The 107,102-nt window shown below is 34.2% G+C and overlaps 5 protein-coding genes, 1 non-coding gene and 2 pseudogenes across 6 annotated transcripts; 2 read left to right on the top strand and 6 right to left on the bottom strand.

Annotated features, from left to right (window-relative positions):
- Positions 1-2,583: 2,583 nt before the first annotated feature.
- LOC117919569 (protein SLOW GREEN 1, chloroplastic-like) lies at positions 2,584-3,929 on the top strand. The gene has a single exon (XM_034836747.1). It carries the CDS (start codon positions 2,653-2,655, stop codon positions 3,706-3,708), a length of 1,056 nt encoding a protein of 351 aa, XP_034692638.1. The 5' UTR covers positions 2,584-2,652; the 3' UTR covers positions 3,709-3,929.
- A 15,572-nt stretch (positions 3,930-19,501) lies between these two features.
- LOC117921064 lies at positions 19,502-26,639 on the top strand. Its single transcript, XM_034838833.1, has 6 exons — positions 19,502-19,741; positions 19,894-19,966; positions 20,859-20,947; positions 21,108-23,114; positions 24,557-24,743; positions 25,901-26,639. Exons 2-6 carry the CDS (start codon positions 19,894-19,896, stop codon positions 26,497-26,499), a joined length of 2,955 nt encoding a protein of 984 aa, XP_034694724.1. The 5' UTR covers positions 19,502-19,741; the 3' UTR covers positions 26,500-26,639.
- A 13,776-nt stretch (positions 26,640-40,415) lies between these two features.
- LOC117921320 (formin-like protein 14) lies at positions 40,416-41,529 on the bottom strand. The gene has a single exon (XM_034839185.1). It carries the CDS (start codon positions 41,475-41,477, stop codon positions 40,527-40,529), a length of 951 nt encoding a protein of 316 aa, XP_034695076.1. The 5' UTR covers positions 41,478-41,529; the 3' UTR covers positions 40,416-40,526.
- A 2,870-nt stretch (positions 41,530-44,399) lies between these two features.
- Positions 44,400-46,406, bottom strand: LOC117919663 (protein SODIUM POTASSIUM ROOT DEFECTIVE 3-like). Its single transcript, XM_034836880.1, has 3 exons — positions 45,652-46,406; positions 45,064-45,139; positions 44,400-44,856 (listed from the first exon to the last, which is right to left on the bottom strand). The coding sequence occupies exons 1-3, from the start codon at positions 46,222-46,224 to the stop codon at positions 44,693-44,695; spliced, it is 813 nt and encodes a 270-aa protein (XP_034692771.1). The 5' UTR covers positions 46,225-46,406; the 3' UTR covers positions 44,400-44,692.
- Positions 46,407-52,541: 6,135 nt separating this feature from the next.
- On the bottom strand, positions 52,542-61,045 carry LOC117920790 (UDP-glucuronic acid decarboxylase 1). Its single transcript, XM_034838425.1, has 7 exons — positions 60,118-61,045; positions 59,618-59,765; positions 59,427-59,506; positions 55,873-55,956; positions 55,686-55,760; positions 53,109-53,201; positions 52,542-52,966 (listed from the first exon to the last, which is right to left on the bottom strand). The coding sequence occupies exons 1-7, from the start codon at positions 60,739-60,741 to the stop codon at positions 52,757-52,759; spliced, it is 1,314 nt and encodes a 437-aa protein (XP_034694316.1). The 5' UTR covers positions 60,742-61,045; the 3' UTR covers positions 52,542-52,756.
- A 2,553-nt stretch (positions 61,046-63,598) lies between these two features.
- Positions 63,599-63,672, bottom strand: TRNAR-UCG. Its single transcript has one exon. It is a non-coding gene; the product is annotated as a tRNA-Arg (tRNA).
- Positions 63,673-67,512: 3,840 nt separating this feature from the next.
- LOC117920637 lies at positions 67,513-68,438 on the bottom strand (annotated as a pseudogene).
- Positions 68,439-86,613: 18,175 nt separating this feature from the next.
- LOC117920638 lies at positions 86,614-87,522 on the bottom strand (annotated as a pseudogene).
- Positions 87,523-107,102: the final 19,580 nt, after the last annotated feature.

A 107,102-nucleotide genomic window follows, 5' to 3' on the forward strand; every position in this document is an offset into this window, starting at 1 on the left:
TGGACTGCTTCATCACCGGTAGAGACGTGCTCACCGCCACCAACGTGGACCGTACCATCACAGATTGCAATCCAAGCCATAGGAGTCTCTACATCACATGGGTAGGTACGGCTCTTACCACACGCGGTGCATCCAGGCGCGCAGCATCACCAGCAAGAATAGCTTATGTTCTCACTGGCCAGAACAAGATGGTTGGGTGCGACGGCGTCAACAGCCACCACTAATGGGATGGGCTACATCCACCGAAGTGCAGCCCCGATTCCCCATTCCCGCCTCTACGCGAGCTCCCCAATAGGAGTCTGCCCGCAAGCCTTTCCACGCCTTGGAAGTAATCCAAATTATTGGAGATCGCTTTCGATCCATAAGGGAAGGCCCCTATACTAGCATCGGGGACGAGCTGGTTCTAAATGGGAAGGAGATGGTTGCGGATGGGCCGATTTTGCTGTCATCACTTCCGAAAGGAAGGAGTGTGTGAAACCGTTTGCTCCGGAGATGGAACATATATGTGGACAGTCCAAGTGGTGGAGCCAAATAGAGGTTTGGTCACCCCACTAGTGACGGATTCTGGGTCTTTGATGCCAATGCCGAGTCTGGCAAGAGATGGCTACATGGTGGTAGATGTAGTGCATGGACCAGCATTAGTGGTGTCAATAGGGCAGAGATTCCCCGCGGCAAGCATGGGTCTCACTCGTTTTCATAAGCCAGATTTTATGGCTCTGTTTATTCAACCCTCTTCATAACTTTTATGATTTTCTTATTACAAATGATTTAAGAGATCATAAAAGTAACAAGATTTCTCATGAAAAAATGAATACAAAGTAAATGTAAGATTCAACAAGCTCGGATACCAAATGTTAGAAGTTTTCATGCAATATAATCAATCCAAGCATACGAAACTTCTACCATTAAAATCATTTCTGAAAAATGAAAGTGAATTTAGGATCATACTTACCTCCAGCCATTATTTAGCTTTCTATAATTGGTGCAAGTGTTGATTTCCAAACTCTTATCTCTCATTCTAAATGGTGTATATTTAAAGATAAAAACAGCAAAGACGAGTTCAAGACCATTTCAGATTTATATAACTGTGGCTTCCATCATACCACGTTGCTCTGATTTGCCACCATGTTGAGTAGTTTGTGGAACGTGCTCCTTAACTGCAGCGGAAGTGAGAGATGGTGGATGACGTGGTCAAAGTGCTGGATCACATTAGAAGTGTTGGAACGTGTATCAGTTAACAATATAATCTTTTAATTATAGGTCCCATGGTGTACCTGACAACTCTAGCATGGTTGGTAATGTTAGTTCAAAATCACGAAGGAGGATCCAACGGTTTTGATAGACTTAAAATGGGTTAGTGTAATTTACTTCAAGGCTTTGTTTGGATCAAAGAAAGGATGGGATAAAAAAATGGAGAAGAAAAAAATCATGGTGGAAATAAAAGAAATAGGTGTAAGCTTAATAAATTTTCCCTCCCGTTTTTCTTCAATCTTAATGAAAAATTTGTAATTACAAGGTTTCAAATAATTTATGTCATGACATATCTTTCTATATATATATTTTTATTGCACATAAAAAATAAAGGGTTATTGGATTAAAAGTGTTATTGAAAACCTAATTTTGAAAGTTTAATATTTTACTATTTTTTTTACTACATTTTAACTAAAATGTCTTTATTCTTTTTTTTTCTTTGTAAAAATAACATTTCTTTTTAAAAAAACCTATATATATATAAATATTTGAAATAATTAAGATCAATTATATTAAAAATTGATTATTGTTGGAGAAAATATATAAAAGAGGTTAAAATCATAAATATAAAAATTATTTTATTCATTTTAATCAATTAATTAAAAAAATATATGTATATATATCAAATCGAATACTATGTGTGGCTACGATACATTTATTTTTTCTTAATTTTTAAAGTTAGAAAATAGTAATAAATTTGATATAAAATATAAAAATTCTTATAATCTTATGCTAAAAAAGTAATGATTTTAAAAATTATTTAAAAAATTAAATTTAAAATTTAAAATTTTTGAAAATAATTTTTAATAATATACGGTAAATCTATATCTTTTTTTACTAGAGATTCTACTTTTTAAATAAAATTTATTATTATTTTGATTTTTAAAAACAAAAAAATAAGAAGGATAAATCATGATTTGATGTAAACCTATTTATTATGAAAATATCATCCTTTTACAAGTTAAAGATAAATAATAAAAAAATATATTATTATTTTTAAAAATAAATAAATAAAAATAATTTATTAGACTAAAGAAAACACTTTTTAAGATAAACAGTAAAAATATAAATTAAAATTAAATATAATCCATTAATCCACGACTGAAATAAATGATATAGTAATAATTGTAATTTATCATTAAAAAGAAAATAAAAGGTTAAAATGTGAGCTATTTTGGCTGGAATAAGTTTCCAAATTTAAAATATAAACCGGACCGTCTACACAACACACAATTTCCAGAACATACGAGCAGTGCTAAGACCCACCGGTTCAAGCCGACCGGACCGCTCAAACCGCTGATTCTCGGGGTTTTTGAACTTCCCCTTTTCCCCCACTGTCGTCGCCTTCTATCATCATCAGGGTTTAAGAATTCTCCTCTCGTTCTCTCCCTCTACTGAAACATGGAGTCTCTTGCTAAGCTCCACCAGCGCCAACAGCCACTCCACCTCTCTCTCTATGACCACCGCCCTTCATTTTCTAGACCAATTTCTTCATTTTCTTTCAGAACTTCTTCTTCATCTTCAACCTCCAAATCACTCTTCATCAGAGCATCCTCCTCCCCTTCATCATTTTCGCGTCACTCGCCTACTCAAGACCACCAAAATCCTAAATCCCCATTCTTCGAAACCCTATTACCCCACTTCTTCAAAGCCTCCTGCATCGCCATAGCCGCCGCTGCCGTCTTCTTCGCGCGATTCAACGTTAAACCTGTCATCGCCGCACCGGCTGCAACGGTGGAGCCTTTCAAACAATCCACGATGGACAGCGTTTCGGATGAAGAGAAAGAAAAGACAGTCGAAGAGTACGTCGAGTCTCACCCAGATGACGTCGAAGGGCTCAAGTCCCTCATGGAAGTCAAGATCAAGAATCGAAAGCTTCAAGAAGCGGTAGATGTTATTGAACGTTTGATTCAACTTGAACCCGACGACAAGGAATGGCCATTGTTGAAAGCCCATCTCTATAGCTACTCTGGAGAGTCTGAATTGGCAAAATTAGGGTTCGAAGAGATACTCTCTGCAAACCCTCTTACCGTGGAAGCTTATCATGGTCTAGTAATGGCGGTTTCACAATCCGATTCTGGCGATGAATTGAATCAGGTTCTGAAGAGAATTGAGGCGGCAATGGAGAGGTGCAAGAAAGAGAAGAAGAAGGAGGATTTGAGGGATTTTAAGCTTTTGGTGGCTCAAATTAGGGTAATTGAGGGGAAATACAATGATGCATTGAAGGTTTATCAGGAGCTTGTGAAGGAGGAGCCTAGGGATTTCCGTCCATATCTATGTCAGGGGATTATATATACTTTGTTGAGGAAGAAAGATGAGGCAGAGAAACAGTTTCAAAAGTATAGGAGGCTGGTTCCGAAGGGGCACCCTTATGCCCGGTATTTTGATGATAATATGATTGCAACGAGGGTTTTTTCACAAATGGCAGAGAATCAGAGATCGGGTTCCAAGAGCTGAAAGAAGTGGTTGAGGAATGTAAGTGGTGGTTAACAAATAGTGAGGTTCTTTTTTCCCCTTTTATTTTCATCTTGTACTTGTCTATGTTTCCTGTTGTCGTTTGTTTTTAAACCATAGGCAATTAAGTTAATCATGAAGAATAACTTTAGAGGCTTGGACAATTTAATGGTTCTATGATTATTATCTGAGTATTATGGGTAGAAGTCATTTAAAGCGGCAAAGTACATGGTAACTATTTTAAAATGATCGGGTTTCTTCTACTGTTTTGGACAGGAGGCTCCTCTAACATGTCGTCCAAAGCTTTTTGGATTGTCAAGGATTTTGAAATTATTTTTTTCTGTTTGTTGGCATGGTTTACATGGGTCAAGTTCTCACGTAGATATTAGATTATGGATATGCTATGTTGAGAGAGAGAGAAAGAAGAAAAACCTTAATTCTCATTAATGTAATAATCTACTTACAATTGAGAAATATATATATATATACAAGGCTAGGAGTCCTAACTACCATACATGTATCCTATATTAACAAGGAAAGGTTATATACTATAAATACATTATATTCAACACTCCCCCTCAAGCTGGAGCATATACGTCATATGCACCAAGCTTGTTACAAATATATTTAATCCTAGGACCTCTGAGAGATTTAGTGAAGATGTCAGCTAGTTGATCATTTGAATTAACAAAACTTGTAGCAACACATCCTGATGCGATCTTCTCTCTAATGAAATGACAGTCAACTTCAATATGTTTGGTCCTTTCATGAAAGACTGGATTGGATGCAATATGTAATGCGGCCTGGTTATCACATATGAGTTTCATCTGTTCATCCTTTCCAAATCTCAACTCTAGAAGAAGATGTCTCAACCATATGAGTTCACATGTTGCCAAAGCCATAGCTCGATACTCGGCTTCAGCGCTAGATCTGGCCACTACATCTTGTTTCTTACTCTTCCAAGATATTAGATTACCTCCAATAAAAACACAGTACCCTGAAGTGGAACGTCTATCTGTGGGTGAGCCAGCCCAATCTGCATCTGTGTAACCAACAACCTGAGTATGACCTCTGTTCTCGTACAACACACCTTGGCCTGGTGTACTTTTGATATATCGAAGAATGCGGATTACAGCATCCCAATGGCTATCACATGGTGACTGTAGGAATTGACTAACAACACTCACAGGAAAAGAAATGTCTGGACGAGTAATGGTGAGATAGTTCAATTTACCTACGAGCCGTCGATATCTCCCGGGGTCTCCTAAAGGCTCCCCCTGTCCTGGTACAAGTTTGACATTCGGATCCATAGGTGTGTCTACCGGTTTACAGTCTAACATACCAGTTTCTTCCAGGATGTCTAAAGCATACTTCCTTTGGGAAAGGACCACAGCAGAACTGGATTGAGCTATCTCAATTCCCAAGAAATACTTGAGTTTCCCCAAGTCTTTGGTCTGAAAGTGGGTAAAAAGGTGTTGCTTTAGTTTCTGAATACCATCCTGATCACTGCCTGTAATGACGATGTCGTCCACATAAACAACCAGATAAATACACTGCCCCAAAGAGTTATGATGATAGAAAACTGAATGGTCTGCTGTACTGCGAAGCATGCCAAACTCTTGAACAACAGAACTAAAACGGCTAAACCATGCTCGAGGAGATTGTTTCAAGCCATATAGAGAACGGCGTAACCTGCATACTAAACCAGACTCCCCCTGAGCAACAAAACCAGGAGGTTGCTCCATATAAACTTCCTCGGCAAGATCACCATGAAGGAAGGCATTTTTAATATCCAATTGATAAAGAGGCCAAGAACACATGGCAGCCATGGAGAGAAGCAGACGAACAGAAGCAATCTTGGCAACCGGAGAGAATGTGTCACCATAATCAGAACCATAAACCTGAGTATAGCCTTTAGCAACTAAGCGGGCCTTAAGGCGATCAACCTGACCATCAGGACCAACCTTAACTGCGTAAACCCAACGACAACCAACGGTAGATTTACCCGAGGGTAAAACAACAAGATCCCAAGTGCCATTAGAGTGCAGAGCAGCCATTTCATCCACCATTGCCTGTCGCCAGCCTGGATGGGAAAGAGCTTCATGGGTGCTCTTTGGAAGAGAAACAGAGGATATAGCAGAAACAAAAGCAAAATAGGGTGAAGATAATCGATGATAACTCAAAAAATTGTAAAGAGGATGAGGATTACGAGTAGAGCGAGTACCTTTCCGAACAGCAATGGGTAAGTCATTAGGAGAAGGCAGAGCCGGGGTAGGTGAAGCCGAAGGGATAGGAAGTGAGTCAGCAGGTGCCTCAGCAAAAGGGAGAGGAGCAACGACACGAGGGCGACGATGATAAACCTGAAGTGGCCGAGGAGGCATAGCATCAGGTGGGGAGACAATGGGAATAGGCAAGACTTCAGAAACAGGAAGAGACTCAGAAGTGGTGGAAAAGAATGGTGAGTCCTCAAAGAAGGTGACATCAGCGGAGATAAAGTATCGATGAGTCTCAAGGGAATAACAACGATAACCCTTCTGAAGTCTAGAGTATCCCAAGAAGAGACACTTCATGGCTTTGGCGGAAAGCTTGTCCTGTCCAGGAGTGAGAATATGAACAAAGCAAGTACAACCAAAGACACGAGGAGGAAGGAAATAAAGTGGTTGGTCAGGGAAGAGAAGGGAGTGAGGAATCTGATCATGTAAGACAGAGGAGGGCATACGATTAATCAAATAACAAGCGGTAAGAACAGCGTCCCCCCAAAAACGAAAAGGAACATTGCTATGGAGGAGAAGAGTACGAGCTGTCTCAACAAGATGTCGATTCTTGCGTTCAGCTACCCCATTTTGTTGAGGAGTATGAGCACAAGAAGACTGATGAAGAATCCCATGATGAGACATAAACGAAGTAAATGGGGCTGAAAAATATTCCCTGGCATTGTCACTGCGTAACACACGAATAGAAACATTGAACTGGGTTTGGATTTCAGCATAAAATTTCTGGAAAATAGAGAATAACTCAGCTCGATTTTTCATTAAAAATAACCAAGTACATCGAGAATAATCATCAATGAAAGTGACAAAATACTGAAATCCTAAAGTAGACGCAGTCCGACAAGGACCCCAAACATCAGTGTGGACAAGCTCAAAAGGAGACTTTGCCCGATTATTCAAACGCTTTGGGAACGAGACACGAGTATGTTTCCCAAGCTGACATGACTCACACGGAAGCGACGATAAAGTGGAAAAACGAGGGACCATCTTCTGGAACTTGGAGAGACTAGGGTGGCCCAGACGATTGTGAATGAGGAGAGGAGCATCAGTGGAAATGCAAACTGCAGGAGATGAATCCGAGGTGAGGTGATAGAGGCCTTGAGACTCACGTCCTATGCCAATCGTCTTCCCCGTACTCCGGTCCTGCAAGGTCACAAATTTATCAGAAAAGGTAATAGAGCAATTAAGAGTACGAGTGATTTTGCTGATGGAAATAAGATTAAAAGGACATTCAGGAGTATAAAGGACAGAAGTGAGAGGTAGAGAAGGCAGAGGAAGGGCCAAACCAATACCTTTAGCCACAGTTTGAGAACCATTAGCTAAGGTAACATTAGGTAAAGCAGAGGTAGTAGTAATAGAGGAGAAAAGATCCTTATTACCAGATAAGTGATCAGAAGCTCCAGAATCTAGAATCCAGGGTCCAAGAGAAGATGTGTGGGTAAGGCAGGCAGAGGCATTACCAGGCTGGGCAACAGAGGCAACAGAAGCCTGAGATGCGGAAGAGCTCGGAGCTTGAGGCAGCGGAGAATCAGAGGACTGGGCCACATGGGCAGTGCGAGGAGGTCGTCCATGTAACTGATAGCAACGATCGCGAGTGTGGCCAAGTTTATTGCAATAGGTGCAATGAGGACGTTGACCTCTACCTCGGGTACCACTACGGCCTCCTCGAGAGTTAGTTTGAGAAACTAACACAGAAGAATCTGAAGTGCTATCAAATGGCAAAGTCTGAGTGGAGGAGATACGGAGGAGGCGAGCAAACACATCATCCAAGGACGGAACTGATGAACTACCAAGAATCTGATCGCGGACAGGCTCAAGATCCGGACGGAGGCCAATAAGAGTAAGAACCATGAAGAACTTGTCAAGCTGTGTTTGTTGAGCCCCAACATCAGGAGTAAGAGGCATCACAGTCAAGAACTCCTCCTTAAGAGAGGCAATCTGGCCAATATAAGTAGATAGATCCAAGTCCTGTTGGCTGAGATGGACAATTGCAGAAGCCACCTTATAAAGACGCTGGATATCATTCGTATATAATCCTTTGGCCTGAGTCCAAAATTTAAAACAAGTTTTGTAGGCCCGAAGATGAAGAAGAATCTTGGGATCAACCGATTGCCATAATACACTACATAACTGTGCATCTATCTTCCTCCACTGTACGCGGTCAACCTCAGGGATATCTGCCTCCTGTGTAATCAAGTGATCCTCATATCCTTGACCCATAAACCAAAGTTCAACAGACGCAGACCAAGAAAGATAATTGTCACTGCCAACCAATTTCTCCGAAGTAATCATAGGAGATCCAGATATAACAGCGGAAAAAATGGAATTTTTAGTAGTCATATCTACTTATCTGAAGAATGAAGTATGTTTGGATCGAAGAGAGCCCTAATACGGCTTCAGATTGCGGCGTGGCACCACCGAAAAAGGGAGACGGCCTCAGATCGCGGCGTGGTACCACCAGAAAGGTAGAAGAACACTTCCCAAGGCACGTGCAGGGGTTGGAGTGGAGAAAAAGTAGTCGGAGCTTCGCCGGAAAGGCTGTTTGGAGGGCCGACGGAGACAAAAATCCCCAAAAGAGGTATGTGCAGGGCTCGGATGGGAGAACCAGGGAGGTAGGGAGGCTGGTCGGCGTCAGGCGAAGCTGGAGGAGGAGGCGCGTCGCCGGAAAAGGCCTCACGCGCCGGCGCGTGAGATTCAGTCGCCGGCCGGAAATTTGCGCGTGGACGGCGCGTGGATGGGATTTTGGTGCCGGTGCCTTCACAAAAGTTGTAGATCTCCTCCAGGCGCTCCTTCTGGTATAGTCGGTGTCGGAAAAATACGTCGCCGGAAAAGTCGCCGGAAAAGCTCGCCGGAAAATTCGCCGGAAAAGTTCGCCGGCGGTGAGTAGTTTCTGTCGACGATCCGAATGACCGGAAAGTATTGGAAGATGGGGAAGGTGACCGGAATGAAACACGGTCACCGGAAGGTTTCCCGGAGTTGATGACACGGGAAACAAGAAAGAATTAGGTTTTCTTCCTTGGCTCTGATACCATGTTGAGAGAGAGAGAAAGAAGAAAAACCTTAATTCTCATTAATGTAATAATCTACTTACAATTGAGAAATATATATATATATACAAGGCTAGGAGTCCTAACTACCATACATGTATCCTATATTAACAAGGAAAGGTTATATACTATAAATACATTATATTCAACATGCTATAATAAAAGAAAAGTGTATGGTTCTAAAGAAAAATTATGGTAAGAGAGGAGTAATTGAAGAAATATATTTTATATATTGGTTTATGGTATTTTTTATAAGTCTTTTTCCTAGTCACGCAATTGTTAGTATAGAAATTTAGAAAATTAATCAAACTTCTATATTTTCCAATGTTATCAAAGGCAATCATCACCTTGCCTAGGCCATCAGGCTAGATGGGGGCAGATAAAATTCGCCTCTTGAAGACCGAAGTAAGGCGACTTCAAAAGGGCAACACCTAGGCTGGCGCCTTGAGATAAGGAGTTAGGCATAGAGGTAATCATAAGTTAAAGATTAAACATACTTAGATTGTAATTTAATTCAATCTAACATTAAATTAAACAAAGTTTAAGATGAAATATTTTATCATCAATCATAGTGATAATGAGATGGAGGGCTATCAATCTAGTTTGGATGGAAGTGATAGCAATTTTAATTTCAATGATGACTGTGATGATGACGCCTAAAGCTTCTATAGGATGTTCATTCTCTTATTTTGTTTTTTATTTTTATTTTTAGATGTTTGGAAGATTAGAATATGCACACAATGAATTTCTCTAAAAAATATGATGTTTGTTATGATGTAGAGTATAATATTTAACACTTTGAATTTTTATTACTATTTTGTTAATTTTGTAAGGTACCATAAGGCATAAAAAATTAATAGTATTGATTGTTGAAGACAACACTTGTTTGTATATGATGTTCTAAATTGATGCACCAAAATGCTATGATTTGGACAGACACAAACCTCATGTTTCGAGATGACATATGGTGTTGAACATGATGACTCTTGAAGTTTAGATATGGGAATGCCTCTATATGCTTGTTTATTTGCAAATAGATTTGTATTTTTATGTTAAGATAAGTTTGTACCTACTTGTTGAAGTGCCTTAGGGGATTAAAATTATGAATAAATCTATGACTTTCAAATAAATCTTATAGAAGATTGCTTGCTTTTTCCACATTTTGAAGTAATTATAATCGGATATTTTGTAAGTGTCCAAATTAATGTGGGAAACAGGCGGATATGGGTAGCATGATAAAAATGTCAGATATGGAAGAACACACCAATTGTTGATTGGGATATGTCTCTTATATATCTGGGAAAAAAGCATAGATGAATTTATGATGATTGAAACATTTGTATATGGATGCAGCATTCTACGTAGTTTATGTAAGAGCTGTGTTTGATATGAGAGGGGTTGACTTTTGGTAGCCCTGGAGTAGTAGAACCATATCGTTCTGCTGTTTACAAGTGATCTCTGATTCTTATGATGTATTTGATTTCCCATAAATGAAGCATACTCACCACTGCCTATTGCTATGGCACCTAAATGTAAGGAACATGACTGCCTATGAAGTTGTCACAACTCAGCTCAGGCTGGATCTTGCGTTAAGCTAGACCCTGGCGAATGGTATGCCTGGGAAAAAAATGCCCATGCAAACCTTAGTCTGGAGCAAGGTTCAGAGAGCTTTTAATTTGTTTGGTCCTTGTTGTCAAGCACTTATAGAAACTCTAGCAATGCATGTTGGATGACTCAGGGTTCTTGACTTGTCAACTGGAATGGGGGCTTGTTGAGGCAGTTTGCATTCCTAATCTTGCTGAAACCAGTGCCTATCCCTTCAGCCTATTGGAAGCATGGTAGAGCTCTGCTTGTACATAGGATTTATTCAGATCCTTTATCTTCAATACCGAGTTCCACTATCTATATGGATTCTATGATTGCCATTTTTGCAGGTCTTTCATCTAAACAGTCTGCCCAAAGCCTGCAAACAGCATTGCCCAAGTCTGCTTTTTTCAAGTTCCATCCTTTGCTAGATTGCCTACTTAAGGTTCTAATGGTCTCTTTCAAAAATACCTTTTGGTTACATTTGGTTGGCCGTATAGGATATGTATGTCTTGAGATATCATATCCTACTTAATAAGATATATATAGCCTAGAATATTGTTTCCAATGCGATATGTTATGTCTTGCTTATATTTGATTTGTAAAAGGAATTAAAAATGGAGTAAAAACCATATTTATGGCTAAAAATTTAAAATTTAAAATTTATAAATAAAAATATGTATTCTATTGTTAAATATAGAAAATAACTTTTGTATATTGAATAATACATATATTAGTATTATTTTACAATCCATTTAATACATTTTTTCAATTCTTTTTTCTTTTGACTTCTAACTTAACTTTTTTGAATCAAAATTATTTATGTTACAAAATGAGTAATATAGAAAATTGAAAAAAAAAATGAAGAAAATTGATAACATGTGTAAATTTATGATCCATGGGATATTTATGTCACATATCTCAATTTGAGATTATTATATCCCTTTTGGGATGTTAAAAAAGGTGGAATAATATATTCTACCACTTATCCTATCTCATGTTTGATTGAAGATGAGATATGATACGTGATGTGATAATTTATCCTATTTCATCATCAACCAAACATGGGATAGGATATCGTATATGATATCTCTTTTATCCTATCCCATGCTACATCCAACCAACCAAACAAAGTCTTTGGAGTTTTGGAATCTCCTCTTATAGCACAATGTCGTTAAAGATCTCTTCCATGTTGACTTAATCTCAAGCAGCTTTACTCTCCCTTAAAGACTGGATGCCTCTCTGAATCTTAACTTACTATTTTGTTTGGTAGAGACCCATAAGGATGGCATTGCAATAAGGAAAATGCCATATAGAAAAGCCATGTTTGTATTGCATTCTTGCTTATCTGATGTTTTCTTTATTGTTCAAATATATGATGCGTAGACAAATTCTTAGATTGCCATATACCTTCCCTGGACATGTATTCCAGAGTCAAATAATTTAGAGGTTGGAATGTCTGGCAGGATGCTTGTATTGGATGCACTGTAGTTTTCCCAAGTTGTGCAGTGGACATACTTAAGCACAAAGTTTTGAACCTTTCATCTCAAATCAAAACGGAAACCATTTAATTAAAGTGTGTAATTGTTTTTCCCCTTTGCCATTTGATGAGCATAAACACCTTCATGCATCACATGGTGCTGTCTCAACTAAAATTGGAATGCCACATTCAGTGTGTGGCTCATTTTGTTACCAACTTATGTATTATGAGAGGTGTCACTATGAACTTTTATTGCCTTTGTCATTGAATAGAATTGTATATAATGGGTAATAGGTGATGCCAGTAACTTAAAGTTCAATTCTTTTAGCACTTATTTTATACTCCCTATATGCTTGGAGTGCATTCCTACTTTTTTTTACACGCCATTTTAATGCATTTTTACTTTGCTATGGAAAAATTTAACAGAAAGTTCATAACACCATTGATGGCGTTCGGATATTTTATAATTTGCATTTTGTTGCATTAGGTTCTAGTGGATTTGTTGCTGAGGTTTTAGTGTCTTGATTAGTCATGATGCCTAGTTGAAACTTTGCAATTTTCAGTAGCATTTGATCTTGCTAACTGATTGTGAACTTGTTCTGTTTTTAATGTAGCAAGTATGGGATTTTTTATGATGTTGATGTGTAATGAGTTCTTGTGGGGGGTCAGTACACCAACACCACTAATTACTTTTGTTAGAAAGCATGCTTTGGCAGAAAATATCAAAAGTAGTATTAGTTGGTATCAGAGTTAGGGTTCATGGGCTCGATCACAAAATTGTATGTTGGGGGAGGAATTGTCGAGGTACAACAGTGCCACTTTTAAGTCTTGGGAATAAGTAACCCAAATGATGGCTCTTAGAACAGTCCCCAGGGTTGTGATATCAAATATTGTAAAAGGTTTGTCACATTTTTACTGGACGCCAATTTGTTTTCAAATGAGATGGTCAAAGCCCGATCCGATATTCATGTGAATCAAATCCCATTAATTTGTTTGCCTTGACACTAGAACTTGGGATGCTTTGACAAGTACTTTGAACTTTGGTTTTCTGTCCATGTTTAAAGCAACAAACAACCTCTAATTTGCTTATATATTTCCTATTTCTTAGAGTTGCCAGTATTCCACTGGTTCTACTAGTTGATTAACTGGAACAATTAGTGTGTGGATCATGGAGTGTCTTGGTTGTAACCTGCATCGAATTTAGGTACCCAAGGCAAGCGTTGGTGAAATTGAAATAAAAAATTTGCAAAAGTGCTGTTTTGCAAGAAAGCTTTGTTGGAAAATTTCCTCATCCTAGAAAGTTTGCACTTTCTTTAATGACCTTATATTGGGTTACTGTGATTTGTGAATTTCAGTTAATGGCATGTCATTCTTGTGTAGCTGTCCATGTCAACCTTGAGTTGAGTGCATTTTTTTTTTGTTTGTTGCTGAACCCTCAAATGATTGAGTTACAAAACTCTCATGAGCATTTTTTGTTGAGATTGCCAAGGAACCCATTGCATTATTATGCAGCCCGTCCTATTCATTCAATCAGTTAAAAGCAGACAAGGGACCTTAGATTCTGCTATAGGAGCTCTGTCTCATCCTTCTTTGTCCTGAACAGTTTTGACAATAACCATGATTGATGGCTGGGTGATCTCAACAGCCCACTTGTTTTCCAGTCTGCTAGCTCAGACCCATTACGCCCAAATCACCTCCTCCGATCTTGCACCCATTCTTGCTGCAGTATCCTAACTGATTTAGCTCACATATTCTTTAGAAATTTCCCTTTTTCTGTATTTTTCATGCATTTAAGATCAGATTCTGTGTCAAAGTTTGTTATGGATACTTGGCTGTCCAAAAGTGCCATATACATTTCTTTGCTCTGATGCCTTCTCCTTTTAGTTAAGATTTACCATATTAAGAAATGCTGGATCCACTTTTAGTGGTTCTTCAAGTCTTAACAGCTTTCTTTGATCCAGTTATTCTAGTCTTAGTGGTTCTTCAAGTCTAACAGCTTTCTTTGATCCAGTTCCTCCTGAATTCTTAGCTTCTAAAAATGCATACCAGAACAGAAAAAGACGAAAAGAAGAAAACTTTAGTGGGTAGAGACGAAAGATGGTAACTTTGAAATATGGGGATGGGGATGCATTTGTCTCCTAGAAGGATATTATATTCTGGATGACTAGGGCTTTCAGTTGTCTTGTTTTTCGTTGCATTGGGATTCTTTTGCTTAGGAGAGGTGGTGCTGAGTGGTGAGGTGTGACGGAGATAGGAGATTCTGGAAGTGGAATTGTTGGGAGTGTTGGTGATTAGGTTCCCCTGGCGTGGCCAGACCTGATGGTGGTGGCCCGCTCGGGACTGGAGGTCTGTTATAGCATGCGGTATTTGTATAATGGATGTTTCCTTTTAATTCAGTGGTGGCAAACCGCAAATTTGATAACAATCTATGGTATCCTCCTTATTCTTTCTTCTTTCTTGTTTCAGATAAACTTTCAACTTTCCTTCAAATTTGGCTATGTTTTTGCTTACACAATACTATGATTAAAATGTTTTTAGTGGAAGTATTTTTAGTATAATTTCAATATCACTTGTGATTTAAAAAAAATTTTAAAGTATTTTTAAATTTGTTTTATAAGCTAAAAGTGTTTTTCCGACTTTATATTAAATACAGATTTCTTTTTATCCATTTGTTTTCAAATTTAAGTAAAAAAATAAATAAATAAAGGAAGAAAGGAAAATATCGCAGCTGCATTGTTTTCATTTCATTATTAAGCTTACATCTCTTTCAAGCATGGGTAAATTTAGGCCTCATAATTGTGGACTAAGTGAGTAGCAATGAACACAACAAAATTTTGACATTGTGAATGGCTATGTCACCTTTGATTTCGTGTTTAAATTCATTGGTAAGTATTGACCCCGAATTTGCCATAAAAGCAAATGATTGCTGCCGTCTTCTTCTTATATTGAGTCTGGTTACGTTGGATGCCACCTGACGAGGATGAGTTGTTTCCCAGATCTAAAGGGGGTTTTATGCCGGCTTTTCACGTTTCCTACGTTTGCTAATTCTTAAAGGGTTTGGTTAACATTGAATTAGATGTAGTGGTGGGTAGTGGTTACCATCAACCCTCATGTTCTATGATTAAAACTTTTGACTATTTATCTTTCATATTTGGTTATGCATCATAGGATACTAAGTGAGCATCTAAAGGTGGAATTTGGTCCCCCTCAACCCTTTTTTTTTTCTAAAAAAAAAAAAGAAATATTAGAAAATTGTATGATTTTGGTATTAATTTTAAAATATTGATGACCGTAAGGAATGGAGTAGATCTTTGTAGGATTCTCTCACATGTCTTGTGGTGCCATTTCTTCCCATTTTAATATAAGACACCAGAAGTCATGATTGTGGATTTGGACCTACACGCAAACTTTGGTTAAATTAGATATCATTGGCTTTTCTTTTTTATTTCTTTTATTATGGTTTTAGGTACAACGCACTCCTACAGTTCCAATCCTTCAGTCAATTTTTAAAAGCAAAAACAAATACACTATAATATCATTCATTGACTCAACATTCATGCATGGGACATGGGACTCGAAACCTTCCGGGGATCATTTTTCCGGGTTTTGTTTGGTAGCCTAGATATACAAAAGGACATGTGCCTTTACTACTCATAAATATGAATTTGATAGGTTTGCAATGATTTGAGCAGAGACATCATAATTGTGTTCAATGTGGGTAATCCTAAGGCAGGAGATGTCCTTGATGGGTTTGATGGGTTTTAAGTCGGGTAAGTTTATTTATTTATTTTTAATATATATATTCTATTATATTTTTTATTTTTTATTAAATAAATATAATTTTATTAATGCTTTATAACATGAGATAAAATAAGAAATAAAATAACATAATATATCCCCTCAGTTACTTTTGTTAATAACAAAATAAGATAATTTATTTACCTCGTAGCTTTTTATTTTTATTACATTATCTATTTTTTACCTAATAAATATCAGGACAATTTATTATGATCATGTTTTGTTAATTATAAATAATATGAAATAGAGTAACCGGTTATAACATGTTATTTTATGTTTTGTTAGTAATGAATCATTTATCTTATTTTATATTAAGTCTAATATATGATGAGATATGATATCCATCATTTTTTTATATCCCTTTTATCATAAATTTATTTATTTGTTTTTAATTATTTATATTACTTATTTTTTAGAATATTTTTTATTAAAAAAATTAAATTTGTAGTTAAAAAAAGGAACTAAAATAATATTTATAAAATAATAATAATGTATGTGTTATATATATACATGTAAATTATTTTTATATATTGAATAAAAATTTAAATATTTTAGTCATGAATATTGTTAAAAGTAAAATAAATTGCATATCTTTTAAATAGAAAACATTAAAATGCAACATAGTTTTTATTTTAAATATTGAAAAATAAATCATATTCCATTTTATTTTTTAATTTATTTAATAAATCAAATATAAACAAAATATATCTTATTAAATATATTATCTTATTATATTTTATTTGATTGGAAATAGATATTTATTCTCCATTCAATAAAATATGATTTCTTTTATATATATATCTTATTCCAATAATCAAAATGTTAAAAACTTTTTTTTATAAAAAAATTTAATACAAGATATCACGTATTGCATTTACTCCTTCCCTGTAAACACGACGGGTTAAATAAAAATCAACATATATAAGATACTATTTTCTAATGACCCGCTTTTAATCATAAAGACGTTATAAGGTGGATTTTAAAATACTTTTACATATGATAATAACTTTTCCATCAAGTGATTATCAAATGTTTACTATCTACAATCTGATGAAAGTGCATATATTTTCAATGAATTCTTAGAATTGAAGATAAGGTAAAAGAACAGTGCAAATGAGTTGATTAGATATAACTATATAAGCAAATAACGAGCAGTGGCGCCCCTGAGCGTCCTTCTTTCCTGATTAGAGTTAGGTTCGCCCTCTAGAAAAAGTAGAGAAAAAAGGGGGAGACAAACGCTCAATATTCTGATGAAATGGACCCGTACTGGACTAGCCTTTTGCTTTATTGTAGGGATTAGAGACAACCATGATCTTCTTCCTATCATCATGCCTTCTGCTTTCCTTTGGCTCCATGCTACACTGAAATAAAGGTCTCAATCTCAGCGATGGATGCTTTCCATACTCCCCCCTGCCATATGCTGTCCATTTCTCATGCACTGATCCTCAAGTCCTACCCATTCAAACATTTACAAAAATTGGCCTCCCTGGACAATTTTGTTAGAAGATACTTACTGTAAGACTATGTTAATGTGAAGTGAAATTCTCTTTCCAGACAAAACAAAAGGGTAAGTCAACTTTACGAAGAACCCAAAGATATTTATATAACCTTTACTTACAAGGCTACACTACCTAATGGCTAGCCCACCGCCCCCTTTGGGTCGAGTTTTTCAAAATAAAGATTCCTTTTTTACTTGGGTGTGCATGTCCTTTTCTTCATTTCTTTCTTCTGATTTTGGTCACAAATCCAATCTAATTTTAAGATTATGGTATGCCCATACGCCAAGATGTGTGACAGTAATCTGTCAATGTAAACCATCACATGTCACCTTCTAGAAAGATGTGGCGCGTAAAATAGAGCTAGTGAATTATAGAGTAGCTAGTTCATTGATATGAATGAAAAAGGGGGAAGTCATATTAATGGAATGGGGTTGGAATCTGAGGCAGGCAGGGAGGCAGACTTTTAATAGAATTGTCAATAACTATACTGACTAAATGAACATTACTATGATTTCTGTATATCGACGTACCATCAACAGTAGGCTTATTATTCTCCCAAAGCTCAGACCCCATTTTGGACTACACATTTTCTCTTTCACATTTGCCTACACATTCTACTTTTACCGGAGTATGATAAAGTTCTTGCCTTTCTTTTCTTTTCTTTTTTATTCTTTTATTATGGGTGTTGAAGTGGGCAACATAATGAACCTCAGGGTAGCCATTTTGGGGTGTTGATTAATCTTATAGTGACCATATTCTTGAGAATATGATCATAAGGTTGTATTCACATTAACACGATTTTTGTGACCATATTTCGATAACTCGACAACATAGTTTTAAAAAATATTCTTTTATTATAAACAATTATCATTTTGAGCAATCAAGAAACGATAGGTGGACTCATAGTGAAAGATAAGAACCAATAAATAGTTTAAAAGAACTCAAGTAAAAGTTCAATCTAACAATAATTGTAACCTGAATTTTATGAAAATTAAAATTTATTTTAATCATTTTATTATTAGTATGATTGTTATTCGATTTCACCTTTCTTTTTTTTATCTCCATTTTAAATAAAATAGACATGAAAAAAGATAAAAAAAAGATTTACAATTTTTTTTTCCATATTTTCATGCTTGAGTTTTAGAAAATATGGAAGAAAATAAGAGTAGAAATATATAAGAAAGGAAAAGATAAGCGTGTATAAAAAAGTATTGAATATAAGGAATTTATTTATTTTCCCAATCTTATTATTTTATTAAAAAAATGAAGAGAAAAGTATTTTACCATTTTTTTTTTGTCTTTTTTTTTTTTCTTTAGTAACTTTTTACTTTATATTTTCCGTATTCAAATATAAAAAGTAGTTCTTTACTGGTTCTTTTAAATTTTTTCAAAACCCAAATAAAGAAATTCTTTTTTCTATTCTAATGTCTTTTTCTTTATTTTTTATGACATTTAAGTAGATATAAGAAAAATTATTCAAAAATGATTTTTTTATATATTTGATTTCACTTTTAAAATATATTAAAAAATTAAATAAAATTTAAACCTTTTAATGGATCAATAACCTCCTAAATTAAAATTCAAAACCATTGGATCTTTCCTTTGCATATTAAATGTCCTAAAATTATATTCAACTAAAGAAGCACAAATTCAATTGTATTATTGAAGTAATAAATTTTATGAAATTAAATGATGACACTACAATGATATCACTTATTAAATCTTGCCGACGTGTCACTTTATATTAACTTAAAGTAAAGGGTAGCTAATAAAATAATATTTTATTTATTTATTTATTTTTTGACAATCCAGAAAAAGTTTGAAAAATGGAAAAGGCACCACTATTAAAGGAAAAAGAAAAGAAAGGGTCTATAAAAACAATTTATTTTTTAATAAGAGAAAGAACTCAGAATGGTGACGTGGAAATAAGGAGTGAGATGGCAGGACAAAGAGGTGACAGGTGGAAAAATAAGGCAAGAGAGAGACATGGGTAAACCACTTGCCCAGTTGCCCGCGCAGAGGGTCAGGGTACTGTGTCAGAAAATCGGTATTTGAAAGTTCAAAATCTGGGTCCCTCTTTTCCACACTCTCCCCAGCTCTTCCCTCCGCTTCAGAACGGCCTCAACCATTAATGCCCTCGCCGTTGCCTCTCTATCCTCTCTCTCCTCTCTCTCCCTCCCTCCCTCCCTCCCACCGTTTCAAGTATCACTCCCTCGTTCTAAATCCAGAAAATAGAAACGCATCACCTTTCTCTCTCTTTCTCTCTCCCTCTCCACATCTGGCCATACCACCTCTCTCTCTAAACCTACAAGATCTGCTTTCCGGATTCCGTTTTAATGCATTTAAATAATAGCAACGGTAATAATTTGTTCTAGGTTTTCTCTGCCCGTGATCTTCTCGGATTCTTCCTTTTCTCTCTGTCTTTTTTTTTTCTCCCGAGGTTTCCGATCTATCATTTCTTACGCAGTACTTTTTTTTTCCCCTTTTGTTTCTTTTTTAAATGACTAAAGATGGAGAGGTTCCGGGCAAAGAGGTCAAAGATTGCGGCCCCCACTGATCGGACGGCCTCCGCCATGAAAGAAGGTCTGATTTTCCTCTTGGTTCCCGGGAAAACAAAATGTGAAAGAAACTTGTAAATGTTTGTTTCCCTGGATGTCTGTTTCGGACTTTGTTTCTGTTTTGTTCACTCTCATTTTGGTCTCTCTTTTTTCTACCACATTTTCTCAGTGACCAGTGCCGTACTGTATAGGTTGTCTTTTCTTTTTCTTCTTTTTTCTTCTTCTTCGTCTTTTTTTTCCATCTTCAATGCTTATGTTTCTGTAGGTTTATGGAGCGTGGAGATTATGACTTAGTTTCTTGTGCTTTTGTTAAAGTAGGGTTTGAGTTGGGTTGAAATTGATTGGTGATTTCCAGTGTAGTGGTATTGGCATGATTCTGTTTGTTTTCTTTAATGAGTTGTAGGGTTATGATGAGATATAATGACAGTTTTCATGCTCTTAAAAGCGTTTTATTCTATTTATTTAGTTCTTCTCTAATCATATCTTTAGATGTTTCGCAAATGTGAAAGATTCTTTTTTTCATTGATGCAATTACTTGAATTTTGTTAACATCTGCTTTACTATATATATATATATACATTTTTTTTATTTGTTTTTTTATTTGTTTTCATTTTCCAAGTTTTATTTCTTCTACCTTGGAGTTCTGTTTTTTCTTTTTTCTTTTTTCATTCTTTTGAGTTGCATTTCGTCTTCTTTTGTGTTCTTATAGGGTTTCAAGATGAGAATCCATAGTAATTTTTTGTCTGAGGGTCTCTATTGTTTTTTGTATCCGCATACTCTGTTGTGATGTTTCATCGCTTGGTCATAGTGTTTTTTCTTTTTCAAATTATGCTTCCAGAAGATCTCAAACTATATGATTCTTGGTCATTTGCTCTTTGGATGGCTATCCTAATTTTCTCAGGGGAATTCATTTTCAGGAAACAGGCAGATCCGAAATCAGAGAAATTTTCCAAAATTGGCCTCTGATTTGAGTTCTTGCACTAGTGGTTCTACAGAAGAAGATTCGGTGGGTTTGGTTCTCATCCTTGAATGTACCTTGCTTTACAATTTGATTTTGTTGTTTGTCATTTTGGTATCTGAATTATTAATGGGAAGAAATTTTTTTGAGATATATGAGTTATATTTCTTTTCTTTTTGTAAATAATGATGAATTTTGGCATTTGTAGTTCACGATTGAGTTGGGACCAAGCTCTTCAAAACAAGCAATTGGAACCCCGATGAAGAAGTTGTTAGCTAAAGAGATGTCAAAAGAAGCTGAACCTAAAAAAAGATCACCGAGTGTTATTGCCAGATTGATGGGTCTTGATGGACTGCCACCACAGCAGTCCATTCATAAACAACAAAAGAAGTTAATGGAAAATCATCAACAGAGGACAGAGACAGTAGAAAGAGCTGAAGGTGGTGGCACATTTTATGGCCCCCAATTGCATAGGAAGAAGAATTCAAAGGAGCAGGAGGAATTTAAGGATGTGTTTGAAGATGTAGTAGCACCAAAAGGGGAAAGCGATTGTTACCAAGTGGAAGGGCAAGGAGCTACCAATTCAAAGCTCACTGAGGCCGAGAAGGCATTCATTCGGCAGAAGTTCATGGATGCAAAGCGTCTTTCTACTGATGAAAAGCTTCAGGATTCTCAGGAATTCCATGATGCACTTGAAGTACTGGACTCAAATAAGGACCTTTTGCTGAAATTTCTTCAGGAGCCAGATTCCTTATTCACAAAGCATCTGCAGGATCTGCAAGGTGTGCCTCCTCAGCCCCATTGCCGTCGTATAACAGTTAGTAAGTCATCAAATTCTCCCAAGTATGAAAACAATGCAACAGGATGGAAATCCAAGAGAGGAACTTCACGGAAGAATGATATTAGCTCTCCTCAAAAACATCATGATGATCATTTCAGTCACTCTTATGGTAAACATGATGCTCATAAAGCTCTTCACCCATCAAGAATTCAATTTGAAGGGAGGGATGAGACATCTGTACTGCCCACAAGGATTGTTGTTTTGAAGCCGAATCTTGGGAAGGTGCTGAGCAGTTCTAAATCTATTTCATCACCCCGATCTTCTTATGATTTTCTTTCAGATTGTGGGAAGCATACTGGATCCATGAGTATCAGGAATAAGGAGGCTGAATTGCAGGGATCTAATGAGATGGGGTTCTCAAGGCACAAGTCTAGAGAATCTAGAGAAATTGCAAAAGAAGTCACTAGGAGAATGAGAAATAGTATTACCAATGGTTCCATGAATTTTTCATCTGCTGGGTTTCGAGGCTATGCTGGGGATGAGAGCTCATGTATGTCTGGAAATGATTCCTTGAGTGAACCAGAAGAGACTGTGCTCATTTCAAGAAACTCATTTGACCGGAGTAGCAGATACAGGGCTTCATCATCCCATTCCACGGAGTCTTCTGTAAGCAGGGAAGCCAGAAAGAGACTCTCTGAGAGGTGGAAGATGACTCGTAGGTTTCAAGAAGTGGGAGCAGTAAACAGGGGCAGCACGTTAGCCGAAATGCTTGCTATTTCTGATAAGGAAGTGAGGTCTGAGAATTTGGATTCCATGATTGGTCAAGGTGGATGCAGCAATAGTTTTTCTAGAAATGATGGAACCTCAGAGTGGGCTAGTCCTTTGGGTATCAGCAGTATGGATGGGTGGAAGGATGGATGTGGCAGGCATTTATCAAGATCAAGATCTCTTCCTGCTTCATCTGATGTCTTTGGAAGTCCTAAGGCAAGCATGCACCATGAAACTCAGGGTGATGGCTGGTATCTGATGTCAAAAGAAGTCATGAACCGGGGAAGAAACAGGACAATAAGGGGGAGTATCGGTCCAAAGGAAAGTCTATCCTCCAGAAACTTAAAATGTAGTAGTAAGAAATCTCAGTCCTCTCGGGACAAAAGTAGGGAGCATAACGACACGTTACAGGAAATTTATTTCAACCACAATGAAATGAAGGGCAACCTTGACGAGAAAGGTCCATCTGAAGAAAAGCCTATGATTTCTGAGACATCGGCTTATAATGCCACTGATACAAATTTAGTTGTTGATACAATAGTGGATGAACAAGAGAACATGGCCATGTCTTCTGAGTCCCCTGACGAGTCGCTCCGAGAATTATCAACATGTATTTTTGTGGAAAATAATTCTTCAACCCATGGCCTTGATGATTCGGTTCCACAGGTTTGTGATTTTTTTTTACTTATCTGAATGAATTTCTTTACTTGTTAACATGTTATTAATGCAGCAAATCAGTAATTTTGAGGTGTTATTGTAGCCTATTATTTTGCAAATCTTGTCATGTCTGGGTCACTTAGTTGGTCCTCTTTATCTTTTTTCTTTTCATCCCTATACATTTAGATGTCCTGTAGGGTTCATAAAATTGTTGAGTTGTACTCTGTACATATTAGCTGGTCCTCTATCTATTTTATTTTTTCTCTTTCGTGGTTTCGACAAAAAATCTTTCATTTTCCTATCTGAGCTACCTTATTGCAGCATTCTGCTTCTTTGAGTTCTCTTTATAATTACGTATCATATATTTTGGGCTGTATATAGCTTAGAACATGCTCTGGAACTTGCCTATTTGAGTTTGATTGCTGTAGCATTGAGAAGGCTTCAAAATACTTTTGATTCCAGTTTTGCCTTAAATATTTTCCTTGTATATTATTCTTATTTTAGCCTATTTTCTTAGTTACATCATTAGGACCATATCGCGTACCTTGACATTCTTCTACTGTCAACAGAGGCAATGACAAATGTGGGTGTGCAATTGCAAATGCGTTTGCCATAAGAGATGGATTTGGATGTTTTCTATCTGAACTTTTTTATCCTCCTTTTTAGACCTTTATCTAGTTAGCATGCAAAAATCAGACTTATGATCACTTGAAAATCTACAATAAGGAACTCTGGAAATTGTCTACAACAACCATTTATGATAATTTATAGCATCGTTTGTTCAATATAGCCTCAAGGGATTTTGGTAATCATATTCCTGTACCTTTGGATTTTGACCTGTTAGTGAAAACCAAATCAAAGCATGGTTTATTTATTTATTTTTCTGTATGCTGGTAGTTTGATGCTTAAGGAATCATTAGGCAGTGGTTTAGATTTCATGCCTAGAGAATATGTCTTCTACCTTCTCTCTTCTGGTATCAGTTAATTTTGGTAACTAACCAAGGGTGCATGCTAAAATTTGTTTTTATACATTTGAGTTCACATTTTAACCTTGCAAACTCCTGAAAAGCTGGCAACAGTGTAGGTGTGGCATGCCTGTAGTCTATTCACTTTGCCAGCTATGCTTGAATACTGTTCCAAAATCTAGAATCATTTGCTATAGTATTTGATCAGTTTTGGCTCCCATGTTTGCCTGCACTTGACTTTTGGATGGTTGTAAAAGTGAAGCATGATTTAAACATTAATTGAATCATTATCATTGTCTATTAATCCTATCCACTTATGATGTAAATAGAATATGTTAGGAACTTGTTAGATTCTATCCTTGAACTACTAGTTTCTTTTGTTTTTCTTCCCTATGGACTCATGTGATTTTCTTGTTTGACTAAGATTATGACAGTTCCAGTTGTGTCTTTACATATTTTTCTTCTAAATCCTTTATAATGTTCCAGGAACCATCAAATGGATCATCTGAGGGAAGTTCAGTTCCTTTGCTGGGCTCAGTGCCTGAACCAGAATCTCCATCAAGCTCCAAGGAGGCTGAACAGCCTAGCCCAGTTTCTGTTCTGGAAACTACCTTTCCAGAAGATTTATCATCTGGTTCTGAATGCTTTGAGAGAGTCAGTGCTGACCTCCAAGGTAAGTAGAAGCTTTTCAAATCATTGAATTTTTTTTTTTCATAGTATTTGAAGTCATAAGTCTATTATAAAAAATGAAATTGTTGCAAGAAAAAGAATCTATTAGGATAAAAAAAAAACAAATAAACAAAAGAAAAGTTGCAAGAAAGAAAAGGAGCTATGAGAAATAAAACTTATGTTTGATTCATGGAAAGTACTAAGGAAAGAAAAAAATACTAAGGAAAATGATTTTCTTATGTTGGTTGTACTATAAAAATCACTAAAGAAAATCAAATATAATTAAAATATGTTAGAAACTTATACATTTTAAAATTATTTAATATTTATATGTAAGAGTTAAAATAAATGAAATGAGTTTGAAGTAGTATATAAAAATAATTTATTGATTTTAAAACTATTTTTTATTTCTTACTCTTTCTTTCCTCCTACTTTTCTTTTCTATTTTCTTTCTTCCCTTACATTTTTCCTTAAATTTTCCAAGAACTAAACATAGCATTAAGTAAAAACAGGATTTTCATTTCTAGAACTCATAGGTGGGAAATTATAATTTATGCAGTAGTTAGTTTCATTAGAAATATATATGGAAAAAAGTGTGGTATCATGCTTCAGATTTTTACAAGCAACGAAAGAATGAAGAGCTCACATGGCTATATAATTGAACATGTATTAACTGATCTATTTGGGGTCATATATAATTGAACATGGCTATATATGTGTTTTTTTTTTTTTTCTTTTCTTTTCCTTTAAAATCAGAGTACAAACATTTTCACTCTCATGATCTCATCCTGTATTGGTACATACCCAAATGGTCACAGTTCTTGGATTTCTAAGTCATGAAGCTCTCATGTTTATCCTGATATTTCTACTAGTGTCAAGGATGCGGTTGTTGTCCCATAATGAAATCATCCCAGCTCTTTGATTTCTAAGTCATGAATGCTCTCATATTTATCCTTGTCTTAGTACACAGCATTTTAATCATCCATTTTAAAGCCCTCATTTTTTCTACTCCAAATGCTAATGCAAAACAAAAAGTTGGATGTTCTCATTTTCATATGATGCCGTTCAATTTATGTATACCTGTTTCTCTTGGTTATGCACTCCCTATGTGCCTGTTTCTTTGCTTTAATTACCTTTCATCTCATTTGTGATTGTTGCTAGGGCTTCGAATGCAACTTCAGCTTCTCAAGTTGGAGACAGATGCTTATGCAGAAGGATCCATGGTTATCTCGAGTGATGAAGATGCTGGAGTTTCAGAAGAGATGGGAATATTTAGAGCTGAGGATAGCTGGGAATCTTCCTACATAGCTAATGTTCTAGTTGACTCCGGCTACAGTGATAGTGACCCTGAGATGTTTGTGGCAGGATGGGAGTCCTCCGAATGCCCTTTGAGTCCCATGATCTTTGAAAAACTTGAAAAGCTGTATAGTGACCATACAACTGGATTGAAGTCGGAAAGGAGGCTAGTGTTTGATCGAATAAATTCAGTACTCATGGAAGTTTTCCAGCCGTTTGTAGACCCTCACCCGTGGGTGAAGATAGGGTCGAGTGTTCATTCCAGATGGCGCAAGGACAGGCTCAACGAAGAAATATATAAGTTGCTGGCAAGGCAGGAGAAGAAGGCGAATGATGCCACATTGGAGAAGGAGCTGGAGAGGGAATCAGAGTGGCTGAATTTAGGAGTGGATGTGAATGCAATTGGTATGGAAATAGAGAGGCTGGTGATGGATGAGCTAGTGGATGAAGTTGTGTCCATGTAGAGATTTTGAACCAAAGCTGTTTTTGGTTCTCTAGGCAGTTCACATATACACATATGAATTGATGTAACGATCAGTTCTGGTAAAGCGTATAAATAAAATGATCGAAATCGACATGCTAGAGAAAAATTTGAAAAATGAAATGAAAGCAGAGCAGAACCCCTGGTAAAAAGGTTATGATTAGTGGAGTTAAAAATGCTTTGGTTTTTAAAATAAAATTGAAGTGCTTAATAAATTAAATTATTCAAATTATTGTGAACATATGTAATGATCAAAATAATGGTGTTAAAATTGTAAATTATTTCTATATTTGGATATAAAAATAAGATTTTAATTAAATGCCTTATTCTATTATTTGAGGTTAATTATTAGTATTTTCAATATTCACATTTTTATATTTTATCACCATTTAAGTATATATATATATATATATATATATATGGATATATTTTTTAATTGTGGAATGAATTATAAAATATAAATTCCAATAAACAAGCTTGCAATCACTTGTCATAATTCGTGTCATATGACATGTGTCACGAACTATGTCATGTGATACGTGTCACAACCTATGTCATGATACATGATATAATGTATGTCATGAGTAGTGTCATGATGTGTGTCATTATCCATGCATAGAAAAAAAATAGAGGAAAAATTTTATAAAGAAATCATGAAAGAAAATTAATAGAAGACATAACAAACAATTTAAATGTGACATTTTATTTTTAAATGTTACTATTGTTTTCAATATAAATAAATTATATATTATTTCTTTGAATTTATGACTAATATAAACGAAGAAATCATAAATGATTCTCGTTAAGTGAATAAAATAAAATAAAATTTGATTTTCTTTTTTTCTTTTTTTTAAATACATTTAAAATAAAAATAAAAAATTCACCAAATTTTTAGTCAATTTATTTAATATAATTAAAAAATTAAAATAAAAGGAACTGATGGCGATTTTAAGATACTAGGAGTAGGCAATCTTCCACGGTACTTACACAAGAAATAAAAAGGGAGAAATAATTGATTAAGAGGAAAAAAAGAGTCATTTATTTAGATTAAAAAATTTCTTTCTTTCTTTTCTTTTTATATCTATTTTTTTAAAATATTCATTATCTTAAATTAGGGGCATTCAATATTGGACGACTTATCTAATGTAATCCACAGTTTTTTAAATGCCCAATATTTATCATTTTATATATATTTTTTATTATATTTATCACTTCGATTTTTTTTAAATAAAATAAAATTATCATGAAATTGAAAATAACTCAATTATCTACAAATTCAATAAAATAAGTTTTTTTAAAATATAAAATCATACGAAATTGGAAACAATTCAATTATCTACAAATTTAATAAAATAAGTTTTTAATTTTGAAAATAGTCCAATATTTATCGAGTTAATTTTTTTTCTTCATATTTATCACTTTAATTTTTTATTTTTAAAAAATAAAATTATCATGAAATTGAAAACAACTCGATTATCTACAAATTTGATAAAAAATGAGGGTTTTTAATATTTTAGAAATATATGTGTGGACCCCGCATTTCGGCTCAATGCGTTTCCCACTCGATGGCGAGCTCGATTTTTAATTTGAAAATTTGATTTTATTTGATTAAGAAAACTGACTTGGAGTCGCCACTTATTTTTGTTTTATTTTTAAAAGGGGAAACAAAATAAGAAAGAAAAACCCTAAGTGTGACTCCTTATTCCGGAAAAAACGATCTGCGAAAAACCGGATCGGGTTCGGGGGTCAGGTTACTTATCGGGAAGGTACGATACAGACCGTAGCGCCCCTTTAAGTCCCTAAAGTCGGGTCTCTACTAATAAAATGAAGCAATCAGGGCAATAGACGAGTAAAACAGTGAGTACCCAGAACTATCATGCATATGTGAGAATCAAAACATTCATATAGGAATACCAGGATGGGAATAGATACGTACCTGGGTGACGAGCCATAATGCGCTATCAAGAAGTGAGGTTAGTGCACAATTAAAGAATAATTTCGAGCATGTCATAGAGCAGAATAAAATCAATCATGCATGGCAATTAAATCAAACAAACAATCAATCAATCATGAGGAAATCACATATGTTGGGCCCCCACCAAAGCCCGTTTATCTTGCACAAATTAATCCCACAAATTCCATTAATCTGGAATTATGAAAATTACATTCATGCTTATGTAAAGTCGAGATAAATAGAAGATTATTTGAAACCCGGAAAGCATTAAAACTGTTAAAGAGAAATTTGGATTTTTGAAATTTATTTAAAAATTGGAGTCTTGGGAATTAAATTTAAGAATTGGAAAAGAAATTGGAATTTTTTAAAAGGGATTTGAGAATTGGTGTCTTGAAAATTAAATTTAAGAATTGGAACTTTAGAAATTAAATTTTAAAGAAATTAGAATTTTGGAAATCGGAAATTAAGTTCAGAAATGGGAATTTTGAAGATTTGTTTAAAATGGAATTTCAAAATAAATAACTAAAATAATAATAATTAAATAGCTTAATGTGAATAATCGGAATTTTCAGAAGTAGCAATTTAATTCGGGAATCGAAAGTTTTAAATGAATTGTTTAAAATGGAATTTTTAGAATAAATAAATTGAATAAAATAATTAAATGGATTAGGGTGAATGTTGGAACTTTTGGAATTAGAAATTAAAATCGGAAGTGGAAATTTTAATGAATTGTTTAGAATGGAATTTTAAAATAAATAAATAAAATTAATTAAACAAATTAATGTGAATATTGGAATTTTCAGAAATAGAAATTTAATTCGGAAGTCGGAAATTTTAATGAATTGTTTAAAATGAAATTTTAGAATAAATAAATAAAATAATAATAATAATTAAATAAATTAATGTGAATATTGGAATTTTTGAGACTGAATATTAAATTTGGAAGTTAGATTTTGAAGAATTGAATTTTAATGAATGAATTTTTTTTAAAAGAAAATAAATAAATAAATATGGAATAATAATAATAATTATTAACAAACATAATGTTTAAACTAATGAATGGAATTTTTGAGATTGAAAATTTGAAAAGTAATTTAGATATGGGATTTTGAATAGATGGAGTAAACTAATAAGTGAATTGAATAATAAAAATAATAATGATTAGATGGATAGTTACGAAAATAGGAATTTTGGGAGTTGAAATTGAATTTAGAGATATGAAAAATGGTTTAAGGATGGAATTTTTAAAAGTAAATAAATAAAAGTAATAATAATAACAAAATATTAAGGATTAAATAAATAAACGTAAAAATTGGAATTCCGGAAATTATAAATCGAATTTGGAGATCGGGATTTTGAAGAATTATTTAAAAACGGAAATAAATAAATGATGAAAATAATGTTGATTAAATAAAGAAAAATGAAAATTAGAATTTTGGAAATTAAAATTTTTGAAATTAGAAACCTTGAAAATTAGATTTAAAAGAAATAGGAATTTCAAAAAAATTTATTCAAGGGTGGTATTTTAAAAATAAAATAAAAAATTTGGAATGTCGGGATTTTCGGAAGATTAAATTTAAAAATTTGGATCCTAGAATACTAAATTTAAAATCAAAACCTTAGAAAACTATTTTGAGAATTAAATTAAAAGAAAAATAAAATAAAGAATAATAATGATAATAATAATAACAATAATAATAATAAATAGATAAAAAAAAATTTAGAGTTTCGGATCATTGAACTTCAAGACTTAAAATTTGATAAATTGAATTGACCCGACACCATCTATATTAAAACAAAAAAAAAATCCAAAGGCTGCCATCAACTTGTAAGTCTACCACTACCACCTTTCTCTCTCATACTAGCCAACTAATGCAAACCTAATGCATGGCTATCACCCACAATATGAAACGAAACCACAAGGATGCCACCAGACTTGATGGTTTCCGGGAATTCGACGTCTTCGAAACTGAATGGGGTTGATAATGCTACTCCTTCACGTTCAGCTTCATCCAAAGGTTCAGTATATCAGCACAAAATACCCTTTCTGAATCCCGTCACATGTGGCTAATCAAGCTCTAGGCGCGCCAAACATCTCCGTGTCTTTCAAGAAGGTCATGCATATGGGTATAGTCTCCTCAATCGATGAGTGGGCTGGGTGGCGGGATTTAATGAGAGAAGTGGGATAACAGTTTAAATATGGAGAGATGATGATATAGAATCCATAAAAGTGGTGGAGAAATGGATATTGTAGTGGGTACGCGTAGGGAGATAAAAGGCGATGAAGGAGGTGTGGGCAACTGGCAGTGAGCATGAATATTGGGAAGAATGGGTATGGGTTGTTGAAATGACAAGTGGTAGGCATGGAGCATGAAGGGTAGGCACGGGGGATAAATGTATAAGGGAAGAATGAGGGAGGTGTGTATGAGGGCAAAGGTGGCCATGCATGGGGATTCCGGATAGTGGAACGAATGGGTATGAAGATGAGTGGGGATATTATTGATAGCATGGACGGCTAGGGATGATGGGGATATGAATCACGAAGTGGTGGGATGGGTATGAGGATGTCAATGAGAGAAGATGGGTGTGAAGAGTGGCTTAATGGGTGTTGGAAGGTGGACTTCTCATCTTAATATTCCTCATGAATAACCGGCTGGATGATGTATTATTTAGTATAGGCAGCAATCTCATCACTGATGACAGTTCAGTCAAATTGGGTGGAGATGGGAACAACATGTACACGAAGAAAGAACCATGGCATCCTTCTCATTGAGATACTCGACAGTGACTTGGATCTTATCATTGGGTTTCGGCTGTGTATAGGTTTCGTCCCCCCATCCTTAGTAAGGAGGGTATCCAGCTTGGTAGGGAGAACACGGCTTAGAAACGTAAGCTCAAGGGCAATCATTTGCTCCTAGGCACTTGACAGGATGATCATGAACCCCTAGAGCAACATCTGGGCTCTATTGTACAAAGTTGGCTGGGACTTTGCTACTATTAGCATCAATACTCACATACTTAAGCAAAGGGAACAAATGGAGGAACATAGCAGGGAACCTTTTGACGAATGTGCTAACTTCGTTTCATTCTTTCATCCATGAGCTTAACGATCAAAGGGTTAAGTTGGAAAAGGTTTGCACAGGTAAAACACAAAAAAAACAGCCATCTTTTCGGATGCCAAACCAACAATCATCAAAACAAAACAGACTCATCAAGCAAAACTGGAATCATAGAGAGTAAGATGAGAGATATGAAAGATCAGAATATTCGGGAAAAATCATAAATGGCCATACCTGAAAGCCCCTTTCTCCTGAAACTTACTCCTCTTCTTGCGCTAAAAAAAAATCCTCCTCTTAACCCCCTCTCTTTTCTTTCTTATCCCCTTTTTCTCTCCTGTTTCTATCTTCCCCCGGAAGCCATTACCGGCTCCACTATTCCTCACCTCAGCAGCATGGCCCTCTAATCACCAGCATGGCCCTGTCAGCTTGACCTGCCACACATCCCATCTCTCTACTGGGGGTCCCCTACCCCTTCTAATAATATGATGAAAGTTAAAAAAAAAACAAACTCCCGGGTCCTCACCACCAAAGGGGGTCTACGATATGTTTTAAATAAAAATAATAATTTGATGAGAGAAATTATAAATACAAGCTTCCATAATTTTAATTTAAATAAACTAGTGAGAACAAATTATCAATTTTTTTTAAAAGAAAGTACTTTCAAATGAAAAAAAAATCAAAATAAATCTTAGTCAGAAAAATTGAATTTTTTATTTATTAAAAATGTAACAAAAAGGTTTAAAATTAACCATAAGATTCCCGAATTTTGAATTTATTTTTTCAAATAAACGAATATAAAATAGATTAAAAGGAATTTAACACAATTTAAATAGAAAGTTAATAGCTTTTTTTTTTTTTTTTTTTTTTTTTTTTTTTTTTTTTTGTATTTAAACCTAAATCATAAGTAAATAGCCATACATTGTCAAAATTCACACAAGCAAATTTGTATATATGTTTTTTTTATATAAAAATTAAATAAATTGAATGAAAAAGAAATAAAAATAAAAGAACAATAAAGAGAATGAAAGAAATCGAACTCCTGCTAATAAAAATAAAAATAAAAAATACAAATAAAAAACTATTTTATGTTTTTAGCTTGTTTCACTTATTTTTTAAAATTAAATATAAAAATTATTTTTAAAATATATTAAAAACATTCTAAAAATTGGTTTTGATTTTTAAAACAATTACCAAATGGGTGTAAATTCCCTAAAAATTATTAAGTTTTTCAAATATAAATTTAAGTTTGAGAGATAATATAGCAAAAAAAGTAGAAAGTGGGAAAATGGGAAGAAAAGAAAATAAAAGAAAAATTTACAAGGCCATTTTAGGAAAGAAAAAAGTACAAACACATTTAACATAAAAATGCTAGTTTATTTTTAACAAAAAAATTAAAATTTAAAAATTTACAAAATATTTAATCAGTTCATTTATAACTTATATTTAGAATGTGTTTGAAGATGATTTCAGAAAGTATTTATAGCATTATCAAACGAGCTTTTAGTTAATATAATTAATAATATAAAGTAAAATGAAAATAAATAAATAAATAAAATCTTCTATAGTACTTAGATATGAAATAAAAAGAACAAAAAAAAAAAAAAAAAAAACACATTTGTTGTCCTTGAACGATTTTTTTTTTCTAATTTAATCGACGAATTTTTCAAAAAAAAAAAACCCAAAATTTATAGCTTTATTTTTAATTTTTATAATGTTTATCACTTTAATTTTTATTTTAAAAAATAAATTTATCATGAAATTGAAATCAACTCAATTATGTAAATATTTTAGAACATTTAAGTTTTAATCAAAAAAATAATTTGATGAGGGGAAACTATAAATACAAATTTCCGTAATTTTAATAATTTAAATAACTAATGAGAAACAAAATTATAAAAAAGGCTAGGTTAAAATTGATTTTCAAACCAAAAAAAATAAAAATAAAAATTGATGTAAATTTTATTTAAATATTTTGAATGTTTTTTTTTAATCCAAAATGCAACAAAAAGTTTAAAGGAATTTAAAATAATTTTAATAAAAGTTAAGTAAATATAGATGGATTAATAAATAATTTTAATTTAAAGTTAATCATTCATAAGATAATTGTAATTTAAATTTAATTATTTATAATATATAATATGCTTTAAGTAATGAAATAATATTATTTTATTTTATTTTTAAAATACTTTGACCATGTAATAATTTTATGACACATAAATTATTATTTTATTTTTTAAAGATATATATATATATTTTGGTGAGTTTTGATTATTTTGTAGTCTGATACTATAAAATACGTGTGTTACGAGATAAACTACATAATAGAATGGAATACCTTGAATTATTAATTAATAGATGATTAATAAAGAAAATATTTATGAATAGATTTAATATTTAATCATAAATGGAGCAATGGGGAAGAAAAGTCAGAGAACAATAAAGAGAATGATAGAATAGGACCCATGACTTTTATTTTTTTATTCAACCACTCCTTATTAGAGATAATAAAGAGAGTGATAAAATAGAAGCTATGATTTTTATTTTTCATTCAAACGGCCCTTATTATGAGTAATAATATTCCTGACTTGAGGGTAGATGTTCTTGCAAATACTTGTGGTGGAGGTGGTGCATCTGAACTTCCATGGGATGGCCCGGATGGAGGAATAGGGACTCCTTTAGGTAGCATTCCGTATCTGAGAGCTAACCTCTTGCAAATGAGTGAGGTGGAGGTGGTGGATCTGTAGTTCTTTGGGATGGCCCTGATGGAGGAATAGGGTCTCCCTTAGGGAGCATTCCAAACCTAAAAACAGATGCTCTTGCAAATGGTTGTGGTGGAGGTGGTGGATCTGTAGTTCTTTGGGATGGCCCGGATGGAGGAATAGGGTCTCCCTTAGGGAGCATTCCAAACCTAAAAACAGATGCTCTTGCAAATGGTTGTGGTGGAGGTGGTGGATCTGTAGTTCTTTGGGATGGCCCGGATGGAGGAATAGGGACTCCTTTAGGTAGCATTCCAAACCTAAAAACAGATGCTCTTGCAAATGGTTGTGGTGGAGGTGGTGGATCTGTAGTTCTTTGGGATGGCCCGGATGGAGGAATAGGGACTCCTTTAGGTAGCATTCCGAATCTGAGAGTAGGACCTCTTGCAAATGAGTGAGGTGGAGGTGGCGTTTCTGAACCTCTATGGGATGGCCCTGATGGAGGAATAGGGTCTCCCTTGGGTAGCATCACAAAATTCATTGCATGTCTTTGGGCATTAGCAAGACCCAAAACACAACCCAAAACTAGCAAAACCATAAGCCTCCTCCCTAATCCACCTCTATGCTCCATGTTGTTCTTTTCCATTTTGGATCTTCTCTATTACCCTTTATATAGAACAAAGCACTCCTCGAAAAGGAAATTCTACAAATTCATAACCTATTACATTTTAATAAAATAATATAACGAATATAGATATTTATCAATAATAATAAGAAAAAATAGATTTTGACTCACTTATTTGAAAATATATATATATAAAAAAAAATTTCAACTTTTATAAATCAATTTTATTTTCATCAATTTAAAAATATTTTAAAATATATGTATTTTTTCATAAATTAATAATTATATCTTCAAATATCATTTTACTTGATAATATTAAATAGAATTACAAAAAATTAATTTATCATTTTAATTTGATAAAAGTATATTACAAATAAATATATAACAAATTTTGTATTTTATAATATAACGTACAAATTATTTTGGAAAACTTCTCCAAATCCTCTAATGATAAATAAAATCTTTCTAATTCTCTAATTAATAATGGTTTTATATCTTATATTATATAAATTCATTCATCTTTTCATTTTTTTTCTATATTTATTTTTAAATTAGTGAGTTACAACCCACTTTCCCATAATATTATGATATTATAATCTTATTCTTATTTTTTACCATTAATATTATATTTTTTCAATTTTTTATTTTAAGGAAAGCGGTAAAAGTGAAATACAAATATGGATAAAAATTTAGTATAGACAAAAAGAATATAGATTTATCAATAATATTATGAAATCGTATTTTTATTTTTTACCATTAATATTATATTTTCAAATTTTTTTAAAAAGAAAAGTGGATTCAATTTTCTTAAAAGTGAAATACAAATATGGATAAAAATTAAGTACAGACAAAAAGAATATAGATTTATCAATAATATTATGAAATCTTATTCTTATTTTTTACCATTAATATTATATTTTCAAATTTTTTTAAGAAAAGTGGAATCAACTTTCTAGAAAGGGAAATACAAATATGGATAAAAATTTAGTGCAGATAAAAGAAATGTAGATATTTATCAATAAAAATTTATTTAAAAATAATTCACTTTCTAACATATTTTTAAGAAAAAAACATAGAAAATGAAATATAGAAAACTTTTTCAAACCAAATAAAACCTTAGGTTGTGTTTAGTTCTTGGAAAATTTGAGAGAAAATGGGAAAAAAAAAAGTTTAAATTTAATAAATTATTTTCATATATTTCTTTAAACTTGTTTTACTTATTTCTCTTTATTATAACAGGATTAAATAATTTTAAAATATATAAATTTCAAATTATTTTTAATTATATTTGATTTTCTTTTATATTTTTTTATAATGAAATAAAATAAAAAAAATCATTTTCCTTAATATTTTTTTTATTTCCCTAATTTTTTCAGAAACCAAATATAGTCTTAATTTTTCAATTTTTCTTTTTTCAAATCAAAAGACATTTTTCCCAAGAAAAATAATAGCATAAGTGTAGAAACGGATATGGTTTGTTTTGTCATGCCAAGAAATTTATTAAAAATTGATTCTTTTTTTAATATATATTTTTTGTTTTTTGTTTTTATACGTGAAAATACTTTCAAAAATTTTTAAATTTGAAATATTAAAGATTTACATGTCTTCAAGAGTTCTTATTTTTCTTCTGAGTGCTTGTATATTATTTTCTTATTTTAAAAACACAATCTTTTTACTATCACAATTGGATTGACAATTTTTTTTTGTATCTTCTACATAAAGATTGTATTTTTTTTAATGTCCTTTATTAAGTTTGCAGTTTACTTTAGGTTGAAATTCTTTCTCTATGTAGGCTTGAAGAGTGTGTTTTCATGCTAGATAGACTTGTTGGAGCAAAACAAAAAGGATAAAGGAAAAATATTGTTTTTTCCTCTACTTGCTTAAAAGTCTTTGATTCATTTGTTTTTATCACAATTTGAAAGATGATGATAAAAACTTTTTTTTAAAAAAGAAATTCAAAGATTAATCGAGAGCCACAAGTGGCTTGTCCACATGTTTCTTGAATGAATTCATTGAAAGGCAAATATCACATTTATAACACTTTATTCACCTTGATCACAATTTGAAATATGATAATGATTTTTTTTTTTTAATTTCAAAGATCAATTGAGAGTCACAAGTGATTTATCCATTTGTTCCTAAATGAACTTGTTAAAGGTAAAGATCACATGTGTAGCACTTTTGTCATTTCTCAAATTGTCTGAGAGATTTTGTAAAGTATTTTCTTTTCTATGAAACCTTTTTTATTATGTAGAATCGTTTTGTCAAGTCCTCTTCATTAAAGCAAGTCATATGTGAAATTAGGAGACTAAATTTGAAATCCTCGAGATTTAAATTTAGTTGTTTAATTCAAAAAATTTGGTTCATTGATTTTAACAACTTATCTTCTTCATTAAAAGATTTGCCAAAAGAATATTTATTTTTAATTCTCTTTTGATTTCAATTAAAAGATTAAATTTTATTTGTAAGACCAAATTTTGTCTCATATCCTTCTTTTTTAATATATGTCACTTGTCAAATTCGTGAAATCCATCTCAAGCTCAAATTTTGTTGAATTGGAAAGTCATCATTTTAAAGACCAATTTATTGATAATTTAATTTATTAAAAATTTTGTATCTTTCTAAATTTTGTCATATGTCATATTTTTTAAATATATGTCACATGTTTAGGGTTTCAACTTGGGTGGGTTGGTTGGGTTGATGATCGACCCAAACCCAATCCAAATTAAAAAACAATCAACCCAACATGATTGCTACCCCGAGGAATTCAATCCAAGTCCAATCTAACCTCATTTTTCTAAACTCGAGTTGAGTTAAGGTTGATTGAATTGAGTTCAGATTATATATATATTCTTCCTAAAAAAAGTTAAAAATATATGATATAATAAATTTGGTTTTTTCTTAAAAAAAAAATTGAATATTATTATATAGGATAATATGTATTATAAATATTATAAAAATAGAAATCGGGTTCGGGTTAGACTTGGTTTGTTCCAACTTCAAGTATTGAAAATGATTATCCAAATTTACAAAAACATCATATTAAGCTCTTGTTAGGTTGGACCAGCCCACCCAAGTTGTACCCCTACACATGTCAAATGTGTGACTCATCACTTGTGGAGCCTAAATTTTATTGAATTGGAAAGCTGCCATTTTGAAGATCAATTTAGTGATAATTTAATTCACTAGAAATTTTAATATCTACAATAACATTTCCAAAATATCTTAAGATATTTATTGTTTTATGCATCCTTACGAATGGGTAGTATCTTTGATTGGTAGAGCATGAAATTTTAGGTTTCTGTTTTTATTTTCAAAGAAAACAAAAAACAAATTGAAAATTTGAAAAATATGTTTAATATTATAAAATATAAAAATCCCTTGAATTATGGGAAATTGGGGATATCATTCATATATTCATATCAATGTAAATCTCTTTATGACTCTTTTGAATTTCTTTCTTAGAATTTTGTATTTTCTTATCATTCCTATTATTCTCTACTATTTTTTTCTTTCCATCCTTTTATTTCACGACATTCAAATATTTATTTCTTGTTTATAGAAAACAGAGTTTAAAGTGAAAAAGTACGTTGGTGTTTTGAAAACTTTTTTTAAAAAGTGGAATCAATTTTCTAAAGAGTTACAACTATAAATAAAAAATTAAAACAGATAAAATAAATATAGATATTTATCAATAATATTATGATATAATAATCTTATTCTTACTTTTTTTATCAATAATATTATATTTTTTATTTTATAAATATAATTAATTAGCAAAAAATATATAATATTATTGGTAAGAGATATATATAATATTATTTTTTAATGAAAAAATTAGTAACAAACAAAAGAACACAATGGGTCAATTCCTTTGTTAATTATATGCATATAACATTTTTACTATTAAGATAGATAATAGCTAAAAAAATTTAATGAAAATAATCAACAAATATAATTTGATTGCTTTCATTATTTTTCGTGTTATTATTTTTTTAAAAGCAATTCCTTAACATATTTTTAAGAAAAGAAAACAGAAAAAATGAAATCTAGAAAATGTTTCCTAACCTTAATTTATAAAGACACATTTCTCAAGAAAGAAAAATGATAGTGTAAGTGTAAAAACGAGACCCGTGCTTTTCACCCATATTTTTCACATGAACCGCTGCATGAAACATTTTTCACCGTCACATACGTCGAACAAATGGCGAATATTTTTCACATGTCTCAGTCAAACATTTTTACATTTTTCACTCGAACTGCGTAAAACATTTTTGTGGGGACATTATCCCACATGTCCACCTACAAATACTTCCACGTGTCTGTCCACACGGCGTCGTCCCAACTAGGTCACGTGTTACTTCTTTCACCATTGAGGCATGAATACTTTCACGCGTCTGTCCACATGGCATCGTCCCAACTAAATCATGTGTTACTTCTTTCACTATTGGTCGGACAACCTTTGAGGCATTTATCACACATGTCCACCTACAAATACTTCCATGTGTCTGTCCACATGGCGTCGTCCCAGCTAGGTCAGGTGTCACTTCTTTCACCATTGGTCGGACAACCTTTGAGGCATCCAGAAACATTGGCATCCGCAGACAACCTTTGAGGCATCCGGAAACATCATGTCCGAACCATTTGCGCTAAGACCCGCATCTCCTTGATAGCCTCAAATATTATTTGATATACGAGAACTGACAACCTTTGAGGCTTCCGGAAACATCTTGTCTGATCTTGTCCGAACCATTTGCGCTGAGACCCGCATCTCCTTGATAGCCTCAAATATTTTAGAAGTGTGCTGTGAAATCGTATCAACAATTTTACATTTTTAGGAATTCATCCTTAATTGACTTGGTATCAACAATTTTAGAAGTGTGTTAGGAATTCATCCTCAATTGACCTGATATCAGCAATTTTAGAAGTGTGTTGTGAAATTTGAGGGAGGAATTCATCCTGAGTTGACTTGGTATCAACAATTTTACATTTTTTACTCGGATAAATGGCCATAACAAAACCTCAAATCCTTATAAAATACTTTCAAAAATTTTAAATAGACAATTTTTTATATATAGAAAAATTGTTTTTTGAAAATTCGTACAAGAAATAAGGTAATTTTTTAGAATGTTATAAAAAATAATGGAATAAATATCAACATTGATTAAAAATAAAACATAAAAATTACTTTTAAGAAATATTTAAAAACTAAGAAAACAGTTGTTCTAGAAACATTATAGAAGTGTTTCCAAACAGACTTTGCTGGATTTTTGTTCTAGAAACATTGTAGAACTGTTTTGTAAAATTAGAATCATTTTGAAAGACAGGCTGGTGGTGGTAAACAGTAATAAAAAAAACCTGCGTTGGTAAAAATGTATGGGAATAGAAAGAGTGGCATTGCCCTACCTAAATAATTGTCCGGCAATTTTTGGAAAACTTTCTTATCTATTTATTCATATACCAAGTGGGATGATTACATGATCAAGCAATCAAAATATGAAATTTATAATTTGAATTTCATTATTTCAGCACAACATCTTGAATCAAACCTAGGAATGACAAAAACAAAGCACAATTCAAATACGGAATCCATTGGAATACGGAATGAAGAATGAAAGTTGCTTGCCTAAACCAAGATAAGAAAGATATGGAATCCACTGGACTTGGAGTTCAGAATCAAGAGTCGAGTTGCTTGAGTAAACCAAGATAAGTAAGATAAAGAACTCTATCTTTAGCACCCGTTCTATGACTCTTGGTGTGCTTGCAAAAATACTTGAGTTCAGCAAGTTTGCAACAGCCAAGCATTTGCCCCAAAAACAGAAAGAGCCAGTTGATGCGTCTCTTCTTTCCGAGAAGAGGCTTGACACAGTTATTCTGCTCACAAAATCTACAGTTGGGCAAGATTGGACTCTGCCAAATTTGTGGAGCACGATCGTGCATGTTGTCCATGTTGACAGTTATGAAGGTATTTACTTCAGTAAACTTTTCCTGCAAATTGTATTCAATTTGGTACCGTTTCTCGCATCGCTTACACTGAACATCACCAGTGATTTTCAATATTCCTTTTGATAGCAGATCACTGACACTTCGCACTTTGGCTCGTCGCGTGGTCGCCCATGGATATGGTTGAGGGATGTTCTCAGACTTTCCTGGTCGGAGAATTCTCATTGGTGATTTGCGGGTTCGGGAGGGCAGTGGGCCTTCCACGTTCTGGCCAGAAGTAGAAGTTCGATGGGATGATGGGTGGGGAGGATTAGTAGATGCTCGACGGGAAGATGGGTAGGGAGGATTGGTAGATTCTCGACGGGAAGATGGGTGGGGACTGGAATTGGTAGATGCGAGATGGGAAGATGGGTGGGGAGGGGAAGGTGGTGGCTCCAGAGGAAGAGAAGTAGGTGGAAAAAACTGTCGTAGTAGCAAGGACGGGGGAACTGGATGGGTGAGCAAAGACAATAACGAGGATGAGAGCAAGAGCGGTTGTTGCTGTTGTGGTGGTGGTGGTGGTGGAAGAGCTGGGGCCGCGACTGTTACTGGTGACGATGCTGATCTGATTGCTAGTTTAAGTCTGACCAGCTCTTCGTCTTTATCTTCCATATAAAATGACGAAGATGATATTTTTCGGTTCATGAAAACGACGTCATGGAAAAAATAGGAGACAAAAGGGATGATTGAAAGGGAAGTACAATGGGTTCAACAGAAGAATAAGAAGAACCCTGGACATTACCATTAAGTAATGTTTTAGAAAGAGGAATTGTGTTTGGCTAAGACTTCTATTTCCACTGGAGTAATGTGGGATGATAAGCCTCTGAATATGTCCCAGTATCTGATAACAACTTGATAGTGGAAAGCGGATGTGGGAACTAATTCAGAATATTTTTCCGGATTTCTTGGACGTGGTAGGTTGCTCTTCAAATGCCACCGGACTCTTTTCTTCCTGTTTGCTCTCCTCCTTCAAATTTCGAACTTCAAACACTTCGTTGTTCTCGGAGGCCCACAGTCTTCTCTGGGCTCCACCCCGGATAAGACTCTGTCCCACTTCCATAGCATGACGTAATCTCGAAATGGAATCAACTGCTGCCACCAAAATTGGTGGTGCAGGCTTAGTGGCAGTTTTTGGTTTCAGGACAGAAGATAATAAGTTGATCACTTGCCCATGTTAGAGGGAATGGAAAAATGTTTGCCACTTATCACGCCCAAGCTCGTATGGATTTAAATTCATGGCGCGTTTGGTGTTTGGCATTCAGGAATAAAAACTGAAATAAGTCAAATTATAATATCATGTATAACAGAAGAATAAAAATTCTAATAAAAGTGTTGAGTCAAGTCATTTGACGTTGATTAGTAATACTACACTTGCAACCCAAATCCTTTTACATTGCTTGGTCAAAAGCACATTTAGACATTGTTAATGTGGTAGTCATATTTTACTACCACAGCATGTAAAAGAACATAAAATTGGTGCATTTTCATTTTCAAATCCTCCATTGACATGAATCACTTCGGATATTATGGTGGTATCATAACGCTTCTAATGGCATCATGCACTTATATCACAAATTTAGCCGTTTTCTTAAGATTTCCCAATGGTATTATGTCACGAATTTAAGTGTTTCCTTAGGATCTCCCAAAGATATTATGCCACTTGTACATCATGAACTTAAAAGTATTTTTCATGTTTGCCATAATTAGATAATAACTCAAACCACAAGTCACTTAGACAACTCAAGTCAACTTTTCCTCAAATTCAAAAGTTAAAAAGAATACTGCTATAAGACAACTCAAGTCACTTTACATTAACAAGTTAAAATGTTACACTTGTACAACTCAAGCCACTTTTAATTTATTAAGTCAACTTTTTTATAGCTTTCTATGCTCAACGACCAGACTCAAAAACTAGAAATGAAAATAAAGAAAAAAAAAATGAAACTTGTATTGCACATAACATAATGTTTGAAATCATCAAAGTTCCTTACATATATGTTTAGTTATCAAACATTATAAAGGAAAGAAAAAACATACCTAGAAAACGACTTTTTTTATGTTTGATTTCACCTTATAAAATATAAAAGATAATCAAATATAATAAAAATTAGTTTAAAATTTATAAATTTATAAATTATTTAATATTTATATAATAAAATATAATAAATTAAATGAATGTAAATAAACATATAAAAATAATTTATTGATTTTAAGTTTTTTCTTTTTCTGACATTTTTCCTGACAATCTTTACAATTCCCTACACAAATTCTATATACAAGAAATATATGAAATTTTCAAATGTCTCCATACTACCCCCATCTTCTGTGAACGCACGGAGCCGAGACGGGAAGAGAAAGAATTCTCCGGCGGGCTTTCTCTCGGAAAGCCAAAGACGCCCCAAGACAAGCGGGTCGTCATAGATATCGGAAGGGGACATGATCAATAGAACCTGGCTGGATCCGGGCTGGGTTAGTGGCCCCATTCCTAACCAGTTCCGAAAAGGTTCCCTCATGCTGGAGGGGATGCTCTTTTTGAACTTCTCTATAACTGTTTTACACCTCACAATGTAGATGACTCCAGATGATCTTATAAATTTCCTGCTGCTTATAAAAGCTCAATTGAGGATATTTGAGGAGGTTGGACATCTATCTGGCTTGACTTGGTGCAAAGGAGCCACATTATCTGAGCTATGAAAGAGGGTTCTCCCTTTTGGGAACTTATTAGTCTCAAGACTCTCAAAATGGGAGTTGATGAAAGATGGCAGGTCCCACTTCAAAGTTCAACCTATAGCCGCGGACCACACTTTGCTTAGTCCTTGAGCACTCCCTCAAGTTGTGACCTCCGTCCTGTCCCTAATTCGCTCAGGCGTACTCGAGTACAAAACTACTACCATTTATTTTGTGCCATGTGCAAGCTCTGTTCCAGTCCGCATTAATTAACTGGCTCACATAACCGACCACCCCTTCTGGAGCAACTGATACGTTTCATGGGGCACACTTACTGGCCATTGCCCTTATATGGCCTCCTCGTTTACTACTTTAGTGTTTTGGCAGAGCGACTGCAACTAACCATGAGAGCCTGTAAAACAGAAGCACGGTAAAATCGTCGGGGACCAAGTGTTGCCTTACAAGTTACAGCATCCGTTTCTCTAGATTAGGAGTAGCCATACTATTTCTTATCTTTTTAGGAAGAAAAAATAGAATTTCTCGTAACACCCATTCTCCACCAGCTCTCAATTCTGTTTCCCATGAACTGATTAGTGCTTAGTGATTTGAAGAATGGAAACGATTCATGGTGATTCTATTTATCATTTGTTTTTCAAGACAATTTTTTTGGATTGATTTCAAGTGAAAGTGTGGAAACTATACAATACATATTTTATCTGGTTGCCTGAATATAAACTTTGAACCATACACCAAAAAAAATATGGTCTCGAGCCAGTGATCAGGATTTTCTACCTTCCCAAACAGCATCCCTTGAATAGGAAAACGAAAATGGTGTTGGGAAGTACAAGAGCGTGACAATGTTGTGGCAAAATCATGGGGAACTGGATACAGATGATAATGGGCCATACTTAAGCAAGTGTTTAATAATAATTAATTAATATATCTAAAAAGGCACCATTGTTTTCGTTCAAATTAAGAACAAGAGTTTCTGAGCATAACTGAAAAAGAGAATCAATACCTCTCCTACTTTACTTTCTCCTAAGGGACAGATTCTGCTTCGGCTACCCACGCTGTGACTGCATTTACACTAAATTAAGCATCTGATTCACCCTCATCACAGATTCACACTCCCCTACTGAAATTTCCTTTTTCTTTTCTTCCTAAGTCCTTTTTCCTTTGATTAGGTCTTGATTCTATTTCACTCGAGCCAACCCATGAGGCAATGATGATGCCATGGCAGGTGTCCAAAGTTGCGCGCTCTTCACCTTTGACACACTTGCCAGGACGCCTAACGGCGTCACGTCTCCCACCACTGTTACCTTCTTCGCTGCAAAGTCTATGTTGAAAGATGTCACCCCTGCTCACATCATAAAAATTGCCCATTAGTTAATCACTACTCATCTTCGCTAGTATTAGTAAATATAACATGGCTTGGAAGATGGAAGTTGGAACAGATACTGAAGATGATGACCAAGAATTAAGTTTGATTTGTACATGTCCAGTTTTTATCAAGATGCTTGCTTTCAAATCAAACCAATAAAAGAGTGGAAAGTCATATGCACACCTTCCATTCTAGAGATGTGTTTCCTCAATTTGCCTTCACAGCCTTTGCAGTGCAGGGACACCCTCAAAACCACAACCTGAAAGAAGAATACATCAAAATCACACCCGCCCACCCTTCCTCCACTGAAATTATGAGTTTATTATTAGGAAAAGTGGAATGATTGAAAAAGGGCTTTGGGTGCACTTGGACTTCTGAGATAAGTGAACAGGGAAGTACTAAGAAAAGATAGTCCCAAGAACTTTTAAACCTGATTCATGAGGTTTTCATCATCATCTAATGCAGCTTTTGGAACAAGTCCAAGCATTCATCCACCCACAATTAGTATTAAGCAGATCCAATGCTCTTCGTATTCCTTTTGTTGCTTTACAGATTAAGAAAATGTTAAATTTCTTCGTAGAAAACATATGGAGGTGCTGCAACCTTTTTCACAAACAGAAAGAACTACAAGCAAATTGCTGTTATCTCTAATTTTGTCCAGTACTTTCATCATCACTATGTTTAAAACTAGGAAGTAGTTTCCATAAATTGACCAGACACTTTCCCTGGTGATCATTCACTTAGCAGTGGGGGAGAGAGCAGATTTCTTACCTGGTCGGCAGAGCCTGAGGATGAAGAAGGTTTCGAGTCGGAAGAGCCAGATGACGAAGACGGTTTCAAGACAGGGGAATCATCATCAAGATTTACAGCTTTTGCCTTCTTGGGTTCAACAGGAACCAATGCTAAAACTGGATCAAAATCAGGTAACACGTCGAAGAAGGGTGGCTCACTCAAAAGATACCTTGATGAACCAGGAGGGCTGATTAAATCTACAAACTTAGCCGAGCTCTTTCTGAGCATATCCAATGGCTTAGCAGAGCTCTTCCCATATTGATCAACGTTCTTTGCAGAGGCCTTCTTGATTTGATCATTTGGCTTACCAGTGGTTTTTCGATTCTTTTGGTGGAGCTGGTGGTAAGGTTTAGGATTGATGGGTGATTGAGAAGAACAAGGAGTGGTGAGAGTTTTAATGCTGCTCCTTCTTGCATCTCTGATAATGGGATTGTGCCGATCAATTGCACGGCCACCCTGATCAATGGCGGAGGAAGAAGACGACCCTGGTTCCATGCTCACACATATGGCTGTTGAAGCTTGTGATGCACAGAATATATCGATTCCTTTCATCTTTGGAGAAAGATAACAGATAGACAACAACTAGTGGTTTAGGGAATATGCATTTGAGAGTGAGAGTGAGTGAGAGTGAGTGAGAGAGAGAGAGAGAGAGAGAGCTTCTCAAGAAGTTTGTTTGCTCTGCTTTTAAGCTTGAACTCTTGGTGAGAGTGGAGCAGTGTCCATTGAGAATTAAAAGGGAATAGTAAATCATAATACACCAACGACTAAATCATTTTTCTATGAGTTTGCTTTGGCTTCCACTCCAAACAAATACTGCAGACCATAAATATCACTTGCAATATTTATCGAGAGTACGATTCCACGTATAATCTCTAGTTTAATGTTGCAGGGGCCCATGTTACATGCTGGTGAACAAACAAAAACAAGACTTAAAATCACAATTTTTGTCATGGGTTTTGATTGATAATCCCATATTTGCAAAAAAAGTCGGTCTAGGGGAGTTAATCCGTACTCTGAGACCAAAATATTTATGAATATCTTTTTCAGATGTGCCTTCATTTTCAGCTTTTTACCGGTTATTAAAAGTTTGAATGAGGAGGGTGAGGCAGAGCAGATGCGCAAAACTAGGCTCTGTTTGCTTGACAATCACATTAATCTAGTCTCCGGCGTTCGATAATCTAATCCAGTCCCCTTCATGGGTTGAATGAAAATTTGGAAGCTCCAGAAACAGCCTCCTTACAGTGCGTTGGCCCCATTATTAAATTAAATTAGTTGTTTCACATAGAAACACAATATTGTGAACGTGTGCTCTGCGGGGTGTGACCTACAGCTTTTAATTGTTACTTATTGCCCAGGAAAAAAACAAACAAGTGGATAAATTCCATCCATGAATCAGAAAACACAAGGGTGGGATGAGACAAAAGCAACGGTAAAATAATCAGCAACGGCCTGCGGTGCTAAATTTATTGAAGGGTGCAGGGCACTATGAGCTCATGTGATGAGCAACGCAAACGTTAGATTATTTTGAGAGAAGAAGGGGGTAATTTCATTCAGAAGAGAGAATTAAATGATAGTATCTAAACTAGAACGACCAAATTATTTTAAAAAAAAAATTATATAGAATAATAGAGGCATATATTGAGATATCCTAGTACACCAGATGAGAGCAACCCTATCACCATCTAACATTTATTGGGTTGGTGCTTTGTATTAAAAAGGGAGTTAAAAGATACTGAGACTTTAAGAATCTAAATATAAAACTGCATGCTACTAAAAAAATCAGAGACTTTATTTGTTGAATAAGGTTTGGTCAAATGAGTTTTGACCCAAAATAGTACATCGAAATTTTTTATTTTATAAAATAAACTTATTGTCAAAATAATGTCTAATTCTTTGTACCACATAAACTATCATGTCATAGAACCATAGTTGGTATAAAGCCACAATTGATAACTACAGATTTGAATTCTTTTAAAGATAGTTAAAGACATAATCACCAACTCCGATTTTAACTATATATATATATATAACTTTAAATTTTTTAAATAAAAATAATATATTATTTTGATTTTAAATAAACTTATTTCATTATTTTAAAAATAATAATATATGAAATTAAATAATTGATATTTTTTATTTGATATAAAAATATTTTTTCAATTTTATTAAAACAATAGGTACTATATTTAATATAAATATATTTAGTTAATTATATTTAAATATAAATATAATATAATAAATTATATTTTTTAAAAACAAATAAATTATGAAAGCCTATTAAAAAAAACAAATAATATAAATTGTTATATTAATTAATAATTTTTTATATACTATATGTAAGTGGTATATAATATCACATGTATATAAGTTCAATTTAAGTTTAAAATTTATCATATTTTAATTTAAGTTCATAATATCATATCCATATGATAATAATTTATTTATATATTTAAATAAAAATATGATAAATTTTAAATTTAAATTAAACTTTTATATATATGTAATATTATATACCACTTACATATAATATATAAAAATTATTAATTAATATAATAATTTATATATTTTTTTCTAAATAGGCTTTCATAATTTATTTATTTTAAATAAATATAATTTATTATATTTAATTTTAATTAACTAATTATATTTATATTAAATATAGTGCCAATTGTTTTAATAAAATTAAAAATTATATTTTTTCATATCAAATTAAAAATATCAATTATTTAATTTCATATATTATTATTTTTTAAATAATGAGATAAGTTTATTTAAAATCAAAATAATATAATATTTTTATTTTAAAAAATTAAAGTTAAATATGTTAAATGAAATAACATAATTTTATATATATAAAAAAATTAAAGTTTAAATCGCAATTAATAACTATAGTTTTGACCATTTTTAAAAGAATTCAAAACTGTAATCACCAAGTGCACCTTTAAACTTAAAGTTAAAACTATGGTTGGTAACTACAGTTTTTAACCGTTTTATACCATAGTCACCAATTATAGTTTTATGACATGACAGCTTATATAATTCAGAGGCTTGGGCATTATTTGTAAATAAGTTTATTTTTTGGATTTTTTTTCAATGTACTGTTTTGGGTCAAAACTCTAGTCAAATGTTATTTGTAAGTACACTAATTTTTAGTTGTCTTTTCCTTAAATGTTCTTTAATATTTATAATTATTGGAAGTCCACATGTCATTATTTGGTTGAAACGAGCAATAACTTCTTATAAGTTATAACAAAATGATTCCATTTCAGTTACATGTGGTCGTGTTCTTGAGAACACGGTGTTGTCTTCATGTTCTTGAGAACACAAAGTTTAATTTGTATTATTAAAAACACGACGTTTAATATCTTAGTTTAGTTGCTAATTACCTTTTCTTTTTTCTTTTGGAAAATAACTAGTTTTCTATTATATATATATAATTTAGAACAATAAACAAAGATACAAAATAAATGATATCAAAACACAAATATATAAAAATCAGCTATAAAATAAGGAATCTTATTGGACAAGTGTCAGTACGGTGCCAAAAAGTAATGTTTGATAGCTTAGCTAAAGAGTTTTGAGCAAAAATAATTTATTTAAAAAATATATTCAAGCCCTCCAAAAATAATTCTTAAAACTAGTATTTTTTTCATTCATGTGAGTATTCAAGGTTGTAGTTAATAACAAAGGTTTTGAATTTTTTTTTTAAATAATCAAAATCATAGTTGATTAAGTTTAAACACATGATTAGTAACTATGATTAAAATATATTATATTTTAAAAAACTTTAGAAATATGGTTTTGCAACATAAAAAATTAAAAAAAAGTTCCCGTGCCATTGAGATGTTCAGATGTGAAATGCATTACTTGAGAATTATTTTGGTAAGAAATCCTATTTAAATTTTTTTTTTTCAAATATATTATTTTTGTTCAAAACTCTTGGCCAAACCCTTTCCGTGTCTTCTATTTACTTTCCGTGGTGCCTGCAGGCTTCCATCACATCAAAACCATTCACAACTGGAATTGGGATGAGTTGAAGGTTGTTCACTGAAGAATTACCTCTGGTTAAAACTGCTATGAAAAGGAGGCAAGGTCTTGATTTAGTAGTGTCAAACAAATTATTCATGTAATCCCAAGAATTGCAAAAATGATGGTGCCATGTGCGCTGATATGTGAAATGGCATCTCCTTTGGAATTTTCCGGGTTTTAGCTAATCCACCTCAGCATGCTCTCCAGCACACTCAGTCCTTTAATAACAGTACTGGAGCGGTAGTTGCAGAGGGTTGAAGATTTTAAACCAAATGGTCCCAACTAACGCACTTGCCCCGCATCGTATTAAAAATAGCAGTTACACATGGAAGGGCCCCAACTGTGGGCGCATTGAAGCAAAGTTGGATAAAACAGCTAGCCTGTAGTCTGTAGAGATGGTATTATCATGGAACAGTATTCAGATTCTTCAAGGAACATATGCTGCTTTTACGCCAAACCATTGGGAATTTTTTCTTTTCTGTGGATTGATTAGACACAAAGCCATTTTCCTTCTTCCCCACCATTACCTCTCAAGTTCGCCTCTCCACAAGCTTGTGGAATCAGATGCCTTAATTTTGCATGACTTTCCGTCTATTCATGCATGCTTCTTTTTTGGTTTTTTCCTCTACTTTTTGTCCTTGCTGCCAACCCATTGCACCATGTCACCATTCAAGAGTCCTAGCCCCAAAGGATTCCGCTTTATCTTATGGCTGGTATATATGTTGACCTATCTCTATGTCTTGAAACACTTGGTTAAAAGAAACAAGGCTTTTGTTAGTGGAAGGATTAGACTCTATTTTTGTTCTCCTTTTCTTTTTCAGGGTCTTTCTTCTGATTCTTTATGCCTTCTTTTACGGATTATGATGCAGATTAGGCTCATTGATTACTAGTCAAGCTCACAGAATTCTCTTTCTTTTCGTGCTTCTTAGAATGGGTTCTGTACTTAACTTTTCTTATGCTTTACAGAGTGGGAATTGCTTTTAATAGCTTTACCTTTGGATTCTGGCACCCAGATCTTTCTCTCGTAAAGTGGGTAAGCTTGATGTGTTGTATTCTAGACTTCAAAGGAAAATGGAATCATATATAACACCGGCCACTGCCTCCGATACACGTCTTGCTTGTTCCCTTTCCTGTAAGACTCATTGTGATACTTCATTAAAGGCCAGACTAGCCCAAAGGCTTTTTGTGCCTATTTATTTCATACCCTCTTCCTCTTTTACTTCAAAAAAAAAAAAAAAATGGAATTGAGTTTGGAACCTCCTGTGTTGAGCTGTTAAGCATCAGCTTGGATGTGAAAATTGGGAGGATATTGTGTGGTAGGGGTTTCATACTTTTGATGAATTCAATGATGAGTTGATTATTTGACCAGAAAACTTTGTATGTATAGAAAAAGGTTAGAGAGGCAGACGGAGTTCAGTTGTTTTAACATAACTTTATGGCAGTGGTCCTCAACTCAAATAATGTCCCAGGGCCACTCCATGACTTCAGTCCCCAATTTCTCCACGGAAGGAAAAAAGTTGCAGCAACCCACCTTTTTTTTTTTTTTTCTTTTGTGCGGGGCCAAAAGCGGTGGGGACTTGTAACTGCTTCAAAAATCAGTCCAAGAATGATGTTGCAATCGGTGATGGCACCTTTTAATGTCATCATACATCAATCATGGCTATGAACTAGAGATTTCTTTGGCGTAATCAAGCCCGTAACAACATTTTGATACAAGTTAAAGTTGAATTTTTGTGGTAAGTAAATCTTTGAAAATTGGAATTTTGTTAAAGGATGATCATAAGCTGCCATCGTTTGATTAAAGCTGAATCCTCCCATACAATAGGGGGAAGGGTGGATAGGCCGCATCGACGGTGTAGAATGGATAAGACACTCATTCGGGAAGTGATTCAAACACTAATGGGATAAATGCAAGCCAGTTTCAAACCCCTAGAGGATTGAGATTCTGAGGAGGGAAGAGAAAACAGGAGACTGAATTTCATTTCATGTACCAAGTCCTTTCACCTGTAGGTTCGCTGCGCTTTTTTAACGTCTACGGTCACAGCCCACAGTTTTGAGTTTTCAGTTCGCTGAGAGTTATTTATGGAAATTGGACAGCTGCACAAAACCAGATGTACAATGGGGATTCCATTTTTGCTCCAGACAGCATGACAAAAAAAAATATCAAAAAACGCCAAAACAAGCAGTAGCTAGGGTGCAATTTCATGGAGGTCAGTGGACGGACCCTGGAAACCCAAACCCAGTAAGGCCGGACTGAAACTGTCAGCCAACACATGGATAGCCCCTAACCAACCAATGTTGATAGGGGCACATTAACTAAGGTGTCCATGAAAAATTAGAATTGACTAACTATGAGCAATAACTCTCTAATCCCATTAGTTTCAAAAGACAGATTTTTTTTCTTCAGTTCTCAAGTCCCTGAATTTATTAAGTCTCATATCTATACTGGATCAATTCATTGTGATGCCACCGATCCATTTTTTATTATTAACATAATGACACCGAGCATTTATTGCAGCCGGTGCCATCATTCGATCAACAGATTGGCTTTCTTAATTTTTATGACACCTAATTTCCCTATGTTCACTAAATTTCCAACTCCTTTACCTACGATAATCATTTCCCACGCTCTACTGAGTTTTGTCATGTTGATGTTAGCCTACATAATCTGTTTTGACTTTTGACCCGTTAAATTTATCATTTTACAATTTAAATATGAATAAAAACACTGTCAAACGTCGATCATATTCATACCCATACCCATTAGTTTTGTAGGAGGAGGAACTTTTGTTATAGAAAAATTTTGAGTTGAATACAAGCATTTAACCACCACAAATGCATGCGCAGAAGAAAAGGGGTGACAATAATGCCTTCAAAAATCACAGGAGTTGATAAACAAACAGATCTATCTGCCTACGGATGTGACATATTTGCTGAAATTTTCAGAAGGAAATGTAGACCAAGGATGGATCGCAACATCCTAGCGAAACGAATTGAATCAACAAAATACATGATATGCTCTTCACACTATACATACTGGTATGTTATGTCATTCTTATTTCTGCCCTTTCCCTTCGTCTTCATTCAAGATGCGGTTTTGGAAATCTGACACCATGAGAGGCAGTCCTTCTCTCAGGGAGATTTTTGGTTCCCAGTTCAGCAGCTCCTTTGCTCTGCTGATATCCGGTTTCCGCTTATGAGGATCATCAGCAGTGTTTGGCTTGAACTCTATTGTTGCACTTGAATCAATTGTTTCTTTTACAACCTATAAGAAGAGGACGAAGGAGGCAATGCTCAGCACACTAATCGGTCAAAAAATAGGACCCACTGACAAACATTCACAGTGAATGTGGGTATGGGAGAATCCAACATATCAATTCTTTTATGAATAGTAACGAAAGACAAACCTCTGCAAGCTCCAACATTGTGAACTCCCCAGGGTTACCCAGGTTAAAAGGCCCCACATGCTCACCTTCCATTAGTGCCACCAGTCCATCAACCTGACAATGAGAAAAGCTTTTGAATCCTCTTTCATATTTATTAAAACACTTCAAATTCATTCATAACAACTTCAACACAAATTTTAAATGGAAGGTCAGCTCCAAAAACCTGCTAATTATATTTTTTCTTCCCATATTTCCTTTGCCTAGTGGTCTATAGTAGTATATTCTCACAACAATTTTAGACTAAGTTTCCAGGAAGCTCTATGAAAATATACAAAAGAGTCATGCCAGGAAGAAAAAGGAATGGAAAAAGAGGAAACAGGTAAGCAAGTGATCAATTTGATTATTTGTACACCCATGCTCATCTTGATGGTCAGTGAACAAAGAGTATATATTCTGGCAACCATGGAAGTACTGTTATTTCTTTACTCTTTTCCCTGGGAGAGTGCCCAAGGCAACAATTTCATAATATCCTAAGATTTACTTAAACCCCCTAGAGCAAGTTAATGTGAAGTTCACAACGGTACAAATTATGATATACCAAGTTTAATAGCTGTAAAAGTATTCTAACCCTGAAAATTCTCTTTGCAGTATTTTACATGCCAACAGCCTCAAAACCTATTTAAATGCATCTCAGAATCTGGAAAGTGTGAAAAATTGCTATAACATTCCCAAGCTGGTCTAATTTTCAGATAAGCCGACAAATAAAGGAAACCAAGTTAACTACCAAAAAGCTCAAAGGCACAGCAAGCATTTCCATTAAGAATCACATGTGTTATAACCTCTAGTTTTCTCTAAACCTGTTCTGCCTCAGGAAAGGAAGACCACAGTTCTGTAATCATGAGGAGCAGAGTGGACCAAAATAAAAATCAATATGAAAGAAAAAGCTGGTCCTGCCCCAACTTGTCTGCCCATGGTTTTATATCAGGAGGGACTCTAAAGCCATTGAAAATGTATTTGGTTTGTGGTTCAGATCGATAATTATACCAATGTGACTAGTGAACCTAGAGAAAACTATGTGCATGTAGAGACCAAGTTATTACATCAACAATACTTTTTTTTTTTTAATGGGGAATAACTGCTTCTGTTTTTCCTTTCTCTGTCCTTGTTGGGACTCAAATGTGGAAAGTTTCCCACATCCCTATATCCCAACCACTTATCACTGGAACCAAGCCCCAAGAGCATTATTTACTCAACAATTTTTTAAAGAGTAATACTTGTTTCTTTTTTTCCTTTCACTGTCCCTGTTGGGGCTCAAATGTGGAAACTTTCCCACAACCCCATCCCAACCACTTGTCGTTTGAACCAAGCCCCAAGGGCATTATTACTCAACAAATTTGCAAGTGATACTTCTTCTTCTTCTTCATTTTTAGCATAACAGAATTAATGTTATACAATTAGAATATAATAAATTCTCTGGTCTGACACTTATTGCATTTTTATCCTCGCTTATCCTAATTTTACAGCTTATATTTATAACATTTGATCCCACACTCCTCCCAATCTCTCATTAATATGCAGAAAATAGAAAAACCAATCAAATAATAAACACACATCCAAAATAAATCCCTCCAACAAGCAGAGGTAAATCAATTAGTTTCTGTCTTCCCTCTCAAAATCACAAAGGATGATATCTTTCCTTGCTTTTCTGAAAGATGAATGTATATGACAAGAGGGCACCAATTTATCTAATAGTCCAATTATGAGTGATGACATATGGTGATGAGGGATTGCCATCAAGAAAAAGGAAAACTAAGCAGGAATCAGTGACTAACGCAAGTAAAAAATAAAAAATCATTGACTAAAGTAGCTTTTTCCAACTACAACAATCAATGGGTCTTCCCAGACATGGTTACTCCTTTAGCACCTATCATCTTCCGCCATTTTTCTTCCTGAAGTAGACGACCCATTATAAACAGCACTAATGTTATCTATTTTAGAAACATTGAATCAAACTAACAATTGTTTTGGGCATTTGTGGGTATAACCACTATTACAGCTTCTGATTGATTCTTCATTATTATAGTAATCTCTCTTGAAATTTAGCTTGTTTGTGAATCATTTGTATGCAACTTTAAAATAACAAAGGCAAGGCAATATCACTCTTCCTGATTTTTTTTGTCTTTATCAGAAACAACAAAGATTTTATTAGCAAAGTAAAACTGAGAAGGATGAGAAATCCTTCCCTAAATACAAACCTGATCAAAACAGAGAAAAAGAAAAAAGAACCGAAAGACATTCAAACATCTCAACATAATTAATTTGACACTTTCGAACTACATATCAAAATCCACTCTTCCTGATTTGACACTTTCGAACTACTTTGATGCTCTTCCTGATTTTTGCATGCGGTAAATATATCATATTGGATCGTTCATTCAATATGCAAAACCTCCATGAAACTATTATGACACTTCAAGATCCAATGGAAAGTGAGGGAAAACAAACAACAATGCATGGAAAATAGTGTCTCCAAAAGAGTATCAGAGAAGAAAATAAAAAGCATAGAATAAGCAAAAAAGATAATAATCCACTACATACCAAGTCAGAGACATATTGGAAGCTTCGTGTTTGTTTTCCATCACCATACACAGTCAAAGGTTGCTTGCGGATGGCCTGCAAAACATAGCTATAACAGTTAAAAAAACTTTGGAACTTATAAAAATGTCTAAGATTTGGTTCATCGTGTTTGGCAGAACTGTAAGGAAAATAAGTCAGGAGATCAAACCTGTGCAACAAAATTGCTAACCACACGCCCATCATCAATACACATACGAGGCCCATATGTATTGAAAATCCGTGCTATACGTACCTGCGAACAGAAAATTCAGTGATTAATCCAAACTATTGTCTACAGTCCACTTTATGGAGATATCTATACAGTAAAGTAGAATTTATAAGGATGGCCCATTGAATATTAGAGTACAGAAAGACACCTAACTTACCTCACATTTAGTTAATATTAAATTAAGCAGCAATAATATAAAGTAAAAAAGAGAAGAAAATGCTAAAGGGTCTACTAAACCACATCAAATCATCCAAGGAGCAAAAATTTTAAACTCATATTAGCCCTCAAATGTTCACCATCTACACTCAACATTACCCTTTTCAGGATTGTGAGTTGCCTAACCATGGCAAATCTTCTTGAATTAGATTCCCCATGTTAAAAGCAATGGAAACAAAATAATAGTTCAACACTATCATTAAAAACACTTAATGAATTGGAATTTTGAGTCCACATTCCAACCAATAGAGACCACCATTGGTGTAAGAGCCAGATTGCAGTTAGTAGCCCCGAAGGAGCAATACATTTTATTTTGATGGAAAACTTACAATTAAGATAGCTACCCCCAAAGAAGGGCCCAAGGATATAAGAATATCCTTCAAATAACATAAAATTGTAAATAATGTGCAGATATCAGAACTTTTAACCAGTTATGCAATACAAATGACAGATTTTATCATACATTAAGATATCTTAGTGAAAAGGAATACAACCTATTTTATCAAGTTATCAATGTCATGCATAACTTAACTGAACAATAAATGGAGAAGGGTCAGAAGCATTGTGCATGAATTATGAAATATCATAATCTGTCAAGTGCCAAAATGTTCCTTCACCGCATGATTGTTTAATTCAAGCCAACTAGTATTATAAAAACTGAAAGTCAAACACACAATATAATTCAGCTGTCCTCATGGGTAAACAATTCTAGGTTAAGTATAAATTCACTGATGTGGCAATTGGTTCTCAATGAATACCCTTTCTGACCAGTAACCACTTGCACTACAAATAACTAAGCTTTCTGACCAGGATCTTGTCAATTGCTAGATTATTCCCATTATATTACCTTCCTTTTAAGTTTATTACAACTTTTCTCAAATGCCAACATTGCTTTTCTTGCCAAAACCTAGTCAAATTTTGTTATGTCAGCATTATATTATGTTATTTGTAAGTTTCTCACAACTTTTCTCAAAATGCCAGGATTGCTTTTCTTACTAAAACCTAGTCAAATTTTATTCTGTCATGATAATATTATGTTATTTGTAAGTTTCTTATTCTCAAGTCTTTTTCCAAAATACATATCTTACCCTCAATATTGAAGTGCAAAGTATCATTTGCTACTACTCATGAGTCACAACATAGGCATTTGTGAGTATGTATGCATTGTACAGTGAGTTCATGACAAAACAAACCCCTTTTGTTATGCAGGTGGAAACTTTAATGTTACACATTACTATAATAATATAAATGTGAAACCAAGGTTTGGTTAATATTGATTTTGATGATAACAAAACAAGGTTTAGAACTAATGATCATATTTCAAGTGTGATTAGGCAAGACGATTTCCAAAGTGGCAATCACAAAGACAAATCAAGCCAAGGAGAAATCATGAAGAAGAAGACCACCTCAAAGAGAAGAGTTTTTCAAGACCAAAGCTTCATAAGATCTCTTTGTAAAGTTGTTGGTGCGCTAGAACTTTCATGCATTTCATTCTTTATTTATGCACTAAAATCATCCAAGAGTAATATTGTTTTAAATATCTTAAGAATTGGATGATTTCATGTTTTCAACTAAAACCTTGTGTTAAATAATTTTCAAACTTATGTTAAAAGGTTTTAAGTTGAAAAAGGTTAGTGTTGAGCCAAAAAAATGGCTCAACCGGTTCAACCGGTCGACCGGTTGTGCTCGTCCGGTCGAGGACCGGTTGAAGGAGGCCAAAAAGTTTCTCTCTCCCAGTGGCCTTCTCTTCCCGGTCTAGGTTGAACCTCAATCGGTTGAGGTCCGGTCGAGGTCCGGTTGAGGCCCAACGGTCACTTTCCCTAACGGCTAGTCAACCGGTCGACCCCTAGCTCGACCGGTTGAACCCCCAACGGCTAGTTTGACTTTTTTCTTCTATAAAAAGGCTCCAAATTTCATTGTTTCATAAGTTTAACCTTTCCAAATCATTCTTGATTATATTTGAGCCTTGGAAGAATGTTTTTTAGTGCACCATTGTTTCATAACTTGCATATCTTTAGTGCACCATTCAATCCTAGTTTTTCTTGTATCTTTGAGCCTAAAGTTTTATTACTAGGATTTTTGTGAGATCATTATTTGTATATCTTTGTAAGGAATTTTCTCAAGTGAGGGGTATCACTTGAGAGGTTGTTCAAGAGAGGGATATCTCTTAAAGAAGTGTAAAGGGTGCTTGGAGCCAAAAGTCCAAGAGGGTGAATTGGAACCATAATCCAATTGTAAAGAGATTGGAAGCTTGGTTGAAGCTTCAAGATAGTGGAACCCTCACTCAATTAGGAGGTTGAAAAGAGTGGACGTAGGCAAAGAAGTGTCGAACCACTATAAACTCTCGTGTTTGCACTCTCTCTACCCTAACTCTTTTAAATTATATGCAATTGTCTTTATTTTGTTTATTATATACTTGCATAAATTGTCTCTTATTTTTGTATAGTTTAAATTTGTGAAAAAGAGACCATCACCCTATTTACCCCCCTCTAGGGTGATTATCATAGTTTGGATTAAACTCAAATTCCTAACAATAAAGATAAAACAAAATCACACAAAGAGACACATAAGGTTTTAACATGGTTTAGCTAACCATGCTTACATCCACAGATGAATGATAATTATTCCACTGAACTAGAGAGAATATCATAGAGGACAAAAAAACAAATATAATCATTGAGCTTCAAATATCTAATGTTTCCTCACTCCTTTTATCTCAACCCTTAACCGTGAGCCCTTACTCTACCTGGTGTCTCCACCTCTTCCTCACATGTCTAACTTCTCAAAACTTTACATGCTCATCTTCATCTCATAGTTTTTTTCCCTTATAACCTAAAATATTTATAAAAATATGTCTCACAACTTTTCTTATTCTACAAGAAAACTTATTTCCAAGATTAACAATATATGAAACATCCTATACAATAATTTTTCCAAAACGAATATATACCAAATAGGAATTTGAGACACTTTCCAATCCCTTTCCTGGCCACTACTTTCTTCATGTGCAACATCATAAATGTGTAAATTCAATGATGTGGACCGAGGAAGAAAAACTCAAAAAAAAAAGCACAATCACAATCTGTGTGACTTCTAAGATCATTGAAATAATGCATGCACTATCTCATGTTAATACTGAAAATAACAAAGCAGAAGTATCATGGAACAATAAGTATAATATGCATGATCGTACCATGCAGCATTTTCATGCTTAGTTATCTCAACAGAGCCACCATTTCACAACAGCTCATTTACAAGAAAATATCAGGACCAGTTACCTCAACATCAGCACCTCTATGATAATCCATTGTCAAAGTTTCAGCTGTACGTTTTCCTTCATCATAGCAGCTCCTCACACCTAATCAGTTCAAGCATTTAAACATTTGAAACAAAAATGCCACAGGCATACAGAAACTATTAACAGACAACAAAAAGCATAAACATTTGTTAAGAAATTATCAGTTCTCACCAATTGGATTCACGTTTCCCCAATAGGTCTCCTTCTGGGGGTGCTCAAGGGGGTCACCATAAACTTCACTTGTACTTGTGAGCAAAAACCTTGCCCCAATCCTCTTTGCAAGGCCCAACATGTTCAGGGTGCCCATCACATTTGTCTTGTAATCACAGTCAAGGATAAAAGAGATCCAAATTTCACAAAATCACTAACCTTACATTTGGTTTTTGAATCCTAAATTATTCATCATTTGGCACCCTTGAAACAAAATTTTTAAAATTTAAGAAATAAAAACAGCCATTCAATTTAGCCCAATTCAACTATCCACGTCGGTTGAGATCATTTTTTTCATTTTCCAAAACCAGCACAAAGCATAAAAACTGGCAACTTTGTTTTGTTCTCTCTTCCTCGGTTTTCCAGACAACCAAACGGAGGCTAAGACAAGACAAAAAAGCAATCGCACACAACAAACCCAAATCAAAATTTGCAACCAACATAACAATCAATAAGGATATAATTGTTTTAACAGGATTATACTTGTAATGAACTGGGGAAGCAGGGCAAGCCAAGTGATAGATCTGATCCACCTCCAACAGTATCGGTTCGACCACATCATGCCGAATAAGCTCGAACCTCGGATTCCCAAAATGGTGCATTACATTCTCCTTCCTCCCAGTAAAGAAATTATCAATGACAATCACATCATCCCCTCTAGCAATGAGTTTGTCGACCAAATGACTTCCCACGAATCCGGCTCCACCAGTCACCACAATTCTCAACCTCCTTCTCCCAATTCCAACCGGAATTCTCCCAACCTTGCCCGCTCCATTACTTTGGGGATATGGGATCGAAATCTGATCTCGACTGGTTACACCAATGGTAACCGATCTGGGTATAGTTGAACGGGTCTCGGCGGGGCCGAGGCGAGACAAACTGGGTTGAACAATGAAGAACGTGGAGCCAATGAGGATACCCACTAGGATAAAGAGAAGGCGTTGTTCCTTGAAGAGATAGTTGATGGATCTGGGAAGGGATCTGGGGTGTTTTAGGGTTTTGGGGGAGTATGGAGGTGATTGGGAGGTGGGGATTTCTTCATCTCGTCTATGGTTTACGCTTGATTGTTTGTGTAGCTGTTTCATGGCTTGGGATAAAGAGTTTATAGGGTTTGTGGGGCGGGGAAAAGGAAACCGAAAAAGGTGAAAAAGGAAGATGCCAATGGAGATTGTACCTGAAAAAAGAGAGAGAGGTGTGGATGGGTGAGTTGACTGAAGCAGAAGCTGAAGCCTGAAGGGGCTTTCAAAGTTCCGAAGGCTGTGAAAGCTCTCTAGGTATATATTTCATTTCAGAAATGGAAGGTTGGTTGGGGAGAAAGATATAGAGAAATGGAGTGTATGTGTGTGTTGGGTATGAGAGTCTCAGCCATGACAGCCAATACGGGGAGGTCTGTTTTCTTTTAGAAATGCAGTTATGATGGGAGGATTTGACTCCAATCCTCTGGGCTACGCTCTATGTGTTACAGTGTACCCTTCCTGTGTGTGGGTCGCCCGCCTGTGCATTTACTGGGCCACATTATTGCTGGGCCAGTTCCCTTTCCGCTGCGGCCATACAAAATAATAAATCCAATCTACACTCCACTACCCAATTTTTTTTTTAAAAAAAATTATAAAATAAATGTTGCTTTGCATATGGTTATATGAATTAAATCAATCATATTTTAGAAATTCTTATGATTCTATGACCAAGCCTTTCCGATTAGGTTGCACTGTGTTGATTCATGGAGTGGGCGTATACCTTTCGGCATTGAATTTGAGACTGATCACATTAGAAGTGGATCCTAACCTCCCATCAAGGTGGGTCCTTAAGAGGACCCACTCTAATGGGGTGATGACAAAAAGTAATAATAGAGGTTGATGAGAAGAATGGAGAGAATTTTGTAGTTCTATAACTAGACCCTCAAGCTGGGCTAGTTGGGTCGGCAAGGGAGCCTAATCAGGCTGTTACCTTGGTGTTGAATCATGGAGTAGCACATGTCACTCCAGCATTGGATTTGAGACTTTTATCAGATCAAGAGTTGATGCTAACCTACCGTGTAGCGTGGGGATGACAGAGAAACTCTTTAGGGTGGGTCCTCATCGGATCTGTGCCCAATGGGACAAGGATGAGAGCACTAATCAAGGTCTAAGGTCCGGGATGGAGAAAATTTTTATGATTTTGTGACCACACCCTTGAGCTAAACTAGGTTGGGCAAAGAAACTAAATCAAAGATTGTTAGCTTATTGGTGTTGATTCGTGGAGTGGCACATGCCTCACCACCAACATTGGATTTGAGACTGATCAAATTGCAAGTGGATTCTAACCTGCCATGTAATGATTGAAAATGAGAAATGGAGAAAATTCTTATGATTCTATAACTAGGCCCTCAGATTGGGCCGGGCAAAGCAACCTAGTAAGAGATTATTATTATTACTATTATTATTATTATAGTAGTAAAGATGGAGATGATGATGATAATTATTATTATTATTTGTTGGTGGTAGAGAATTTATTAGCCTAATGGGATCTCCTATTCCCAACCCATCTAGATTAAGACAATAAATCAAGTAGAAATAGATAATAAATATGCAAATTTATTATTATTATTATTATTATTTGTCGGGGGGTGTGACGGGAGAATTTATTTATTTATTATTATTTGTGGAGACAATAAAAAATAAATATACAAATGAAATAGAACCAAATAATCTGATTTTGTCTCACATTATTTATTATTATCATTATTACTATTATTATTTATATTATTATTTTGTATTGCAAAAGGAGAATTTATTAGCCTAATTGGGATCTCCCATTCCCAACCCAACCCATCTAGTTTAAGACAATAAATCAAGTAAAAATAGATAATAAATGTGCTAATTTATTATTATTATTATTATTTGTCGGAATGAAGAATTTATTATTAATATTTGTAGGGAACAGTAAAGAATAAATACACAAATGGGATAGAACCAAAGAGTTTGACTTTATCTTACCCTATTTATTATTTATATTATTATTTCTTGTTGCAAAAGGAGAATTTACTAGCCTAACCGTGATTTCCCATCCCCGCCCCACCTAGTTTAAGACAAGAAATGAAGTAGTATCACTATCCCCACCTTACCTATATTAAGATTACAATACAGTTTGTCCCACTCCATTTACTTCCCTAGTACATGGATTCCATTCATGCCCAATGGTAGACCTTATTTATTTATTTATTTGTTTTATTAACAAGATTCTATAAAATAGAATTTTCATTTGCCCTAATTTTGTCATTTCAAATTGGTTTTGAATTTTAATAGAAATGATTCATTTTAAAGAGGGAATGGGGAATTGTGATTTTAGTGGGAGAAATCATGGCATGGAAATCTTAGGTGACAGGTAAGCATCAATGTACTATATTATTTTGGTCGATATTTGGTTTTTTTTAATGAAACAACAAATTCAATTTGCTTTTAGATTTTAAATAAATTTTTTTTACCAAATTTCTTTTATTTTTTATTAAAAATAAAAAATTAAACATCTAATTTTTTACTAATATTAAAAATAACTTTTTAAAACTACTAAAATATAATCAACATAACCCTCATCCTATTAATACTAATAAATAATATAAATAAAATAATAAAAATAAGCGACATAATACTTAATAGAATTTACAATTAAGTAAATTAAATTTTAATTAGAATTAAATGAAAAAAGAAAAAAGAAAAAACACCAGCTACATGCTTTATGAAATGTTTGCTGTTGACTTATAAAATATTCTTTCAAAAAAAAAAACAATGGGGGAGTGGGTTATATTTGGATACGTTGGAAGGTACATTGCGGCCCAGCTCCAAACGGCCCAAATTGAAAGAAAGTAGCTGTAGTAGAAGCGCACTGAACCCGAGCCCAAATCGAAAGGAAACAGACCAAAAAAAATCCCAAGCCCAAATCGACGGACAAAAAATTCATTAAATTCGACCACAGTGGGAGTCGAACCCACGACCTTTTGATCCGAAGTCAAACGCGCTAATCCACTGCGCTATGCGGTCAATTAATTATGAAGTTTAACTTTCTTTTATACAATTCTAAGTTAATCACCCAACCCTATTCAACCACGTTGGATATAAAGAGGGCGGGGCCGGGCTCAGACGCACTTGTAATCTCCGTTCGTAATTTGGTCCCCTTCCATTACCGGGAGGTTTTTCGTTTTGATCTTCGCAAATTTCACATATACTTTTGAGCATTTTTATTAAATATGTTTAATAACATATATACATCGAAAAGGAAAAAAGCTTCACATTCTTTCATTTATTATTTAAATATAAGTAATATTATAGAGAAGTAACAACCTTATTACATGCATGAAAAATACGTTATATATCATTTTTAACACATTAATATTTTCTTCTTCTTTTTATTTAAAATAAAAATAAATAAACAAATGATTACGAATTATTAGAAGTAAGTTAGAATTCATGAAAATATCACTAAAATATGAATAATACAACCAAATATAAAAGTTACGATAATTAAAAAAAAAAATAAATATATATATATATATAACCAAAGTATAAAGTCATAAAAATTGTGACATAAATACAAAAGAAGTAATTAGATACAAAAGTTGTGCCTCGAGTATCAAGTATGTGATAATGGTACAAAAAAAGTAATGTAATTATGATATGATGAAAATTATGGTCAAAATGTGAAAATACGAAAAATATGATAGAAGTAAAAATAATGTGATTATAGTATGAATAAAAATATGACTAAGGTATAAGTATGTGTCTAAAATATTAATGTATGAAAAATATAACTTAAGTATGAAAAATGTGACTATGATGTAAACTAATACATAACCAAGTTACAATGTGATTAAGTGTTAAGGTACAAAAAAATACAAGCATTATATTAAAATATGAAAAATATGGTCACTATAGGTATAAAACATATAATTAAGGTGTGAAAAATGTTACCGATATAAAAAAAAAAAGTGACAATCATACTAATGTATGAATTTTATGATATGACTACGAAAATGTCATTATATGGGTATGAAAAATGCATGTAACTAGGGTAAAATATATATATATATATATATATATATGAAAAATAAGTATAAAATAAATAAACAATTAAAGGGTAAGAAAGTTTTTATATTTGTCAAATATATAGAATCGAAACTCATTTAATCTCATTGATACAAACAATACAACAAATTATTGGTACAATTACATGGCTCTTTGAACTTCACTTTCACATTAAAATCTAACCTCTATTTCAATGAATAAGAGCATCTATATATTTTTTTTTATAAAAAAAAGCATTTAAAAATATTTATTTTTGTTTAAAATTTTAACTAGATCAATAATTAATATTTGAGGAAAATTTTAATATTAGAAAAATTAAATATATATATATATCCAAGATGAAAATAATATATAAGATTAAATTAATTAATTTATTCCTTATTTTTAAAATAAAAAATTTACACATGCAAATGTCACGTTTTCCACTACAAATATCTTAATTTTTTTTTAATATATAACAATAATAATGAAAAAATTAAAAGAGTTGTTCTTTGAGCTAATAAGTTTTTCTTTTTCAACAATTTCCATTCTTATTAAATAATAATAATAAGATGTATAAACTCAATTTCGATTAAATCAAAATAATGTCTATTAAGAGTGTATTTAAAATTTAGGAAATACCTTTAAAATTTTTTAAAAAATACTGAACATTATCTTAAAAAATACTTAATAGATGATTCTTCAAAAAAACATTATCAATTAAATTCTTTGAATAAAAATATTATCTAACACATTCTAAAACTATTTTTAAAAATAAGAAAAGTAACATAATAATAAAATTTTAATAAATCATTAATAGTTGAGTAACGAGGGCATTTAACAAGTATTTTATTATTTTTAAAGTTTATAAATCAAAATAAATAAATAAATAAATAAATTTAATTATATATTATTTTTAAAATTTTTATAATATATGGAGTTGATTCTATATGCTTAATTGGCTTCCATTCGGATTTTGTTGAAATCGGGGCATCAACTTGAATTATAATGTCTTATATTTATATTGTTTTGTTTTGACTTTTTATGAGTTCCTAATAGTAAAATCCTCGTTATTATATCATCAAATGTCAACTTGTACAAACATATTCCAATTCCATCTTGATAAACCCAAATCAAAATTGCACATTTATTTAATAAAAAAACAATCTTATAAAAATAATTTAAGTTTCATATATGCAACAATTAAATATAATATTTTAAAATAATAAAAAATAATATCTAAAATGATACGATCGAAGGTAGTTGTGGACCCCGTATTTTGCTCAATGGAAAAACTTGATTTTTATTTATTTTGTGAAAATTTTGATTTTTAGAAAAAGACTTGGAGTTGTCACTTATTTTTATTTTATTTTTAAAGGAAAAAACAAAATAAGAAAGAAAAACCATTAGTGTGACTCCTGAAGAAAAAACAGGTCTGTCAAAAACCAAAGTTGAGTTTGGAGGTCAGGTTACCTATTGGGAACGTATGGTGGTGAGTCGTAACACCCCTCTAAGCCCTATAATAAGGTTTTTACTAAATAAAGTAAAACAAATGTGACAATTGATAAGGAAATCAATGGATACCAATGAAAATGATCAAATACTAAAATGAATCATGCATAAGAATAAACAAAGTGAGAGTGAGACCGTACATTGACAGTAAGCAATAAAACGTTATAAAAAAACAAGGTTTGTGTGCAATAATGAATACAAAATATATCACATGCATATCAAAGAACAAAACAAATATCGGACAATATTGATTAAGCATAACCATTGACAATCAGAAGAGAAAACTCATATGTAGGGCCCCCACTAAGGCCCAAATGATTTTGCATGAATTGGTCTCATAAATTCCATTGTTTTAGAATTATGAGAAAAAAACATTATTGCTTATGTAAAATTAAGAGAAATAGAAGATTATTTGAAAACTAGAGTGAAATTAAAGATGTTAGAGAAAAAACTGGATTTTTGAAATTTATTTGAAAATTGGAATCTCGAAGATTACTTGAAAATTGGAGTCTTAAGAATTAAATTTAAGAATTAGAATTTTGGAAAATAAATTTGAAAGAAATTAGGATTTTGAAAATTGTTTGAGAAGTAGAACCTATGAATATTAAAGTATAAAAATTGGAATCTTGGAAATTATTCAAAGGTGGAATTTTTTTTTAAAAAATAAATAAATAAAATGATAATAATAATAATAATAATAATAAATAAATAAATAAATGTGAAAATTGGAATTTTGGAAATTGGGAATTAAATTTAGAAATCGGAATTTAAAAAAAAAAATTGTTTAAGGATGAAAAATTTTAAAATAAATAAATAAATAGAATAATAATAATAACGAAAATAATAATGATTAAATAAATAAATGTGAAAATTGGAATTTTAGAAATTGGAAATTAAATTTGGAAATCGGAAATTTGAAGAATTATTTAAAAAATGAAGTTTTAAAAATTAAATTTGAGAATCCGAATTTCGAAAAATTATTTAAGAATGGAAGTTGGAAAATTAAATTTAAAAAAATGGAATTTTGAAGAATTATTTGAAAATGTAATTTAAAAATAAATATAATAATAATAATAATAATAATAATAATAATAATAATAATAATAATAAAACAAAAAAAATAATAAAACTAAAGATGCATGTCTAGTGGAAAATGGTAGGAATTGATTTATTAAAATTGGATTTATTTAAAATCAAGAGAGAAAAATTGAAGAATTAAAATCATTCGAAAATAAGATTTTTTTTAAGGCATGCATGAAGTTACGGGCTGTGACAATGGGCCTAGGAAGGTGGCCATGCGAAATGAGGTTATACACGTGGGCCCGGGATGTAGGTGGGATTGCTCTCTGTTGGAATGGTTGAGATTCGTATGAAGAAATGATAATGTGGCAGAGACGGGTGGGTATGCTGCAAATATGTTATCAGCACCAGAAATCCATTCACAATCAGCAAGAGACATCCATAAACACACAAAACCCATGTGAGACCTTTTAATACTGCAAGACGGTAGAGTTCATATGTGATGGCAAGAACACCAGCATCTGAAATGCGTATTTGTAATCGCTCACGATTTGAGTAGATTGAACCATGTGGATCATAGGGCAAGCAAATCTACTGTAGAGCCTGCCCGAAACGTTGAACATTAGGTACAAAGGCCAGCCTAGAGTGAGTTGAATGGTGAGTGTGATGAATCGACCAAGTGGATTGTTCAAGTATTTGGAGTACCATCCAAGTTTGGATTTGGTTTTAGGGACAAAGGCTTCATCCTTCTCGAGAGAACCAGTATTAGAATGATGGCGATGATGGCTATATTTCTAAGAGAAGTAAGGGACAAGGAGAGAAGAATGTAGGATGAGGCCAATAGTATCATCAAGCCATTGGTAGTCACTAAAGGCATGGTGGTCACATTCATGTGCTATGACCCAAATGCCAATTAAGATGCAACCTTGGAAGGCCAAATAAATTGGCCAGGCCAAACAGGAGAGATGATGAGGAAGGAGGTGGAAATAATTGGTAGCAATATAATATAAGAGAGATGCCCATGTGAGGACGTAAACCACATAGGAGAATGAGCGGAGAATAGATCGTTGGAAACAATGTGGGGAAATGGCTTTCTTGAGCTGCCTAAGTGTGAATTGGGGTTTCAAGTGGGAAGCTCGTTGGACAAATGTCAACTTTTGATTTTTTTTTTTTTTGGCATTGGGAGGAGTAGACATTTGACCACCTGCATCCATTGTTTGGCGTCCTGAAACAACTCTTTTCTTCACGACCCCCTCCCTCTCTCCATCCATTGGTGGCTTGGTGGTGTTTGTAGTGAGGTGTAAATGTCAGGAATGGTGGAAGGCAATGTATAGATTCGGTAAGTATGAAGGAATGTGGTGAGTATAATGTCGGGTTTGATTTAAATGTGGTGGGTGTGGGGTTGGGGTTGGGTTTGGTAGGTATGAAGAGTGTAGAGAGATAAGGGTGGCCATACACATGGAAATTCATTGGCATGGGAAGGTGAATGGAGTGAGCCAAAAACGAGCTAGGTGGTGTAGATGGGAAGGTGGTGAGTTGAATGGGATAGGTGTGTCGTGGTGATAAGGTTATATGGGTATGAAGAATGGGAACTGATGGAAAAAAAAAAACACACTAGTAGATTCAAAGCGAGATGGAGACAGTATGAAATAGAGCAAACAATAATAGAGCCTCAATAATCTCAATCTGAATCTGGCATGAATGATAAAATAAAAATCAGTAATGGCAAGCCTATGAGCAGCCTAAAAGAAATTAGAAACATCAAACATACTTGGTGAGACTGCTCTCGAGCAAGCTCTACACGTCTTCAAGCACTCATTCCTTTCCCGAAACACCGAGATCTCCTCCCTTCTCCAGCTATCTCTGTAAAACTCCCTATTTCCTCTTCAGATCCTTCCCCAGATATTACCTCAATATTTCCTTCTCATGCCAACCTTCCACCCACTCCCTATTCAGACCAGATCATCATTTGAAGTTTCAACCACCACCATGGCGGGGTGGTCACGTCCAAGGCCACACATCCTATGCATGAAGCTTCATGGAAGTCGGTCCCCCACTCGCTCAAGGCGTCGCCAGTTCCTCCGGGTGGTAAGAAAACATCATTCTAATGCTATAAAAGCAATAAAAAAAAAAATTAATAACATTTGTTTTTTAAAAGGGGTCTACAAATATGCCTCTCTTTAGTAGAGTTTGCAAGTACAAAGAATGTGAACATCAAAATTAAATGAGAGTGTGAATGATGAGTATAACGAAGTGAACTCTACCGAAGAAAAAAAGAAAGACCCCTAAAGGTATCGAAGTAGAACACAAACTCACCCAAACCAATAGATGAACAAAAAATGCTCTAAAATCCTAAGAGAAAAGTGGATATCTCAAAGTGCCTTTGAAGTCACGCTAAGGATCTGAACTCCCTCTAAGACGTCTCCAAAAGTGACTCGAAAAAAACATATCAAAGACAACATGACCGAAATATGTGTTGTGAACTCAAAGGACTATGTCATGTGTAGTAGAAAGGGAAGTCTGGAAGAACATGATGAATAAGCGATAAGCATAAGGTAAAGAGGTGAGGAAAACTGATGACGAATGTAAAATTGTGAAAGTAAGATGCGCAATGCCAGTAAATATGAATGCCATGAGCCATGACTATGAATGACAAGACTGAGGAAAAGCAATTCTAAACGCTAAAAGGAGAAAAAATGGTGACTCTTAATGTTTGAATGAGTATGCACGACAGCTCTGAACGCCAAAACTAAGGGAAGATGGTGGCTCTAAATGTCAAACTGAAGACACGACTCTGAACGCCTAAAATTGATGAAAGTGACTCTAAATAGTATGAATGACTCTGAATGCTAAACTAAAAAAAAAATGGCAATCCTAAATGCTAGCAATGTGGCTCTAAACACCGAACTAAAAGAGAAAGACAACTTTAAATGCTAGGAACTCTAAATACTAGGAATGTGGCTCTGAATGCCAAACCATGGAGAGATAGTGACTCTGAACACCAAGCTGAAGATGCTGCTCTGAACACCAAACTGAAGAAGATGAAGGCTCTGAACACCAAACTGAAGAGAAGATAGTGGCTCTAAACGCCGAAACTGAGAAGAGATGGTGGCTCTAAACACCTAAGCTGAGAAAATGGTGGTGACTCTAAACGCCGAAATTGAGAAGAGATGGTGGCTTTGAACACCTAAACTGAGAAGAGATGATGACTCTAAACGCCTAAACTAAGAAGATGGTGGTGGTTCTGAACGCCAAAATTGAGAAGAGATGGCTTTGAACGCCCAAGCTGAAAAGATGGTGGCTCTGAATGTCCAAACTAAGAAGATGGTAGTGGCTTTAAACGTCAAAACTGAGAAGAGATGGTGGATCTGAACGCCAAAACCGAGAAGATGATGGCTCTGAATGCTCTAACTAAGAAAATGGTGGTGGCTTTGAACGCCGAAATTGAGAAGATGGTGGCTTTGGACGCCCGAACTGAGAATATGGTGGTGGCTCTAGACACTGAAACTGAGAAGAGATGGTGACTCTGAACGCCCAAACTGAGAAGAAATTGTGGCTCTGAACGCCCAATTGAAGATGTGGCTTTGAACGCCAAATTGAAGAAAATGAGGGCTTTGAACGTCGAAATGAAGACGTGGCTCTGAACGCCCAACTGAGAAGAGATGGTGGCTCTGAATGCCTGAATGTGACCGATGGCTCTGAACGCCGAAATTGAGAAGAGATGGTGGCTCTGAACACCTAAACTGAGAAGACGGTGACTCTGAACGCCTATAACTGATTCATGCCTAATTGGTGTCTCAGCTGATTCATGTCCAGCTGGTGCTCCTTGATTGAGGGATTAATCAACAAAATTTATAACCTATTACACCATATACTAGGGTAGCAAAGACAAAGCTACTATAGCATAGTGGCTCTAGGATCGTTCACTGGGATGGGTTTTCACTTCACAAATGATATTAATTCAAAGCTGAATTGGTGCCTTTTCATTTCAAGGTTAACTTTAAAGGAAACATAAAGATGTTTGAATGAAAAAAAGAAAGGTTTTAAGCTAACCAAAAGTAGTAGTAACTGATTTTACTTAGAAAAGAAAAGGTTTCTTGGAGTTTAGATCACTGGGCTCGGATTCCTCATTCAAAAAGGAGAGTTCCGGTCACTTGTTTCTTTTCCTCGCATTAGAGAATTAACATATAGTTCCTTCTCCAACCGGTGTTGTACAGATGCTTCCCATTAATGGGTTCAAACACTAAATCCCTCTCACTGATGCAACTTGCAATGGCTCATACCTCTCACCTAGCACTTGCCATTCAAGGTGATCTTTAACCTTGGATTACCCGTCAAAAGCTCGCAAGAGATAACTAATGGATGTCTCCTAAGAGTCCAAAAGCTTATCAAGTGTTGGCTACATAGGGTACCAATTCTAGAAAATCCTACCTTCAAGTCACCTCCCAGAGGCTCGCAAGGGGTAAACTAGTGAATCTCCATGGATGGAGATCACTTGCCTTACCAAGTGTTGGCCCAGGTGATTTAAAGGAGTTTTAAGTTAACTAAAAAGACAAACACCATTAACGGGTCACACTTTCTTTTCATTAACAACTAAAACAACAAAACTTCCAATTTGTGCATGTGGAAACTTACCCGGCTTTCTTCACTCCAAGAGACAAAGAACCTAGCCTCTCATCCTCTGAGAAAACATCTCAGAGAATGTTTGGCTAGCAAGAAAATGAAAATGAAAGAGAAAACAAAAATATATGTGAAAAGCAGAGCAAGTGCTCTGTATTTTACTTCCTTCCCAAAACTGTACAAAGGATCCAACACCTCTAACACACTTTAGAACAGGCTCCTCGGGCTCCCTTTAAACCAAAATTACACTTACAGCTATTACATAGATATTTTTGCCAAATTCCTAACTTAAAAACTAAGGAATTCTATCACTGGTGGTTTACAAGGAGAATTTGGGCATTTAGGCAACAAAAATCTAATGAAAAATATCTCCTGGTGTCGGTTACAAATATCGGGAAGCACTAAGGACCACTTCGCAGGTGACAAGTGAGGTCTGCGAGATTTCGCAGGTGCACAAGAAGGGCTGCGAAATTTCTTCATAGCAACCAGCTGATTCAACACCTTTGCAAAGTGGACTTCCATCTTGGCGTGTTTGGCTTCCATCGCGGCGTGAAGCTTCAGGGGAACTCCATAGCACTGTGCAAAAGTGTTGCGAAATATCTCGCAACAAAAGGCTGATTCCGCAGCACTTTTCTAAATCCTTCTCAGCTTGGAGCAGTCACCTTCCAAAGGCTGTAACTTTCTCATTTCAGCTCCAAATTGCACACGGTTTGAAGCATTGGATTGTTGACTTCCTAATCTTTCAAATGACATATTATATGCATAATTTGGACATCAGGAAGTGCTCCAAAAGTGGCTGCAGTGACTGTCATCAAGAATGCTCCATGACTGATTCCTCTTTGCTTTTCCTTGCATTCCGGATTTGCTTATGGCAAAAGTGCTTCAAGGCTTTGATTCTTCATTCCTCTAAGCTTCCCATTGCTTTCCAAGGATTCCATATAACTCTCCTCAATCTCATAATGCTTTGGTGATCAAAATACTAACAAAAACACCAAAACTTACACATTTTGATTAGAATTGATTGAAAGGGGCCTTAACATGCTAATTGGGTTAAAAGGCACTAACTACTACTCAAAAGTGTTTAAAAGGATTAATTAAAGGCTATCAAATAGCACTTTTTGAGTAGTAATCACTCCCCCCAACCGACATATTGCTAGTCCCTTAGCAATGAAGGAGAGAAAAATAAAATAAAAGTACCATAATTTACAACATCATGCTGATCAAAAAACAATTTTCAAGCGACATGATGATCTAACTCTCACATGGAACATGAAAGAAATAAAACTTAAACTTCAATAGGAGTTATCAAATAATTTGTCTAATCACAATTCTTAAAGAGAATGCATTATGCAAATTTAAGCTTCAAAATAATTTCCACTTCCAAAGGACCAAACCTTACTCTTCCACAAAAATCTATGTGTTACTTATTAGTTTCCGGATATAGTATGTCAAACTAATCTCTCCCCTCAACCTAGTTCTTTTTCAAAGTTTAGCAAACTAATCAACCTCCAATAGGCTAAGAACGCACCTCTTTTTTCACAATTTTTTTCATTGTAGGAGTACAAAGCTTAAAGGTATTCTTTTTCTAAATTGTCCATGTAACGGGGGTCCATCGATGACTCCCAACCAATTAAGGTTTAGGGCATCAAGTTTTAAGGATCTTTCAACCACTAACTCCTCGGATTTTACCCCGGACTTTTGAGAATGAATTTTAATACCCAAGCACCTACAGTATGCTAAACTCCACCTATCCACCCATGTAACGAGCATTGAGGTCGGTGACTCCCAACCAATTAAGGCTTAGGGCACCAGGTTTTAAAGATTTTCACCATATACCCTTTCAGACCTTGCTCGGGTTTCAAGGTAAGCAAACATTTTTCTTTTTTTTTTTTTTTTTCAAAGACTCATTGGCCTTTTATAAGGTGTCCCAACACTATTAAATGAGGTCAAAGGTACCAAGTCTAAAATTTTCCTAAGTCAAGAGGGAAATAGTTTTTCATCTTATACTCGGAACCTAGTGTGTACAGTGTGTGGATAGCTTAAAGTGGAAGAACTAAGGTTGAATTCAATAGATGTTTCAACAATTCATCAACTTTAGTAAGCATAATACAAACTCTAAGTCAAGTAAAAAGACAAAAATTCAATTTCTCCCTTTTCATTTTGAAAATTTTTCCTTAATAACCATGGAAAGTAGAATAAAAACTTAAAAATTTTAAAAATTTAGCAAAAAGCAACTAAATTACCAAAATAACTTAGCATTAATAGCAATACTTACTTCCTCAACTCTTCTCCCCCCAACCAAGCTGAACATTGTCCTCAATGTGACAAAAGCGATTAAAAAATAGGGAGGAAGTGGTACCTCTTGAGTGACATGGAGTCTGAGTCATGTAGGAGAAACCACATGTTTCAAAGAAAACATAAGAGTTAGTGAGTAGAGAAAATAGAAAAATGCCAAGTTTAAACAAGAAATGATGTCTATATATGATTCTGAGAAAGTAGAATATAAGATATGATCAATGGATACCTCCAATCCCAGAATATAAAGCATCATAACATGGAGCTATGTATAATATATAAAGATAACAAGTAAAGAGATGATCAAGTAATGGTAAGGTCATGTGGAGCTGATGCATCTGTGGTGGCCTCTTGAGTGGGTTGGATCAGAACTTCAACCTCTGCTTTGGTAGTCTCCTTAGGTGGCATAGTCTCCTCAACTGGAGCTCTCAGTTGGTAGCTATGGGATTTGATGGTTTAAGGAGGTAGAAATGGAATGAGAGGCTTTATGTGTGATCTCAGGGTGCGCGGGCCTGTTCTCTAGTCTTGACCATTGCTGAAATGGAGAAAAGTGGTTGTTCATGAGTTCCAGAGGGTACTCAGCTGGTGCGTGGGGCTCTGTTGGCATTTTAGCAACTTCACTTAGCTTTGCAAGGTGTTTTTGCAAACTTCCCTCCATTTTGCAAGTCAATTTCACAATTGAAGGCCATTTCGACTTTTGGTGGTGATATCGCAGCCATTTTGAAGCTTGTAGGTGATTTCGTAGCCCAAAAGTGATGAAAAGAAGGAAAAAATTTTCGCAGCCCATTTCGCAGCTGCGAAATGAGGGTCACTGTGCTGCGAAATGGCACTCGTGTGCCAAGAAGTGGTTTCGCAGCTGCGAAACACCCTTCCAAATGGCGTCTCGACTGTGAAATTCCCGCTCAGCTTTGCGCGCTCGTCTTCAAAAGGCCATAACTTCTTCATTTTACCTCCAAATTGCATACCGTTTGAAGCGCTGGACTCCTGACTTTCCAAGCTTTGAAACGAGATATGGTATGCATAATTTGAGCTCCAGGAAGTGCTTCAAAAATGTCTCCAACAGTAGCGAAATGGAGGTGCGACATTTCCGCTCATGGTTTGCACAGTCATCTTCAAACAGCAATAACTTTTCCGTTTCAAATCCAAATCGAGCACCGTTTGAAGCTATGGACTTCTGACTTCCCAAGCTTTCAAACGATATATGGTATGCATGAAATGAACTTCAGAAAGTGATCCAAATGTGTCCAATAGTTGCCGAAATGAGGGTACGACTGTGACATGTCTGTTCATGGTGTGCGCGCTGAAGGATTTTAAGGTGTGAAGGTTTCGTAGCCATTTTGCAGCTGCGAAATGAGTGTACGGAGCTTCCAAATGGACTCTTGTGTCAAAAATCGGGTTCGCAGCTTCGAAATCCTCTGCGAACTGGAGCTTTCCCTGCGGAAATGGATCTTTCATGCTTTGGTGGTTCGCAGCCCACTTTGCAGCTGCGAAATTGGGGTTACTGTACCGCGGAATGGCACTCGTGTGCCAAAAGGTGACTTCGCAGCTGCGAAACACCCGCGGAATGGAGAAATTGCTGAGGAATCGCTGCGGAATTGGGCTTTTTACGCCTTAGTGGTTCGCAGAGCACTTCGCAGCTGCGAAATTGGGGTTCCTGTGCTGCGGAGTGGCACTCGTGTGCCAAAAGGTGGTTTCGCAGCTGCAAAACACCCTTCCAAATGGAGCTTTCCCTGCGAAATGGAGGATTTCATGCTTTGGAGCTTCGCAGCCGCTTTCGCAGCTGCGAAATGGGGGCTCCTGTGCTGCGAAGTGGCACTCGTGTGCCAAAGACCGGTTTCGCAGCTGCGAAATCGTTCGTAGAGGGCTAAAAAGTGTTGCGAAGTGATTTCGCAGCAAAAGGCCGATTTCGCAGAGGCTGCGAAATTTCACAGACCCCTGTTTTTCCCCTGTTTTTGCTCTGTTTTTGCTCTGTTTTCGCTCCGATTTCTTCCTTTGCAATTCCTCTTGATTTTGATCATCCAAAAACCTATATTACAACAAAACAAACTAGAATTAAAGCATTAAAATCAAAATTAAAGCATTGAAATCAAAATTAAAACATTGAAATCAAAATTAAAACAAGTAATAAATAAAACAAAAAGCTATGGACTAGTTAGTCTTAAGAAAGACTAAGTCCATCAAAAAATTTGATCCTGATTTAGCTTGCCCGGATCCCATATGAAGTTAGCATCTCTCACTTGAGGCTTGTTGAGTATGATGGCAACAAAACCAATTCCCTTTTTGCCATACAAAGCTTGGAGAAAAAACGGATGCATGTGTTTCTTCATTTCTTCCTTGATGACTATCCTCTGTGGTTCTTCATCCAATTTAAGATCATAGTCATCTTTCTCTATGCTTTTCCCCTTTTTCTTTCCTTTAATTTCCTCCCTCTTTTCTTTCTCTGTTTCACTCTCAACCTCATGCTCTAGCTTGCATGTGGGTAGATCAACCTCTTTACCACTCAAAGTGATCACTTCTTTGACTTCCCTCTTTTGTGAAGATTTTCCCTCCTTAGCCTCCATTTCATGGATACTCATGGAATTTTGATAAGGTTGAGAAGGAGAGTTTTCTTTCTCTTGCACTGTGTTGAGGTTGGCAAACCTTGAGATTGAATCTTGGAGATTATCTATCTTCTGAGATAGATAATTTTGCACTTCATCCATCTTTTCTCTACACAGTCATTTCTTTGACTGAGCTGAGCATTGATGGATTTGTTAGCTTCAACAAAGTCTTCCATGACCTTGTTAAGATTCATCATAGCTTGGTCAAGGTTTGAGGCTTGCTGAGGTACTTGAGCAGGTTGCTGGTACTGAGGTGGCTGTGATTTCCAAAAGAATTTTGAATGGTCCCTCCAATTGGAATTGTAGGTGTTGCAATCACCAAACATTTCCCTCTCCGTTGGAATGATAGGACACTCTTCCACCAAGTGCTCATAAGATAGACAAATGGCACAAGGCATAGCTTGCAATGGTGTCTGAGAGATGGCTTGCACTGGTTGCATATTCTTCATTTCTAGCTCATCCAATCTCCTTTCCATAGCTGCAATCTCTGCCTTCATGTCTATGCCATCATTTAAAATATACATCTCACCCTTAGCTTTAGGTTGAGACATCATTCTTCCCATATCTCTAGCATTTGGTTCATCCCATTCTCTTGAAACTTCAGCCACATAACTGATGAAGTTCATGGCTTCCTCTGCTATCTCGTATTCAATATGGCATGCACAACTAGCAAATTGTGAATTAAAAACAGAGAACACAAAAGAAAACAAAAGAAAAACAATTCAAAGAAAGTAAGACTAACTAAAACTAGCTGAAATGTTAACTAAAACATAAATAAAGAAAAAGAACAATTAAAAACAGTTAGTAAAAAGAAAAGAAAAGTCACCAAACTTGTGATGAAGATCACAAGTGTTCTCAAAAGATCATATCACTACAAAGTGGCACCATCCCCGGCAGCGGCGCCATTTGATTCATGCCTAATTGGTGTCTCAGCTGATTCATGTCCAGCTGGTGCTCCTTGATTGAGGGATTAATCAACAAAATTTATAACCTATTACACCATATACTAGGGTAGCAAAGACAAAGCTACTATAGCATAGTGGCTCTAGGATCGTTCACTGGGATGGGTTTTCACTTCACAAATGATATTAATTCAAAGCTGAATTGGTGCCTTTTCATTTCAAGGTTAACTTTAAAGGAAAACATAAAGATGTTTGAATGAAAAAAAGAAAGGTTTTAAGCTAACCAAAAGTAGTAGTAACTGATTTTACTTAGAAAAGAAAAGGTTTCTTGGAGTTTAGATCACTGGGCTCGGATTCCTCATTCAAAAAGGAGAGTTCCGGTCACTTGTTTCTTTTCCTCGCATTAGAGAATTAACATATAGTTCCTTCTCCAACCGGTGTTGTACAGATGCTTCCCATTAATGGGTTCAAACACTAAATCCCTCTCACTGATGCAACTTGCAATGGCTCATACCTCTCACCTAGCACTTGCCATTCAAGGTGATCTTTAACCTTGGATTACCCGTCAAAAGCTCGCAAGAGATAACTAATGGATGTCTCCTAAGAGTCCAAAAGCTTATCAAGTGTTGGCTATTCTAGAAAATCCTACCTTCAAGTCACCTCCCAGAGGCTCGCAAGGGTAAACTAGTGAATCTCCATGGATGGAGATCACTTGCCTTACCAAGTGTTGGCCCAGGTGATTTAAAGGAGTTTTAAGTTAACTAAAAAGACAAACACCATTAACGGGTCACACTTTCTTTTCATTAACAACTAAAACAACAAAACTTCCAATTTGTGCATGTGGAAACTTACCCGGCTTTCTTCACTCCAAGAGACAAAGAACCTAGCCTCTCATCCTCTGAGAAAACATCTCAGAGAATGTTTGGCTAGCAAGAAAATGAAAATGAAAGAGAAAACAAAAATATATGTGAAAAGCAGAGCAAGTGCTCTGTATTTTACTTCCTTCCCAAAACTGTACAAAGGATCCAACACCTCTAACACACTTTAGAACAGGCTCCTCGGGCTCCCTTTAAACCAAAATTACACTTACAGCTATTACATAGATATTTTTGCCAAATTCCTAACTTAAAAACTAAGGAATTCTATCACTGGTGGTTTACAAGGAGAATTTGGGCATTTAGGCAACAAAAATCTAATGAAAAATATCTCCTGGTGTCGGTTACAAATATCGGGAAGCACTAAGGACCACTTCGCAGGTGACAAGTGAGGTCTGCGAGATTTCGCAGGTGCACAAGAAGGGCTGCGAAATTTCTTCATAGCAACCAGCTGATTCAACACCTTTGCAAAGTGGACTTCCATCTTGGCGTGTTTGGCTTCCATCGCGGCGTGAAGCTTCAGGGGAACTCCATAGCACTGTGCAAAAGTGTTGCGAAATATCTCGCAACAAAAGGCTGATTCCGCAGCACTTTTCTAAATCCTTCTCAGCTTGGAGCAGTCACCTTCCAAAGGCTGTAACTTTCTCATTTCAGCTCCAAATTGCACACGGTTTGAAGCATTGGATTGTTGACTTCCTAATCTTTCAAATGACATATTATATGCATAATTTGGACATCAGGAAGTGCTCCAAAAGTGGCTGCAGTGACTGTCATCAAGAATGCTCCATGACTGATTCCTCTTTGCTTTTCCTTGCATTCCGGATTTGCTTATGGCAAAAGTGCTTCAAGGCTTTGATTCTTCATTCCTCTAAGCTTCCCATTGCTTTCCAAGGATTCCATATAACTCTCCTCAATCTCATAATGCTTTGGTGATCAAAATACTAACAAAAACACCAAAACTTACACATTTTGATTAGAATTGATTGAAAGGGGCCTTAACATGCTAATTGGGTTAAAAGGCACTAACTACTACTCAAAAGTGTTTAAAAGGATTAATTAAAGGCTATCAAATAGCACTTTTTGAGTAGTAATCAATAACTGAGAAGAGATGGTGGCTTTGAACATTGAAACTAAGAAAATGGTGGCTCTAAATACCGAAACTGAGAAGAGATGGTGGCTCTGAACGCCGAAATTGAAAAAATACGGTGGCTCTGAACACCCAAAACTAAGGAGATATGGTGTCATCTGAATGCCAACCTGACTAATGGCTCTGAATGCTTGACTGTGAACGATGACTCTGAACGTCGAACCGTGGAGAGATGCTGGCTCTGAACGCCTGACCGTGAACAATGGATCTGAACGCTAAAACTAAAACGAGATGGTGGCACTGAATGCTGTGTCGAAATCAACAACCTCTGTAGTAGGTGAAACTCTCTGATCAATGGGGTCTGAATCAGAAACAGACAACGAGTCATCATCTGAATCATGTTGTGCAATCTCATCGTCTATATCAAATATCTGTGATATGGGTGAGGAAGGTACATATAAAGTGATATCATAAGAGACAAGCAGATACTCGAAAATGCTCAAATCCATAAATGAAGAGTCATGAACATTGTCAGAACGGGAGAGAAATCCTGAGAAAATATCAAATGAAAGAGGTGGGTCCACAAAGTCGGACGCTCCCTCAACTGGGCCAATAGGGCCATTAAACAAATTAGCAACTACTATAACATCATCTGCAAACTTCGGAGTAGGAGTAGTTTGGATCCCCTCAACAACCTAGATGATGGACACCTCGAATAGGTCAAATGGTGAAGCATGCTCAGGCTGGACTGTCCCATCGATCTGGTCCAGACTCATCGCGAACATCTCATCAATGTACTCGTCATACGGAATAGCTTCATCCACTATGTCTCCGATCTCGACAAATGTCCCGTGCTCGTCAATCTCATATGGGAAATAGAGTGTCATAAGGCTCATACGATCTAGAGATGATGGGGCGGCTGCTGCAAATGTCGAAGTACCTGGAGCTCCATCACTCAACTGTAGCTGATAGACGAGGTGTTGTAGCTCAGCCTCCTAAGTAGTGCTAAGTCTCCCAATGATTCCATCTGAAGGCATTTATGGCTCCGAAACCCCCACAAAGTAGTCTGCCAGACTCATGGTGTATAGGCTAATATGATAATCAAATTATGTATGAGTCAGTCGAGCCTTTGCCCTCTCCTTACACAATCATGCCATATATTTGTAATTGGCCTCAGTGGGGATGAATCCGAGTCCGAATGGCATATCGTGATTTGGGATAGCCATGAACTCACTGGGCCCGTGCTGACGTCACCCCAACCCCATACCGAGTAAATAAGACATGCTTCTCATCATATCGAGCACCATTGTGTTGCCATGCTGGTCAAACGACATGGTCACAAAGTCTCGGCAAAAATCCTCCATCTCTAGGGTCTACACCTCATTGAACGTGAATCCAGTCAGAAATAGGTCGTCATCACTGTGACTGATCTGAAATACGGGTTCAGAAGAAATAAACATATCTCTTACAGACCGCACTGTGATGACCTGGCCATCGTGAATGAACTTCACCTTCTGATGAAGAAAAGAAGGAAATGTTCTGGCTTTGTGAACCCAAGGTCGACCTAATAGCAGGTTAAAAGATGTAGGAATCCTCAAAACCTGGAACAAAGTGACAAATGTGGCCAGACTTATCAACAGCTCAATCTCTAAAGTTCCCATGACCTCCCTCTGAGTGCTATCGTATGCTCGAACTGTCTGAGTGGAATGACCAAAGTCAAAGGGCGCATAGCCAAGGGCAATAGCAGTGGCCAAAGGACAGATGTTTATAGTCGAGGCAGTATGAACAACCGACTGAGATATAAAGTGGACGTGTGTGGTTTGAGCCCTCCGGTGGCAAGTCGTCATTAAAGAATATTATGCAAGTGGCTCTACTAGCTGTCACCATATGGATCAACCCCTTCGAAGTGGTGGTAGTCTCGACTCTGATCTGGCTCAAGGCTCGAATCAATGCATCTATGTGAGTGCTAGAAGATGTCAGCAAGCTCCAAATGGAAATACGAGCTTATGTGCTTTATAACTGCCTCATAATCTCATCATTTTCTCTCTTAACCTCCTCATGGGAGGACGTCCCCTCTAAGGGTCTGGCGGCTGTGGGAAGTTGTTGTCATACCACCCTACCCCCACGAATAACATACTATATATCAGGAATGTGGACATCATTAACATAGGGAGTCCAAGCCTCCTCAACATCCGGAATCAAAACAAATGGCGTCTGAGCACTGTAATGCAGAAAAGTCAGTGGCACAATAGTGGTCGTCTGTACGAATGCTACCTCAGAAACTAGTTTGAATGGTGTGGGCATCCGAGGGCCTAAAGTCACTCAGCCTATCTCATAAATCTTGTATGATTCTATGGGCTCTGACCCTGATTCATCCCAACTCAGCATGTGGATGTGGTCGTCAAGCTCAGCGAGTCAATGAAGTGCATGCTATTTGCCGGAGGGGAAACCACGTGTGTGGTATGGGTCAGTAATGGGTTTGTGGTTACACTCGGCTGACCCAATGAACCAAATCCTGGTCGATCAGATCCTGGATAGCATGTCTCAAAGCAATACAACAATCGGTCTTGTGTCCAGGCCTCTAATGATATGCACAATGTATATCCATCCTGAACTGAGGCAAAACAGGCTAAAGTGGTGGTCTGGGAGTGAGAGCAATCAATAACCTGACTTCTGTAAGCTTTCGAAAAGTATGGCTTAATGACATGCCTAACTGTGAAAACTGTCTCTGCGTCCTTAAGGCAAAAATAACGGAGATCTGTTGAGCTCTAGGCCTAGGATAAGATGATGTAGGTCTCGCGGCAAACTGCGCCACATAGCATGGTGCCTTGTGGCAGAATATGAAACAGGAGGTCTCTCTGTGCCCTAGGCGGCATAGTAAGGCAGTATAATGTAGGTGGCGTGTAGATTCGATCATAAGTCTGATAAGGCGCCTATGACCTATACTACTGAGGTGGATATGAAGGATGAGTCCCAAGGAGCTGTGGAACAAGCTGATGACGCCTGAAAGGCCTCTGACTGGCAGAATTGATATCACTCACATCAACTGATCTCTGTCATCCGAATAGTTTCTCCCCTTAACATCAACAGGAGAAAAATCTGCCCATAAACCTCTAGAAATACCATCTTCAACATCATATAGGGCCAAAACTAGAGAACCAAAGTCTGTGAAGGGTACCCCGACCACATGTCTAGCAATCCTGGGTTGTAGACTCCTTAGAACCATCTGTATCCGATCCATCTCTGACGACCTATCAATAATCTCGGTTATCTTCCCGCGGTAACGGGATATGAATGAAGAAACGGACTCCTCTGATCTCTGCCTCAGAGCCTCGAGCTCTCTCCTTGACACATCTACGACAGTGTTCAATGAAAATTGTCGTAGAAACTTCTAGGCCAAGTCATCTCATCTCCTGCGCCGTGAGGATTCCAAAGGTACGAACCAACGCTAGGCTGTTCCACTCAAAGATAGTGGGAATAAGGTAATCATTTGTGACTCGTCCAATCCGTGGGTCCTCATCACTGTGCTGTAGAGTCGAAGATGGATGCGAGGACAACTAATGCCCGTGTACCTCTCAATGTTAGGCATCCTGAACTTGGCCGGTAAACTAGCCACTAGCATACCCTCTGTATCATCCCAAACAGTTGAATCGTCAGATACTTTCAACTGTCTCATACGCTGCTCAATACGGTCCATACGTGCGTGAGCATCATCAATGACCATGGTATGTACTACTGCAGGTGGGGTAACCTCAGAATGACCATGCAACAGATAAGGTGAGACTTGTGGTACTATCGGAACAGGCGGTGGTGGCAGAGGTGGCAACGAGTCATGAGGTGTCTCATCCTGAACTATGGACGGTCTACTTTGCTGACTACCTATCTTCTGCCTGAGACTGGCCAAGGCCTTCTGAATAGAGGCCATGGTGGTCGTGAACTAATCAACCATGATAACCTGCTAATCTATGTCCGATCTCTCTGAAAATCGAACTAATATTCCCTCTACTTTGACGCAAGATGGTAAATCCAAACTAAAAACAAAGCGTCGATCCTAGTACATTAGAAACAGTATAAGAGTACGGCATAGGAAAAACATAGAAGAAATGCTAATTTGAATTGAAATGAGCAAGGCAGCAAAGTGTAGACGAACTATCCGACCATAACTTAAACTCGTACTGATCTCAGTTTACTCTCAACTGGAGACTAAAAGAGGAAATACTGAGTCCAAACTGCAACCAAAAAGACTCTTAAGGCCCGTAGATGCACCCACATTTAGGGAGGAAAATCCTAATCGAATGATCTACGGCTCAACCTACAAGGTCAAGGTGGCTCTAAAAGGATATGGGTGAACTTTAAAAGGTCCCTAACAGAAGCGATCATACCCTCTAATAGTACGCAACCCTCTACACGCCTCCAAAGAGACGGGGCGCTTCCATGTAAGGTGGTCATCACCTCCACACATGCACTACCTCGACATCCCAGGGGGTTTTCTATGGCGAAACTCTCAAAGTTTTCAACACTCAATAGTCAACTAAAGTGCACAGTGAGCGGTGTGGGTGCATCCGAAAACCTTATGAAGCTAAAATAGAATAAAAACACACTAGCCACGCAAATATCCATAGAACCTAGCTCCGGGCTATACAAGTCTTCAATGATCAGACTCCAATGAACATCAATGTGTCGGTCACCCCCAGAATGCTCCCAAACATCGATATAGCTCGTCGCTAGACCCTACTTCTAACCTCTAGCTCGGTCAGAGTAACAAACACACACAAAGTCTCAGATTTGCAAAAGTGAAAGCCGGAATGAAGGAAATGACCTAAACCAAAGGGTTGGAGATAAGGAGATAGATGTGCGGCCCGCACGGACAAACAACATGCAATCACACAAAGGAGGACAGTCATGCAACATACAGTCAAGCAAAGTACAAATATATCACTCAAGTCTACACAAGCTATGACATTCAAGATGGACAATGACAAAGACAGCATGCTCAAAAATGATCAATATAATATACAAGCCAGAGAATCAACATGTCAAGTCAAACAATATACAACAATGAATTTATGCATGCGAGGTGATTAGAACAAACATGACAAAAATCAGAGTCACTATGCTAAGCAAGACAAAATGATCAATCAATATATTCAGCATGTTAATGTCCCAAATAGATATAGCAATGAAGCACAGAAAGATTCACTACATTAGAAGCCTCAATCAAGATAATCAATCATCATAATCAACATGTCAATGTCTCAAATGAATACAATATCCAAGCATGTATCCAATGATATCAAGAGCTCTCAATGCAATCACAGGGTAGATACCCACTGATCGACCAATCAAATGCCACATTTTCTTCATCTTAAGTTCAAGCTTGACCTTCTAAATGATTCCCCAACAGAGTCGCCATTTTGTGGACCCCGTATTTTGCTCGATGGCAAAACTTGATTTTTATTTATTTTGTGAAATTTTTGATTTTTAGAAAAAGACTTGAAGTCACCACTTATTTTGTTTTATTTTTAAAGGGAAAAACAAAATAAGAAAGAAAAAACCCTAAGTGTAATTCCTAAAGGAAAAACATGTCTGTCAAAAACCAAAGTCGAGTCCAGGAGTCAGGTTACCTATTGAGAAGGTATGATGGTGAGTCATAGCACCCCTCTAAGCCCTATAATAAGGTCTCTACTAAATAAGGTGAAACAAATATGGCAATTGATAAGGAAATCAATGAATACCAATGAAAATGATCAAATACTAAAACGGATCATGCGTAAGAATAAGCAAAATGAGAGTGAGATCGTACCTTGGCAGTAGGCAATAAAGCGCTATCAAGAAACAAGATTAGTGTGCAATAATGAATACAAAATATATCACATGCATATCAAAGAGTAAGACAAATATCGGGTAATATTCATTAAGCACAACCATCAATGATCAGAAGAAAAAACTCATATGTAGGACCCCCACCAAAGCCCAAATCATTTTGCATGAATTGGACTCATAAATTCCATTGTTTTAGAATTATGAGAAAAAAAAAAAAACATTCTTGCTTATACAAAATCAAGAGAAACAAAAGATTATTTGAAAACCATAGTGAAATTAAAACTGTTAGAGAGAAAACTGGATTTTTAAAATTTATTTGAAAATTGAAGTCTCGAAGATTACTTGAAAATCGGAGTCTTGGGAATTAAATTTAAGAATTGGAATTTTGGAAAATAAATTTGAAAGAAATTAGGATTTTGAAATCTGTTTGAGAAGTAGGAACTATGAACATTAAAGTATAAAAATTAGAATCTTGGAAATTATTCGAAGGTGGAATTTTTTTTAAAAAATAAATAAATAAAATGATAATAATAATAATAATAATAATAATAATAATAAATAAATAAATAAATAAATAAATAAATAAATTTGAAAATTGGAATTTTGAAAATTGGGAATTAAATTTGGAAATCAGAATTTTAAAAAAAATGTTAAAGGATGAAAATTTTAAAAATAAATAAATAAATAGAATAATAATAATAATAACGAAAATAATGATGATTAGATAAATAAATGTGAAAATTGGAATTTTAGAATTTGGAAATCGAAATTTTGAAGAATTATTTAAAAAACGAAGTTTTAAAAATTAAATTTGAGAATCTGAATTTCGAAAAATTATTTAAGAATGGAAGTTTGAAAATTAAATTTAAGAAAACTGAATTTTAAAGAATTATTTGAGAATGGAATTTAAAAATAAATAAATAAAATAAAATATTAATATTAATAATAATAAAATAATAAAACAAAAATAAAAAATAAAAATAAAGATGCATGTCTAGTGGAAAATAGTAGGAATTGATTTATTAAAATTGGATTTAATTAAAATCAAGAGAGAAAAATTGAAGAATTAAAATCATTCGAAAACAATATTTTTTATTGAAAATTGTTTTTTTTTTAATTTATTTAAGGCATGCATGAAGTTACAGGCTATGACAATGGGCCTAAAAGGGTAGCCATGCGAAATGAGGTTATACACATGGGCCCAAGATGCAGGTGGGATTGCTCTCTGTTGGAATGGTTGAGATTGGTATGAAGAAATCATAATGTGGTAGAGATGGGTGGGTATGCTGCAAATACATTATCAGCACCAGAAATCCATTCACAATCAGCAAGGGACATCCATAAACACACAAAACCCATGTGAGACCTTTTGATATTGCAAGACGATAAAGTCCATAGGTGATGGCAAGAACACAAGCATCTGAAATGCTTATCCGTAGTCGCTCACGATTTGAGTAAATTGAACCATGTGGATCATAGTGGCAAGCAAATCTACTATAGAGCCTGCCCGAAACGTTGAACATTAGGTACAAAGGCCAACCTAGAGTGAGTTGAATGGTGAGTGTGATGAATCGACCAAGTGGATTGTTCAGGTATTTGGAGTACCATCCAAGTTTGGATTTGGTTTTAGGGAAAAAGACTTCATCCTTCTTGAGGGAACCTGTATTAGAATGATGGTAATGATGGCTATATTTCCAGGAGAAGTAAGAGACAAGGAGAGAAGAATGTAGGATGAGGCCAACGGTATCACTGAAGTCATGGTGGCCACATTCATGTGCTATGACCCAAACGCTAATTAGAATGCAACCTTGGAAAGCCCAATAAATTGGCTAGGCCGAGTAGGAGAGAGGATAAGGAAAGAGGTGGAAATAATTGGTAGCAATGTAATATAAGATAGATGCCCATGTGAGGACGTAAACCACATAGGAGAATGAGCGGAGAACAGATCGCTGGAAACAATGTGGGAGGGTGGCTTTCTTGAGTTGGCTAAGTGTGAATTGGGGTTTCAAGTGTGGAGCTCGTTGGACAAATGTCAGCTTCTGATTTTTTTTATTTTTGGCATTGGGGAAAGCAGACATTCGACCACCTACACCCATTGTTCTGCGTCCTGAAGCATCTCTTTTCTTCACGACCCTCTCTCTCTCCCTATCCATGGATGGCTTGGTGGTATTTGTAGTGAGATGTAAATGTCAGGAATGGTGGAAGGCAATGTATAGATTCGGTAGGTATGAAGGAAGGTGGTGAGTATAGTGTCGGGCTTGAGCTGAATGTGGTGGGTGTGGAGTTGGGTTTGGTAGGTATGAAAAATAAAGAGAGATAAGGGTGGCCATGAGCATGGAAATTCATTTGCACGGGAAAGGAAAGGAAGTGAGCCAAAAACGAGCTAGGTGGTGTGGATGGGAAGGTTGTGAGCTAAACGGGATGGGTGTGTCGTGGTGATCAAGTTATATGGGTATGAAGAATGGGAATTGATAGAAAAATAAAAAAAAAACACTAGTAGATTCAAAATGAGATGCAAACAATATGAAATAGAGCAAGCAATAATAGAGTCTCAATAATCTCAATCTGAATCTGACATGAATGATAAAATAAAAACCAATAATGGCAAACCTATGAGCAACCTAGAAGAAATTAGAAACATCAAACATACCTGGCGAGACTCTTCTCGAGTAAGCTTTGCACGTCTTCAAGCACTCCTTTCTCTCTCGAAACGCCGAGATCCCCCCCCCCCCCCCCCCCCCCCCTTCTCCAGCTATCTCTATAAAACTCTTTCTTTCCTTTTTCAGATCACCCCCCATATATCACCCCAATCTTCCATTCTCATGCCAGCCTTCTACCCACTCCCTGCTTAGACCAGATCATCATTTGAAGTTTCAACCACCACCATGGTGGGGTGGTCACGTCCAAGGCCACACGTCTCATGCATGAAGCTTCATGGAAGTCGATTCCTCACTCGTTCAAGGTGCCGCCAGCTCCTCTGGGTGGTAAGAAAACATTCTTCTAATGCTATAAAAGCAAAAAAAAAAAAAAAACAATAATAATAGTATTTGTTTTGTAAAAGGGGTCTACAGTAGTACTTATCTAATTAAAAAAATAATAATTTACTTTGACAAAAAAAATACATAAAATCCTTTTTTTTTTTAAATCGATATATAAAATTTAGATATTATATGGTTGAATTCTTATTCTATGGTTTTTTTTTTTTTTTGAAAAAAAAAATGTGTATAGAAACACCATTATTCAATCCACTTGCCAAATTGGATGGTAGGACATTCAAGAGGGTGTCCTCAAACTAAGAAAATGATGCTACACTACACTACGGAAAAAAAGTCTTTAGCAAAACATGGTTATAAATATAATGTCCTTTAGCATCTGCTAGCATCTGCCTCCACCCAACCCCCCCACTTGGAACACAAAAGTCCATGCATTATAATGACCAAAATCAAAATGAATTATTTCCAAATACGCCCCATCTCACTATGCACAATCCCCATCAACACCAATTATCTATGGGAGAATTGGGCCTAAAAATTAACATTTGGTCCATATATCATGCATATTTAAGCCCAAGACCCAAACAAAGTATGAAAGTTAAGAAGAAGGATATTGTCTTTCATTAATCCCTAAAATACCCTTAACCCTTACATAGGTACAAGTGAGTGTGAATTTCAATTTTTTTTGTGTTTTTTTTCCCTTTTCTATTCCCTATTAAGTATTACTCATTTCTAACTTTTTTTCTTTTTCTTTTTCTTCCAATCTATATTTCTATTTTATGTCAAATAAAAAGCAATAATGTTTTTTTGTTTTTCATTTTTAAAGATATTGAATCTTTTTGCTCTTATTATAAGCAATAATAAAAATTTTGGAATTTTTCATCCAAATATTTTCTATCTTTTTGTATTTATCTTTTAGTTTAATTTTCATTTTTTATTTTAAATTTATATTACCCTTTCATTTATATTTTTCTCTTATTTTTAATTATTTTTTTATATTTTCTATATTAACCATATTTTAAAATTTTTAAAAATTGACTATCACTTCACTTTATAATATATATATATATATATATATATATCCTTTTAGCTTTTTAATTTTTAATGTTTTTATTTTAAAATTTTTAAAAAGATAAATTTATTGAAAAAATAACTAAGATATGAAGTTCTAATATTATATTAATAATTTTTCTTATCTAGATAGACTAATGCAAAGTATTTTGACTCACAACAAGAAAATTATCAATACAATTTTTTAGTTAAACTTTAGAAATTAAATTTCAAATAAAATATATTATATAAAATTTTATCTAAAAATTATTGAAAGTGGTATTTAATTTTTTTTTTTTATTGACTTTCAAACTTATCTAATTTTTTACTTGAAAGGTAATAGAACATGTTTAAAAAAAATAGTTTTTCATTTTTTAAATAAATGAGTATAAATATTTTAAAAGAATTAAAGATAATCTTAGTAAAAAATTTGATAAATATGATTATAATTTTAAATATGATTCTTTATTTCAAACTTATATTATTTCTCATATATATTAAATAATTTTTAAACACCTCATAAAATATTAGTATTATTTGTTTGTTCTAACTTGTAAATTAGGTATCACAAATATTATATTTTTTCAAATTTATAAAACATATAATAAATACTTTTTAAATACCTTATAAATTTTTTTTTCTAACTTGCAAATTAGACACATGGTGTTTATTATTTGAAAATAATGTAAACACTTACATGCATATATATATATATATATATATATATATATATATATATATATATATAATATTAATCAAGAAAACAATATTGTTAATACTAATTTACCAACCATCCAATAATTTTGAAAGTGTAAATTGGGTAATTGGCCAAATTAAAGTCTTCAAAATATTCAAAATTTCTCCATTCCAAAATTATCTAATTGCTCTCCACACTAATCTTAAATATTTAAAATCATTAAAATAAATATTTTCTTATTAAAGCAATTTTTTCAAAGTAATAAGATAAAAATCATGAAATATTCAAAACTATAATTACAACAAATATTTTTAATTTTAAAATTAATTTCATAATTTAAATTAATGATTTTAAAAAATAAAAATGTTATAAAAATAATTTTTTTTATTTTTAATTCCATTTAAATATGATTTTTTTTTAATCTCTATTGATAACAATGAAATTATATTTATAAAGCCAAAATAATAAAAACACATATTTCATTTAGTTTACTTATAATGAATAATTCAAACATGATTGATTTGAATTTTATTTCCTATATGTTAATTTTTGTAGGGAATGTCTTAATGACATAGTTTAGTAAAAAAAAAAACTATCAATAATCGTCTTAATGTCAAATTAAAGTTGCTTAAAAATTGTACAAAACCTATTAGGAGTCTTGTACACCTTATACACTTAGCACATTTCCCTTATACAGTTAGTGTAATACCCTTGTACAATGACACAAATTTCATATTTCTCATAAGTTATATATTCATGTAGGTGTATTAATCACATTTTCAATGGTTTGATTGAGAAAATGGTAGATGACTTAGGATCAATTTTTTTTCCCCCAAATATCATTATTGGGTAAAATATTAGAATTTCCATATGAGATTTAAATAAAATGCATGACATAGGTGTACAATCCTTGAGTAACAAGGAAAATAAAAAAGTGGTTTAGAATTAATTAAAATAATTCACAAAGGGTAATCTTGTACACCTTTGTACACTTAATATATTTCCCTTGTACAGTTAGTGTAATACCCTTGTATAATGACACAAATTTCATATTCCTCTTAAGTTATGTGTTCATGTCCACGTAGGAGTGTTTAACCATATTTCCAATGGTTTAATTGAAAATATGGTGCATGACTTAATGTCAATTTTTTTTTCCTCAAATATAATTATTAGAGAAAGTATTGGAATTTCCATGCGGGAATTAAATAAAGTGCATGACATAATGCTCAATTCGTGAGTGATAAGAAAAATAAAGAAATGACTCATAATCTATTATAATCTTTTACAATCTTGTACGTCTTTGTACACTTATTACATTTTCCTTATACAATTAATGTAATACAATTGTACGCAATAAATAAATAAATATTTTTTTTTTCATATAAAAAAATTAGTATTAAACAAGGTTTTCAATTTTCATTTTTAAAAATGGTTTTCATTTTTTAATTAAAGCGTATTTTCAAAAAAGGACAATATAGAAAATAAAAATTATTTTTAAAATTAAAAAATAAATAAATAAATAAAACTTGAAAAATATTTTAAAACCAAACTCAAATATAATCTACATAATTTTTAGTTACTTGTTTTCATCTAAAATAAGTAAATATACCTTTCAACCCTTTTATATTAGAAAAATTCAATCTCTACTATGTATTAATATAATTCACTTCTAAAATTAGGTCATATAAAAACATTTTAATTGAGTACTTAAAATAAAAACTTTTCATCCATCCTCTTTATTTCTTTTTCTTTTTCTTATTTTAATAAATTTTCGATTAATTCAAGTCATTAAAAAAAATTCTTAATAAACAAATTTGTAACATTTCATATAACTTATTACTAAAAGTCATGTTCAAAAAGTTATTAAAATAAGAAAGGAAGAAGATTAAAAAAAAAAATTAAACTTTTTATTTATAATAGTAAAAAAAAAACTTTAAAATACTTTTTAGTATAAAACAAATTAAAATAGTGAATATATTTATTTTAAATGATATTTTAATTATTAAATTATTTATTTCTAAAATGTAAAAGATAAAAATAAATGTAAAAGATAATTTTTATTTATTTAAATTAATATTTTTTTAGAAAATATTTTCTAAAATAGTTTTTGAATCATTAATATAATTTTTGTTTATTTATAATTTAAAAATAAAAAATAATATTAATTTTTTAATTATTTATAAAAGAGTTCAAACAAATAATGAAAAATTCAAATTAAAAAGAATAGTAATAAGTAATAAAATAAATATAAAAATAAGTCAAATAGATAATTTTATCGATTATTATCTCATATCCTTTTCATTAATTATGAGTGTTAGAACAAATTATCCTAGTTTTCAACATATACGGGTTGAAAATCCCATGGGAGTTGAATTTCATGTACCAAGATCTTATTTGAGTGTACGGAATGCAAGTGGGTTTCATCAAGGAAAGGGACAACACAGACATGCAATGTGATGGTCTTCTCGCGATTAGTGCAAATGTCAAATCTGAACAACAAAGCTCAGTGGCGAATGTCATTTTGACATCCAACTGATGGTGTGTATGCAGCAGTGTTTTCAGACACCACTTGTAGTTGTTATTTACACTTGTACTCATAGTATTTGGAAAAAGTAATAGACTTTACTCCCTCATCCCTTCCCGTTCACAACCTCGTGCATCATTATGCCTTACTTACGCTTATTAAAAACTAACGCTTTTTTCTCTTGTCCAAAAATTTTCATTCAAATTTCAACCTTAATTTAAATTTAGATCGAACTAATTTTGGATTGACAATTTTAAAATAAAAATTTTCATACACTTTTAAATTATGACCTCTTATCAATTTTTATTTTTGGTTTTACATGATATTCCATGGCTACTTGGGATTTTTGCATTTAACTGTGAAGTGTGATATCATCAAATTTGGTTTTATTTAATCTTGATTTTTACTTAATAAGTTGCTAATCGATTTTTTAAATAAGTATTTTGGGACAAAAATATTCTTCTTTAATAAGTTTAGAGTAATGCTTTTAAAATCATATTGGTCATTAAACCAAAAAAGTTATCGGTTCACGATTCACTAGTCGAATCATGATCGAATCGATAACATCATAAAACTATATTTTATATATTATTAAAATTAAAAAAAAATTCTATCTAAATTTTTACAATATCTATCAAAATTATAAATTGACTAGCTACTGCCATTATACGGGTCGGGGAAGGAGGGGGGTTACAGTCAGTCGAAGGGGGGTGTTACAATGATGGGAGCCTGTCGCGACGCGTTAGGGGCGGGCGACAGCTGCTACAGATAGAAGAATGAGGGTTTGGAAGGAGGTCCTCCAAAATGGTGTCGTTTTTATGCTGAAAAACAAAAAAAAAAAAGTAAATTTAATTGAACCGTTTCTAGTTCACCAGTTGGATCAACGTCTGATCCCAATTCAACCTATTTCCGGTATAATCATACTAACGTATAAAATTTATGATATGAATATGAAAATGGTCATTATATGGGTATGGAAAATACAGGGAACAAGGGTAAAAAAAAAAATAAAACAAATAAACAAACAAACAAAACAAAATATAAATATATCAAAAATAAGTATAAAATAAATAAACTATTAGAGGGTAAGAAAGTTTTTATATTTGTCAAATATATAGAATCTTAACTCATTGATACAAATTATTGGTAAAATTAGGTGCATGGTTATTAGAACTTCGCTTTCATATTAAAATCCGACCTCAATTTCAATGAATAAGAGCATCTCTATTAAAAAAAACATTTAAAAATATTTAATTTGTTTAATATTTTAACTAGATCAATAATTAATATTTGAGGAAAATTTTAATATTAGAAATTTTTTAAAAATATATATATATCCAAGATCAAAACAATATATAAGATTAAATTAATTAATTTATTCCTTGTTTTTAAAATAAAAAATGAACACATGTAAATGTGACGTTTTCACTACAAATATCTTAATTTTTTTAATATATAACAATAATAATGAAAAAATTAAAAGAGTTGTTCTTTGAGCCAATAAGTTTTTCTTTTTCAACCATTTCCATTTTTATTAAATAATATAATAATAAGAGCACGATGATATAAACTCAATTTCGATTAAATTAGAATAATATCTATTAAGAGTCTCTTCAAAATTTAGGAAATACCTGTTAAAAAAAAATACTTAGCTGAAAAAATACTTAATATGATTCTCCAAAAAACATCATTAATTAAATTATTTGAATAAAAATACGACTAAACACATTCTAAAACTATTTTTAAAAATAAGAAAAGTAACATAATAATATAATTTTAATAAATCATTAATAGTTGAGTAACAGGGCATTTAACAAGTATTTTATTATTTTTATAGTTTATAAATCAAATTATAAATAAATAAATTTAATAATATATTATTTTTGAAATTTTAATAATATATGGAGTTACTTCTATATGCTTAATTGGCTTCCATTCGGATTTTGTTGAAAGTGGGCATCAACTTGGATTATAATGTCTTATCTTTATATTTTTTTTGTTATAACTTTTTATGAGTTCCTAATAGTAAAATCCTCGTTTTTATATCATCAAATGTCAACTTGTACAAGCATATTCCAATTCCATCTTGATAAACCCAAAACAAAATTGCACATTTATTTAATAAAAAAACAATCTTATAAAAACAATTCAAGTTTCATACACGCAACAATTAAATCTAATGTTTTAAAATAATAAAAAATAATATCTAAAACGATATGATCGAAGGTAGTACTTATCTAATTAAAAAAATGATAATATAAAATTTAGATATCATATGGTTGGATTCTTATTCTATGGTTTTTTTTTTTTTTTTTTTTTTAAATGTGTATGGAAACACCATTATTCAATCCACTTGTCAAATTGGATGGTACGGCATTCAAGAGGGTGTCCTCGAACTAAGAAAACGATGCTACACATCACTAGGGAGAAAAAGTCTTTGGCAAAAGATGGTTATAAATATAATGTCTTTGGGCATCTGCCTCCACCGAACACCCCCACTTGGAACACAAAAGTCCATGCATTATAACGACCAAAATCAAAATGAATTATTTCCAAATACACCCATCAACACCAATCATCTATCACAGTAGTTGAATTTCATGTCCCAAGATCTTATTTGAGTGTACGGAATGCAAGTGGGTGTCATCAAGGAAAGGGACAACCTAGACAGGCAATGTGATGGTCTTCTCGCTTTTAGTGCAAATGTCAAATCTGAACAACAAAGCTCAGTGGCGGATGTCATTTTGACATCCAACTGATGGCTGTGTATGCAGCAGTGTTTTCAGACACCACTTGTAGTTGTTATTTACACTTGTACTCATAGTATTTGGAAAAAGTAATAGACTTTACTCCCACGTGTTTTAGAACTTCATCCCTTCCCGTTCACAACCTCGTGCATCATTATGCCTTGCTTACGCTTTTTTCTCTCGTCCAAAATTTTTCATTCAAATTTCAACCTTAATTTAAATCTAGATCCAACTAATTTTGAATTGATAATTTTAAAATAAAAATTTTCATATTCTTTTAAATTATGACATCTATCACTTTTGATTTTTGATTTTAAAGGGATGTTCCATGGTTGCTTGTGATTTTTATATGCAATACTAAGTGTGACACCTTCAAATTTAGTTTTGTTTAGTCTTGGCTCTTCACTAAACAAGTTGCTAATTGATTTTTTTAATAAGTACCTCAGGACAAAAATGTTGTTCTTTAGTAAGTTTAAATGATAAAATGTTGAGTTTAAAATGTGAAAGTATAAAATGTAAAATATATTTTAAAATAATTAATATTTTACATAATTTTAAACCTTTTTTTTTTAATTTTATTATAAAACATTGATGTTGACATGATTGGGTTTAATTTGACGTATAAAACCAATATTATTAACATTAATTTTAGCATATAAATTAAAACCGTAATTACCAACATTGATTATATTATTCTAATATTTGATTTAGAGTGAATTTGAAGTAGGTTTAAAATTATCGTGGACATTATCGATCCCAATGCATGTGTAAAACCACATTTGATAGAGCATATTTTAGAATAGTTTTTCAAAGATTCAAAACCATAATCGATAATGTTTCTTAAAGTTTTCTAAACCTAACGTTGAAATGTTGAACTCAAGGTTTTAAATGTTGGCTTTACTATACATAAAAACAGAAACAACATAGTTGTGACATGACCTAGAAGTATTCCTTTGACAATGAGAACCACTTTATTCCAAAGGATGAATCATTTAAAATCACTCCTTAACTCAATTGTCGGCATAAAAATGACGGTCCCCTTAGTTTCTGACAAAAGGGCAGACAATGTGATGACTTTCCTGGTGGCGGTCTATCTCAATGTCGTACCACGTATGCAACCCAACTCTGGAAATTTGCGGGTTCATACTCCGCTCTCCATACTTTCATATTTCTTAATTTCTGGTGTTCATAACGTAGTTGTTGATTTATTTGTGGTGTTAAAGTCCTCTAAATTTCGTGTAAATCATTTCTATTTTCTCTGTGTTTTGACTTTTAAATTATAAAAAATAACATTTTATTAAAAATAATTCAAATTTCATATATTTATTAATAAAAAAATAATGTATATATCATTAAAAAAAAATAGTATTTATATCACGTGTTTGTATTATCAAATTAATTAAATTGATTATGAATTGGACTCCGATTCATATTAAAAAACAATTCATTTCAATTTAATCAAATCCAATTTTTAACTTGAGATACTCAACCAAAACCTAATTTAATATCATTATTTTAAACTCAAGTTTGTTAAGTTAAAATTCGAGTTAATCAGATTGATTGAGTTGTATGACTTAAAATTTGTTCATTGTAATTTTAAAAATACTTTATATATATATATATATATATATATATATAGTAAATGAGATAAAATTTCAAACAACAATAAAAAATAAAAATAAAAAACTTATATATTTTTATTTAAAAAATGAAAAAAAAAAAATATATATATATATAATATAAATATAATTTGAGATTTTTGTCTTTAAAATCTAAAAAAACAAATATCATTATACTACATAATAAATATTATAAAAACACTAAATTAAATTGGGTTTAAGTTAGAGTTAGATTATTTGAATCTTGGCCAAACCTAACTCAAATTAAGTTTAAGTTAGTTGAGAAAACTTAACCAGCCCAAACAACCTAACCTACCCAAATTACACCTTAATTTATATAGTTAAATATAGTACTTCTAATGAAAAAGTAGAAAAAAAATTTTAAAAATAGTTTTTGAAAACTATTTTTTTATTATTTTGTATAATAAAAATTTATTTAAATTTTAAAAATATTTTTAATATATATAATATTTTATTTTTATAAATGATCCTAAAAAAATAAGTGAGAACAAAGAAAACACATCCTCTATTTTTTATTGTCAAACATGATATATTAAAAACATGTACCACAACACATCCTTCACTTTTTTTTCTTTCCTTTTTTCTAGTTCTCGATGTCATGAGCACTGAATGGGAACATAAAAATAAAAGCAATTTCAATTTGTAATCGAAACAACTGAAGAATATTTTTGGCAACAACTTTGCAGTTGAGTAGGCCACCTAACTCAACATAAAATGTGTTGGTCATATATCAGCCTCTTATTTTATTCTTTAAATTTAAAGTTATAAAAATGTGGACTCATTTAGGGTACATGTAAAAAAATTGTCACGCCTTTTAAATTTTATACATTTGTATTGCTAAGAGAGTCAAATTCTATCCTATTCATTCAGATTTTATAGAATCATCGCAATTATTTAAAAGAAGAAAAAAAAAAGAAAAAAAAAATCTATTTATCAATAATTGCATAAGGCCATAAGAAGACTTCAGTGACCAAGTCAAACGCGCTGCTACCGGCACCGCCGAAACCGGGAAGCTAATTAATTAATAAATCTTTATCCCGCTGTTGACTTCGGGACAGTTGTGACTCATGGAAAATGACTATTTTTTTTTTAATTCTATAAAATTTGAATTCAAATGGATTTTATTGTTAGGCTAGTGGATATTGTCACCAGCCTCATTAGATAATAATTTTTTAATTGTCTGAGATAATAATTTTTACCTCGTTAATTTCTAAAAAATTTAAAATAATATGTAAATTTTTGTCAAGAATAATGGTCTTAAAAAGAAAATAAGAGTTAAGAAACGGTTTAATATTTTTAATGTTATATTTATATAAATATATATATTGTTGGTTAAAAATAAAGTGTAAGAAGAGTTACACTTTTGAAAAAATAACCTTTGAAAATAAAAGTGTAAGAAGGGTTACACTTTTAAAGTGTGAATTAAACACATGATTAAGTTTTGAAATGTTACAAAACTTGAAAGGTTAAGGAAGACAATGAGTCTTCTCATCTTTGTAACTTTACAAAACTTAAGAGGTATTTACACATATGATTAAGTTTTGAAATGTTACAAAACTTGAAAGGTTAAGGAAGACAATGAGTCTTCTCATCTTTGTAACTTTACAAAGCTTAAGAGGTTAAGTGTAAGAGAGTTACACATTTGAGATTAAATCATGTTTAATGTGTGAATTAAACATATGATTTAATTTTTGAATGTTACAAAGATGAAGAGATTGAGGAAGACAATGGGTTTTTTCTCATCCTTGTAACCTTTTTTCAACCCTAAGAGTGCTATATATATGACTTTTCTTCTTTTGAAATCTTATGCAGAAAAGTGAAAAGGCTTGATCAATCCCAAGACTATTTCCATTAGTTCCCTAAAGATTTCTAGAGGTGGGAGGAAATAGAGTCTTTGGACAAAGTTCCAAGAACTTGTTTGAGCCTTTCTTGTGTTCTTCTTCTTGTTCTTCTTATTTTGTATCTTTGAGAGTTTCATTGTATCAAAGTGAGTGTGTGAGAGTGTTTCTTTTCTCCATTGTATCCAATTTTCGTCAACAATCAAAGACTCTATTCACAATGGAAGGAGAGACTATCAAGATTATGAACCAAGACCTTGTGAGGTTGGATCGTTTTGATGGTTCCAACTTCACTAGGTGGCAAGACAAGGTGAGATTCCTTCTCACAGCACTCAAGATTTTCTACATCCTTGATCCTACCTTGGCACCGTTACCGGAACCAAAGGAAAATGACACACCTCAAGTGGTGGCGGCAAGGAAGAAGAGGGAGGAGGATGAGCTCATATGTAGGGGTCATATTTTGAACGCCTTATCCGATAGGCTATATGATCTCTACACCAACACCAATTCCGCGAGGGAGATTTGGGAGGCTCTTGAAAACAAGTACAAAGCCGAGGAATAAGGTACCAAAAAGTTTCTTATTTCTCAATACATAGATTTCAAATTTTTTGATGAAAAGCCTCTCTTACCACAAATTCATGAGTTGCAAGTAATTGTGAATAAGTTGAAAGTTCTCAAAATTGAACTTCCGGAGGCCTTCCAAGTTGGTGCTATTGTGGCTAAATTACCATCAAGTTGGAAAGGTTACCGGAAGAGGATTCTCCACAAGAGCGAAGATTACTCCTTGGAGGAGATTCAAAAACATCTTCGCATTGAGGAAGAATCGAGATCAAGAGACAAAATGGTGGAAGAGTCCAATGGTGGGACTAACAAAGCCAATGCGGTTTCAAAGGCCAATCATCCTAGAGGTAAAAATAACAACGTCAAAAGGAATTCCGGAAATTATATGAGCCCCAAGAAAAATCAAGAGCAATTTAAGGGCAAGAAAGGTCCTTGTTTTGTGTGTGGAAAACCCGGGCATTATGCTAGGGAGTGTAGGTTCCGAAAGGACCAAAAAGGGGCTGTGGTGAATGCAATTGATGAGGAGATCATTGCAACACTAAGCGAAGTGTGCGTTGTCCAAGGAAAGGTGCAAGGATGGTGGTATGATACTTGTGCCACAATTCATGTTACCTATGACAAATCTCTTTTCAAGACCTTTGAAGATGCAAAGGGAGATCAAGAGGTTCAAATGGGCAATGAAGGAAGATCCAAGGTGTTTGGCAAGGGCACTATTGAAGTTGTTTTTACCTCCGGCAAAAAGGTTACCCTTACAAATGTATTGTATGTCCCCGATATGAATAAAAATTTGGTTAGTGGGGATTTGCTTGGCAAACCGGGTATCAAAGCGGTGTTTGAATCCGGTAAGCTAATTTTATCCAAATCGGGGAACTTTGTGGGAAAGGGGTATTCTTGTGATGGGATGATCAAACTTTGTACCAATGACAATACCTATAAAATGGCTTCTACTTCCGCTTATATGTGTGATTCAAATTCTTTACTTTTGTGGCATAATAGGCTTGCACATGTTGGTTTAAGCACTATTAAAAGGATTGTGAAATGTGGTTTGATTGCTTGTGATACCAAGAAATTTGAAAAGTGTGAAATATGTGTTAAATCAAAGATGATTAAAAAGCCTTTTCATAGTGTTGAGAGATCATCTAATTTGCTTGATTTAATACATAGTGATCTTTGTGAACTTAATGGCATGTTAACAAGAGGTGGAAATAGGTATTTTCTTACATTCATAGATGATTGTTCTAGATTTACCTATGTGTTTTTGTTGAAAAACAAAAGTGAAACTTTCAATGCCTTTAAAGTTTACAAAGCCGAAGTTGAAAATCAACTAGGAAAAAATATTAAGGTGCTTAGAAGTGATAGAGGTGGTGAATATTTCTCTAGTGAATTCAATTCTTTTTGTGAAGAATATGGCATAATACATGAGTGCACCGCACCCTATACACCTCAACACAATGGCATAGCGGAGAGAAAGAATAGAACATTCTTGGAAATGGTGAATGCTATGTTATTGCATGCTAAATTGAATTTCAATTTGTGGGGTGAAGCTTTATTGACTGCTTGCCATATTTTGAATAGAATTCCTATGAAGAAAAATGAGATATCTCCATATGAGTTATGGAAAGGAAGGAAGCCTAATATAGGTTACTTCAAAGTGTGGGGGTGTCTTGCTTATTGCAAGAAAACGGATCCAAATAAAACAAAATTGGGTCCAAGAGCCATTAAGTGTGCATTTGTAGGCTATGCCTCAAATAGCAAAGCTTATAGGCTATTAGACTTGGAGTCTAATGTGATAATTGAATCAAGAGAAGTAGAGTTCTTTGAGAATTTGTTGAGTGATAGCAATTCTCAAGTGCCTACTAGTGTTGGAGAGTCTCAAGAGGAGACACCTTCAAAGGTTGTTGAGCAACCCATTGTGCCTCGGAAAAGCCAAAGAGCTAGAAAAGAGAAAGTGTTGGGATCGGATGAGATTGATTCTCAAAGAATTTCCTTTTACTTAGTAGAAGGAAATAGAGAAGATATTATAAGAAAAATTCCTATAGTACTTCAAATAGAGGAGGATCCCAAAACATACAAAGAAGCTATGGCTTCTAGAGATGTTGCTTTTTGGAAAGAGGCCATCAATGATGAAATGGATTCAATTATGTCCAACCAAACATGGGAATTGGTAGACCTTCCACCAGGATCTAAACCAATAGGGTGCAAGTGGGTATTTCGAAGGAAATATCACACTGATGGTATGATTCAAACCTTTAAGGCTAGATTAGTAGCTAAGGGGTTTAAACAAAGAGAAGGTATTGATTATTTTGATACCTATGCGCCGGTGGCTAGAACAACATCGATTAGGATATTGTTTGCTTTGGCATCAATTCATAATCTATTTGTTCATCAAATGGATGTCAAAACGGCATTCTTGAATGGGAATCTCAATGAGGAGGTCTACATGGAACAACCGGAAGGTTTTGTTCTACTAGGGAATGAAAACAAAGTGTGTAAGCTTGTCAAATCATTATATGGTTTAAAACAAGCTCCCAAACAATGGCACGAAAAATTTGATCATGCTATTCTTTCGGATGGATTTAGACACAACAATGCGGACAAGTGCTTATATTCTAAGACTTGTGATGACTATATGGTCATAGTGTGTCTATATGTGGATGACATGTTAATCTTGAGTGATGACATGAAAGGAATAATAGAAACGAAAAGGTTTCTATCCTCAACCTTCAAGATGAAAGATCTTGGAGAAGTTGATACTATATTGGGTATCAAAGTGAAAAGAAATAGTGTGGGTTATGCTTTGAACCAAACCCACTATATTGAGAAAGTAGTTAGCAAATTTAGTCATCTCAAGATTAAAAATGCTAATACTCCATTTGATTCAAGTATAAAACTTGAAAAGAATGATGGTAGATCGGTGGCTCAACTTGAGTATGCAAGTGCAATTGGAAGTCTTATGTATGCTGCTCAGTGTACTAGGGCTGACATTTCATTTGCAGTTAGTAAACTAAGTAGGTTTACTAGCAATCCAAGCGTGGAACATTGGAAAGCTATTGGTAGAGTTCTTGGTTACCTAAAGAATACCAAAGAACTAAGCCTCCAATATTCAAAGTTTCCTGCTATACTTGAAGGGTATTCAGATGCAAGCTGGATATCGAGTGTGGGAGATAATTTATCTACCACAGGTTGGGTTTTTACACTTGGTGGTGGGGCTGTCTCTTGGGGATCCAAGAAACAGACTTGTATATCACACTCAACCATGGAGGCAGAGTTTATAGCTCTAGCTGCAACTGGAAAAGAAGCTGAGTGGCTTAGGGATCTCATGATGGACATCCCTTTTACTGCAAATAATGTGTCAACAGTGTCGATACATTGTGACAGTCAAGCCACTCTAGCTCGTGCGTACAGTGGAGTGTACAATGGGAAGTCTAGACATATAAGCATTAGACATGATTATGTGAGACAATTGATTCAAAATGGAATCATCTCAATCTCATTTGTGAGGTCAAGTGGAAACTTGGCGGATCCTTTTACTAAACCTCTTACAAGAGATTTAGTAAGGATAACATCTAGAGGGATGGGACTAAAACTCCTTAAATAAAACTCACCAATGATGGTAACCCAACTTAATACTAAGAAATGACTAGTCTTAAGTTCAATGGGTAAAAACAAGTCATTGATAAGTGGGTTGTGGCAGCATTAGAACATGTGAGTTCCATCCGTGATGATTAATGCTGGTTGTTACCGTTGGAGGGTTAAGCTTAAAGCTTTTAATGAAATTCAGTCTATGTGTGACAAGCATCTTAAAGGTAACAAGGATGCTGGAAGAATTTCACCTATGTGAACTTAGGGGTGGTGCCGCCTCTCATGAGAGTTAGAGTTTCTTTCAAGAAAGTTCATGAATGGATTGAGCACATGGCCATAAAAGTGCTAAGCAAGAAAATAATGGGCACTCGTGTGGTTAGTGGAAGTGTGTGTGTTGTTACCGGTTTCGTTACAAGGAATAACTGGTTCAATGCTACAAGCAACCTGGGATTTCAACGGAGCTTTGTGACAATTACACTAAGGTAAAATTCAAATCGAAAGATATTTTATTTTATGCATTTTCACTGTTAAGGTTATAAGGGTTGATGTTTATTTTTAACCAAGTGGGGGATTGTTATATTTATATAAATATATATATTGTTGGTTAAAAATAAAGTGTAAGAAGAGTTACACTTTTGAAAAAATAACCTTTGAAAATAAAAGTGTAAGAAGGGTTACACTTTTAAAGTGTGAATTAAACACATGATTAAGTTTTGAAATGTTACAAAACTTGAAAGGTTAAGGAAGACAATGAGTCTTCTCATCTTTGTAACTTTACAAAACTTAAGAGGTATTTACACATATGATTAAGTTTTGAAATGTTACAAAACTTGAAAGGTTAAGGAAGACAATGAGTCTTCTCATCTTTGTAACTTTACAAAGCTTAAGAGGTTAAGTGTAAGAGAGTTACACATTTGAGATTAAATCATGTTTAATGTGTGAATTAAACATATGATTTAATTTTTGAATGTTACAAAGATGAAGAGATTGAGGAAGACAATGGGTTTTTTCTCATCCTTGTAACCTTTTTTCAACCCTAAGAGTGCTATATATATGACTTTTCTTCTTTTGAAATCTTATGCAGAAAAGTGAAAAGGCTTGATCAATCCCAAGACTATTTCCATTAGTTCCCTAAAGATTTCTAGAGGTGGGAGGAAATAGAGTCTTTGGACAAAGTTCCAAGAACTTGTTTGAGCCTTTCTTGTGTTCTTCTTCTTGTTCTTCTTATTTTGTATCTTTGAGAGTTTCATTGTATCAAAGTGAGTGTGTGAGAGTGTTTCTTTTCTCCATTGTATCCAATTTTCGTCAACATTTAATACTAATTCTCCTGTCCACATTTTTTATATATATTTTTATATTTTTACGTTGAAATTAAATATGAAAAAAAAAAAAAATCTTCAGAATTTAGTTGTATTTGATGTTGAGAGTTACCAAATTTGAACCGAAAAGATAACGTCCATTGCAAGAAAAAAACGACGAATGTCCAAAAATAGTCGAAAAAAAGTGAAAAGCACGTGTTAGAGGGTGGATTTGAGTATTTCTAAGGTGGGTGTATGCAATATATCTTATTGGATAGGAGGTGGCACCTAGCCTAGGTGGCACCTAGCCTAGGTGGCACCTAGCCTAGGTGGCACCTAGCCTAGGTTCTACCTAGAAACTAATTTGAAGGGGCTCGGTAAATAGCCGTCAAAGAAGACCCAAAACGTAAATAAATCAATAACCAAACGGTTATGCTGATTACTATGAATTGACATTAATATTAGAATGGATGGTCGAACGCTTCACACATCCGGGATGGTTGGAAGTCAACTGAGGGAGAGGAGGAGGTCCCGGTCCCAGTCAATGTAACAGCGGTTGAGCATGCGAAGCGTTCAAGTAGCAATTGTGAGGGTGGGGCCATTGCCAGGTGTCATCTCGTCACCCTTCCCTTGCCGCCAAGGACATTGCCTCCCTGACATCACTACGTTTTTCTCCCTTTTGGTTCGTATCGTACACGCCACTCTTTAGAGTTTGTGTTCACATTGTATTAACGATATGAAACAAGGGCTTTGCCTTACAGGTTACGGTTCAGTTGAGGAGGGGAATGAAACAAGGCTGTTGGCATAGTTAGTAAACCCCACCATCGGTTTAATTGATCCAACCGTCTATTGGTCACATCTCCAATTTAATCCACTTAGCATCTGATGGGTTACCACTGGATCAACCTCCTTACCATTATATTAATTATTTAATAATCAAGTTAATGAAATTCCAAAAAAAAAAAAATGATGATATATAAAATTGATGAAACGTAAATAAAATAGAAAATAAAATTTTGTTTGTAATAATTAAATATTATAATTTTATTATAAAATAAAATAATATGAAACACTTTGAAATTTTAATTATATAATCATTATAATTATTTTTAATTTTAATAACATACAAACTATTTATTTATTATATCATATGGATACAAATACAATGACTCCACCATAATTTAATTATCAAATATTCGGTCGTATTGTAATCTGATACGAAAACAATACCTTTCAACCATCCTATCAGTTTCTGATCCTTCCGAGAAAGGCAAAGGGTGAAAGGCATGGACAGCCTATAATAATCACACGAACGATAACAGAAGAAGTCCAACAAAAAATTGATGGGTGGAAAAGGCAAAAGCAAAAGCAGAAAAAGTTCAATTGGATGACCTGAACGCAATCCAGAATGAAGTATTAGGAAGCTTGAGAAGCAACGTAGTTACCATTTTTTCATTTGTCCAGCTTGGCAGTCTGTCTGACCTATTCCATTGCCTCATCACTCCGCACGTATTTCTCTTTCTTGGTATGAATTAATCCATTTTTTATATTTTGACTTTTAAGAAGTCTGGAAAAATACAGATCATAATCATCGCACTTCAATTAAAAAACTTTTAGAAAGTAACATATTGACTTGGCGACCCCGCCGCCCCCCTCCTCCCCACGCCTACCTTTGACAGGACAAATGAAGAATTATTGGATTGGAAAATCTTGTTTCTCAAGCAGCCAAGCTTCACTGCTTCAGAGTGTGAATGGGATTCGAAATTTACTATGTTGCTAAAAGACATAACGAAATTCAAAATTTGCCAGTGGCTTGGAGACCAAACAGTCGGCCACCGGTGATGGACCATCATCACCTTGCTGGAGGGAGGCTCCTGGTCGAGTCATATACTAACAAACTGCTCCATTGGTTTTGAATACTTGATTTATATTGACCAACAGTAATAATAAAAATACTGAAGATGCATTGTGGTCAATTTTCATGGCATGTTATTTCATTGTTTGAGGCAACAATGGGAGCTAATGACGATTTTAACTTGGACGGTTTAACACATTCAGTTCAACGAGCCATTCTCAGCCCACAACAAAGAAAGTTCTAATAAGAAAACAACCGGGAAGAAAATTTTAAAATTTCTTCCTTCTTTTTCCTGTTATATCCTTAGACATGAATGGAAAGAATCAACAGAAAATATAGCATCCCCACTACAACTATGGAAAAAGGAATTGGAAAAATATGAGCATCTACTTTTCTAAACGATGGACCACGGCTCATTTTGGTGACACGGTTTCCCTGTGGTATAGACGTATAGGTCGTTCATTTCCAATACAATGAGTATTATAAATTTCATGCATTATTTTTTTTTTGATAATTTCACCAAAATTGGTTACCAAAATATAACCACTTATAAGTTGTAATGGGAGACAGTCTGGTAATTATAAGTTTATAATAGCAGACCAAGCTCTGATCCCCAAGCTTTTGCAAATAAGATGATAATGGTAATCATGTCCTGAAATTTTGATTATTCTTTTAGACCAAAATGAAAATAGGAGTGTTAATCAAATCACAAAAAAAAAAAAAAAAAAACAAAATTTTTAATGCGATTCGAGGGTTCCTATGTTCACGGAGGATATCAACACTCAATAATTCACTAATCAGAATGAATGAGAAGAGTTATAATGGTAAATCTCTTTAAAAAAAACTCTCAATTGCTATCAAACTATAAAAAAATTTATGTGAGAATCGAGT

Source organism: Vitis riparia, chromosome 8, assembly GCF_004353265.1.
Source record: "Vitis riparia cultivar Riparia Gloire de Montpellier isolate 1030 chromosome 8, EGFV_Vit.rip_1.0, whole genome shotgun sequence".
NCBI lineage: Eukaryota > Viridiplantae > Streptophyta > Magnoliopsida > Vitales > Vitaceae > Vitis > Vitis riparia.

Coding starts and splice junctions, on each gene's coding strand:
- LOC117920790 (XM_034838425.1), bottom strand. CDS start 60,741: ATGAAACAGCTACACAAACAATCAAGCGTAAACCATAGACGAGATGAA. Junction 59,507..59,617: donor GGGAAACGTGAATCCAATTG/GTGAGAACTGAT, acceptor TGAACTGATTAG/GTGTGAGGAGCTGCTATGAT. Junction 53,202..55,685: donor TCCAATATGTCTCTGACTTG/GTATGTAGTGGA, acceptor TCTCATTGTCAG/GTTGATGGACTGGTGGCACT.
- LOC117919569 (XM_034836747.1), top strand. CDS start 2,653: ATGGAGTCTCTTGCTAAGCTCCACCAGCGCCAACAGCCACTCCACCTC.
- LOC117921064 (XM_034838833.1), top strand. CDS start 19,894: ATGGAGAGGTTCCGGGCAAAGAGGTCAAAGATTGCGGCCCCCACTGAT. Junction 19,967..20,858: donor GGCCTCCGCCATGAAAGAAG/GTCTGATTTTCC, acceptor ATTCATTTTCAG/GAAACAGGCAGATCCGAAAT. Junction 24,744..25,900: donor AGTCAGTGCTGACCTCCAAG/GTAAGTAGAAGC, acceptor GATTGTTGCTAG/GGCTTCGAATGCAACTTCAG.
- LOC117921320 (XM_034839185.1), bottom strand. CDS start 41,477: ATGAACCGAAAAATATCATCTTCGTCATTTTATATGGAAGATAAAGAC.
- LOC117919663 (XM_034836880.1), bottom strand. CDS start 46,224: ATGAAAGGAATCGATATATTCTGTGCATCACAAGCTTCAACAGCCATA. Junction 45,140..45,651: donor CCTCAGGCTCTGCCGACCAG/GTAAGAAATCTG, acceptor TTCTTCTTTCAG/GTTGTGGTTTTGAGGGTGTC. Junction 44,857..45,063: donor ACACATCTCTAGAATGGAAG/GTGTGCATATGA, acceptor TGATGTGAGCAG/GGGTGACATCTTTCAACATA.